At 37.0% G+C, this 144,179-nt stretch overlaps 1 protein-coding gene across 7 annotated transcripts; it reads left to right on the top strand.

Moving 5' to 3' along the window:
• Window positions 1-51,513: 51,513 nt before the first annotated feature.
• Window positions 51,514-137,785, top strand: POT1 (protection of telomeres 1). 7 transcript variants are annotated; one of them, XM_042792899.1, is made up of 21 exons: window positions 51,525-51,621; window positions 52,030-52,195; window positions 62,040-62,173; window positions 67,114-67,186; window positions 68,560-68,651; window positions 75,121-75,231; window positions 77,941-77,985; window positions 79,015-79,129; window positions 92,276-92,406; window positions 103,615-103,905; window positions 107,774-107,929; window positions 114,069-114,229; window positions 118,353-118,441; window positions 119,556-119,600; window positions 120,059-120,215; window positions 123,689-123,894; window positions 126,741-126,876; window positions 129,559-129,653; window positions 131,251-131,342; window positions 134,740-134,845; window positions 135,867-137,785. In XM_042792899.1, exons 3-21 carry the CDS (start codon window positions 62,051-62,053, stop codon window positions 135,980-135,982), a joined length of 2,340 nt encoding a protein of 779 aa, XP_042648833.1. In that variant the 5' UTR covers window positions 51,525-51,621; window positions 52,030-52,195; window positions 62,040-62,050; the 3' UTR covers window positions 135,983-137,785. The 7 variants fall into 7 exon arrangements, with proteins under 7 accessions (XP_042648834.1, XP_042648833.1, XP_042648836.1 ...); XM_042792901.1 differs by lacking the exon at window positions 52,030-52,195 and adding an exon at window positions 53,180-53,261 and having other exon boundaries at window positions 51,550-51,621; XM_042792900.1 differs by lacking the exon at window positions 52,030-52,195 and having other exon boundaries at window positions 51,514-51,621.
• Window positions 137,786-144,179: the final 6,394 nt, after the last annotated feature.

Genomic DNA, 144,179 nt, shown 5'->3' with positions numbered 1-144,179 from the left:
GGACTTTCTTTTCATGACATCAGAAAACAGGAGCAATCAGAGAAAAGCTGAAACCCATAATCACAGTACAGTTTCAAGGTGTATGACCAACGGTGCACCTGGAAAATGCATGTGGGTGCAGGAGGGTTATCAGAATTTTTGGCTTGAATTGAGATGCATAAACTCCTATAAAATCCATACAGATCAAAGAGTTGTTAAGCTCTTCATCCAGTGCCCTAACTTTCTCTCTGAACATGCACAACTTTTAAAGTTAGGAGATACTTTTCTCTGCTCAGTGGTTTGAGAGGAAGCAGAGGTGTCTAAGAAGTATATGTGAATCTCCAGCCTTTACCCGTAATGTATGACAGCTGTGAAAATTGCTGTATCATGACTGATACCAGGCTAGAATGCAAAAACATTTACTATTTTATTAATATCCATTAAAAGAAAATATTTCTCTGAGTTAGAAGAGTGGTAGAAACACACATACACATGCAAACACACACATACTTTCAATTTTGAAATTCAGGACTAAAGTGACTTTTAATACAATCCAGGCTGATTGACAAATTCAGTGAAAGCTATTGACAAGCTGATCACACAAGCTGATTAATTTTCATACAGAAAAAAATAAGTTTTCTTAAAATAGATGAAAAAGACAATCCTGTCATACTAAGAAAACCTTTGGAAGTCTACATTTCTTCAAGTGCTGTGTCAATGTGAGAATTCTTCAGTGTAGTATTCATTCTCTCATCTCATGATGAATGATATAAAATAACATAATCTGTATTTTATGATTCTTCCATCTAGGCTTGACACTCATGGAAAGGTTATTTCAATTTTAAGAGGAAAACTAAGATATGGAATTGGATATAAAATAATAACATTTTTCTTCAAACATTTTCCAAGCTACACAGCTGTCTCCCTAAAATTTGAACTCCATGCCCATACTCTGTTGTGGTCACAGCTTATACTAAAGAAGTGTGCATCAATGTTGTGTATAGAGATTTGATCTTTTCTTCACTTTTAATAAGATTTCTGGATTCATTTGCCTAACCTTACCTGTCTTAAAGTTAGATGTCTAGTCTAACCTCATTATCTATCTTTCCTCCATGGTCAATACGGCAGGAGACAAAGCGATACCTTCACAGGCACATTCTCTACTCTCTATCTCTCTACTCTCTACTCTCTATCTCTCTATCTCTCTACTCTCTATCTCTCTACTATCACCTGTCTGAGGTGGCTTATGTCAGGAGAAGTGGAGCCCATTTGCTTAGCAGTTGTCAGAGACCTCAGTGAAACACTTTTGGTCCCACAGCTCTGCAGAGCCCAGCCATGCTGCCTCCCACTCCAGCCTTACACCACCAAAACCAGGAACTCAGAAAAAGGATTTGGAGTCAATTTTTTACTTACTTTGCACTCTTTCAAGTCCATATATCCTAACTAAAGGGCAAGTTCTGGCATATTCAGGAATGTCTGAAAAATTTAGAAGATAGAGGCAAAAGAGAGTTTAAAATATAAAGTAACAAAATCTGAAAATACAGTTAATTTACTAAGCTTTTTTTTCAGATTCACAGCAGCAGACTATAATCTCTACCTGCTTTAAAATGTATGTATTAAGCCTTAGTAAAAAACAAATGGAAATAATTCTTAATGTTTTTCTAAAGCTTTTCTATGTAATTTTTTCTGCATTTTTTCAAATGTCAGCATCATGGTTTATTAAACGAGCTCCATCTTCTGGAAGCTGATAAAGAACAGATTCTTCATAGATGTAGAAGAAAAGCTTAAAATCATTTGCAGAATTTAATGAAAAATTGATCCTGTGTAACCAATGTCTGCAGCTGCATTCCACAGAGATTTTGTGACATTTTTATTTCAGAGTAATTTGTTACTTGTTAACCTCGACTTCTAACCTGTTATCAGGAATCTTACTGGTTATCGAATTAAAATAAAAGCGCGATATATGAGAACAATCCTAAAGGAAGGTAAATGTATATGCTGACAGCAACATAATCACAGAAAGACAACATACTACCTCATTTTGTGGCAGGTCAGGTTTTTGGCTGTGGTCTTTCAAAAAAAAAAATGCAAAAAAAAAAGCACTGAAATTTTAGTTCAGCTTTTTGGAAAGAGAAGAATAAACATCAGGAGTACATTCTTCCACCTTTTGGCTGCCTGCCTTCCCAGTAGTTTAATATTTTAAAAGATAGTCAGTGCCAAAGAAGGAAGATGGTATCCTGCGCTTTATGATCTTTAGCACTTGACTCGCCCTTGATTTTATTACTAAGGGGCTTAGCCCCATTTTTCTGCTTTTTATAAGGGGGAGTGTTGGAGAAAAAGCAAGCTGAATCCTCAGGCTTTTCTGCCATATTCTGCAACAATGGCACATCTGCTTGGTGTTACATCATCACAGATCTGAAGAGAAAGCAAACTAGGAGATTGATCACCCCTCTTTTGTATATTTATATACAGAATGGTAAGACTCCATTGCATTAACAGGTTGAAGGGTTGCTATACTGAAAAGTCTAACTGAAATGCTGACTAAAAAGTGTAACTGAAATGCTGACTAAAATACCAACTTCTGTTTTTTTTGATCAGCCCTGTGTGGAAAGAGATGACCTGAAAATGGAGAAAGATCTGATTGCAGAATCAGTTCTTCAGAGACCTCTGAAGCACTGATTCTGTGTAACAACTTCCAAATGAAAGGTTAAATATTTCAAAACTTGAAATGAAATATCTGGGATATTGCCTCCTGCAAGGAAATGCAAAAACAAGCAATGAAATAGGAATGCCTTTTGTTTTATAGCTATTTCATCATTAGTAATTAATTGCACATTCTGACAAATAGTATGAAAAGTGTATTTCAGCTAAATAATTATTGAATATTTACCCTGCAATAATATTAGAAAAACAGACAGGGAAAAAAATGTAATGTATATAATCCATCAAATTTTCTTGTTTATATTTTTCTTAACCTTATATTAATTTGTGTCTGAAGCTATACTTAGTAGATATACTTTTAAAAATCAGCTACTTCCCAGTGACACCTCTAAAATCATATTCAGACATATTACTTTATTGCAGATAAACTGGCCATAAACAAAACTAGGTTGGGATTCAGAGGAAGGTTTTTAAAAATTCAAACAGTAAAGTATTTCACTTGATGCTGCAGTTAAAATATTTCACCATTTCTAACTTCTGCATGGTTATATTTGCAGACTTACATGCTGGTAAAGGAAGTTATTTAAAGAAGTCTTGCCAAAACTGCATTAGATTTATTAAAAAGTACACTCATTCGTACTGTTGAGTAGTACTCTCCTTTGACACCGATTGTAATAAGTCCATCCAAAAAACTGCAACATCTGAAGCCTCCGTGCTCTTTCTGCAGAGGTCATCTGCTCATGACTTGACCCAGAGCATGTATGTAAAATGTGACATGTTATTATTCAAACCTGAAGTAATTGATCATAGTAGATTACCTAAAAATACAGGCTGTCTTGAATTATCAATAATCAAAGTACATCCTTGTCACTATTATTATCTGTACAGAGCTCTTCTGACTACATATATGATATTCACGAAAAGCTCTCTGAAGGCTGAAGGTGCTCTCATCATCCTGGGTTTTACCAAGAATATAAGAGAAATCAGAAGCGATGAAATTCTGACCTCAATTTGGTTTGGTATTGTGGCCGCCTTCTGAAGTCCCCATTTATTCTGATCAGTTATTCTCATCTGGGACTTGGCTTAAGTCCATTTCCAGATATACTGTGTCCACTGCACAGAAGAAAAAAGTAGAAAACACTATTAAATTTTCAAATTATTCATTGTAGCATTCTTCAGTATCTAGTTATCTGTTATTCTCTTTGTACTGAAAATTTCCTTCTCTTTTCACCCACCAGTAAGCTTCATGAAAATGAATTTGAGTAAAAGTGATTTGGTTACTCCTGTGTACATCGAAGATGGAGAGAAAAACATATACATTCTTTTATGTATTTCAAGAATTTCAAGCAAAGCAAGTGTGTTTAAAGAAAAGGGATATTATGTAGGGGTATCTCTGTCAGATATTGGCCATGTTCTTTTCCAAAAGAAATTTGTTTTGGTTTCATGAGGTTTTGAAGGTCTGAAAACTGAGCATCAGTGAAGTATGTAATCATCTAGAAAATACTGGTGTAATGAAGAAAAGACATATTGTTCTAATAAAAAATTAGGCCCAGAGTATATCCAGTATGTAAGAAAGATCACATGCAGGAAAACTAGATTCCAGTTGTGTCTCTTTTGGGTGATCACAGGCATGTATTTAATTTTCCCTGCTTCAGTTTCTCCCCTTGAAAAATGGTGATAACATAACTTCTCCCTCTAAAGAGAGTTCTGCTTAAAAAAACATATTAAACATAACACTACTTCAATGTAAAATCACATCTGGAGGAAAAGTATCAGAGAGGTCAGCCTGACTCGATAACTAGAATATTTGGCAGACCCTCTGAAATCTGGACATCATTCCTTACTTGAAGTTCCCCTGCCCTAGGGTTTCTATCTGCTGTCCTCCAGCCTGTTTACATTGTCCTGGACACAGGCATTGTCTTTTGCAATATGGCTTGAATGGAGCCACCTGCATCTGGAATGGGCTGATTTATACTCATTGTAATTCAAATAATGGATCATAATAAATAAATCTCCCATGAAATTTCAATCACATGGTTGTATATACAGTCAGAAGAGTGAGATAGTTTAGGTACTCACACAGCTAAAACCAGGAAAGATGACATCTTATGGTGTACCTAAAAAATGCCAAATACCTGAGGATCCTAGTTTCAGGGAAAATGATGTTGCTACAACATAAAAAATAAAGAAATAAAGATACAAAATTTTGCCATAAATCACATCTCATTAGGTATGGGTTCAACTTTATATAAAAATATTTTCAGAGACCAAGGGAACATCAAGCTCTCGATCTATTAAATACAACCATTTTTCACACAAAATATCTCTGTAAAATATTGTGCTGTGTCTTAACACTTCACATCGGTTCTACATCATCTTTACTTGTAAATTTGAAAATTACTGCGGAAACGTCTGTTCTCCTCATTTTCCATAATAGAGCTGTTTAATCCATTACCATACTGATTCCTCTTTATGGAGCTGTTAAGGTGGCAGGGCAGAGCTGATGCCGAGCCAGGATAGAGGACACCTCTCCCAAGGCAACCTTGTGAAGGTGAAGCTCTTCTCCAGTGCTGTGCCCCAGCCAGAACCTGAGAACCGACGGCCCATCACACATAGGTATTAATCATCTGGGAATATGTGTACCTCACATACAATCAACAAGGAATAATAAATGGAAGTAATACACATGGAGTGACATACAATCCTTCCATGACTCTACACGTACTTTTGACAAGCTCACCATACCCAGTGTAGAGAGAGAATTCCCCTGTAAAATAAAGAGGCTAAATTGGCAAACAGGATTGGGTTTTAAAGATTCACACATAACAGGCTTTCCCAGAGTCTTCTGTGGCACTTAGGTGTAAGTCTGGTTACTTAAGAGTCTTAAAAGCAGATATGTGATTGTCCTCTGCAGATGTGGCATAAAGGATTAAAGACTGGGAGTTTAAGAAACTATTATGTTTTGTAGAGCTGCAGTATTACTCCTTCCTACAGTAATAGACAACTTCTGATTTGTGTATCTTTGGTTAAATCAGTATGACATCCTAGAGAGGGGCTGGTATGGCTGTGTTTTACACTACTAGTCTGAAGTTTTCTATCGCCATGTCCCACCTCCTTTTCCAAAGTGCTGCCAAGAGGATGCTTAGAGCTCTCAGCATTCAGGAGCAAAGCTAGAAGAGGATAAGAAAATGCTAAAAAGAATGGAAAAACTGTAAAGGGAGTAATTTATGCAGTAGATGGAAAGCCCTCAGACAAATTGTACAATATATACAATCTGCTCTGAGAAAATCATCCAAATCATCAGCCAAAAAAGAGAAATAAACAATTTTCCTACATAATCATTAAAGAGCAATACCTCTATGTATGTCTGGAATCATACGTACTCTCCTACATGCTTCAGAAACAATATAACAGGGCCACCTACTGAAATTCAGCATCTCTTTTCCATATTATTTATTTCATTTGTATTACTGAAGCAGCATAATAAGGACAAATTAATCATAGGAGCTTCAGGGACTTATTTCACACTGTATCAAGCAATTATATATTGGAGGTGATGAAATAATAATATCTTTGATGTAACTTCCCACCTAGCCCCTGCAAAAGAAACCACCAGAACATAGAAAATAAAAAAGGGAATAAAATTAGGGAGAAAAATAATTGTAAAGGAACAGCCAAGACTACATTGCTCTAATGTTCTTTTCTTGAATTCTTAAGAGATTTAAACTGTTTGAAAAAAAACTAACAAAGATCAGTCAGAAAGGGGGAACAGAGGGGAGAGGGCTATCATTTTTATTAAACAGGAAAGCCTAATAAAGGGTTATCCCTACTGTTCATTATTAAAATATACATGTATAATATAACTTAGCTCATTTTAGCTTTCCATTCTCTTCCTATCCCTCCAAGAGAAGGGCTGTATACTGAAGATAAACTGATTAAAAATGCACAGATGCTGCAAATAAAATGTTACATATCTGAACAAAATAAACATAGGGCTGATGCCAAGAGAAAATATTAATTTGTCAGTAAATGTGTAATTGTAACTGGCCACAGATTTGGCAAGGAGACAAAAAACATTCACACAGAGGAATTCCATGCCAGAAAATAAAGAAACTAAGCTGGAAAACATACATTGCACCCCATCAACAAGATGGCCAGCTGTAGCATCATCTTGTGCTCTCTGGCTAGCAGGAACTCAGGGCCAGCTCACAGCTTCATTCTATTTTTGACAAGGACACATTCTTCAAAGAAATCAGACTACCGTAAATAAATAAATAAATGCACATATTAGAGTGACAGTCAGAAAACAAAGTGCTGGCATTTTGTTAAAAAGAGTAACTTTACCCTGGATTTATAAAATGTGCTCAGCAGAAGACAGACCTGCAGCTGTCTTGCACAGCTTTGACGAATCTTTATAGTGTTTTGAATACCAAACATTTTCAAGGAAAAAAATATATTACCTATTTATAATGGCAAAATTGCAGCTACACTCCCATCTATCAATGTCTGTACACAAGAGGCACAGGGGAGGATGGCACTGCTGTCCACCTACTGACTTCTGCTGTGGCATAAGATTTGAAGCCCATAGGGACAGAGGGAGCTGCTTTCAAAATCTGGACATCACCCAGTAGGAACATAGTTATTACACTCACCTCAGAGATGAGGGATCATGGTCCAAGAGGCAAGTGCATAATCAGGTCTCGGTGTTGAGACCAGAGTTTTGCAGGAAAAGCAAAATATAACCGTAGGGAGCCCAAGCTTTTCATCAGTATGGATGCCTTCTATTTACTCTCCTTCTTTACTGCTGACAACAAGGTTACCCCTAAAACCACACAGGCATTTTTCTGCTTTGTTTGTGGTAATCTAATCTATTTTTATTCATAGGTAGCTACTCATCTCCTTCTGTATAGGACAGCTGGATTTTGTGCCATGCACACCCATAGTCATCACTCAAAGGTGCAGAAGGTTAACAGAATAAAAAAGAAAAAAGATCAAAAGAGGAGAATAATCACAACCACACACAGTAAACTTTTGAGGCCCAGCTATATGGGAGCATTATGTGGGTTTCTGAGGGAAATAAAGTGTAATGTGGAGCCCTGCACTACTTTCTAAGGTCCCATGTAATGTTAGACTCAGGAACACTGTGAAATGCTGGGACATTCCTTACATGAATTTTATTTTCTCTAACAGGAAGTTAGGGTTGACACGGCCACCATGCATTGTAACTATCAAAAGGAAGCCTCCAGATTTTATTTTACGGATCAGTCCACCGAAAGACCAGTAATGAATGTTCTCTTTTTTAAGTGTGATGAGTAAAATACAATACTAGAATGAGTTAATTTCAATAGAGATGCTGTGTTAACTTTGGCTAGCAATGTAGAGTTAACTTCTGCTACTGTTATATTAGCAAAGCTATGCAGCAGAGAGTAGAAGAGGACTTAATTTCTCTACTCACTCTGTCTCTATGCAAAACTCTACTTTATCTTTTAACTAATAAGAAACTACAGTATATGAGTCAGTTAAGGAGACTAGCACTGATCCCCATGCTACTATTCTATCTCAGTCTTGCTATGCTCACAAACCCTCAGACACTGATTTCATTTGTAGTTTACATTTTCACCAGAAATATCAATCACAATGCAGGTCAGAAAAGGTAAAACTGTATGTGCAGTGTATTGATACTATTTTTGTCTGGAAACCTCTGCATGGATTATTTCTGGTTTGTGACTATGAAGGCCACAGCAGATCAGTGAGAAAGCCACTCTCAAGCACCAGGAGCCCACTGGCTCCTATCAGGACACACACACTTCTGTGCACTGTAATATATGCTGAACACAGCTGAGCAGGACAGGAGACCTAGGTACCATGAGGAGATATCAGAAGCCAAATTATTACTCTGTACCAGTAGGGAACACCCAGATGATTTGTCTACAGGTAAAATGAAAATTAACTTATATAAATTTTTAGCACATTTTGCAGCTCCCTCAGACACAAGAAAAAGTAAATTTACAGTAAGTATAACATGCTACATGGAAAATATTTGAGCTAAGACAGGTTAGTTATTGAATTTGTTGGAAAAAGATTTCATTAAAAAAAAAAAAAAAATCCATAACTGAAGTTGTTAATCCTGCAGTGAAACTATTGCAGTTTGCATATTTCATTGTAAAACTGAGGACAAAGTTATAATATACTTTCACGTTGTACTACCTCTAGATTTAGGGAGCCATACAAGATTTTATTTCTTCTTCACCACCAAACTTTTAAATACAGTAATTCATTAAAAGTAGCAGTCTTCTGCAGTGCCTGATTAAAAAAAAAAAAAAAAATGCATCATGGCTATTCATAGTCAAAGAAAAGACCAATATTTTCTTCTGTATGTTAGTCTTTGCTAACTTTAAATAAAGTTCCTATTAGTTTTATGAGTTAAGAGTAGTCTTAGATCTGCTGGCTTCATAGTGGCTACCTTGGTTCAGTTCTTTCATTTTTTTCCTCCTTGGATTACCACTGCACATTTGAGAAGGCTATTACACACCTCCTGATAAATTAAACCAATAAAAGCAACTGTTTCTCAGGTAAACCCCTTTCAGCACAAGGATGATAAAGAAAATGGAGTAAAGGTAGAAAAACTATTTGTCATTTACTTAATTGGAATTAATATCTAGCAAATCTGATGACCTCCCCTTCCTAGAAGTCCCCTTTATTATCTGAATCTGTGTTTTAGTTTTTTACTTTGAGTAAAGTTATATTTTTGGAAATAATCATGTAAAATATATTTACACTGAAGTTTGTGAATTAGTATACTTGTTTCAAATCCTTCTATTATGCACAGAGCCTCCTCTCCAGAGTCTGCAAGCATCAGGTAGGTCTTGAGACATACTCAAAGAGGTGGATCAAACCATTGACTAAAACCTGGTCTGACTCTATAAAAACAAGATGAGGCAGTTTGCCCCAGTGAAGACATTACAATAACCTATTCACCATACAAACTACAAATACAGGATTTACGCTTTGGGAGAAGCAAGTTCCAGTGCCCTTCTTGCAGCAGTTCTGGACAGATATTAGCTTTCAGTTCTAGCCCTGAGAAGCAGAGGCTGCTTGAGAGATGTGTCGAACAAGGTCATCTTTGATCCTCTGCTAGGCTGGCCTCCCTAGCGTGATGAAATATCCTCAGAAGATCTGGGCCAGTTTTTTCCTGGCAGTATGGGCAGTATCACTCTGTAGCACCTCTTTCCCTCCTGGGACACACAGGCTGGCTTCTAGCGCCGCCAGCCTGACAGTGTCTGAATCTGGCTCGCAATTTTCTACTTTTATAATACATGAAAAAATAAAAGGACTAAGTTCTGACCTTAAAGTATTTTCTATAAATAGACTTTTCACCCACAGGTGCACTGACAGCATAGAGCCTTCCTTTCCAAGTGTCTCTGGTGTCCCCTGTCCTTCCCACATGACTGATCGATATCTCAGCCTACCCATGTTTAACATTTTCATCCAGTCATTGCCAAACTTCCCTTCATATAAAATGCTTCCATTCTTCATTCATTGGTGCACCAAATCTTACATTGATGTTCTTTCATTCGTTTAAAATTCCCTTGCAGGGCACTAATCGTGTTTATTGGTCTCAGGAGTAGTTTTTAAGCAGCCTCTGCTCTGAGCCCTTCTGCTAGTTTTATTGTTCGATACTGCATGCTTACCAGATTGTATCATGATCCTTTAAAATGTCACAAGTTAATCAGGTTTACCATTAAATGGCAGAATTCCAGAAAGTCTGAATATTTAAGAAATATTGCTTGTATTCAACGTACATTATTTATTCCCAAAATTAAAAATCATGCACATGAGATAAAAAGAGAACTGAGAGATGAAAGAGTAACGTATTTGAACTGGAACAGTAAAAGGGGTTTTACTGATTTGCAGTTAGCTGGACTCTGCTGGTGCTTACAGTCTCTCCACCGAAATGTTTCAAACATAGATGCCATTATTCATTTCATAGTAGTCTGACTTTCAGTTTTCATACTATCTAGTCCCCCTGGTGACAGCAACTTGATATTAATTCACAGACAAATTGCATGTTACTCTACTGTCTGTTCGTAGCTGCTGTATGCCAGCCTGAATGTGGTTGTATTCCTGTGGCAGGTGAATGAATCCTATTTACCTATATCTCCATGGATTTCTTATATCTAATTACTGCTTGAAAAGCTCTCCGAGATCATTGATTTAAAAAAAAAAAAAAAAAGCCCTTCAGCCATCTCAATAATCATAATACAGTCCTCCTAATAATATCTCCAATTTAAAAGTCCTGTAGTACATTTCTCTGAATAGAGCTGCAAAAGAATGAAATTATCATTATGCTTGCTTTTTCATTTTTTTTTTTTAACATCTACATGTCAGTTCAACCAGCATAGTAAAATATATCAGGTTAACTCCAAACACATCCTAACCCTTCAAAGCCATCATCTTCCACACAGAGCATTCAGTCATCCTTAGAGAACAAACTCAGTTCCTCTCAATATCAGTCTGTTACCAAGACCTGTCTTTGACAAAAATCATGTATTCTGTATGAATTCTACGTATGGATTGTAGAAGCACTTAAGAGTCACTGTAGTTTTCCTCTTGTCAAACTGGAGACATGCATTTATATTATCTTTTTATTTTTTTTTTTATTTTACATACTGAAACATCTCTGCAGCTGGCAATCCAAAAAGAAAAACCTAAATTACCTCAACTGAAGTACAAAGAAATCCAAGTCTAGTTTTCAGATCTAAAGCTTTACCAGTAGTCCGACACTAGACCTCATAGGCCACTGAAATGACTATGAATTATTTCCAAAATTTCTACTGGGCTGCTGGACAAAGAGTGGAAGGAAAAGGGGTAAAAAAAAAAAAATCATACATCCTGGGGACTATCGGAGTAAGGTGCATTATCATCAAAAGAAAATAATTCTGTGTATCCCTAGAACTCCCTGCATGGAAAGAAGCTAAGACACCAAGGTGCAATTTTGGCAATATTGTCATTGTAAAAGCTACAGACAACACCATGTTGTGCGAATCTTGAGTGGCTCTGTAAAAGATCTTTCCAGTCTTTATTCTTCTAATCCATCAAGTCCTTAGCTGCTATTTTAGAGAAACATACACAATTTCACTTTATGCCTTCCCAGATTCACCAACAGGATATTTATTTTCATGAACAGTCACCAGTGTTCTTTTATTAAAAAATCATTTAGTTCCCATAACTTGCAGCTCTGTGATTTACTCTAGATGACTATGATCTGTATTTTAATGTCTTACATCAGCAGAAACAGAATGCAGGCATTTATTAGCACATCAGTCATTTGTTCTTATTTGATATCATAGCCCATGTTTTATTAAAGAAATTGGCTACTTATCTCCAAAAATTTAAAGCCAGAATTCTTAATATAAAGATCTTCTCCCCAAAAATTATTTTTTAAAAAATAAAGCCAGATTCTTTGTCCTAAATGAAAGTTGACTTAAATCAATAGGAATTAAAAAGGATATTTCTTTTCAAAATCAATGCCCATGTCTAGTTCTTCTAAATACACAGAGACGTATCTATAAAAATCATAATCTCACAAATTCAGTTACAAAAATGTTAATTCATTTTCTGGTCTGTCACCCTACTTTCTGCTGCACTTCTTTATCAGAAACATTAAAAGTAATCTTTTCTCTTGAACATGTCCCATGGTGTTGGTAACTTGACTGCCACCCTCAGTGATTTCCCACACTGTCCAATTTTTGTAGAAGTTAAGGACTTTTTCTTAATGCCTAACTTAAGCTTTTCCTTTCCTGCCTTCAGGCCATCACTTCTTGTCATGCCAATTTCTGAGACAGTATAATTCCCTTCATTTTTATTGTTAACTTGATGATGTTTATAGACTGTGATCATATTCCTCTTAAGCCTTCTCTTTCTTGACTACAAAATGTTGTTATTCCTCTTATGCTTATCCTTGGACTGGATTATTCTTGTTGAATCTCATCGTATTTTCTAACTTCCTCCCTGCATCCTCCCACTCTTCACTATCAGAAGTGCCTGCAGTTTGTCAAGTGACATGCCCAGTGGCACATCAAGATCCTTCATGTCATGCTGGTACATCATAACAAAGCATGAGCTTTTTGTTTTGTTACAAAAAAAAAAAAAAAAAAAAAAGAAAAAAGAATCTACAGGAGTTTATAATGTTCGGTTGTATCCTCTAGGGTGGTCAGGGCAGCACCTGGCAGACAGGGTCCATTTGGCAGTAGGATGGGCTCTGCCTATGGGGTCCTGTGCTGTCTGCCCCCAGCCAGGAGCAGGGCAAACCAGGGGGGAGGCAAGCGGCAGCCCCAGCCCCATGCTTTGGACACCTCTCTGGGGACAAGGATGGGCCCTGAGAAGAGGTGTGATTCTTACTTTCTTGCCCAATAATTAACTTGTTTATAATTTTTGGCAGTGCATTTCATACAACTTTTACTCTTTTGGTAGGGTCAGGTCATTCTGCAATTACCTTTTGTGTCTCAGTTGCTTTCCTACCCAGTTGGTACTGGTTTTCAGAGAATCCTTCCATTTGGCTGGAAACAAGCCAGGGGACTGAAGGGGGGCTGAGGGAAACACAAGGCTCAGAAATAAACTACTGAATTGTGCTGGGTTGGCAACCTCAGTCTATCGAACCAAAAGTACTTCCAAAAGCATTAATGTGAATGTTGTAAACAGGAATGATATATCACATTAAAATATATCATTGGACAGATATATAAAAGATCACTTTTCACAAGAGCTTCACTTCTATCAATTATCTTCTTCCAAAGCATATGAGCTTCACTGAGAAAAAAATTTATTTGTTCTACTTAAGAGTAGTGAACTGGTAGAAAAAAAATGCAGCAAGTGTTAGATAACTATAAAATAAATGCTTGACAATAATGGTTGGCTAAGTATCTCTGCTGTCATAAGTTAGGACTCAGCACGCTAGTGGTCATCTAAATTAATCTGAAGAAAAAAATACCCACACAAAGAAGCAAAACAACAATAGGAAATTTCTAACAAAGGTAAGCAACAAATGGAACATGTTTCTGAGCATTGTTATCTTTGTGCCACAACAGATGCTACCTACAAACATGATCACAATTTAAGTTACACTTTATTCTACAAAAGTACAATTCCTTTTACTTCAGTAATCTTATTCCCCTTCCTAATCCTATTCCCCTTCCTAACCCTGTTAGGTTCTTCACTTTTCTATTTCTCTGATAGACATCAAATCTATGCTACAGTATTTTGGTCCAGATGGTATATACCATACAACAGGCTATTCTACAACTGATAGATACTCACTTTACCAGATAAATCACAATATTGAGGACAAGGGATTGCATTCATTTGGCAAAGTCATTTTAGTAAACCCATGTAGCTCATTAGCTACCAAGGACCATTTTCCAAATATGGTCTTTCTTCCAAAAGAGGTTTAGATAAGTGGTCATGTGCTGGGCCTTAATGCAGTGATGGGAAGCCCAGTGCCCACACATCAATATAGCCATGTAGTGCCAGTGGCACATTCACAGAACCTCCCCCATCTTTACACCACCTTTCCTTATTTTTTTCTTTTTGTATAATCAGTTAGTAAGGGGTTAACACAGGAAACACAGAAATCATGTGGATTTCTGTAAACAGAATAAAATACTAACCTGATCATCTTTGTGTATATTTCTCTGTGTGTGTCCTATCAAGGGTGAATTTGCTGGGGGAAGGAGAAATATGGAGGTTAGATTATATGGTGTAACCACATAGGCCTATGCAGAAGAGGATGACATTCAGCAGTGTGTGTGTATGTATACGTTTGTTCAGTTCTGGTTTTTTTCTTAAATTTAACTTACTGGAATTGAATTATGCTGACCTTTTCCTAAGTCCTTTCTGACTCTCCTCTGTATGTAATATATGTGTATATATATATGCAGACATATTATATATATGTATTTCAATTCCAGTAAGCAGAAGAATAGAATCACAGTTACTTACACAATTTCATTCCATGCCTGTCATTTCAGTAATACAAACTATACATGCCTTTTTTTTCTTTTTTCTTTTTTCTTTTTTTTTTTTTTCCCACTGGAATATGAAGAGAGGAAACACATTTCCACACTGCCATCCACTGATTAACTTGCTAGGACAGTTATTAGCCAGACTCCATTTGCAACCCATGTGGCACGCTGCTGGGAGAGCTGACAGCCAGAAGAAGAATGACAGTAAGGGGTCAAATGCTGCTCTGCTACCCAGGAGGAACCCTCAAAATAACTCCGCTGACTTTGAAATTAAAGAGTAAGTGTGTTGCCACAAAATTCCAACATGCAGCAGGACACAATGTAATCACTGAGCAGAGCATCTTTCTTCCGTAGATACATACTTAAGGTTTCTTTGAAAATGTTTAAGAAATCTTCAGTTGAGTCAGGCCAGCAGCAGTGCCTACTGAAGCCCATGACAAGAGTCCTACAAGAAGCCAGACTGAACTCTCCCTGTTATCTGTTATGTTCCTACGTTGAAGGCTTTCAAATGTTTCTCTCACTATTTCACTGACTTCTGTCTTGTTTTACGTTCCCAGACTTACTGCGGAAGCTGAAGTAGGAACAAAATTATTGTATAGCATTTGTATAAAAGAAAGTGGGTCGAAAGAAGAAAGCTGCAGGCCAGAGTCTAGATCAGTTCCAACAACACTGCTTCTTAGCTCTGTTCTCTCCTGAAGTTCTTTCCTCTGTTCATTCATTTTTGGCAACATTTTAAACATGAAAAAATTAATATAAAAGTTCTCTAGTTAGTGAAAATCACATTTATAGGATATCCATGTATATGTTTGTGTCTCTACATTTTCTCTGCTACAACTTTTATTCAGCCTATATGTTTAAATACACTGGTTTCAAAGAGCAGCAAAACCAGCCCGCTGTCATCTTCCACTTCTAGTAAAGTTTTCTCATCTTCATTTATAGCTTGTTTTCTTTCTATTCTAAGATCTACAGCACTGCTTGCAACTCATTATTATGTGCAAACATGAACATCCCTGCGGGGCAGTGTTGTAATGAAGATCAAGAAATTCCACTTAAAAGATCAGGAAGGGGAGGGAAGGGGTGGTATTAGCACCACATTTTACTATTAAAGGTCCTCCTCTGCCAGTCAAAGGAAATCAACCAATGTTACTTTTTGTTCCAAAAATGTACAAAAATTAACTGTAACTAAAGCTTATTTTTTACAAAGGAATACCCAATGGATTTAATTATGAGGAAAGACTGTGACACTTCTGGAATAAATATGATACTATATTCAAACCTTTTATTTATCCTTCATCCACTAGAGATAGCTGAGCTTACCCCACTGCAGCTGAGGAGTCAGAAATTTGATTTTTAATGTCATAATCACAGCAATTAGTACATAGTGTCTGGATTGTGACACAACAAGCAGAGGCAGAAGAGTCTGTAAAATATGGTCTTCTAAGGAAAAAAAAAAAAAAAAAACAAACAAACCAAACCAAACCAAACCACACACACACAAAACCCCAAAACAAAAGAAAACCCAGATAGAATTAGAGCAATCCTGCAGAGCTGATTCTACACATGCGGATGGATCAGTGCCTCTAAGTGGTTCAGTTTCATGACCTGTAGTGCAATCAGTAAACCCTGGGTGACAAGTCTAGGCTTAGTAAGGTTCTTAAAAAAGAGTTGCTAAATTTATTTAATATTCATCAAAAAATCATAATATACATTTGGAGGACAACATAAAAACTACTTGCAGTGCTTCTCTGTGGGAGTACAAGAATAAGAATAAAGAGCCAGGGGCCACTGAGCACTCTTCCTCTGGATTTGAGGTGCTAAAAGGGGGTAAATGTCTTGTTACTGTCTCTGTTTTTATCCTTTCCTCCACCTGATGAGGACAATTTATTTTTGGTTAGAGGGAAAGGCAACTGTATGATTGAACATAACATTTGTAATAGGATAAAAAAATATCCCTTATTATCTGAATGAGGTAACAACTCCTAATGTGCTACGATATATCATGAGTGTGATCAGCCATTCCTACTCCATGTTGTTATTTTGAATAAAAGAACCAGTACAGGAGCAAGTGTATATTATAAATTAATTTTAAAGTGTTTCAGTTGAAGGGAAATTGCAACAGATGTGGATATAAAAGACCATATTCTCCATTCTATTCCACCTATTTTCTTCATATCATGCTGATATATGACTATATAGCCACCTCTTAATTTTTCTGAAGGCTTACCTGATTTCTGTGGAGAGATGTTGGAAGACCACAATGTTGATGCAATTTCTGACTGCTCACAATCTCTTAAAGCCTATTATCAACTAGCACAGAACATTTCAGGCCCAAGGTTAAACTATGAAACACAAAGTCTGTTACAGAGCAGGCTCGGGAATCAGAGAGAGAAAATGGGATCCTTTAGTCTTCTTTCTTTATCTTCTTCTGGATACAATGGAAAGAAAAGATCAAGAGATCTGAAACAAAGTGGTGTGTCATTAGCCAAGATTTCTTCTCAGTTCTCATCTGTTTCAAAGCACTGCTACTCTTTCAGCTTCTCACTGGGAAAGGACTGAGTATAATTTGACATCACTTAGAGTATATTTTGATGGGCTTTATTCCTCTGTGGTAAAAAGTGGGAATAATGGAATGGTGTCCATGGCTAAAAAGTTACCTGCTTTGAAGTTAAGGGGACTGTATTTCATCATCTGACTGTAGTAATGGGAGCATACTTCTCGGCATGTGCTAGTGCAGAAGTTTTGCATCTTTTCTCCATCATTAAGCAGTTTCTGTTTACAGCAGCTGAGGATCCTACTTTTTGTTTATCACAGGACAGAATTTAATTTTCAGTGGTCAATAAATGCATATTCATGAAATAATTTAAATAAGGGGTTGTGGTGAACAAATATCTCGGGACAATGTATATTCAAAGTCATTCTGGAAGGTCAGTTAATTAAGTTAAAATTGCATCATCTCCTTTAGTTTAACCAAATGTGAGTTTCATTCATTTAGTGGTAGGATTTATTTCATTTAACTATGTGCCTAGTTTGGGCTTGTCATTGTTCTCTAACCTGTGGAGAGAAATGAGCACACCCAGAGAGAAATTTCTGTATTAGAAATCTATTTCTGGCTATAATGACCCACACTCTGAAAATACCTCCACTGACTAAACAGCTGTCTAGACAACCACCTTAGGCAAAACATGTAATTTTCATATAACTAAAGTTAGGTGAGACATATCATATTAAAATGTCAATGAAGTTAGCTTCATACCATTTTCCAGGCTAATAGAAAATGGTTATCCACAAAATTCACATGCACAAATCTGTGTTATCAACGGATAACATGTTTGCAATTAAAGTTTTCACTAGTTGTCAAGGAAATATCAAGCCACCTACTTTCATGCTAGCATCCATTTTGGAAGTGCACAGTCTTCCATCAACAACAGCCATTGCTTTGTGGCTATAGCAAAATTATAAATAATTACTGCTCTGGATTCTTAAATTGTAACATATACACTGAGGAGTTCTACAAAACATCTGGATACCTGAAGGAGGGCAGATGACATATTTTGTTGTTAAAGGTGGACCTTAATTACCTTCTTGTGCCTCCTTTTGTACAGTCATTATGGACAAAGGCTAAAATACTTGCTTTCAAAATGTAAGCCAGTCAAAATTAAACTCTTAATTTCTCCTTTAGTCCTCTTCCGTATTTGTAGAAGCACAAAGTATAACACAAATCTATTGACTATTAAAGAAAATTAATTTATTCTGCCACCAAATCCTCCAAGTAAGATACAGTAATTTCTAGGTGTTAAGAAAATCCAGAGATATCTTTTCCAAGTGTCATGCATTTCTGTATGCATGCAGTGTGTAACAGTAGTTCAAGGTACTTGGTTCTTACTGCCAAACAAAGAACAAGCTTCTTACATTTTCTCTAACCTAGTTTTATGCAGAATATCCTCTTAAATGGGACTAACACTATGTGAGACATATTTACATTTATACTGGAAGATTAAAGATGCAATTTGTAAGCCAAAATATTTTTTTAAATTATCCTCAAAGTGTTTTCCCAAACCATTCCAGAGAGATCATGGTGCTATTTTTATGCCAGTCCCTCTGTCAAATCATTTGCACTGTCACTATGAGACTTGCTGCCAAAAAAGAAGGCAGCAGATACAGTACCTTTTTGTACGTGACAGCCACGTCACAAAACTGCTTCTTAGCTAAGAAATGTGAAATGTTTGTCATGTTATTGGCATGAATGCACCAGTCAACACAGTTCTGCAAAGATGACACATGGTATGAATAATTTACTTTTCTGTTATGTTTTCCTGTTACTCACTGGGTAATGTATGTTAGGTATTGCTTTCTGTGCCTGATCTACATAGTATTTGGAGTTGTTATAGCAGACAGGTAAGATCAAGTTGTATTGATTCGTGTTCAGACATCTGGAAATCCCCAGGTTTGGATTTTAGTGTGTCAGAGTCATGGCTATGGCAACAATGAGGAAGGAGGGGACTAAGAGCTGAGGCTTTGAAATGCTTGGGATGAGATTTTGTAAAGAAAGGGTGTTCTTTAATGTTTTAGAACTGCAAAAAACCACTAGTTAGAGTGCTATTGTTCCCTTCTGTGTCTACTTGCACACTATGTGCAAAAAGCTTACTGCTGTGAGCGACTACACCAGGGGCTGAAAATCTTTCCTTACTCTTTTAACCTGACATACCTACTAAAATGCTTACTATGTTAATTCCAGAAGACTGAAGACTCCCAGAAGAATGCTCACGCATATTTCAAGCCTTGTGCTGTCAAGAGGTGCCTCCTATATTCTGAAATTGTATCTGCCCTGAGCTACAAAAGTGCAATTTCCATTTAGTTTGTCTCAGGCGTGTCAAAGGGATGTAATACTATACAGTGCAGAACTAGCATGCACTGTATTTCTTCCCTTTCATAGAAAAATCACACACAGTAAATGTTTTTCTGTTGACTTGGGATAGTGGAAGCAAACTAGATGGTATAAAGACAGACAACAGTGTGCATGCATACTGTTGAAGCTGAAAGAAACTTCTTCGATCAGTTCTTTCCATTTGCTTTTATTTTCTGCTTGTTATGCAAGGAGCAGAGATACCACACCAATAAGCACAGTGTGAATGCTTATATTAATAAGTTTTCCTCAAAGTATACTTCTAAAATCATTAACTTGCTCAAATTGTGCATGCGTAGGTTAAATCACTTTAACAAACCAAAATCCTGCCGAGTTTGACTCAAAATCCTATCGCAGATCATATTCACAACAGTTTTAAAAGGGATACATGAACAGACATGAACAAAGTGATATCAACTTCAACATATACAGCCTGACAAATTACAGGTCTTAATATAGTTTCGATGGATATGGCATACCTATGTATTAACAAATATGAACAGAAGGACACCCCAGTGGCAGGCCTTCTCTACAGTGGTCAGAGGAGGCTGAGTACAATTCCCAAGTCTTTTTAATGGCTGAAGTGTCCTACAGTTCAAACAATGCCACCAGTTTTAACTGCCTTAGCAGAGGAGATTCTAGTTAAATGTTGTGGCACTAGTATTTTCTACAAAGTTGCACTGTTTACTTGTACCCATGTGCTGCAGGCGCTAATGAGTTTAATACAGATTACAATTTAGAGGACAGAAGCATGCATGCTTTTTCACAGTGTTTACATGATGCATAAATTTTAGTCCATAGACATGATGAGCATCTGAATATGAAAGGGGTTTGCCACTGTATCGGATCATGTACATTTATAAAATGATGTGTGCTTCAGTCTTTTGCAGCAAACAGAGAAACTGATCATTGTAACAGAACCTAAAGAAAAAGTAAAGCTATGACCTCTGGGGAACACTGAGACATTGTCACTATGTGTCTTAATGTTAAAACAGAGAACTGTATTAAAAAATAGATTTTCTATTTGGTTTTAAGAAATTCCTGTAAGCTTTAGCTACCTTTCAGATTTTTTTTTCTAAAGAGTAACACACTATTTAGAAGATACAAAAGCAGATGTGGATGTAAAATGCTATTAGTATTTTGAATTATTTTACTATTCATATTAATTTGGACATTCCTTAAGGATATTAAATTACTTAAATGAAATGACTGAAAGTAAGAACAAGAACCTGGGCTTTGTTCCTTGGGGACAAAAAAAAATGCTCTGCTCTTGTCTGTTTCCTGTTGATTTGTGTAGTCATAGCTGACAGTATTGGTGACTTGCTCCAGCTTGAAGCTTAGGAATTTTGCAGGGGGTGACTGTCTTGAAAGCTGAGAATGTGTATGAAACCTTGCATTTCACCAGAATTGATGGTCAGCTTGTCAATCCTAAGTGACAATTATACTATTCTATGGAAAAAGTAAAGGAAAAAAAAAAAAGTAAAAAATCACTCAGTAAGGTAAAAGAAGCAAAACGATTTAGTGTTGGAAGATCTGTAGATGGGAAGAAATATGGATAGGATAAAATCGGGAAGAACACTGACACTTGGCAAAAGTGTATCTACAGTGAGTGAAACTTCATATTTAGAAATAATTTTTCAGCCTATCACTGTAATGTTTCTAAAATTACCTGTTGCTTTCCATGATTGAGGATATGCATTGTAGATGAAGGGGCTGAAGAGAAAGGTAACTACAACAGGTGTCCTGACTGTCCTTTACACTGCAGTGAATGACTGCCAGTATCCCAAGGGAATGGTGCATGGAGGATTACAGAGATCTGCAGAAGAGGCTTACAGAAATACAGGCCAAAGAGGTTTTTTCTAGAGAAGGACAGGATAATGCAAATGAACAGGTGGTTCAATCATGTGAAAAGCTGGGGATGTCTTAGCACTGGGAGAATTTATTTAAGGATTAATTCTCTCAACTGATGAAATCCATGTAAGTAGCTGGGAAAATACACAGATAAGACAAACTTTCAATTGCTAAATTACTGAAGAAAGTCATAAAAAATTATGTAGTATCCATGCCTGATTTCAGTACAAAGGAAAATGAAAATCAGGCAAAGACACAGGAAAGAAAAGGACTTCAAGAGCAGGAAAAATATAGATTTATGTGAAAAAGGCACTAGCAACACATTCATTGATAGAATGAAACCTAATCTACTTGGAAAATGTGGTGAGGTCTGTAAAAAGCTCAGAAAAACTTGTGTGCTGTTGCAAGGAACAAAACAGAAGAATCTGAATTACTGCCATAAGACATAAAAAACTTATAGTTTACAAGCGGCAGACAGGCAAGAATAATAAAACATAGTTTCTGAAATATATCTATTATTAAAGATAGCTAGAAATACAAGTACTGAGGAAACACTAAGTAAATAATGTTACAGGGAGAAGCAATAGAGTAGATAAAACTGAGTCTAGCACTGGAAAATAGTATGGACGAATTTGTTTCAAGGTCCAGAATCAATTTTAAATACTGATGCTGTCTCAAATCCTATGATCATTTATTCATTTAAATTATACAGAAGATTGAAATAATCCTGAGAACTCAGGCTGGAACCCAGATTTGTTGTACTGCATTTGAGCATTCAATTCTTTCTCATTCACTCTTTTTTGTGCACTTGCTATGCTCTGAGGTTCCCTGTGCACTGATTAAACTGGAGACTCTGGCCATGAGCTAAGCACTTGTGATTTCCCCAGACTGGACTGCTTCTGTGCATAAGTAGGAGTCTAAGTTCGCAGACCTCAGGAACTCTGAAGTTCAAAATGTTGACACTGAATTAAGTGACAAGTTCTGGGGAATAAGCTTACTTAATTACTGGGTTGCATAGTCCAGCAGCATCTCCACACTCCACCAAAAATCTATCCTAAATGCCAAAGAAAACCCTCTGAATGTTACCTGGCCTCAGTAAGATTTTAAAAAGAGAATTTGTTGAGACCTTCAGTTTCACAAATCTCTTTAGATCACAGCAGAGACATTTCTTGTGGGTTTAGGTCACCTTCTCTTACTGGTAAGTTTAAAGAAAGCCAGAATTCATTTTATTTTCATAAACTGTTCCCCTGAGCCAATCTGTACTGCTTGTGTAGATGAAAGGTTTGAGGCAGAAGGAAGAGAAAATAAATCAAATGAGTAGTAGTACATTTTATTAGACGGATTAAGGAAATGGGTCCTGCTCCCCAAATATCCTACCTTTCTACCCCTGGCAAACTGCTAATGGAACACTCTGATTATTTATTTTTCAAACCATAGATGAAGAAGGTATACATTTATGAATGTGGTGCTCCTTTCTAAATTAATTTACAAGTGTGTCTATACAAATTTGCAGATATGTAAACAACTGCATGTTTACCTGAGGTGAAGCTAATAAATGTTTAATGTATTCTAAAGCAAAATAACCTTTTCAATCCAGTGCCACAGCTGAGTCTAATGCTTGCTGACAGACTCTATTTTGGTAATTATTTTTAAAGGTCTGTTTCTCTTCATTTTATTAGTGCATGATAAAGGCAAGCCCTAAGGCATTCAATTTCTGAGTTAAATGATTAAATACAGTAGTTACTGAAGAGGACTAAATTAAAAAGATAGAAATGATATTATGTTTTTTTAAAAAAAACATCACCCAGAGTGATTTTTTAGAAACTTGGGCTCCTACAAAGAGCAAGAGTATACAGTAAGTATAAGGTGACAGTATTTTATTGACATCCCCGTTCAGTTTGTATGTCTTTCAGTTGTACCAGATGGTAAGGTACATGTTGATACTGAAAGAGAGACAGAATATTAACCCCTCTGACTTTGTGCTTTTTAGAGTCAGATGGTTGTTAACAGACTTGGTAGGAAAAGTATTGACAAAACTACTGAGAAAGACAGCAAGCTGGCAAACCAGCAACAGCTGCGCCAAGGGTGAGAGGATGCAAGCTATCAATTAAAAGCCTCTTCATTTTGGAATTGCAAAGGTAGAGACAGAAATGTGAACAGAAAATCTGTCTGTCATTTCAAAACATACCTTTTTGTCCACTAAAGAAGCGTGAAATAACAACTCTAAGCTCAAAGACATGTTTCACTAATTATCCAGACATTTCTAACACCAGGGAAAAAGGATTTAAAGCAGAACATTGTTTCATCTTCTTAGGACTGCTTATTTACATTTTATGGAGAAGTCTTAGGACAGAATGATGTTGTGCAATATCTAGATGTAAAGAAAACGTGACCTATGTCTTTTTGGATACATGAAATACATTAGCATCAATAGGAAACTAGTAATTAGTATAATAAAAATCTGAATCATAGATGTGAGAAAGAGGCCCGAGACAGCAGCAATAATACCAGCTTACATAACCTATTCAAAATAAACAGCATCTAGTAACAGCATTGCAGCATGACTACTAAATGGCCTGTGAGTCAAATAAATATTGCCTTTAGGGAAAAGAAGCTTACTGATTACCTTGACCTTTATGGATAAGTATTATTGTTAGCTACTGGTGTACTGGAAATAATCGTAAGCGTAGGAGATGGGATGCATCTGACCATGTGTAAATTCCTTCACTGTCTTTGTATAAGCTAATAATTTAGACTCGTTTTAAAATTAGTGGTGAATTCTAGATTGTGGTATGTCTCATGTTAGAGAAGGTATCTTAAAATAAATCAGATGAATAATTCTTGTGTTTTCCTTTGATGGTAATGGTATACCTGCTGTGGATATCTACATTATAAATGTACCTAAAGAGAATGTGATGAATTCTAACTCCAAATACAACATAAATTAGTGATATGTGCACATACATGTGTGTGAGAAAGCAAGAAATAGAAAGCATATCTATTTTAGGAAGCACACACTTTCACCACATGAACACTTGTTAGTGCTCTGTGACTGATTTTCTGTAATTCCATTAGTATGAATGTATATTTAAAAGCTTCTGCTACTTCACTGTCAATTTTTAGCACCTCTTTTTCAAGTAAACAGAAGTATAACCTTCTGTTTATACATAATTAAGCCTTTCAGTTTGTTCAGTCATGAAAAGAATTCAGCCATAGTGTGATGTTCTGGTTTGAGCGCTGGACTTCAAAAAAAGATGCAGACCAGACAAAGAGATGAGAGGAGAATAATGAGTATATTTAGAAACATGCCACACGTGCAAAAAGTCTGAAGGACATGGGATTGCTTAGATTAAAAATAACTAAGACATACTTGCAGTCTTTAAATACATAAAACACTGTTGAAAAGAGAAAGGAAGTAATTTGTTTTCCATTTCTACAGTGGATAGGAATAATGGGCTTCAGTTGCAGCAAGACACATTTAGGGTAGACAGCAAGGAAACACTTCATAACAATAAAGATGATGAAGTACTGCCAGTGTAAGCTTGGATGTCTTCGTCACTAGAGGTTAAGTGGTCAATCAAGCTACTGTCAGAAATGCTTTAGCTCTAATTGATCTTGCATTGAAGATAGTAGCAAATGGATTACATGGCCTTGGTCCTTTCAGGTATATTGTCTATGAGGCATATCTGCTAGACCCCGGATTCTGCTTCCCAGAGACAAGGAGAATTTACCACTCAGAAATGGCGCATTGTTTGTCAACTTCTGATCTTCCAGCAACTAAACTGTCATCAACAAGGACAGCCTGTGAATGCACTTTAACAAAAATAAATAATCTTTTTGAAGAAGAAAAAACAGAATTTTACTCATCAGTCATGGAATCATAACATAATTCAGGTTGGAAAAGGCCTTTAAACATCACCCAGTCCAATCACCTCCTCCAAGCAGGTACAGATGTGCACCAGAAGGCTCTAATTGCCCTGTCCGCTCTGTAACTGTCATTCTCTGTAACCTCTTTGCTCAAGTATCAGCTGCCTGTGTCAAAGTCAGCTATGCTATAGCACTGCTGTGAAACGCTGGGTCAGACTTCTGTGAAGGCAACTAAGTTGTGAAAAAGAGCAGCGAGAAGCCTCATCTGGCTTTTCTAACCATGCACTCACTGCACACTGGCTCACAAACCGTATTTAACCTCAGGCCCTTGCTTTTCATCCTTCTTTGTGCTATTATGTATGCATACTGTGCGTGGCCTTGTATCTTGTTAATCCTGGCCTTGCTGGCTTTACTTTCTGGCTTGACCTCAAACATGTTTTGTCACTACAGACTTCTCTCATGATCACTCAGTGAACCTGGCTACCACCACCAGATCTGCTCACCTCATTTGGGTTCTGTGGAACTGTGTCCCCTGTCTGCAAGGGAATGACTGGTCTGCAAGAGGTAATTTGTGTGCACTGACTTTTGTCCCATCAGTGGGCACTGCTGAAAAAAGTCTGGCTCTGTCTTTTGTTCTCTCCCATCAGGTATTTACAAACATAGATAAGATTCCCCCTGAACATTCCTAAGCACTAAGCCTCACCTCATATGAGAGATGCTCCAGTTCCTTAATCATCTTCATGGCCCCGTGCTGGACTTGCTTTAGTATGTCCATCTCTGTTTTATACTGAGGAGCACAGAACTAGACACAGTACTCCAAGTGTGTTCTTACTAGTGCTGAGTGGAGGGGAAAGATGACCTCCCTTGACCTTCTGGCAACACTTTTCTAACTGTATTGGGTATAAATGCCAAAGTTCTTGGAGCAGGAAGGGCTTCATAGGTAGTCTCTTTGGGAGGAGGTAAGGGGCTTCTCTGTGCTGCTTGCAGCTGGTCCCAGCCAGCTCCACATCAGACCCACCACAGGACACAGCTGAGGCCATCAGTGAAGCTGGTAGTAATCCTGTACCAACATATTTAAGAAAAGGCAGTAAACACCATGACAAAGGAACAAGGCCAGAGCAGTAGAAGGTGCTCCACAGTGGAGATGGTAACACCCCAGAGGGATTGCAGCCTGTAGATAAGCCCATGATCAAGCAGGTACAACCATGAGGAGCCTGTGGACCATAAAGGACCCATGCCAAAGCAGGTACATCACTGAAGGGACTGCAGAATGTGGAGGACCACCACCAGATCAGAGGAAACCACTGAGAATGAAGGCACAGTGGAAAAAAATAATAAGAAGCAAGTAGCTGCAGAAAGAAATTGCTGTGTAGTGAGCCCAACCTCCTGAAATGTCCATTGCCTCAACTGTGCTGGGTTTGTGTCAGTGATGCGGGTTTTTGGTAGCAGGGGAGGGGGCTACATTGGTGTCCCTCTGTGAGAAGCTTCTTGAAGCTCCCCCAGCTTCAAGTCAGACCCACCTCTGCACTAAGGCCAAAGCAATTAGTGATGGTGGCTGCGCCTCTGTGAGAATGTATTTAAGAGCAGGAACCTGAGAGGAGTTGGAGTTGTGAGGAAAAGTTGCGAGAACATCTGTGTGGACACCAAGGTCAGTGGAAGAAAAGAGGAGGAAAGTGAGGGGAGGTGTGCAGGTGCAGAGAGTCCCCCTGTACCCCGTGGTGAGACGGCAGGGCTGCCCCCCAGACCACCCATGGAGTTCTACAGTGGAGCAGATGCTTATCTGCAGGCTGTGGAGGAGCCCACACCAGAGCAGGTGACTGCACCTGAAGGACGCCAGGACCCTGTGGGAAGAAGAAGCCTCCACTGTTGCAGTTTGGTGATGGGAAGACTGCAACATGTAGGAGTGTCCCGTGCTGCAGTAGCATGGGGAATGCTGTGGCCCATTGTGAGATACCAGTTGTAACTCCCTGCAACCAGGACTGAGAAAAACAGCCTGAGAAACAGATAAAGGATGGGAGGGAGTGGAGGCCCTCCAAGCTGAGGAATGTCTCAAACACTTGCAAGTAACAAAACTATAGTCACAGGGTGAATTATGTGGAGGCTGAAGCTGATAAGGCAGCCATATTAGCACAGGATGAAGCTGGGTGGAAGGAGTCTTGTGAAGGCAGGACAGCTCTGCTCTGGTGCATCCTGTAAAGTTTCAAGGACCGCTGCTTCATTATCCATGAAATGCACACTAAAGTTGATGCCCCTGAATATGTTAATGATATTAATAAAATCATGTTAATTACATCATCCCATGAAGCATCTTAGCCCTCCCCATACATGTGATCCATAGGTATGTGGGTTGACCTAGGGGATAGACCCAAGGAAAGTGTGTATAAATTGAGGGGGGGTGAGGAGTAAAAGCGAGCAAGCAATAGATAGAAGCAAGCAAGCAGGATGGATGCATCCCTGATGAACTTGGACGGGACCAATGCAGGAACCTGGACTGGTGATCTCTATTTCTCCATTCTCTCTCTCTGTCTTCTTTTCTTTTTCCCCTTTCCCTTATTATCATTAAGTAATGCAAGGCATACTATATCGCTTGCATAATTCGTTATATAATTAGCCAATTCACATGTATCCAGTTAGCACACTGTGGGAAATTAATAAATGTTTGTGCATGAACTTTGAGACTTGTCTCACCGTTGTGCACTCCACTGGTGATCTATGGGTCTAAGTCAATTGTCTCCCTCATCTGAGCAGGATGTAACACCCGTAAAAGAGACTCATGTTGGAGAAAGTTTGTGGAGGGCTGTCTCCTGTGAGAAGGGGACCACACTGGAGCAGGGGGAGAATGCCTGAAGTTTCCCACCCCCCAAAGGTGGAAAAACTGGCAGAACTGACTGCACCCCCCATTCCCAGACCCCTGCACTGTTGGGGAGAGGAGGTAGAGAAATCAGGGGCAAAACTGAGCCCAGGAAGATGGGAGGGGTGGGGGGAGGTGTTTTAAAGACGTAGTAATGCCTCTCACTGTCCTGCTTTGTCTGTTAAGTGTTGTTGTTCTTAGTGTCTGTAATAAAATTATGCTCTTTTTTTCCATAATGGGTAAGTCAACCCTCCCTGTCCTTATCTCAATCCGCAAGCCTTTTGCTTCATTTTCTCCTTCCCAGCGCTCCAGGGGGAGTGAGCGGCTGTGTGGTGCTCAGTCGCCCTCTGAGCTCAAACCACGATGTCAATGAAGGGACTGAGGTGAGTGGAGACTAGGAAAAGGAAAAAAGAGGTGTCTGGAGTAAAGGTGACCATGGGAAAGGGTTTTCTTTAAGTGTCTAAATGTTTGTCTTTTTTGTTTCCTAATACTGGATCAGTAATTAAATGTTTTAAATTGGTTTAAATTTCCCAAGTCAAGTCTGTTTTGTCCATGACAGTAATGGGCAAGCAATTTCCCTGTCTTTATTCTGATTCATGAGTCTTCTCACTCTGTTTCTTTCTATTTTTCTCCCTTGTTTCACTGTGTGTGTGTGTGTGTGTGTGTGTGTGTGTGTGTGTGTGTGTGTGTGTGTGTGTGTGTGTGTGTGTGTGTATATGGGAGGAGTGAGAGATCAGCTTGGCTGTTAGCCAGAGCCAACCTATCACACTAATGTAGTCCAGGATGCTGTTGGCCTTCTTTCTTACAAGAGTGCACTGCTGGCTCATGGTCAGCTACTTGTTCACCAGGACCCCACATCTTTCTATGCAGACCTGTTTTCCAGCTGGTCAGCCCCTGTTCATACTGGTTCATATATGGGGTTATTCCACTTCAGATGCAGGTCTCTGCACTTCCTTTTGTAGAACTTTATGAGAAATCTCTCAGTCCAATTTTCCAGAAAGTCCAAGTCCCTCTGAATAGCAGCACAACCGTCTGGAGTATCAGCCCTTCCTTCCAGTTTTGTGTCATATTAAAACTTGCTTTACTCTATTCCATCATCCAAGTCATTAATGTAGAGGTTAAACAGTATTGGCTCCAGTGTCAGCCCCTGAGATACACCACTAGTGACTTTCCTCCAAATGGACTTTGTGCCACTGATCACAACCCCCCTGGTCCTGGCTGTTTGGCTAGTTTTTAATCCATCCCACTGTCCATTTATGTAACCCATATTTTGTTAGCTAATCTATGAGGATGTTATGAAACACAGTGTCAAAAGCCTTTCTAAAGTCAAGGTAAACAATACCTACTGCTCTTCCCTCATCCACCAACCCAGTCACCTCATTGTATAATGTGATCAGGTTGGTTAAGCATTATTTCCCTTTCATAAATCCACGCTGACTATTCCTGATCACCTTGCTATACTTTACCTTCTTGTGCTTCTAGTGACTCAGCACTTGTGGCTGCAACCCATCAGGCTGAATGGATTTCTGTATGTTCAGTTTAAGTTCTCCCTAACATGGTCCTCCTCCATCAAGGATAATTCTTCCTTGCTCCAGACTTTCCTCTGGTCTCAGGGGCTTGTGATTCCTGGAGGCTGATCTTACCAGTAAAGACTGAAGCAAAAAAGGCACTGAGTACCTCGGTCTTTTCCATGCCTTTTGTCAGCAGTTCTTCTTCCCCGTTCTGCATTGGGGACAGGTTTTCCCTAGTATTCCTTTTGCTGTTTAGATACTTGCACAGTCCTTTCATTTTGTCCTTTGTATCCCTTGCCAGATTCAATTCCAGGTCAGCATTGGCTTTCTTAACCCCATCCGTGCATGATCAGACAGAAACTTTTGCAGAGCAACCCACTCATGCTGCTCCCTGGCACAGAGCTAACTTCCAAGGCTGGAGCAGGTTGCTCAAGGATTTGCCAAGTTAAGATACTGCAGCATCTCTGGGCAACTTGTCCCTGTGCTTAACTGCTCTCACTGTGAAGACATTTTTGTGTACCTCCAAGAGTCCAGCTCCATCATCTCTAACCCCATTTCATTAGGGGAAGACCCCCTTAGACTAAATAAATTCAGCTTTGCAGCCCCTTTTCCTACATCCTTTAAACACCTCAGTGGCCCTCAACTGGATTCTCTCCAGTTTGTCGATGTTTCTCTTGTACCAAGTACCCAGACTGGGCAATTATAACTGGTTAATAACAAAGCATTTAAAATTATGGGCATCTTCAAAATTTTCTCCTCTTCTGAGTAATTTTTTCAATTAAAGAAAATAACTTCTGAAATTACTAAAGGAAAAACTATGCTGACATACAACAATAAAAAATTAAACAGTCTAATCCATCCTCATCCCCATATGGCTGGGATGTGAAGGGTTGGGATGGATATTTAAGGAACAACAGAAATAGGAAATTGAAACAACAGTTTCAGGAAACTGAAACTTGTTAATTGGATTAGTGTAAGGCTGAGACATTCTCCTTGTTTAAACATCCTTTCCACCTCCTCAGACTGTGAAAATCTTGTGCATCTGTTTGTTTATTATTTCCTTTCCAATAAGAAGGAATGGACTGCAGTGATTCAATTTTTTGAGATGCTTTCAGTCAATGCTATAGGGTTCAGAATCAGAGTTTCTATTTCCTTCAACAAACCCCCCAATAATCTAACACAGCCTTCTTTTAACATGAAATTATATGCATATAACATCAGCATATAACAGAATTATATGCTGATTGCTGAAACTCATGGAAAGAATCAGGAACAAAATAAAGGAAAAAACCCAAATGCATGTCATTTACTCATATAGAAATGGCTGACAGCACTATTGGTAATGTTCTAAAATATAGCAATAAAAATAAAATTAAGCAATAAAAATATATGTTTAAATAACATTTAAAGCTTTAGCTAACCCTCATAGGCCAGATGATGGAAGCTTTAACATATTTTCTTCCTACATGTTACTACTACATTTCCAAGAAAGAGCTGCAATATATTACTGTGTAATAGTCATAGACCATAATAAAATGGTTAAAGAATGGAGTTTAAAATGCTAATTTTGTATTCTCATGCTTTGTGTGAAGTGGGCCCCTATGTGCAATATGCTTATGATGAGAGAGCTTCCTGACAACAAGAAAGATTTGCCTATTTTTATAGAGGTAATTAAGAAGCAAAGCAACAATCAAACAACATTAGTACCATGCAACATTTCCAGCCCCTAGTCTGAGGAGAGCAACTTCCTCAAAACATAATTATTAGTTATGATTAATCATTCTCCCATACAGCCTGGATAGGATCAGTGATTCACTTCAGAACTTATCAGTTTATTGTCTCAAAGGACATCTAAGCCAACAGCAAACAGGTATGATGCTGAGGTGGAAGTGATGTTGAAGTATTTAAACACAAAAATATAATCAAAGCAAAATGACAATGTGCAAAATTTACATATTTGTTCTTGCCTTTCAACAAAGAAATGCAATATAACACCTGTCTTAAAAACTACTTGCTCCTTCCGTTCATTTTGCCTGTTTGATTTTATCTTTTAAAAATAGGTCTGCTGAAGGATGAGTCCATGATTAGCTTTCATGCTGAGCAAATTTTTTTGTTTGTCAGGTTACAAAAACTGTTGTACATAGACAGTCTGGTTAAAGGATACACATACATATTCACCTTTGCACTTATCCAAATAAAGTTTCTTCCTCAGATCCAGGGCAGATTATTCAGAAAACTCTATTTCAGTCCCCTCTGTACTACCACTACCATCTAGTTGATCATTTAAACAAACAGATCACATGACTGCTAGTACAGGTGAAGTCATCAAAAGCACACAAAACTTCAGCTTATGTTGCCATTGAAACAAGTATTTATCACAGAAATTAGTGGGTGCTAATTTGATATAGAAGTCTTTTTTGATGCATTTGGTGGTTAAGAGAAATAATTTTGCAATGATAAATCACAGGAATCATAGGCCATTGGAACAGAATTCAGCAGGGTTATCTTAAAATGAAATGACAGAAATGGGATCTGGGAGGTGTTCCAGTCCAGATCCCTCAGCCGTCATGATGTGGACAAACTGTGCACTAAGAAGCCAGATACTCTAGTGGCATGAACAGATCTTCCAGGGTGTTGTAGGCCATGCAGCCTGTTGAATTTAGCTTGTTAAAACTGGAACAGCCACTGAATTGACATAGGTCCCCAAGACTAAGACCCATTCCTTGCCAAAACCTATTGCTAAGGAGCAGCGAGAGGCAGGCTGCTCCACAGAGAGGGCAAACTGCAGCTGAGGTTATGCACCAGAAGTGCACACGCCCACAGGATCTGAGCAGGGTGAGCACAGCAGGGATGCCCATCACCATGGGTCCCACCCATGGTCCAGACAAAGCTGAGGTAACAAGTCATGTCTAATATCAGCCCAGGAAATCTAATCAACAGCTCAAGAACAGCAGGTGACAGGGCTGGAGAGAAGCAGATGAGGCAAAGCCTAGGAGCCCAGGCTTGAGTTGAAATGGGGCTCCTGGCCACAGCCAGAGGGGGGTGGGGGGGTCCCAGGTGAGGCTTGTCAGGGCACTAAGGCTATTTCACGAAGGGATTCAGGAGCCTTGGTAGAAGAGGTTTTCACTGTTAGTAAGAGGAAAATGGTCTCAGCAGGGCCTCTAAGCTGTCCTCCTACTTCTGTAGCAAAACATCCCAGTCTCATTAGAGTTAGAATTACTTTGGGTAACCGACTGTGAAGGAAAAGTAAATGACTGTAGACAGACCCATAAAACCAAAGAAATAATTAAATAGGTCCTTGTGGATAAGTAGCATTCCAGAAAACAGAGCAACGGTTGAGCCTATTTATTATTTGGTAGATGGTGTTCTGACTTTATTGGAAGAATTAAAGCTGCTTATTACTTCTCCCATTTTCAGTATTGATCCTAGTGTCGTGAAAAATTGTGCCTGGATTATGATGCCAACTGGTTAATGGGAAGGTAGAAAGTACACAAACTGTATGTTTCACATTTCCCTCCTGATGCAACCTCATCACCCATCCTGCCTGTTTGACCCATGATTAGTGTTAGTTAAATTTAAAATTAATAAAACCCTAGAAATATAGATTAAAAGAGACCTCTTGCTTTCTGACTCTAGACCCTTGCTTTCTGTTTGATAGTACAATTAATAAATGACTGAGCTTGGAGTATGAAGTAATTGGCACTTATCGTCACTGGTTTTTTTTTGAAGGATACTTCAAGCTATTTTTTTGCATACTCTGTAGACAGGATATGCAATTGTTAATGCTAGCAGGTCTTCCAACTAAATGTTACTGACAGATTTTTAAAAGAAATGGCTAATTTTATGACTGGCAGTATCAAGTTATTTATTTTATCAACAAAAATTGATCAATTCTTATTCTTCACTGAATCCGTAAGTGGAAAAGGAAAGACCATTACACAATTGGTAAGTAAACAAGGTCCCATTGTGCGGGGCAGGGATGGATCATCAGATCATTGCATTTTTCTCAGAAACATTACTGGACCTCTCTCAAAGCTGTTTATCAAGTTGAGTAAATGGCTTGATCAGAATTAAGGGCTTCACTTGGCATCCATATAGCACTGCAGTGTTGCAAATAACTCTGGCAGAGGGAATCTCCACCTGACAAAAATTCAAGATAGTTCAAGCCATAAAGTGAGATTTTTCTGTTTATGACTTTTGCTTCACTCTTTCTCCCTTCTCCAGCCTGTGGCAGAGACATGATAATACTTGCCCAATAATGGAATAACATTTAAAAGGATCCTCTTTCCTCCAGCCCTGCCATTTTTTTCAACTGACTATCTCCACTCTCTATTTATCTTCATACTGCTATGGCTACAACAGTACTACCAATTGTGAAAGAAGGTCACTAGAGTGACCTTAGTATTGGCAAAACAGTTTGAGTGCTGGAGTGGTGGATTTGCTATTTAAATTTGGATAACCTCAAGCTATTCTCATTCCCAGGAAAAGTTGAACTGGCTCTTGGCTTACCAGGATCTGGCTTTGAGCATAGCTCACCAGAACTCAAGGGAAGCTGTTTGGGCTCAAATAGTTACCCACTGGTCTTAGCTTAGTGTCTATTATTTAATACAGCTATACAGAATGTTTAAAAGGTAAACATCCCATGGAGAAAGGATAGGTTCTTCTATTTCAGTTGCCAGCTTTAACTTTGGATGTTGTGAGATGGATCCACATCTCTCTGAACACCTGCCAATTACTTTTCCATCAGGAAATCTGGTATAGTAAAATAAATAAATAAATAAATAAAGACTAGGCTAGTCAGAAGGGCTTGTAATAACTTATCTCTGCTCCTTAATAAAATCTTCATGTTTTCCCTTGAGCAAAATCACAATTTTACAGCATGAAAATCCATAAATTACATTTTTAAAACCTGAGGTAAAATTCTGAGGTGATAGTTTTTTCTTTCTTATATGAACTTTCACTGGAAGAGAGAAGCCAAAGTCACTACTTCCTTTTAAGAGAGCTGACCCTTGGGTTTTTTTTATTTTGTGGTCACGAAAATTTCTGATTTTTTTTACTAAGTCTGCTCCATCTGACTATGGAATTTTTTTTAAAAATAGTGTTTTATTTTACCTATATGGGATACTGTTGCAATTACCAATGTTTGTCCAGAACATCAGCCATTGTGAGATGTCCTACTGATTTCACAAGGATTAGTTATGTCAGTAATATTAAATGCATGCATCCATGACAACAGAGAGTTTAAAATAATGTAGTACATGAATTACTATATGCCTTCAAGCACTTCCGCAGTTAATTTTATGCATTTCTTATATTTTATGATGTTTTGTTGCATACTGCATTTGCAGGAAAGTCTACTGACAATTTTTTTTACAAAGCTTCAGTGTATGGATTCTGGTGATTCATGAGGGGCAAAAATATTAAATTCCTAGACCTAGGTAGCTGCAGAGAAAATTTTGAACATCTGAGATATAACACTTATGGTAACTTGAAGCAATAAAAGAAACCTCAAGTTATTTTCTGAATCGACCTTTCAGCCAGTTTTCTAAGTATGAAAGTCCTAACTTACTTTTTCTGAATGCAGTCTCTGTAACTCTGGATTGTAAGAGATCAGAGGGACTTTTATGGAGATCAAGTCAAAATGAAGGGAAAGGAAAGATGAGACACCTGAGCATTATGCTAGTAAATTAAATTTACTGAGAGAATTCCTGGGTCTTGAAACCAGCTGGCATAGAAAAGCCTGTTTCTATGCTAGTAATCGCTGTTATCCTGGGAAATCGGGTGGCTGTATGCAAACTATCTTTTGGCAGCCCTCACTGGAACTTTCCAACTCCAGCATTATGCCCAGGAATTCTTTGGGTAAGCTACTCGTGGCACATGAAAAAATGATGCCAAAAACACTAACTAAAAAGCTAAAAGCTTACTAGTGTAGGCAGTTGTATTCCAACACTCAGAAATGGCACTACATATTGCCTGAAGAGCTAGTAGTTTGTGTCCAGTATTAGCATTGCATGAAATATATATATATATTTAAAAAATTTTAGATATACATAAAATAAACATATAAAAAATAAATGCTGTAACAGCCATATAACGAGACAACAGCTCCTGCAGCTTCCTATGTACGTTACAGCCTCAAACACTACATCTATTCATATCGATTCAAATTTACATCATGTCCTTACATTGGGCCAATCTAATGCTACATTTACTTATTCACTATTCATCTCACACATTGATCTTCTATCCCAAGTTATAGCTAACAGTCCCCTGGCAAAGGAACCTGCTACATTTTCACTGAAACAACCCACAGAGCACAGCAGAGGCGAAATACAAGGTGTCTGAAGTGCACACATTCCTTTTGTCACATATTTTCTGACATTGTTTACAGCTCTGCCATTCTTCCAGAAAACCCTCTAACTCACTGTGCCATGATCACAGATCACGCTCACGCTGGTTCAGCTGACCCTTCCACTGTTCAGTAGAACAGCACCTTACGTGGTCAAGGCTGAAGTATATGGACCTGATGACCAGTAGCTATTAACAGGCTCCACAATAAGTATAAGCTATAATAACATACAACAGCAGGGAATTTATCCTGTCTAGATAAACTCTGCTGGTGTAAAGTTGGCAAAATAAAATGCATGCAAGGAACACAGCTGATCTCGACAAACAGAACTGTTCCCATGCAGCTCCAACCAAATCCAAACTGCCTTGAACTATGCAGCTGCACTGGCTACTTGAAGCTGACTGGTTCTATTATGCCCAGCCTCCGGAAGGTATTTTGAATGCACAGATCATGACCTCAAGATGAGGAAACTTATTGCTGGAGACTACCAAACACTACTTCTTTCTAACAGAAAACAGAAAGGAGAAAACTATGGCTCTTGTTGACCAAACCCAGCCATGATCATCTGTAGCTGTTTCCAGATGATTAACAGAGTGAACACTGTCTCAAGGCACAAGCAATTGTTGAAGGCTTTGTGAACAAACTGCTTCACAAATTGCAGGCTGGGACAAATGTTTCGGACCCAAAGAAAGTAAAAAAACATCCTCATATTTTGAAGCATTTTTCACCTCGAGGATGGAACATCAGGTTTGGGGAATTTACAAACCTGCCAGGTGAAACGGTCAAACTGATTTCCAGAAAAGTGTTTTGAGCAAGAGTGGTTCAATTTGTCAAATTTGGTAGTTCTCTCTGCTGACAGAGAAAATGTCAGGTGTGGTAGTGCAAATCAAACTACCTCAAGTAATGTTTGCATGCACGTAGCAGGAACAAAAGGGTTTTGTTATTACTCTGGGCTCTCTGACATAAAACTGCCACAACAGGGCCAAGCATGCTGGTTAGTACTAAGGCTGTGAGGCAGAAGCACTTGTATAAAAGATTGAAAGTCACATTTCTAGTCCTGTTTGTGCCATAAACCCTCCAAGGACTTTTGCGATTTTGTGAATATCAATTACACATCTCTGCCCACACATTCAAGTAATCTCAAGCTCATACTTCTGCCAACAATGAAAGAGTCATGCTGCTTTGGCCAGCACTGAAAGACCACTTCTTGTCCTCTGAAACAACACCATATATGTTGCTCTGCTAAGCCACAAATCTGCTTTGTCTTTGTTCAGAGCCTGCTATTGTTATTCAGAAAAGCCAATGCAGTTTTCAAAAGCTGAACTAATCCCTCCACTTCATGCAAGATACTAAACCAGTACAGACTAACAGTAAAAAAGTTGAATCCCTCAAAGTTTCTACATCACATCATGCAATGATACTGTGAATAGGCTGTATCTTTTGATAAAGTACAACAATGTGAATGAAACTTAATTCCAGCTTAGAACTCCATGCAGTCAGAATTGTTTTATATGCTTGTATTTTTATTTTTCCTCTTCATTCTATTTTCTCCTAGTAATTTAGATAGCTTTGCTTCTTTTAACTTGTGGCATCTGTAAAAACATGGCAAAAATCAATTTCACTAAAATAACACAAATTACATGGGTGAAAAGGAAACAGGAGAGAGAACTATTAAGATCTAAACTACCTTTTCCTGTTTTACTGCCATATGTATTGTAACAGCTTGATACCCTGCTCTTTGCAATAGGGAAATAAAAATAGCAAAAATAAATAAATAAATAAATAAATAAATAAATAAAAATATAGCAAAAACTGTTAAGTGAAAAACTTCTTTGCAAACATAAATTTGAAAAGATGACAGTATTTGAGGAATAGAGGACTCAAGTTGTTTATCCAGCCAGCAAAATAAGTGGGTTTTTTTGCTCACCCAAGTGCTTAAAATTTGTATCCTCATAATTTTTATAACACACACTCTAAGAGCTTACAAATATGGACCAAATACTTCCTCAAGGGAAGCAGTGAGTTTTCCTAAACCAGTGAGAATTTTCTGAAATAAATCTTTGCTGCACAGCAAACTCTCAGATGTTGTTAGATAATTTTTAATGAAGCACCCCTGCTACCTTCTGAGCTACTTTCTTTTGTTGAGATTTTAAAATATCTTACACTATTTCTAAATTAGTGACACTTGAAGCAATCACCAGGGGTTTCCTTGCAGGTCTCTCAGAACTGGTTGCTTCACTGCAATGTTGACTTCATGAACTGTGAAAAGATTGGAGAAACTGACAAATTTGTCAAGCCTTAACTGGAATGTAAAGACAGCTTGTTTGATGCAGTAAATCATGTGAAAGCTATTTCCAAGGAGCCTATTGACAAGCTGTCAGGACACTGGTTGGACAAATACTGGGTAGCGCTACTCAAGAGTGAAATGGTGACAATGGCGAGGAAACTCATGTCATTTCAACTCTGTATTCCACTTCTTGAGAACCAGTTGTCATATGATAGAAAATATCCTTCCTGTCAGATAGATTTTCTGTTCTAAGGCTCTACAAGCTGGCTGCCTAAAAGGTGCACATTCACAAAGTGTAACTTCAGGCACAAGATCCTAAACTATGTAGGTTCCTTCCTTTGCAAGAAGTGTGTCTCTTCCACAGACTCCTTCAAAGATCACAGGTGAAGTTCCTTTCATGAATTCACTCTAAAATGGCTTGTCTCCCGGGTTCTTGTGGATCCACTTCTCTAGCCTGTTGAGGTCTCTCTGACGGGTAGTATAACCTCTACTCCTCACAGTTTTGCATCATATTCAAATGTGCTGAAGGTGTACCCTGTCCTGTTGTCCAGGCCATTAACAAAGATGTATTGTCCCCAGTATCAGCTCCTGGGGCACACCACTAGTAACTGCCCTCCAGCAGGACTTTGTCCTGGTGATTGCAACCCTGTGAGCCCAGCTCTTCAGCCAGTCTTTAGTCTACCACTACCCACTTATCTAGCCTATACTTAATCAGGCTGTCTCCAGAGACATGCTGTTAAAAGAAACAGAAGCTTTATTCTCAAAATTTCTCTACTTTATCACAGATTATCACAAGTACCACAAAAATCACTGCTAGCCAGTATAACTATGATTAATAAAAAAAAAATAGATATCAAGCTGTTATAAATTATTATCATCAACTGAGTAGCAATCAGTGGTATGGCACCAATAAATTATAGTAACAATCAGTAATAGCAGCAATCAATAGTATAGCAACAATTAATCATATAGCAAATATCAATATAATAGCTACAACCAATAACAGCAACAATCAAGTAGGTATATAGTATTACAGATTACTAGAAACATCATTAGTGAAGAAAACTCATAAAAAAATATAACATTCATGTTAATATACTTATGAAAAACTACTTATATTGACATATAATACCTGTATCAAGCAAATTAGACAGATTTCAGAAGGGGGCAAGCCACACTAGAGCAGTCACTAATCACCCCAGAGGTGGGAGGACAAACTGAACTGACCCCAGAAGTGTGGACCCAGAGGGGGACCAACAGAATAACAGATGGAGCCTCAGTGCAGAGATGATCCATGCCACAGAGTCAGCCAGGCATCCCCAGTAAGAGCCCAAGATTTTAAAAAGTTTGTGTGAAAAATACAACCTGTTTAGGAAAGGAGAAGTATGTGCAGCATGGGAAGTTCTCGGAGAGAGGCTCCATTTTGGGTAAACACTAACTTACTTTTATATCAGAGACATTAGAGGGCATAGAACACCACCACTTTGAGCAGACAATTGCTGCAGTTCATTTTTATTTTTCAGGTGGAACAGACAACAGATGATTATATTTTCTATTTTCTCAGACCAATTATTAATTTTCCAGACTGTTTTCCTGTTCTTACAGTTAAAACAGCCAATGGCAGTTACTGATTCTTAGTTTCTGAGGGTGTTTCCCCTTTTTGTGGAAAACTGTGAACAATTTTCAGCAATATTTAGAGAGTATAATTATTACTGCATTGATTTAAACAAAAAGCATTATGTCAGACCCATAGCCCCGCCTGATGAGCTCTGATGTTTCACAAGATCCACCAATAGCTGACGTCCTTTTATAAGAACCTTATAAAATTTTAAAGTCTACTGTAGGGATACCTCTCCTTGGTTAAAAATAAACTTCAGATATAACTGTTAGTCTCCACTTTCTTGAAGTTCTTAATCATCCTAGTTTATGCCCTAATAGAGATGGTAGAGATTTACAGTAGATTATGCATGTCCGGACAGATAGTAAAATGTTAAATGGATCTTTTATTGGTTTTATAGCCTTCTTTTTTTTTTATCCTGTTCCATTTCTACCTTGTTTTCCACTTCAGTTCTTATCACCTTTCTCTGGTTCTCTATGTAGATATGTGTATGACAGTTAAATAATTCATATAAGGATTGTTCACTACTTCCCATAAATATCCATTAATTTCTGGAATGACACTCAACATAGAGAGTCCACATCAATTCTCGGATGGTTACATGCAACACCTGTTGATATCAGTGGAAGCTGTGCTCTGTCATACATTATCATGCCCCCTGATAAACATTTTCAGAACAATCTGATTCTTGACATCAATGTAAGAAGGAAGATTTTTAATATTCTGAGCAGTGTGTGATACTTTGTTTTGCAAGCATATCACGGGAAATCACTCTATATTTCAGTGATTACTAAATTTAGAGTGAAATTATGGTAGTACACAGACTACCAATTAAACAATGCCTTATTATTATCTTGCCAATGATTGTCATCTCTGCATCTTTACATTTGTGAGATGTGCCAAACTGCAGTACCACTGTCCTAAGAAAACTCTGTAGAAAAGTCGTTTCCATAGAGGCCAGAGGCACTGACCCACAGAATACAGTAACCCTCATCTCCTTGTTTTCTTCTTCTGATCCCAGGATCATGAAACTACTATGAAGAAGAGTAGATGAGAAAAAAGGCAGATTTAATAGGTAGTGATGGCATTTTCAGAGTTTGAGATGTAAAAAGTAATTATCTTTAATCACTGCTTCAGTCCTTTTTTGCCCCCCCTTTTTTTTTTTTAATCTCTGTTTGCGATTTCTACTACCATTTAGCCAAACACACTAGCTGTGGAGTATTTGAATCCTCTGGAATGGTTATTGGATATCTCTCCCATGAAAGTAATGACCTACACTGTTCATTATGATCCTTTTTTTAAATCTTGTCCACCACAGTTCATGCCTTCTGGCTTTTTTTCCCTCTTGACTTTTTTTCACACATGGAGACTGGCTTCTGTCAGACCAACAGGAAAATGGACAGATGACTCACTAAGAAATTGGACTGCTGACCTTAGCAACACTTAATTTGCTGCTGTGCTAAAACCACCTCTCATCAGGCTGACCTTATTACCTCACTGGCCTTCTCTTGCCTTCTGCTGGTTGAAAGCACTTACTGTCAGCGGCTGTTTTTCTCTTCAGAACAATGTGGTGTTAGTTTCCGATAATGCTCGTGCTTACCACAGTAATAAACCTAATAAATAAGAATAAATGTACCCACCCTGAGAGAAATTTAAAACTGGAGGTCAATATAAACGATAAATTCTCTTTGTCAGTGCATAGCAATATTTGCTGAATATCACGTCAGACTAATAGCTATAAAATACACATTTTACATATTATTTGTTTAAATTAAAAGCCGTGAGACCAGCTGAGAAATAAGGAATGATGAAAGCTGATGAGAGCATGCAGAACTTCAAATTTCTGAAGATTCTATTCAGTTCTTAAAGAGTGATGATAGGATATGGATTTTCTGTCTGAAAAAGCAATGTGGATTAAAGTTTCTGTGTTGGTGTGGCAAGGTTTTGGTAGGGGTGAGTTGCAGGTGCAGCCTCTGTGGAAGGTGGTCAGGGACTGTCCTGTGCTGGACACAGTCAGTTCTAGATGGCTCTGGACCCATCACAGGCCAAAGTTGATCCCATCAGTGAAGTTGGTGTCGCCTTTGTGAAAACGCATTTATGAAAGGCCAAGAAACTCCAGAGAAAGGAGGAGGGAACATGGAGAGAATGAGAACAGAGATAGCAGGTGGGAATCAGAGGGAAACAGCAGGAGAACACTGAGCTCCGAGGGGCAGGTGGTGCTCTGTGGCAGAGCAGGTATTCCCAAAGGGACAAAGCCTGTGGAAGACCCACGCCAGAGCAGAGGAAAAGAGCCAAGGAGGAGCAACAAAAGGAACCACCACCGTGTCCTGACTGCGATCACCACCACCGCTCCACCATCGCTGTTCCTTGCTGCACTGAGAGGTGCCTGGTGTGAAGTCAAGCCTGGCAAAAGGTGTGGTGTATTTTTCCTAAATGTTTGAATGCTTTTTGCTGGTTTTGGTGTTTGTTTCTTAATACCTGAAAGAGTAAATAAATATTTGTATTAATTTGTAATAAAATAGTTTCCCCAAGTTGAGTCTATTCTGCCTGCCACAGTAACTGGTAAGTGACCTTCACCTCTTTATCTCAACCCACAAGCTGTCTCACTCCTGTTCTATTTTCTCTCCCGTCATGATGAGACTGGGGAGAATGAGGGAGCAGCTGGGTGGGTGCTTGGCTGCCAGCCAGGGCCAATCCAACACAGATTTTTTGGTAATTATCTTTTTGGTAATGTTGCTGACCTCTTCAGTAGTCCCTACTCTTAAAAATAAATTAACCTTGTTTAGAAGAATCCACCTGCCTAAGCCACAGTGAAGCTAAAACTCCTGCAATCCTCACTGTTGTAAATATTTCAGAGATAGCTTCACATTTGAGAAGACATATTCTGAAATGCAGTGTTTGAGCAACTGTAATGTTATCCCATGAACAAAGTAACACAAAAGATTCACATGCAACTAGCAATGAAATACTCATAATCACCAAAGTTGAGACAAATGTGATCTACATGACTCTTCTTAATGTGTCTTCTTGGAAAAATGTCCTGTTTTCTTAAAAAATGCCATCTTTGACATCCTCTATACAGCTATAAATGATATTAACATTAATAATCATAATGAAATGAATTTACCTTCTTCTCTTATAAAGGACTATGTGTATTACCAAGAGTTGCAAGCTCCAAACTTGGTGTGCTATTATACTCCTTCATGCTTGACCGCTTTCTTAAAAGATGAAGAAATCAGTAGCAGGAACCCTTGTCTATATTCAGTACAAATGCAGCATCAAACTGCAATTTTTCAAAATAATTAGATGCTTGGTTGAGCATCTAGTTTTAGTCAATTCGGTTGGATGCATGTGTAATTATGATATATCAGAAAATATTGTTTAGAATGTTAATTCCTTTTTGCTACTTATCAAATTATCAAATAAATGTTAAAATTTATTTTTGAAACCACTTAGCACTTCTTTTATTTTTATGAGATATCTAAAAGATGACAATTAAATCAGTAGCATTAAAACATACAAACCACAGAACTGAATGACACTGTCAATATACAAAAAAGAAGAAAGAACTAATGCGGCATGAAAATGTGGCAGTGAACAATCATGCAAGATTGTGTAAAATAAAACTAAATGACAGCTTTTAAGCGCATATTAACCACATCAAACCAAATAAAATGAACAGATACTAAGCCAAAAAAAAGGCAACAAATTGTAAATTTTTATTTCACAGTCTGCATACGAACAGACTCCCATCCCTAGCTAGTGATTCCTTTGTGTTCATGTAAACAGCTTAGAATAATGCCATCTGAGAATAATGCAGTTTTAAGAAGTGAATAGATTTAAAGTAAGTAAAAGTTTTGTACCAAATCTTATACAACCATAAAAAAATGGAGTTGAAATGACCTTCAAAAGGTATCTTACCCATTTATCTACTCTGAGACAGATCAGATAGTTAAACCAAATATTAACCTGGTCCAAAAAAATCATCCAGTAAAGCAAATTTCAGAAAAATTATTCCATGCCTCAACATTAGGTTTCTTTTTTTTTTTTTTTTTGGTCAGAAAGTCTGTCCTATTAAGACTAATTCAGTTTGGAATGTAAGCTGATTACTTCTCCTATGTACCACAGACACACAGAAACATTTCTTCTTTGTTTCTATTTTTTATATATCTCATGACTCCACATGAGAAAAACATATTCTTGACTTTAGACTAAATAACCCCAGGTCTTTTCATCCATCTTTGGAGGTCATGTTTCCTAAGCCTTTCATCATTCTTGCTGATGTCCTTCAGAACCTCTCCATCTGGCCTATGTTTTTCTTGACGTTTTGCGACAGAAACTGAACACATTACTTCAGCTTGAAAGAGCTCTTGAACAGAAAGGTTATTTTATGTATCTTACAGGTTATTTATGTCATTTCTTGTTTTTCAGACCAGAATGACATGGCTGACTCACAATCAGCTTGTGATTCATTCTTTTTTTCTCTACAGAACGGCCACTTAGCCAACTGCTTACTGTCACGTATTTATGCAGTTGACTATTTTTGCTTAAGTGCGGTATCCTTTGCTTGTCCCTGTTGAATGCATCTTATTTTTTAAAGCCATGTTTTTAAATTTGACAAAATACTTCTGTAGTAGAACAAAGAATTAACACCTTTAGTATCTAATATTATTTAAGAGTCTTTCTTAGAGTCATAGAATGGTTTGGAAAGGGTTCCTTAAAGGGTTGGAAGGGACCCTAAAGATCATCTGTTTTCAATCCCTTTGTCATGGGGAAACACGAAGAAATTCTTCAGATTGCCATGCTTCCCAGGTATGCTATATTTTAGCGACCACGGTAACAACTTTGTTGCCAAGGTTGTAAGAATATACCAGCATATTCTCATAATTCTGGAAGTCCTGATTGTCCGTTCTGACACTTTTATGGAAATTGAGCTCATGCAGTACCTCTCAAGAGCTCAGTAGTCTGATAAATAAGGTCTTAACAGAGATAGAAACTCCTTATTTCTTCAAAATTCCATGTGGCTTTAAGTCCCACTGAAGTCCACAAGAAAGTAAGACGTCGAGTACCACACAGGTGCACTCAAAAAAACATGGCCAGTAATGGATTAAATCACAAGTACTCGAGTTAAGCAAACTCTAGAAATAAAGATGAGTGCAAAATCATCACTAAACTGTTATATCAGATACTATCACAGAGGTCAGAAGTTTCTCCTATGCTTCTTGCTTATCCAGTTCCTGAGGGACACTTACATTTCAGTCACAGCCAAAAACCAAATGGCATGTTTTGCCTCAGTTTGAATACTTTGGCTGTTTCCAAATGTTAAAAAATGGTTTTGTTTACCATGTTTTGCAAAACGCTGTTTCCGTTTTTTTTATAACACACGGGATTCAAAAAATAATCACCTAGCCGAAGAAAATAAACAGATGAAAATGTTTGGAAAATTAAAGACAAACATCTTCAAAGTTATAGAAGTTTTAAAATAAGGTGGTCTGTCATTCATGGTAGAATAAATTCTGTTCAGTTTTTTATAAACACTGAAGCTAAAGAGGTTAAGAACACTGGATGCCTGATGCTTTAGCTTCGGGGTACTAAAAACCACTTCAGGCCCTTTGACTTAAAACCCGAGTTAAGCACTTCTTAGAATATATTCAGGATATCTCAGGATAAGAGGTGAACGTGACTAGTGATAAAGTCATTTTATTTGAGACACAGGTCTTTTCCCTCCCTTGTTTACTTTGTTTTGTTTTTCATTTATTTTTCCTTTTACTTTTATCTTACTGAAAACTTACAGGTCTTTTCCCTCCTTTGTTTACTTTGTTTTGATTTTCATTTATTTTTCCTTTTACTTTTATCTTACTGAAAGCCAAAAAGAAATATATAATTTAAAAAAACAAAACAAAAAAACATTGATGAAAAGCCAAAGTGAGAATTAAATTTTAAAAAGCAGGGACGAAAGGAGAGATGCTTTTTGTGCTTTTGTGGTATTTAATATATACCAAAAAGTCTGGGTTTTCTTAAATTATAACTCATTTTTCTCCAGGCTGGAGAATGCAATGATATGTAGAAAGCTGGCACCATTATCACACCAGTGAAAGCTAAGAAACTGAATAGGAATAGGCTTCCCAGTAGCATCTCTTCCCAAGTCTCTTCTTGCTTCCTGATATATTTTTTTTCTTTCAAAGTATCTCACTACATTATAAATTAAATCCAGTTCTAATTGTCTCAGTGCATTTTGACTATGAACCTAGCAGGGTAGAGACTGGCTTTTTTGTTTGCCATTTTATTGTTAAACACAAAAGGATTCCAGTTCGTGATGGCATCTATAGATTTCCACAGGGAGGACAACGATACCTGTGACAATAACCATAGTTAGACTTTAATTCCTTAAACTGAAGTATTTTAATTTTCCAAATAAACTGGTTCATAAAGAATTCTATTAAAAAAATCAGAAGAAAAATTCTCAGGTTTTACTATATGTCATAGAAAAGCAATTGCTTCAGTTAATGAAAATAGCAGAGCAAGAAACACTTTACCATTTTACAAGTAAAACTTAAATAGGTCTTATAGAAATAGTTCTATTTATCTGTGCTCACACAATTGCACCCTTTAATAAGTTCTTTTAATGACTTCCTTGAAAATATGTGCCTATGTTCCTGTCTGCTCTTGTTTCCAACTGAAGCAAAATTCACATGCAGTGAAAGGACAAACAAATGCTCTGACATTAAGTACAAGCACTTCAAAGATTAAACACCTCAGTGATGTAATTTTGTTTTTAATTACCTTGTACCTATAAATGTTGTGCTTTTCTTGCAGAAATATCTTAAGATATTCCTGGTTTTATTCCTGTGTTTGCAACAAAAGATCCATTGCTTCTGAAATGCTGGGGATTCTTTTCATTATCTTACTCCCAGGATATGTGTCATACTAACACATCAACTCCCAGGGAAATTATATAAATTAGATTTATTTTTGCATTAGCCTTCTTAGGCAGTATAAGCTTATAAGCATCAGTGACGGAAGCACAAACTTCTATAGTCAGGTAGCTGAGGTTTTAGAATCAAGAACAACATTTCAACATTCTTAGAGCTAGAGTATTTAATTTAAAATACAGAAAAACTACTATGCAAAGAGATAACAAATACCCATTATAGTGTCTCATTAGAAATACCCATATAAGTGCCTCATTAGAAAATAAAATCCTATTGCTAAGCAAATTAGCTAAGAACACAACCATGGAGCAAGCATACTTAATGAGTGTATTAATTTAGAAAAGAAAAATGTCTCTTTCTAAACAAAGAGGCACTTACTACTGGCAAACAAAAATCTAATCTGTAGTATCTGTGATGGTTTGATGCATAGGAAACCCTTGAAAGCAATGGAAAGATTAACATTGACTTCAAACAGATTTGGGTCAGGTTCCAAAATTTACACTATTGTAATAAACCTTTATATTCTATCAACATCCGTCTTCTTAATGCTCAAAACATGAGTAAGTTCTGAAGTAGTCATTAGGCACAGGAACTATTCCTTTGTGAAAGAGTCCACATATCACATATCACCTTCTTTTACAAGAAAACTTGGAGATTTTCAGATATATTTTACAGTTGCTGAACCACAGAATTGACACAAGCAGAATCACAGCAGTGGACCTTCATCACTCCTTTGCCTACATTTAGTCTCTTGCTTTTCATTGGATCTTCTCCCATTTCTTTTCCTTATCCCCTAAATATAGGAGAAAATTGTCTCCTGCCCAGAATGAGTTTTTCTTCACCCACTACTCCATTAGTGAGTTATTTAAAGCTGGCTTCTGCTTGTCAGGGAGCCAGTCATGAATCTGCTCTGTGAGTGAGCTAGTGAAATACCAGCAATAGTCTGTGAAAGTGTTCCACTGCTATCATAAAACTCGTACAATCTATAGCCTATACGATTTGGTCTAATAAAAGGTTTATCCTCCTCTGCAAATCTTGCTCCTTAAATTACCATAGTCTACCCATTAAATACTTATTTAATGTATACTCTATTTATTTTTACATCCACATAAGCTATATCCATGTAAGTGAGGTTCAATTACATAGAACACTAATATAACACAAATAGTAAAGAACTACATATTTTAGTACTTCATATATATTTATTTCAAAAGACTAATTCTGGCCTCTGAATTTCAGTTTTGCTAGCAGTGAAAACAAAAAACTCATGGGTCTGACGGCGTTTACAGAAAGAAAATCACTTAAGCACAGCACTGTTGTGAGTAGTATGCTATAATCATGATTTCTTATTGACTCATTGCACATGAACTATGTTTATGAAGATTTAATTAGTCAAAATACATTATTTGAAATAATATAGAAATTATTATACATTTATACTGGATTATTTCAGTATTTTTAATAAATCTGGATTTTTAACATCTATTAACTTATCAATTCTAACAAGCAACACATTATTTCAGATGTAATGCAACGGCTCTCTGCCTCATAACTGACTGAATTTGGCCTGTATCCATAAAACTTTACCAAAAAATCAAGTGCTGTCATCAAAACAAAGTTAAAGGAGTAGCAAAGGGATGCCTTTAGTTGTGGAGATACTTGGAAATAGTTTCACAATAGCTCTCAAATTAAATGAAAGCTGATCCTTTTTGAGACCTGCATTATTTAGAACCTGAGTATATACTTAACATTTAATGTTGTATCAGCATCCTGTGAAATGTCTCATGCTGAACATGGAAAACATTACCCCAAGAGAGCTGCTAATGGAGGCAGCTTATATTCCTATAGGACAATTCTCTTGCTGTTGTTTACTAAAATATTGGAGGAAAACAAGGTCAAATGATAGAATTTTCAGTATTATTTATGGACTTGACTATCATTGCAGTGTGCTTTTCAAAACATTTGAAAATCTTGCCCAGTATTTTCAAATGGATCCAAAAATTTGAAAAAAAAAAAAAACAAAACAAAACTTGAAGCCTGCGAAAGAGCTTGAGATTAGTTTCCCAAACCATTTAGTTTCCTGCCTTATTAAAAGAAGTCTTCAGGAGCTCGGGTGACTAGGTATTGGTTTACTTTATAAGGCTGATATTTCTGAAAACTTTGATTCAGTGTCTTATGCTACATCCATTCTCGATGCACTGGGGGAAATTTCATCTTGCTAAAGTGAATGGAAAGTTTTAATTATTTTCAGTGGGATCACAACTTCAGTTGTATTTGGGGCTTTCAAGAATTCCTAAACTGGTTAGCAGCACAGGCAACTGTTACCTGTGGACTCTCTTTGCAAGCCCCTCATTTTCAAAACACAAGTTTAAGAAACCAGGCTACCATGCTGTTATTTATTTATGAACTTTCGTTTAGTAGTGAAAGCTTTAAACGTGATTTATTGAAAGACACACAGTAAACCAATGTTAAGATCAGAATTCTGGGGTTTGAGGGTTTTGGTTTGTTGTTTGTCTGCAGAGCTATTATTTTCTACTATGATATGTAGAAATTGCAGCACATTTCAAGATTACAACAAGTAGCATGAGAACATACAGTATATACTGGAACATTAAAAATAACCTTCTGATGGAATGTAATTCAATATATAGTTTATCTAACTTCTCATATTGACTGTAATATTCTACTGGCAGAAACCGGATAATTTATTGGAAAAAAATAAGTAACTGAAGAGGAAGATGACTATCATTAAAAAAACAGTATTAGAAAATAAACAGATTTCAGGCTAAATTTCTGACAGACCCAACAACAGTTGTCAATACATAAACCAGGGATCTATCTTTATTTATCAAAACTCTGCTTATATCCAGCTTCTCCTTCATTTTTCTCTTGATTGTGCAGGACAGCACGTACAAAACTCAAATTCCTCTAGCTTTGAGATCACTTTATGAAATAATTTAATAGTAGATTTAGAAAAGGGAGATGGGAACAGAAGCAGCTAAAGATTAGAGAAGTAAGTTGAGAAGATCAAGTAACCATTTAAATTACTCAGGAGCGCAACTTGCTGCTTCCAAATGATTTTTAATTAATTTATAATGTATAAGCTTTCCATGATTTCACTTCACCATAATTGCTAAGCAGATCTTTCACAGACATGAAAAAAAAAAAACAGGAAAGAGAAGCACGTCAGTGGGTTAAAGCAGAGTTCTCTCGCTTTTCATTTTCAAATTTTCCATTTGTTTTTTTACTTAGTGATAAAGGGCTCTAAAAATGTTTAATTCCTGATTGTATCCTTCAGTGCTTTATCAAATTATTTTGCTGATACATTTTTAATTGTGATCAAAACTATTGCTTTCAAAATGTGGAATTAAAAATAGAGGTCATAAGAGAGGACAGACAGTATTACACCAGAAATGATTGCTTGACCAAACTTAATTGTCTAAAAATAAGGTTGATTTCTCCAAGCCTTTCGATAGAAAAAAAGGACTTGGGCAGGTGACAGCAATCTTCTCAGCCTATCTGCTCTGCTGTAGTTGGCTCTTGAGATGGACAGATCTTTAGTCCTCCAGGTAACCAGGTGAGCTTAAATTCCCAGCTCCATCTTAGCTCTGACTATGGGCTATTTTCATCACGCCTGTATGACAAGGTCTTAATAATATTTTTGCTTATAATCAAGCATGCTACATTAATACACTATGGAAGGTAGAGGATTAAAAATTAGTGAGAACAGTGATGATCAAAGAAACCTGTTCCAGAAAAGGCTGTCAACAATGAAAATGTGTACAAAGCATAAATGTCAGTGAACCCCGCTTCAGAGGCTTCCTGAACATGGATGGATTTAAGTCTCAATTTTTAAATTTGAATTCAAAGTGTAACTGAAACACTTCAGAGACTTAACTGAATTGAGGGATGGTTGTGAAGGCAAAAGATTTACAGGCAGAGAAAGGAGAAAATTATTTCCAGTGGGACTTTTTTAAAAAGGCACTAGGCAATGATAAACAAGAAAAGGAAAGGTGTCCCAGATACCCAGGACTGCAGAGATGAGGAAGGGGAAGAGAGCGAGTGCAGGCTGGCAAAAGACAAATCTCTGAGGTACTGGAGAGAGAAAGCTGAAATCTCTGAAGTACCAAGCCTTACTGTTGTGATGTTGAGCCACGTATGCTGTAATTTTTAATTGGTCACCACGGCAAATGGGGTCTTGGCATGTGTCAACTTGCAGCATCCAAACACGAGCAAGCCTGAGGGACCCCACGCCTCTGACAAGGAATACTGCTTTGCAAAGTCTGGCCTGACGCCTCCAAGTAGGACGGCTTTTTTTCTTCCCCCCCGCCCCCTCGTACTTTTTAACCTTCAGGTGATAGCTTGAACCAGGTCGCGGACTGGGCCCTGCCAGCACCGGGCACCCCTTCCCGCGAGGGCTGCGAGGCGGCGCTGCCTCGGGCCTACCCCAACCCGCCGCCGGCCCGAGCGAGCTGGGCCCGGCTGGGGGGAAGCCGCCGGCAGGGCCCGCACCGACAAGGCCGCCGGTGGGACACTCCGCCGCCATCCCTCCCGCCTCCCTCCGCCCCCTGCCCGCTCATCCGGTGAGGGCAGCGGAGTCCGTCCCGCGCACGGCGCATGCTCGCTCCGCCCCCTCACCAGCCAGGCAAGGCGCGCGGCGGCGCCGGCGCGCGTGCGCGGTGCGGCAGGTTAGGCGGGGTGGGCAGCCGGGAGCGGGAGCGGGTGCGGGTGCGGCGGCGGCGGCGGTGGTGGCGGCGGCGGCGGGCGCTCCCTGCCCCGCTCTGGGATGCAGGTACGGCGGCTCCGCGGGACGCCTTTCCCGTGGGGCGGCTGCGGGGTAGCGGCGGGGCGGGGCGCTCCGCCCCTTCCGCAGGGCTGAGGGGAGCGGGCGGGCAAGCGGGCCGGCTGCGGAAGAGGGCGTCTCTCGTAGCCCGGAGATCCCGCCGTCGCCCCGGCGGGCCCGGCCCGGCCCTGGTCGCTGCCTTGTGCCGCCCCGGCGCTCTGCTGGGCTTTGCTTTCCCCTGTCAGACCTACGGTTATCGTGCCCCGTCCTTCCCTCCCCGAGCTACCCAGCGCACGGTCTCTGCTGTGGAAATTGAGTCCCCGCTTTGACAAGCACAGTGCTGTATGGATTAGAGGTTTCTTTTCTCCTTTCCTTTACTGTTATTTTTTCTTTTTTTTTTTTTTTTTTTCCTTGTAGGCACTGACTGTACTGAAAATAAATATCTGGTGTTAATACGCCTGTGCTCGTACATCTGAGCACTTTGTTTTAAAGATCTCGGCTTCTTCCAGTTGCTTTATTGCCTCCCAGAAGTGGTTACAGTTCACATCATAAAAGGATCTGCTTTGTAGCCCTGTCTTCCAAGGTCTGTTTGTTTTGCCCTGTGTGGCTGCTTTCTAGAGCTGAAATACTGTTGAGATAACGGTAGTGTGAGACACTGTTTTTCTCAGGTAACATTTTGTGAGAAACAAGCTCGCGTATATCGAAGAAATGTTTTATCTGGGGACAATGTCAGTGGAGCAAAGAATACAGCGCTGGGCGCAGTGGTGCGCCCCCTGCCCCAACAGGGACTTTTTTTTATAGGGCAACCAGGAGATTTCACTGGTTGAGCAAAAAGGGCGGGTTTTCTCACAATTTGATTGTGGTCTCTTGCTCAGTATCAAATTAGTAAATTTTAGTCTGAAATTAATAGAGGAGATGTTGGGTTTGGCCATGGTTTTTGTTTGTTTGTTTGTTTGTTGTTGTTGTTTTTTGTTTTTTTTTTTTTTTTTGTGTGGGGTTTTTTTGTTGTTTTTTTTTTTTGAGAATTCTAGTTGTATTCTAGTGAAAGTTAAGTATCGCCTGTGTTATTAAGAGTCAGAATAGCCTAGGATTTATTTCCAGAAGTTAAGTGCCTGAAGATCTGCAGCAACAGCAAGCAGAAGCCTTGCAGCTGAGGGAATAAGATGTGTCACACTGATAACTTGGTTTCTCCTTCTGTTTTAGTTAACTGATGTGGTGTTTTCTCTCCTTGAGAATTCTCAAGGAAATCACAAGTTACAAGATTAGACTATTACAAAAAAATCTAAACTACAGAGTGTTCTTCATGAACAATTGATGTCATTAAGATTTCTGTATGACAAAAAATTTCTCTTGTGACTGATTGTAGGTTGAGTTTATGGTAGTTCTGTACTGACTCCTTTGTTCAATGGTGTAAAAGTTAATTTCTATGAGAAAATTTTGCATAAACTATATAAAGAGCGTATGGCTCTTTATGTCAAAATATATGTGTGCATTGCCTATTTTGTAATTGCTTTAACTTTTGCACAATTAGCCCAAATATTGCACTGAGTAGTATTTGTGTTTACAGGGGCTTCAGATATCTACCATTTTGTCTGACCACGTCAGTAAGATGCTGATGCTCTTGGCTGTTCATTCTTCATGAAACTCTGGTGAGGTTTCCTCCAGAGGTCCACACAGTCATGTGTTTTATTCTCTAATTTGTAGAATGAGTTTATGTGTGTCTCTCTAAGTAGCATCTGCTTTGATAGATAAGGAGTCTCCTAATGTGTCTGACTGCTACAGCGTCCTGTCCCCAAAATGACATTAAATCCCCTTTATGTAATTTTCATCTATCACTGAAGTATTTCTTGTTTGTAGAGAAGACAGTAATCTTTCCAATTTACTTATTACCTCATGTGTTTTCTTAGCTTTTCTGCTCCAAAGCTAACCTCTCATTAGGTCTTGAAGAAAAGTTGTGTTCTAGAGGAGGCTACAGTGGAATAATCCATTTGTTGTAGTGAGAGCTGCTATCAGGACCCATTAGTGTGTATTTCTGGTTTGAGCAAAGGCTTAAATGTTGGGTGGATCCGAGTAATCCAGGAAAAGAGGTGTTAATTACTTGCTATCCTGTGCACCGGATTGATGTACTATGATGATAAGCCGTAACAGAAGAACAGATCCAATTTTGACCTCCTCCTCCATTAAGTTAATTCTGGAGTCAAGATGGAGAATATTAATATGCTTACTTTTCAGACTTGTTTTTTTTTTAGGATTAGGGGCTTGCTGTTTTTACAATGGAGTTCTATTGTCTGTAATATTTCAGTTATACTTTGAATCTTTGGCAGCATGATCTAAAAGTGGTAAAGCTTGTCTTGAATCTTACTTATAATTTAGGGTGCTGTTGGAGGCTCAAGTTTGATTTTTTTTTTTTTTTTTCTTTTAAATATGTCTTGATGAATTTTTACTGAAGGAAATAGCAGATTTGTAATGTTTTGGAGAACTAGATGTGAAAGACAAATATGGTGGACTTATTCATCAGATAAAGACAATAGGGAAGAGTCTTGCTTTGTGATTTCTTTGTCCGCTTCCAGAAGATGCTTGTTTCTCTTGATCTGGAAGGAAAAAAAAAGTTACTAACTCTGACTGTCATTACCCTATTTTCCTTATATTATTTATTCTTCATATGGTCTCAGATATATGAAATTTATAGGACATCATTCCATTACTAGTGAAATGAGTTTTCTTCTGATTTGTTACCATCTGTGAAAGTTTGCTTGATCTTCACTGAATCCTAGAGACTCTCCTTGCTCAAAACAATTGAGCAAATTGTATATTCAGAAAGTAGATGGAGAGATTCCTGGTTCTAACAGGAGGCTGACTTAATCTTTCATGACTAATAAGATGTTTTCCACTGGCAGAATGTTCCCTGGGTCTTTACACTATTATAAGGCATGTTTATACCTTTAGTTTGACAGTGTATGAGAACTTTTTTGTATACTGAGCTGGCTACCTACAGCTTTTTGTACTGAAATCTTTTAATTGGCATAGAAAATTTGGCTATTTCATGTTGCTTAGAGAAACATGGGGGAAGGGGAGAAATAGTGATGAATTGTCTTGACGATAAGAACAAATTTGCCTTTCCTATGTGGTTTATTTTTCTTTTCTTCCTGTCTTTCAGTCATGTTGCGCTGCTGTTCCTGTCAACAGTTCCGTATTGTTTGTGGCTGTGTGGTATTAACTTCACTTGCAACTGCAGCTTGTGGTTTCTTAATGATTTTCAGTGTGCACTGAAGGGTGTTACGACTAATCCGAGAGTTTAATTTCTGGTGGTTTTCCAAACATAATTTAAGATTATTCTTTTTTTTTTTTTTTTTTTTTTTTTTAATTGTAATGAAAGTTTGAAAAGCCTAGAGAAAAAAGATGTAAGGCTTCCACAAAAAGACTTAAATGGTCAGGTTCTTCCTACCGCCCTGTTTTGCGGTCCAAAGCTCAAAAATTACAGTCTTTAAACCTCTTGCAGAGCCACTGTCTGATTCTATAAGTGTATAAGCCTTTGGGTGTATACTTAGTCTTAAATCCTGAAGTTACTTACCAGGCTCTCAGAGCCTGTATACTTGTAAATGGGGTAACTATACTTGTAAATGGGGTGTGCTGCACATAAAAGGAAATGCTGATTCTTTTGCTTTCTGTGTGAACTGATGAAAAGACCATGAGCCGGAAAGGTTTCTTGTTTCTTATGCAGGCACCCCAGACCATACTTAGTTGTCTAATTCAGGTCTGTGGATGTTTAAACTCTCAAGCTGCAAGTGGAAAGGATGAGGTAAAGTCATTCAGATGTCTTACAGGAATTTTTCTTTTGCTTCTGGACTTAGAGATAGAGGTGTTCTGTGACTGCAGTATTTTGATGGAATAACGAATGTCCTCATTCCAGGACAAAAAAAAAATGTAAAACGACTGCTTATTTCTGTAGAAGGTTAACCCTTGCTCAAAGCCTTATCTACTAGACAATTGTTTTCTGGTATACTGTGGTTTAAGATGGTTTTTATGCTTTTGTAATACATGTTTATATTCCGTAGGCAATTAAGACAGAACTAGTCTGTTGTAGATTGTTCCACTGTCAGAAATTTAAGGTCTACAAAACCAGGATGTAGAAAATCCAAGATAGGGCAGAGCAGCACATAAAAGTTCAGCCCATAGCCATCCTCAGTGTTATATTTCACTTGCTTAAGCAAGTGATACATATCATTCGTCTTCCAAGATATTCTTTGGGGGTTCTTATATAGTGTACATCCTTTCAAATAAGTCTTTGCTTTTTAAAATTATTAAGCTTTTTCGTTGCACTCTTTCCATATTTTTGTCACTTTCAGCTACTGGGAGACAAAAGGTGTTTGTAGTTTGCTGCCTTCTTCCTTCTACTGTGTGTGTGTGTTGTGTATCCATCCTGTTTCAGGAGTGTACCGTGAGGCTATCTTTCTTGCAGACTCCTTTTTTACCACCCATCCCTATGAATAGCTCTGTTTATGCCACTTACAGGCTTCTTGAGCATCAGACTTGGTTCTTGTCAGTGTTCTGAAGTCAGCCTTTTTTGAGAACAACAGACACTTGACAGACTTATTTTCACTTGGTTGCTATTCAGGAGAGCTGTGAACACCAAGGGCAGCACTAAAGATTATCTTCATGTAGATATGGGAAGCCAGTGCTGTATCAGTTTGGTTTTGAAAATTTACTTTTGTAGCTCTTAGAGCTGGATACTCGCATCCTTGTTTTTTAATTGCAGAGAACAAGAATCCAGGATCTTCAGTGGTTAGCAGTTAAAATACATGAGGTTTGTGTGTACAGAAATTTAAGATCTGGGAAAAAAAAAAAAATCTTCTACTTCAGTACTATTTGCTTACATGTCCTAAATTTTAGGAGTATGCACTAAGTAAATAATATGGGCAGGTCCCACTGCATCAGCCTACATATGGCTCCTTTTTAGAAATTTTCCTTTGTAACCTTGAAGGCACATGTGGAATATTTGTCCCATTGCAATAAATGGCAAAGGCTCTTTTTAAATGAAAGCAAGGGGGATGCAGAATCTGAGGGTAATTATCAGAGAGATGAGTTTATAAACCTCAGTTCCTTTCTGTGTCTTAACAATGATGTTTGAATTGTAACAAAATGCATCTTGCTGTTAGACATCTTTGTGGGGAAAAAAACAAAACAAAACAGAAAAGTCTATTTAATTGCTTAAGTACCGTAACAGAGAACAATATAAAAAAAGTGTTAATCTGTTGTGTTGTACATCTCCCTAGCTCATTATAGTGTTGCTAGATGAAGATCAATACTGCTGATTAACTTTGAAGTTGACTGTTTCTAGGTGGAATAGATCAGCTTCTCAGCCTGGTAGAATATAGTGTAAAGTAGATACTTGGAACTGAAAAGCTTTGTAAGACTTCTAGTTGCTCTTTTCACTAGAGGCTTGAAATCCTAATAAGCTAATGACAATGCTATTGTGGTTCATGTTTTCAAAACATACAGGTAAAGGCATCATTTTCAGTTAGTGATATTTTATAGGAACTTTTGACGTGCGGAAAACAGACTCCACAATCTGATAGATTGTAAAGTAGGTATGTTTATTCAGCGCTGGGCACACAGGGGATCACTCCTCCTAATGTGTGCTACCATGTGGCACCGTTGCCTTAGATTTATAGAGCAAATGATTACATATTCATAATATTTCGCAGTACGCCTATACATATGCATCACCTATCCCCTCTTCGTATTAAAATTAGCATTTCCATGATCTCCTCCCAGTTGAGTCTGCGCAGTGAGTTCCTTTGGTCCTGGGCAGGGGTCGTGAAGGACTGGGTGGTGGTCATGGGAGGAAGTATCTCCTCTTCCTCGGTGCTGAACTTTTCACCCCGAATTCCTGCGCAGTCTCTGTCACCCCCTGGACCCGCAGAGCAGGTTTGTGCCGGTTGTGGGGTAATCTTCACTTACTCAGGGGTGGAGGAGGCTTTTTACTTAAACAGGAGATAGTGGTCGATCAACACAAACATCTTCACTTACTCAGGGGTGGAGGAGGTTTTTTACTTAAACAGGAGATAGTGGTCGAGCAACACAAACACCTCGTACAAGCTAGGCAAACTCTTATCTCGACTATTTCCCTCGTCATCCCCTTCTTGCTATTCCCATATTAACCCTTACATCCCCTGTTCCTATCTAGGCCCTGTATCACTTTAACTTCTAATACTTCACTAGTTAAAGCAGTCAATAGAGACAGAACAGCATCTGTATCTCTGCACCAGGCTTTTGCCTCTCCTTCAGCTCAAGTAGAAATTGAAACCTGTCTGGTATTGTACCGCCCAACTCTGTGCTGTGGTGAGTTGACCTTGGCTGGCTACCTGGTGCCCACCAAGCTGCTGTATCACTCCTCCTTCTCAACAGGACAGGGAGAGAAAATACAGTGAAAAGCTCATGTGACGAGATAAGGACAGGGAGATCACTCACCAGTTATCATCATGCACAAAAGAGACTCAAACTTGGGGAAATTAATTTATTGCTGATCAAATCAGAGCAGGATCATGAGAAATAATAACAAGTCTAAAATCAGCTTTCTTCCACCCCTTCCATCCTCCTGGGCTTAGTTTTACTCTCAACTTCTCTACCTCCCCTCCCCGAGCAGCACATGGAGGCAGAGAATGGGGGTTGTGGTTAGTTCATAATGTTTTATCTCTGCCACTCCTTCCTCCTCATGGTCTTTCCCTGCTCCAGCTTGGAGTTCCACCCATGAGAGACAGTCCTTCACAAATTTCTCCGACATGGGTTCTTCCCACAGGCTGCAGTTCTTCACCAACTGCTCCAGTATGCGTCCTTTCCATGGGGTGTCACCATATCCTATTGGATACGTTTTAGAGGTACATATTGGGTCTATCTGGGATGGATTTAACTGTCTTAATAATGGTATGTATGGTGCTGTGCTTTGGATTTGTGACTTAAACCACTGATGATGACACACCAATGTTTCAGCTCTGGCTGAACACCAGAAAGAAAGCACTAAGGCTTTCTCTCTTTCTCCCTCTGCTTCCCTCAGCAGGTAGGCTGAGGTTGGACAAGAAGTTTGGAGGTGGTGCAGCTGGGACAGCTGTGGAGATTCCACACCATATAGAGTCATGCTGATTAATAAAAACTGTGTTTTTTTATCAGGTCTTCCAAGGGAGCTCTTGGTCAGAGGCTGTTAGGGCACTAGTCTGCTTCTGAGAGGTGCAGTGCTTGTTTTGTGTTTTCTGGGGGTTGTTTGTTTTTTTTTTTTGTTTTTTTTTTTTTTTTTTTCACCCTCCTCTTTTCTTCGCTTACTAAACTGTCTTTATCTCGACCCATATTTTTTTTTTTTTTGCTTTTACTATTCCTGTTCTCTCCCCTGTCCTGCTGTGGGGTGATGAGTGAGTGGCCTGGGTGCCTATGAACTGGCCAAGGTCAACCCACCACAATAGCGCAGACAGTCAGAAGGCAGAACTCTTGTCCAGTGCATTCTCCAGCTCACTGGTGAGGTTACGTCAGGAGTGAAAAAATGTCATGCATGTTGCTGACACTTCACCCTTGATTAATGTGTTGTGGCCCACCCTGTTCCTCCCCCCTCCCCCCCCCCCCAAAAAAAAACAAAAAACAAAAAACAAAAAAAAAAAACCAAAACCCAAACCACTAGCATTGAAACCAAAATTGGTTGACACAATTACCGCTGGGTTTTGTGGGGGGTGTTGTGTTTTTCTAGCTCCTTGGCCATCAGATCTTATGAAAGAGAAGGGTATTGAGATTTCAATTAGAGTTTTGTGAACCCTTGTAAGAATTTAATATCTACTGTTTCATATCATATAATGACATTTGATAATATTTTGGTTTCATGCCAGTAAAAGAGTGAGATTTTATTTCTGTTTTATGATGTATGGAAGCTCCCTGCCCTGCTGTCCATTCCAGGTAATTGATCTTGTTTGTGTCTTCTGGGTTCCTTTCAGAAGAGTAAAATTCTCTATGAGGCAAAAGATTCAAAAGCTTAAGTAATTAGGGTTAAATTTGTCATTTATTCATTTGAGGTGTAAGCTAATGTGTTCTGCTTTGCAATTGGGACAGGTTACAGAGGTAATTACTGAGGTGAAGGTTGGTAATTTATAACTGTAGCTAATACTTGTCCAGTTACCTGTCCCCTAAATAAATTCTTTCTGCACATATCCTAGGTAATAAACTATTTGAGTCTTATCTTCTTAATAGCCAAGCTCTTAAATTTATTCATCAGTATTTGTTAAGCTCTGTCTGTTATTCTGAATCTATGGTGTTTTGGGTAATGGTACCTCCTGCAGCCTCTGCGTCTTCTAAATGTTGTAAGGCCTCCTTATTTCATGCATACTGTGAAGTTAGACAGAAACAAGTTGCTTGTTGACTTAAGTTATAAAGTAGGGGAATACATATTGTAAGCAGGGAAGATGCAGAGCAGTGTGGCCTTGTTATTTTTGTGTTCCTGAGTCTCACGAGTTCTTGGGGCTGCTTAGTATTTTGGAGTAGGTGAGCACCAGTTTTCAAAGTCCAAGCTACAATTTAAAATATTACTCTCGAGACAGGCACTAATGTTCTTCCTATTTGAGATATGATATTTATCAGACTTGGCAGAATGTATTTTGCTTTAAATGCTTGCTTTATTGAGTAGATACAATAGTTTAAGAAACCAGAGGTTCTTTTGTTATGACTGCTTTTTAACTCTTAAATGTTAAGGAAAAAAGCTAATATTACTAGTGAAAGGTTAACTAGTCTTCTAAGAATTGCAAATTTAAAATTAATGTACATTATGGCCAACATTTCACTTGCTACTGTATGTGACAAAGTAAAAGGTGCAGTCTGGGACAAACAACAAGAGACTGGTATGTAAACTGGAAGCTAGGAGCAAAACAAAAGCCAGTTGTTCTACATATAGTCATTTTGGCTGAGAGATCCTTGAACCAAAGTACTTTATTTAATAGGGTTCTCATTAGTGAATGTGAATTTTTGATAGTATCTATTGGACAAGAATAACACTGCTGGGGAGTTTCCTGGAAAATGGGGAAGGAGAAAGGATGGTCATTCACAGCTAGAGAAAGAGTCTTGAGTATTAATTGTAGTCTGTTATCTTTGGATACTGGAGTAACAGTAAGGTGGAATTTTGATTTTGCTGAACAATAAGGTGTTTTTTTAAAAATATACTACTGCTGAGTGTCTGCACCTATATGCATTGATTTATGTTTGTAACTTATGATCCAGTGATCTTTCCGTGTTTCAACGACTTCATGTTTCCATTTAATTGTAAGTGAATATTTTGTAAGAATTCAGTATGACTAGTACTGAAAAAGCACTTCTGAATTGAAATGAAGACATAATTTAAACTTTTGTTTAATAGAATACCAAGTTTTTATGTCCATCTGAAAGTATAGGAAACGTATATTTTTTTTTTTATATTCTTAACTGTCGTATAAAAATTGCTAAAACTGTCTGAAATTAGGGCTGTGGAGGTAATACTGCAAACTGGGTTTTTAGAAAACAGAAAGCATTTTTTGTGAAATTCATTAAAACTTACTGAAAACAGAAGATTGATAATGCTTTGACTTTTCTGTAGATACCTGCTTTAAATAAAACTTTTACAGCAGAAAACAAGATAGCCCAAGAAAAAGGACCACGTTTCAAGAAAATACAGCAGTAACTACTTATTGATAGAACGTTTCTCATATGTGTGACTTCAGTATAATAGACTACTCTTCTCCATTCTCAGTATTATAACAGTGATGTCACCAAGAATTTATTTCATTGACTTTTAGCATGGTGAGAACAATAGACAAGTCAGACATTAATAGTCAGACATTTCTTAGCTTTTTTCCAGTGCATTCATTACTTAGCAGTTTGTAGATGCCCTTCTTATTTTATTACTCTTTAGTTGATACTTCAATCAAATTTTTTAATCTGCACATAAGCATTTTTTGTTTGTTATATGTTAAAATGACAGATGTTTTACTTTTATGCAGTCAAACTGTCTAATAGGCAAACAGCTGAATATAGAGATTCTAACCATGTCCTGTTCTGGAAAGGAGTCATTCAAGTCTCTGCTTGGTTTTTAATGTGCATTTCCGTACATAAAATATTCGCATTGTTTATATTACCCTTTGCATTCATATTTAAAGTAATACTTTGTTGCCACGTGGAGTGCTTTGGGATGTTTGCAAAATAAAGTCATTTGGATGGCTGTCTATTGCCAAGGAAATGTTTCCTTCTTCCTGCTATTCACGGAACTAAGACATGATGCCAATCCCTCTGAAGATTTTTAGTCTTATGTAATTAAACTTTCTTATTATGAAATAGATAGATAAATACTCCTGAGTGAACTGCAACTTCTAGTAACTCTTAATTTGAACAAGATGAGTAGCTTAAGAGTCTGTATCATTTTTATTTAGATAAAGCAGCTATGTCTGTTCAGTTGCTGAAGATCATTAATGGAAAATCTGAGACTCCAATACCAAGCCATTTGCAGAAGGAGGATTTGAGACATTTGCAAGAAGGCTTTGATCATACCAACAAATACTTTGAGGTAACTTACTAATGAAAGAATTTTGGCTTACTTTGAAATAGACTCTGGTATATTTATAAGGGACCTCCGCATTCCAGCTCAGTTGGTGACTTGCTGCAGCTGTGTGTTTTTGTGTGCATCTGTTGCATATCTTAAGCAACAAAATTATGACCCTGTTGAACTCTGTTGCATGTTGCTATTGTCTTCATTGATTCACAGTTCTGCCCCTTCTCTTACATTGTCACACTTAAATTCTATAAGATGTTTTCTTTTCTTAGTTTCTAAACTCTGGACCCATTTAAAAACACATTAATATGTAGAAAGCTCTGTTGCAAATGGAGGGACTGGGGGAGGGTAAGTGGTATTTTGTTTTTAAAAATATAGTAATAAGCACCACCATGCTGTTAAAGATCAGATTTTGGTGTAATGACTTCTAAAGCAGTTTTCCTTTCTTGTATGAAGCAATGCAATATCCAGTTTTATGAAAAGAAGACTCTGTAACAACTACCTGCATCAAGATACAGTTAGGGTTTTTTATCATTGCCAAGTATGCATTTATATTTTACAGTAGTCCCGAAGTACAATCCTAGTGTACTAGTGAAATGCAGAAATATTTTTTTCATCCTGAACACAAGTATACTCTAAAATGCAGTGTCAATTCTTGAGGATTTTCTTTTTTAACCTGTTCAACTTTTTTTTGTGAATGGTTCTGAAAATCCTTTTAATCATCCTTGATGCTCAAGTGGCAGGAAATCAACATCATCCCAGGCTTGCCTTCAGTCTGTTACCAAGGGGGGGGAGGGGAAAAAAAAAAAAGCAAGCTAATTCTGTAGAAAACCTTAGGTGGCTTGAATTCTTAAAAAAATGGCACAAATATTTTAAAAATATGAGTTGAACTAGCCTAATGATTTTCTGTATCCAAAAACCATTTTTCCCCAGCTCTATATTCCCAGTTCCAGTTCTGGTGCTTATCTGACCCAGTGATTGAGTCCATTCATGAGAAATAAACTAGCAAAAGGCTGTCCATATTGATGAAGAGAGGGTAGTGCTCTGCTGCTCTTACTCTCTGGACTGGTTCATTATGGTGTCAAAGAGATGCCAGGAGTAGAGCAATTAGGTAAAACAAAGGAGCAAAACTGCCCTTTTTGGAAGTGGACAACAATAGAGTGTGATAGGAAGCGATTTGATTGAGAATGATCCAGCCTCCCTTAGGTCTTGTAAAGGAACAAATGGAAACATCAATAACCAATGCTGCTAGTAAACATGGATTTTATTCCTCAGGGTGTAGTTTTCTGTCCCTGTTCACCTGCAGGGCATATAGGCTTTCTTGCTTTTAAGAGCTATGTCTGCAAGCACTCCTGATATGAAAGAACAGGGATTCTTGTTCACAAAGGAAATGTTGAAGCAGACAAAAATGGATTATAAATTGGAAAATGTTTCTGCCAAAATAAATGTTTCCATTAGGAAAGCAGAACAATTATTACCAGGCTATGATTTAAAGCATACATGCAGTGTTATAGCTGATTGTTGAAAGAGAAAGCATATAGAAACTCTTTCTCAGACTTCTGCCTTATGCTAAGAGAACTTCGTGCTGCTGCCAACGTGGATTAGTAGATGACTAAAAAAGCTTGGCATAAAAACAGTGCAACTGGGGAGCTGATAAAGCTGGTGCTAATGCACCACTAAATATGTAGGAAAATCCAGTTCTGCAGGCCGAGCTTGAAGCAAACCTTAGAATGTGCTGATGTTAGGTTATCTTAGCCATGGCACACCTGACAAAATAGCGATCAGGTGCTGTTTTGAGGATGGAGGAAGGGAGAGTGGGATTTTTAAGTGTGTCTGGGAAACAATTTAAAACATCCAGGATGTTTCTGTTTGGCTTCTGTGCCTCAGCCTTCTCATTCTTCTGAAACTATTTTGCTTTCTGTCATCCATATGAACAATACAAATTTAAATTTGTGGGAACACAGCAGAGCCAATGTCCATACGTCCTCAGTCATGATGCCCATTAGCCAAACCTGATGCCTTGTCCCATTAATTCATGATCCTCTGGATTTTGCTGTGGTGAAGCTGGACCAAACCTGAAAATTAGCTGTTGGATGAGACTGAGGAATGAGGCTGCGTCAAGGAAGGAAACAGTTTTACTAGAGGGATTCCACATAGTCAGTTTGTGAGTGAGGCTAGTGGCATATGTAATGGGGAGGGGTTTGGAAAAGTTTGTCTATGGGCTTAATAAACAGTGTAGGATTTGTGGGGAGAGAGTGAATTTGAGCAGGTTTTGCTAAGGTGGGTTTTGTTGAAGTTTGAAGCTGTCATAGATGGAGTCATGCACTTCATTCATAAGAGAGAAGCAACAGTATACTTCATTTATATAAAGTAGTAAGTTAACAAAGTTCAATGGTAAATGCAACAGTGATTTAACAAGATTAGATGGCAAGGTATGCTGGATTATTTATTGCACAGAGGACAGAGTCAGACAAAACTGTCAGGGAGGCCCTGCTGTTGAGTCATGAGTTTCAGAATGGACCTCCTTGCTTTCTAAACTCCTCCTCAGAAAGGAGTTTAGGTGCAGCTGGATCCACTGCTATTCCCAGACTTGGTCAACGATTTATGTCTGAAAGATTATATATGCCCAATCAATCCTTTATATCACTTAGTTAAGATTTCAAAGTTTAACTTGCTATTAATCACTTACTGAGAGTCTGTTGCAGCAAGGAATCTCTCGGCCTTGAGGAGTGACCTTGAGAGGTGTCCCTACTCCACGGGTGATCCTGGCGTGCAGCCTGCTGCTGTGCAGGAGAGCTCAATGGGCCCTGGGCTGTCCACTATTTATAGAGTAAGGTGATTGATTTAGTCGTATTTGCATACCAGCAGGGTGTCTGGGTCACTGTTCCAGACAGGCTTTAGTGACCATGTTGCCTTCCATCCTCCGAAGTCCAGAGTAAGCTGTATGCAGGCATCACAACCCCCACTGGTGGTTATGGCTTAAGCGGGTGGGGGAAGCCCAAGAGTTTCAGGCATGTTGAGAAAGCAGTGGGTAGTAATTCTGCTGAGGAGGCAAACTAGTGTGTAGGTGTTTGGTATACAAAGGAAAGTGGTGGGGCCAGACTATTATAGCAAAGAATTGGGTCCCAGAATTTGAAAACTCATTGGAAGGTACCAGGGATGTAAAAGGAAAAACAAAAAGTAAAAATGGTCAGAAAGTAGTCTCTGTCTCGTTAATATATTCCACTTTTAAATAGCATGCTTATGCAGATTGCAATTTCTTTAGTAAGAAAAAAATATATATGTAAACACAGTGTTCCTGAGATGACTGTTTCATTGCAAAGACTATTACAAGAAAAATTCTGTACTATTTTATTTACCCATGAGTACATGTCAAGATGAACAATTTCAGCAAGAACAATTCTATATAAGATTAGAAAAGTTGTAATTTTGAAAACAAGTGGCAAACCTTTCTGTAAGTATTCATAGACAAATCTCAGAAGAACATTATTTTGCATTATATTACTAAAATAAGTATTTGATACTTAACTCTCCTTACAAAACTCTTTAGTCTTCCATCTAAAAAGTAGAAAACTGTTTAAAAACATTGTCATAATTTTTTGACCTACATTTTGGTCTTAAATTAAGCATTACTACTGTCTCAAAAGCAATAAGCAATATGGTACATGATAAACTTAATTCAATGTGCCTATTTTTTTAGTGTAATAAAACTAAAATTTTGGATGGAAAAAGATGATTTGTGGGGTCTTACTATTTCCTTACAAAACAGATAGTGAAATAAATTGTTGAATTTGATTCGGATTCCTCCACAGTTAATGTTGTAGGACTAATTTTACTCTGAAAAGCCTCTACGGTAACAATTCAGTGCTGTGTATTTTATCCTAACTTGGTTTAAGAAGTGTTTATTGACATTTAAGTCAAGCTTCCCACTGAATATGTGTACTGTAAGATCATTATGATTTACCTATCCTCTTAATGTTGCTTTTGTGCATTTATAGACAGATTGCCCCTGCTATCTCTTTACAAGAAACTTTTTATTTCCTGTGCTGTTTGTGTAGCTCTTAAACACTTTATGTCTGTTTTCAAAACTTTGTATTTTTCTTTATTGAACCAATTTCTGTGGTTTTATCCTTGAGAAGGATACAGTGCTTTGCTTGCTGTGCTGTGGAAGAATACATTTGACTGACATTTTTGCTACTGTTGAAGGACAAGCTTTTTTGATGAGATACCATCTTTCTAATAAAACACCTGTTCCTCATAGATGTTAACATTGCTGAAGTTGCTGATCTGTGATTTTTGTTTCATTGTAACTTCAACTTCACTATAAAGAAAGTCTTTCTACATAATTAACAGAACCTTTGCACCTTTTAGAGCATTTGTGTTATTGACAAATTAATAGGTTTATTGACAAATTAGTAGGTCACTAGTTTCAAAACTTTGTAACACTGTTCTCCCAGCTGTACCTTTTTTTTTATTTTATTTTTCGCAGATTATTTATCATCGTATATGTCTTTTATCTCTTGACTGTGATTTTGGTTTGATATTTATGTTACAATCTTTTGCCAATATTTTCTGAGACACTGCTGTATCTTTTAAGATTTTGATCACCCTACCTTTTTAGCTCCCTTTCAGGTTTTGTGATATTATTGTAACTAGTAAAAGGTACTTACACAGCTATTATTTCATTGTTTAGTCTAAGCTTATCATCTAGACAGTAGCATCTAACTAGTATTGATATATAATATTTTCTTTGTTATATCCCCCAAATATTGCTCTTCAGTGCTGTTGTTCTTTTTTTCAGAATTCAGATGGTAATTTGCACTTAGCACATTAATTCTACCTTTTTTAGTTTACAGATGTTTCAGCTATTATCCGTGCTTTAGCAACTCAGACGTTTATAATCTTAGTTCACAATATGTGTGTGTTTTTGTTTTTTTTTTTTTTTTACTTTTTAGGGAACAGTTATTCTTTCTTACCCATTAACAAAACTTGGAGATGGGACATACTTTTTCAAGATTGTTCTTCAAGGTACTATATTTAAGTATATATTTTAAATTTATTTTGTTGATTTTCTTGACGCTTTTTTTGACATCATGCTATTACATCACTAGTACCTGCTTTTCTAGTGTTCTGTAAAATGTTATATTTAAAAAACTCTCTAAAAGTGTTCATTCTTTACAAAAATAAATTGTTTTAAACTTATGCCAGGTAAGTTAGTGGGAACAGTACAGTCTTTATATTTCGGCTGACTTCTTGTTGCACAATCTTTTAAAATACTGTCCTGGAAATGCATTAGCTATATATACAACTTTTCTAGCATGTTTTTAAACTGCTTATCATAAAGAAGAACTAAGAAAAATGCACGCTTAATAGTTACTGTATTATATACATAGTATATGCTATATAAGTGCACATTTAATATAAGTCGGTACACTGATTAGCAGCAAAATATTTGTATTTCATTCTGGTGTAATCTAAGCAGTTAAAAAATGGAATTTCACCTCATTACTCGGGTATTTGAATATCAGTAGAAACATTAACACATTGAAAGACCTGAGTTGTTCAATGTGTAATTAATTATACTAAAAAATAATATGTCCTTTTTAAGTGCAAAGCTCATCGTCCCTTCCAGCCAGGAAGGAGAAGGATGTCATTAGTCATGAGTCTTATGTTGGATTCAGGGAACTTTCCATTTAATTCTCAGCTCCTTCCATACATTGGTTAGAGAATCATCACTTGCTCACTCTGAGCTTTCCTAATTCTACGAATTGTGACTGTGACTCCACAGCAGGCTGGGAAGTGCAGATCCTACCTGGTGTCACTGCTTGTGACGGGTGTTAGAGGTCAATAAAGTTGATGGCACCTGATTCAGTTTCTCTGATGGCATCAGGGTTCCCACAGAGGGACACAAAGCTTCCTTGAGTCTTGCTAATTTCATGTGTCTGTTCAGGAAGGCCAAGAATTTCTGCACATTCTTCACAGCCTCAAAAAAATAAGTCTCTGCATTTAAATCATTAGTGTTGTTTCTGAAATAATGAAAGGTAGAAAACTCTTTTAAAATAGCAACGTAGTTTCTGCTTCTGTCCTCCTGGAAGGCTATTTATTGATATGTCTGTGTGCTGGAATATCTGTAGAAATCTTTGTCATTTCTGTTTAATGTACACTGATATACAAGGTGTGCACATTTTAAAAGGTCTTCCTATGAAGAGTATTCTCCTTGATATAGTTAACATATAAAAGCAGTTGTATAACTATTTGAAAGGATTTTCTGTTTGTATTTGTAATTGTAATAAAAAGTGTTAGACTCTGTAGATCAGTTTATTTTGAAAATCTCTCCCCATCGCTGTTTTGTTTTGGTGAAGGTATGGTGGTTGGAATCACTTCTTCTTTTTTTCTTCTAGATTTGGATAGCTTCTCTTCACGGATCAACAGCATCAATATTTTAATCTATGGAAAAATGGCAGAGGATTGTGCAAGAGTTACACAACATGGGGTAAAATAGATGTACATTTTAATAGAAACATAGAATCATAGAATGGTTTGTGTTGGAAGGGACCTTAAAGATCATCTAGTTCCAACCCCCCTGCCATGGGCAGGGACACCTTCCACTAGACCAGGTTGCTCAAAGCCCCATCCAACCTGGCCTTGAACCCTTCCAGGGAGGGGACAGCCACAGCTTCTCTGGGCAGCCTGTGCCAGTGTCTCACCAACCTCATATTAAAGAATTTCTTCCTTATATCTAAATTGAATCTACCCTCTTTCAGTTTAAAACTATTATCCCTTGTCCTATCACTACACTTCCAGATAAAGATTCCCCCCTTGCCTTTCTTGTAGGCCCCCTTTAAGTATTGGAAGGATACTGTAAGATTTCTTCGGAACTTCTCTAGGCTGAACAATCGCAACTCTCTCAGCCTGTCTAAAATTTTCTTATTTTAGGAACTGTTTTCCACAGATGTATGTTGACTTCTTATCTTGTCTTTGTATAGTCATCACCAAAATTAGAAATAGTCTATTCAGTCAGTTCAAATCTGCAAATACGAACTACAAAAAAAAACAACCAAAAAAAAAAAAATATTTGTTTATGTAAATTCTGTCTAACAATGAAATTGAAGCAAATTCTTTTGTCTGTGCTTTTTACCTAGCAAGTAAAGGATCATGAATATGGATGACTGAGAAGTCGTTCATTTATGTTCATAATTTGAATGTCTGTTGCCATTTGATAAGACAGATTTTAGAATTAAATTGATTTAAAAGACAGTTACACTAAAAGCCTTCCAAAAAAAAATAATAATCACAACTATGTACAGGGTTTTCTTTGTTGTCTGAGTGCCAGTGTCCTGCTCTGTCAGAAATACAAACTTGGCTTGATTAGCTCCAGGGTAGAGGACATTGGCAAGTTAAGCTATGAGTTTGTGAGACAGTGTTGCAACTGAAGAAGAAAAACAAGCTGAAAACAATTACCTTAACTTAATAATTTTTATTATATTGCCTGTCAGTTTGCTGACATTTCAATATTAGCCATATAACAAATTAAAATTAGTGTACAATACATTATGAGCTCATGTTAGTGCTTTTCTATTTGCAAAATAATTTCACACTAAGTCACAGAATGGTTTGGGCTAGAAGGAACCTTTAAAGACCATCCAGTTCCAACTCCCCTGCCATGGGCAGGGACACTTTTCACTACAACAGATTGCTGAAAGCCCTGTCAAACCTGACTTTGAACACTTCCAGTCATGGGGCATCCACAACTGCTCTGGGCAACTTGTTCCAGTGTCTCACCACCCTCATATTAAAGAATTTCTTCCTCTTAACTAATCTAAACTTACCCTCTTTCAATTTAAAACCATTGCCCTTTGTCCTGTCACTACAGGCTTTGTTAAAAAGTTTTTCTCAATCAAAAAGATGGAAAGTTGTTTAGTGAAGAGAATAGGGATTGTTTTCACATTCCTAGAAATATTTGTTATGCACAAAAGGGCTTTCTCAAAAATAGAAATAGCAATGGCGTCATTAGAATTCTGTCAGGGTTTTTCAGTTCAAATGGACTAGTACACCTGAACTCTGGTGAGCTGTATGTTGAAAAAGGGTAAAAATTATAGCAGACCTTAGGGAGTGATATCAAAATATTACTTGAAGTCCAAGTTGCTCTAAATTGTTGGAACATTTTAATTTCAGTTCAGACACATGCATATTCTCTTTATGTAGTTCTACCTAAGGTTAAATAATGATGTTTTCTTGGTTCCCAGCTCTTTCTTTTTTTTCTTTTTTTTTTTTTTTTTTTTTTTTTTAAGAGGGAAAGATCTATTTATATTTTTTGAGTGTGATCTTGCTGTTTCTGTATAGTTGCTTACACCCTGAATTATATTTGCTTCAAAGATGCATGCATCGGTTCATGAGATATATGGGACCAAAGCTGCTAATTTAAAGAATTATACCTATAATTAGAGCTGAAGTGTTTATATAATGTTAGTGACCTACATTCTATTTTTATATAATTATGTGATTATAAATATTCAGACACTGAAAACTTTTGAATCCCCGTGCTTTCAACACTGTTAATATGAGTAAAGTAATATGGATTTGATAAACGTATAAATTAGAGAGAAGGAACTGATTGTTTAATAAATGCTTTTATCACGTAGACAGCGCTCAAACAGTAGGTAACATACACTGTCTGCCTCTTGAAATGGGTATAAAAAAAGTATTTTGCCCCAAAAAAGTTTAGTGTTTCTCTCTTTTTCAGCAGAGGTGTAGCTGTTGAGATTTGTATCACTTCTCAGATTTTAGTTGAAGTCAGTAAAGAGGTTGGGAAGCTACAGAACATGTAGGACAGACTGACATGACTGTAATTTATCTCCATAAAAAGCAAAGCTAAAGACATACCACTTATAAACGTTTAGTAAATAGTTGAAGAAATTTATTTGAAGTTATAGTTATGACCTAGTGCAGCAGTTAAAAAAAAAAAAAAAAAAAAAAGGCAGGATCATGTATAGGTGAAAACTTCCCATGGACATGGAAGATGCTGGCATATCTTTATAGACCCTTCTCTGTCTCTGTCACTCTTAACCTTGCTTTATTTCCAGTCATATATTTTGTTTTATTAAATATCAATACTACTAATAATATTAACAATAATTGATGTTAAATATTTAAGATCCTTACTGTCTTTTTAATGAATTTGTAAAATACTTCAGAAGTCTTGCTTAGCAATGTGGTTCCTTGTACTTTGCAGATTTTTTTCTGGCATCATTTACCATATGGCTTCTGTCAGCATATAGTCGAGCTTGTGTCATGAACCACATGGGTTAAAACTTTGGTTTTGAAGAAATCACTGAGTCTAAGAAGTATTTCCCAGCAAAAGATGCTTACTCTGACACCATGGCAGTAGAACTTCAGAAGTATACATTATGTATAGTGTGTAGTCTATTAAATAAGAGTCTGGGTGAGAGCAAAAAAAAGTTCTGTAGGATACCTTTCTCTGTTTACATCTGGTGTCTCCTCCAACCAGCATAGGTTTTGTGAAGGAAAAGTTGGTAACACGTCGTGATTGTGAATGAATGATTTCACAGATAGAATTCTGTCAAATTAATTTAGCTGTAAGGAATAAAAATTACCTGGATCCTTTTAGCAGAACACATTTAGAGATTGTGCTTTTAATTTAATCTTGAAATTGGTGCATGGCCCTTTTCAGCGCTTTGATATGTGTCAGCCTGAGGGAACAACATTGAGGGGCTTTGGGCTGGGTGGTAAGGCAGTTGGGTCAGAGAGCATACAGTTTTACATTGGATTCTGCTGTGAGTCAAAGCCTTGTTTTAATGTTTGTCATATGCCATACTAAAGAGAGAAACACGCCTTGAAGATCAGCAAAATCAGTTCAGTCTGTTAAGGGCAGAAAAGTCTTTTACAACTGTCAGATAGGTATAAACTAAGAAGTGACAATCTTTATACAAATTTCTTAATTCCACAGAATTTTGGCAATGAGTCCAGGATGAGAAGTGCCTAATTTGCTTATTTAGCTAATTTGCTAAATATACAAGCTGCAGAATCATTTTAAATTTAAAGAACAAATCAGTTTTATTGTCCTGATAAAAATACAAATCTTGAACTAGGCCCTGAGCAGCAATTAGATGAGTACTAAATTGATGAGCAGGAAACCACAACCCACAGGCAACAGCCAGAGTGCACTAAAACCAGTGTTCAGTCTTCCCCAGTGAACTGAACCTTCATGGTACTTTCCAGGTGTCTCAAATGAGATTTAAATTTTGGAAGAATATGAATCTGAGGGAACAATGATTTCTGAAATCAGCAGAATTGCAATTTGGCAGCTATGAAATAGATTTAATTTTTAAAAAAACAAAGTTTTGTCCATTAAAGAATTAGATCAGGAAAGTCCAGTACTTTTTGTTTGCTGCTTACCTTTTCAAACTTCACTATTTCGTAGATTTCCATATTCCACTTCCCATATTGTAACAGCTTTAGCTAATTAGCCATGGGGGAGAGCAAGCTATTCCCAAAAATGTGAATAACCATGTTGTTCTTGTCTCCTGAGAGTCTTCAGCTTCTGTAACAGAATAACCATCAGGGAAAATACTGTCTTTCCTTTATTTCTCACTTCCTCTGAATGAGGGGATTAGGATTTCTTTTTGCTATTTAAAAATGTTGGTCGAATCATGTAGTTTGAATAAATATGCAATACAATACTCTTCTGTTGACATGAAAATCCACCAATTTATGTAAATGGCTTTGATTCCCAAACCAATTATAAGAGAACTTCTAATAATTACTCTTAGCTAAAGGTGAAATGGAAACTAATCTAGTTTGAAAACTAATATAGCATTAAATTTCAAAGCACTGTGCAAACCTTATGTAAATTTTTTGCATATAAATGTATGTACTTTTTTTTAATGAAAAATGCAAGTCACTACCTGCCAAAGTTGACTGTGAATTTGTAACAAATCTGAGAATATACCTGTTCTTTCTACCTGTAAAACTAGATTTTGATGTTAGTGCTCTCTTTTCTTCATTGAAATTGCACAGTCTTTTCACAGGTATTTTTGAATGTCATGTTACACTTTGCCTATTACATGAGTCATCTCCAGTGATCTAATATTATTCACAAAAAAAGTTCCCGTTTAGTATCAACTTGTGTAAAGGCTGGAGTTTGTGTAATTCTAAAGTTTCCTCTGATTCAGGAGAACAAGTCAAGTCATCTGTACAGAGCTCCAATCCTGACTCAGCAGCCAGGTCCCAGAATCTTGTGCAGCCTGCAATCTCATAAAATGCTGAAATGGGAATAATGTATAGCAGGGCATAGATTTTTATCTGAAGGTTGATTCCACTGTTGAAGGAACACCACGAGTAGCATCAGCAACAGTGAAGGAAAGACACATGCTAACACCTGGTGTCTGCAAAATATCTGAGTTTCCTGAAGCTTGTGTGTGTGTGTGTGTGTTTGTGTATCTGGAAAGAATAAAACAACTTTAATGTATGTTAGCAGGGTGGTGCGGTCCAGGTCCAAGGAATATTCAGTTATCTAATTGTTCTGACCCATTTTAACTTACTTAGATCTGAGTATGGCTTACACTTTAGGTGATTTACATATTATCTTCTAGTATAAATATACATTGTATTACCATTTATGACACTACCTGAAAAGTACCATGCCCTAAGTAGTTTTTTTATGTATTAAATTGTCTGATCAAACGTAGGTTTACTGCAGTAATTATTTTTTTTTTGGAAAATCCTTTAATAACTAAATATATCACTGTCACTTGAACTAGCAACCTTTCTTGCACAAAACATTAAGGTTTTGGATCTTAAATCATTAGAGTATCACTGTCAGATTGCTGAAGCTGTGAAAAAGAGCCATCATAGTGCACTATTTGGCTAAAACTGTCAACTTTAATCAGTAAACTCTTTTATTTGTTGTAATCAAATAAACACATGAGCAGAAGTCATTCAGTAAAAAGCTTACAGATGTCCTTTTGGTAGAAGGTTGAATAGAAATAAGGTTCCAAGTCTAATGTGTTTATTTGAATGGATCACACTGGTACAGCCTTGCTATACATTCCTGGTACCAAAGGAGCTAACTATAAAGGAGTGTTACGTTGTATCAGAGTTCCCAGCATTATCTTTGGTCAGACACTTTTCTTATCATCCCTATCTCCTAAATGTATTTTCTATCTTTTTTTTTTTCTTTTGTTTTTGATAAGGTTGCCACTTAAAAAAGGTGAGCTGCTGCAGGGACTTAAATCATTTATACCTCGAATCATTCTTTTCTTGTTCAATTTGTGGTGTCTGAGGAACTTTATACCGAAGTAAAAATGCAGTTGCAAATGCAATGCCAGAAACTCAGGAGTGACATCAGAGAAATTTGTAATGTCTCTTTTGCTACCAGAAACTTACCTATTAATTGACCTATTTATTTGACCCTTAAGGAAGAAATTGGAGGATGTCGATCCAACCAAAACAGAAAATGTCTATAAAGAGAGTCTCTTCAAAATGCAGCTGTAACTCAATAAGAAATAAGCTCTGAGAAAGGAGTGTTTTGTCACTGCTGATCTGACGTGTGATTTCTTTTCTGACCTAGTTAAGCTTACCCAGAAAGAAGTCAATTTCAGTATATTCAAAGGGGAATGATTCTTTTGCTTTATTCAGTGTGACTATTCCCCTTTAGCCCTTATGAAAATTAGCACTTAGTCACAGCAGCATCAAGAATGCAACAATTTTAGCAGATTTTGAAAAAAAAAAAAAAAAAAATGCTTGTTGGCACCGGTTGGAAATATGAATTCCATGGGTAAAAGCTAAATTGGGAAACTTAAAGGCGGTCTTTAGAATCTGTTCAGGATTTTTGTTTCTTGAGTGTCTTGATATATTAGGGTGAAAATTCACATCACCTACTCTTAAAATATAGTATGTGGTACTGCCTATGTACTCACCTGTTTATCACCCTGTCCCCATAGGACACCTTAGCAGTTACAGGATTTAAGTTGACAAAATCACCTACAGCAAGTGAGGATGGTAGACATGGTTGCCACCTGGAGGTGTCTGAAGAAGCTGGATCAGCCATTTATGTACGTGGGTACCCAACTTTTTTTACCTTTTTTTTTTTTTTCTCCAAATACCAACATTACAATTTTGTTTTACAGTAAAAAAAAAAAAAAAAAAAAAAAAAACAAAACAAAAAAAAAACCAAAAAACAACAACAACAAAAAAACCCACACAATAAAATCTATTAGAATCCAAAGTGCTACGGATTATTTTAGCATGTTCATCAAGAAACAATCAGGACAAATTTATGTGTGTGTGCATACAGTTTTATAATAACCCTAACCATTCAAGGCACAAATTATCTCAGGCCTCCCAGGTAAATTTCTACTTGTTGAGTACAGAAATTTGACCTTAGTTGGCTTTAGATAAATCTGTAGAGCTGTTTAAACCATTCTTGTGCATAACACAATGCAACAATGCAGACAATTTAGAGGATACAAGACTGGTATGGTACAAGATGCAGTTCTATAATTTTTACTTTTTTCTGGTTTATGAGTTTGTACTGCTTTAACTCGTGTCATTATACTTTGCCTTTGCAATACATGGATTCCTAGATTATTAATTTTTAAAACAGAATTGCATCCTTTTTTTTCTGAGGAAAATACTTGTTCTTTTGTACTATTCTCACATCAATACTGTTCATCTTAAGTGCTTCCATCTTTTGAGATACGGGAGTAGAGATACCCTGTTCTGCTGCTGTTTCTGTTTGTCTGTGGTAATACATCAGTGCTTGTTGTGGCCGCTATGTCTTTTCTTCAAGAAACATTTGCTACCCTTTTTAAGCATAAGCATTAGTATTTTAGAAGTTACAGAAATTTCAGAAGTTTAAATACCAGAGGATTTAGGATATTATTCTACATTTGGAAACCTGTAGTTGGGAGCAAAGAAGGGCTGGGTATGGAATGAAAGTAAAGTTTCAAAAACTTTGTTGGACTCTTCAGTGGGATATTTGTAATATTTCTTATGAAAGTTATCCCAACAGTGATGGGTATCTGGTGAGAAAGCGTTGCACATTTTTCATCACTATAATTGTATACTACAGTGAAAAAGAAGGATGATAGTGTTGAACTGAACTCTCGGTGACAGTGCTGCAAACTCCATTCTGTAGTTAGTGAAAAAGAAAAGGCACCTTCACTGGAGAACTATATAGCATTATACTATACGGTGATTCCTTTGAGCCTATCTGTCAGATTATGAAACAGACTTGGAAATAATTATGAAAACTTAAACAAAAAATCACAGAATCATAGAATGATTTGGGCTGGAAGGGGCCTTAAAGATCATCTAGTTCCAACCCCCCTGCCATGGGCAGGGACACCTTCCACTAGACCAGGTTGCTCCAAGCCCCGTCCAACCTGGCCTTGAACCCTTACAGGGAGGGGGCAGCCACATATTTCACATATAAAAGAGATTTATTAAATAAATTCTGTGCCAGTGTCAAGATTTTAACTGTTGTCTGTGTAATTGTTGTCAATATTAACTTTAAATTTAAAATACTTTTTTTTATTTCAGAAAGACACTTTTTTTCCAGAATTCATTTCTGTAGATAATTAAAGCTTGGCATGCAGCTCAGTGAGAAACAAAATTAATTAAAACTATATTTCACACTGTTTCATTACATTATCTGTTGATAATGATGGTATATAGGTAGAAAAAGTATGTTTTACTGAAGATAATAGAGAACAAAACTGTGCCCTGGGTCTGAGCGAATGTGTCTAAACTAAACACACCGAAATTTTAGTCACTACATAAGACATGCAGGTGAGTTTTGAAGGACCTCATGACATACAATCTAATCCCAAGGAAGATGTGCAGCTCACTGAACGTCTAGGTTGTGCTGAGGAGGTGTCTGTCTCATCACTGACCACAGAATGGAGCTTGTGGCACTTAATTTACTGACATGTTGATTGAATGCTTAAAATTAATACAAATGATCTGAATTTTCTGTGCACTTCACTTTCTCAATATTTTCTCAATTCACTCAACTATTTAAAATAAATAAATAAATGGAAATAAAACTAGCTTCAGGAGTGCAGTTGGGGGTGGAGAGCGCAAGCAGATCCCTAGTGGGGGTCTGCCCTTCTGAGGCAACACGCAGCTGTGAGGTGGGACCCTGCGTCCAGCAGACAGAAGGTGGTGTTGCATCAGGATGGCAGCTGAGCCCTGCGTGTCTTGCTGTAGGGTGGGTGTGTGTTGACATTTCAGCAAAACACCACAATTAGTTCTTTAAAAGACCTTACACTGAAGGTAAGTCTGACTTAATTAACTTAAGTATGGCTCTAAAAGCTTAGGAACTACCTTTATATAGAATTTATTCCATATTGGTGAATTTGCCTTGACTTTGAGAGTAACAGAAGTCACTGAAGGTAGATCTGCTCTAAGCACTGACATGTACAAACCCTAAACCCATTTAAGTTCTCTGTTAAGCAAGTACAGTTTTAAATTTGTGGCCTCCAACTCTCAAATGGTCACTCTGCTAATGTGACCTTCATGTGCATTTCTGCTTTAGAAAATGTATGTGTTTAAAGCAGCTGTTGTCAGAGCGTAACTGAAGTAAATATTTTTTCTGTAGGATAAAATTTTGCTAGTTTCAGAGGTGATTCACATATCAAAATTGCCTGTAGTGCTGTTCTGTATTTGCTTATAACATTATATTTTCTTTAGAGTTAGCAAATGTTATATTTGCAATGCCTTCAATTTTGTAGTCAGAGAATGCTATTTTTTCTCCTCAGATTTATACTAAACCAAGAACAACTGCTGCTTCAGAAAAATCTGTGGTGAGTTTATATTTGGGATGTTTTTAAACCACGTGAGACTAACTGCATATAAATAAGAATGTGTGGAATTTTTTTTCTCTCCTGTTTATTTTACTTCCACAGTCTTATCACAGCGGTCATTTAGCTTTTAGTTTTGCAAATAGTATGCCTGGAAAACAGAATAAAATATGAAAAAGTCATACTTTTTTCTATACTTGCAGTATCGTACCCATCTCAGTTTCAAAATAGGCTACATGTTGGTTTAGGAAGTACAAAGTAGAAAGGTAACTATCATTCTAAAGAAGATTGTATACTTGTGCTTAAATAAATGGAAGTGTGACTCTTCCTTAGATTTAAAATCAGACTTCATGTACTGGTCTTAACATTTCTTTTGTTTACTGTTTGGAACAAGCTTTTATGTGTCTAAATTAAAATTCTACAGGAAATAGTATGTTAAAGGCATAAAAATTGGTGTATGAAATTTTATTGTTCTTTATCATGAGGTTAAAGATTTAGTACTGAAGATGGTGTAGCTTCATGTTAATTTTATGAAGAGTTTCTTTTTTTTTTCCCAATATAGTAATTGAAGACCATGGTTTTCAATCAGTTTGGCAGAACTTGTATTCTTTAAAAGAGACTAATCAACATATAATATAACCATAAGATGTGAAGAGAGTAGTCCTTAAATAGTAGAAGGTGGTTAAATGTTAAACACATTAAAATCAATCAGTAAAAAAAAATACTTTCCATCGTTCTTTGTTATGATGACTTTCATTCACCTGTTTTCATGTATTGAAACTTATTTGAACTGACTGGTTAGCTTATTAGAAGGAAGATGCAATCACAAAAAGAAATGGAAATAACTCGTGTGCTTTATTGCCTGTGAATATATATATATATATTTATTTTTAGAGAGTCTAAAGTGAATAAGATAGAAAGAAGTAGACAACTAAAGCATATTTGAGGGTGGATGGTGTTAAAAGACAAAATTCTGGGTGAATGTTTGAATAATTTTTTCTTCTGTTCACTAATTTTATCATGTCTTTCCAGTCTGTTGCACCAAAATATGTGTATACTCCTCTGAATTGTCTCAAAGATGGAACTATAGTGAATTTGTATGGTGTTGTGAAATTCTTCAAGCCTCCTTATGTAAGCAAAGGAACTGGTATGTACTGTATTCAAGAGACAGAAAATCTCTGAACAGAACTGTTCTATATTTGTTAAAAATCAATCAGAACAACAAATTCGTGTGATCCTTTGATCATGATTCTTCAGTAACATGAAGGAAACAGAACAAATAGGTGAGAGATATCAGAATCTGTTTAGGGAGGCTGGTGGAGATAGCAAATGAAGAAAGTATTTATCAAGCTAGTACTATCAGTACAAAACAGGGAAAAGGACCTGTACAAAAAAAAAAAAAAGTACAAAAGCCCTGCACCTGTCCTTGTGGGATTGTTGTGTAACTATGTGCAATTATTCCTTGAGATTTTGACAGTAAGTGTTATAATATGCTATAAATGCAGTGCCAGCATATTTGTTACTTCTAGAAGCTGTGCACCAACTGAATCATTTCTTCTCTCTGTGAGATGAACACTTACTTACTGTGCTAGTTTTGCTAGAAGATTGTACCATTTCACCAGGTGCTCGTTAAGCATGCAGCTGGGTGATATCCCTGCTGAATTCAATTAGGCAGTAGAATTTCTCATTGGATTCAGAAATAATCGAAGCATTTTCTGCTCAATATAAATTTACTGTGCATCTTAAAGATGTTTGTTCCTTTTTTTTCCCTTCTCAATGTATTTCTAATCAAACAAAAAAGAATAGATTATGGTGGTGACTGTTGATTTTTATGGTCTTAATTATGCATGTGAGTTTCCTGAATAATGTCAATAGCCATGAATTTGGCTTCTAAATACAGAAATTTAAGAAATGAGCATTAAGAAATCAGAATCAAGAGTTAGTGGTTTGTCTGCAAGACCTTTTGCAAGCAGATCTCTGATCTTACTTTCTCAGAAACTACCAGCACCGGTTTGAGGGTGATACACTCAAGATGTGCCTTTGTGACAGCATAGTGCTATTACCTGCAGTACCATCGCTTCCAGAATGAGGTCTGCTTACAGTGAGGCAGCTTGAAACATAAGTGAAATAGCTGAAGGCTGTACAAACATGGTGGCACACCCAAAAAAAGTTCCAAGTCCAACTAAAGTTTAACTAATGGCTTCACTTTTTGAAGACCAAGCAATTTTCAGCCTTTGTTTGAATCACTTTGAGAGTGTATGAGAGGGAGGAACATCTGGCAGGTCTGCGCAAATGTGTGGATGCTAGCTTCGGTATATAGTTCAGCAGAACTATACTGATGCAATCTGTATTGTGGGCATGCTTAATTACTTCTGCTTGGTGCATGTAGTATTCTTCTAGGTAAACACAATGCATGGGTACGAAAGACCCTACTGACAGGAAATGTTTGCTCTCACTTGTAGCTAAAGTGTGGTCTTATGCTTGCCCACAGAAGAGTCTGGGCTATTGTACAACCAAGTGTCACCTGTACTAAAGGCAGCCACCGGCTGAGTCAGCAGTCATAGTTAAGTTATACAGAGCAACACAGAATTTTTCAAGAGTTTATTAGATTAACTGGGTCCACAAGCTAATGAATAGTTTTTGGGAATTCAGCAGCGTTTTTACGTACTGTTGACCATGTCAGCAGAAGAAACATCATATCTGTAGGACTAGGGCTCAGTGCTCTGGTGTCTGCAAGAGCACAGTTCTGTGCTTCCCATACAGTTGGTTGTTGAAATGTATTCTCATTGGTGTTTATTATAGCAGATGACAAGGCTTGCTCCTAGGAAACCGTTCCTCTCTATATTCTTACTCAGTGTTGACAAGGCAGTAGTGTTCCCCAAAATAGCTCAGAAACATAAACAATAAACCAAGTCTGGAGAATATGGGATAATTAATTTAAATATTAACATTTAAAAATAGATGTGGTCATTAAGTTGGGAACTGAGCCAGTACCGGTCCATCTGTTTTTATAGCAAGCACAGTGCATGTTAGTTTTTTTTTTTCCATTTCAGGCAAAATTAATATTATTATATTCTACATGGTCATTGATACACTAAAGTTATTTTGCTAAAGAATAAATTGCAGATCTTTAAGATGAAATATTGTTTTGATTGTTTTGTATAGGAAAAAGCAAATGTTGTTATAGTTGTTAGAGAAAGTAGTGGAAAAGTTGGTTGTCACTATTTTTTCAGAAATTATTTGTTTTTTTATAATACCATAGCCCAGTAAAAGTGGAGAAGTACGAATTCCAATTGTTTTACATTATGAATGTTACAACACAATATTCCTACATGGAATTGAGGAATAATGATAAGTGAAAGTATGTACAGGAACTCAATGCATTTAGACTGGAAACAGAAAAGTGTTCTGGCATCTAATTAGAAATGCAAACATTCAAAAAATACTGAATTAAGTGTGTGAATAGCAAATCAAGTTATACTGCTAGCTTAGAAGTAATAGTAATAAAAATTATTCTTCCCCTAGAGCTGACTACTTATGGAACTGTCATGTGATTTAGCTACAGTTAATACTTAAGTAATATTTAGTATTTTAAAAGTGTTAATTCAAAGAAAGACTACAGAGGGAGGTCTTCAAAGGTTGAAGATGGAGTCGCAGGTAGTATCGAATAGGTGATGTTAGGTTGCTGGAGGCTGAAAGAGAAGGCACTGGGGCTGCCAGACATAAAAAAGGATCAAAAATGGAAAAGCAAGCTGTGTTGGTACCAGGGGGGCTGCGGGGGCCTCTGTGCGGGGAGGCCGGGGCTGCCCCGCGCCGGACACGGCCGGTTCCAGCCGGCTCCAACCCCCCCACCGCAGGGCACGGCTGGGCCCCGCGGCCGAGATGGCGCTGCCTCTCTGGGAAAACAGGCTTAAAAAAGGGCAAAACACTGTGTGGCAGTGAGGAGTGAGGGAAAATGAGAGAGGAACAGCCCTGTGACATCAAGGATGGAGTAGCCGGAGGGGAGAATGTGCTCCAGATGCTGGAACAGAGATTTCCCTGCAGCCTGGGGAAAAGACCTCAGATGAGCAGAGTGATCTACACTGCAACCCTGTAGGACTCACACGTGAGCAGGGTTATCCCAAAGGACTGCAACCCATGGAAGGACATATGCTGGAGCAGGAAAAAAGCTTGAGAAGGAAGGAGAAGGAGAGAAGAGGAGCTGTTACGGACTGACCGCAATCCCCCATCCCCACTGCGCTTGTCCGGGGAAGAGGGGAGGTAGAGATGTTGCGAATGAACAAAGTTGACCCTAGGAAAGAGGAGTGGGGGAAAATGTTTTAGCCTTTGTTTCTCACCATTCTACCCTATTTTTATTGGTAATAAATTAAATTAATCTTCCCCAAGTTGACTGTTTTGCCCATGATGGTAACTGGTAATTGATCTCCAGCTTTATCTCAACCCACAAGCTTTTCCACCTTATTTTCTCCCCTGTCCTGTTGAAGGGGAGTGAGAGATCAGCTGGGTGGGTGCCTGGCAGCCAGCCAAGGTCTACCCAGCACACATATATTGGAACTTTCCAGGTTTTTCATTTTCCCGTTCTTTGGGTTATAATAAAATGAGTATAAACCTGGAGAAGCGATCTTGAGAAACAAGTTTCCTTAGAAGAAAAAAGAATCTCAGGGGAATGAAAAATCTCTTTAGCTTAAAAAGAAGATCTTGAGAAACAAGTTTCCTTAGAAGAGATAAGAATCTCAGGGGAGTGAAAAAATCTCTTTATTTTAAAAAGAAGAGCAGTAATAATACATAGTTTTTATGCTTTCTCAAATGGAAGGCCCAAATTAAAAAGTTTACAGTACACTTCCTTTGCGTGGGAGATCTCATCACTGATAGTATTTCCTGCTTTCCCTACCACTAAAATCTGTAAAATACTTCATTGTAAAGGTGCAAGTATAGTCTAGACCTGTAGACAGCACAGTATTTTATTTTTAATGTAAAAGATTGATAAATCATTTTAATACTGATTTACTCTATTTGGTCTTTTCTGCACAGGCTGCCAAACAACATCTGTCTGTCACTGTAGTGAGCTTCTCAAAATCTTCATTTTGTGGTGGTGTCAGGTGATTGCTTACTTATGCTAGACCTGTTCAAATGCTATCAGTCTTTATGATATCTATATTGTGTATAGATATATAGAATACATATATAAATATATATATATTTATTTGAAAAGTTGGCTGCTATTCTCAACCTGCAGTTGTAATAGGTTTCTTAGCTGTGTTTTTAAGGAACTGAAAAGATGAGCTTTATCTGTAATAAATTCAGCATTTTGCCAGTGGTGAATGGAGTACATTCCTCTTGAAAAATATTCTAGGTTTAAAACTCAATCTTAAAAGCAAACAAACAAAACAAAGCCTACAAATATTTTAAAGGTTTTTTTTCTTTAGTTCACATAGCTGACAACAAAAAGGGCAAGAAGGAAATGAATCAAATGTAGAAAGTACTGCTATTACTCTTTGAGTAAATCATGGAAGGGCAGTTCTTGAAGGATCATGTGGTCTAGATGTCATTTGTCCAGCTGCTTTAACAAGACTTCAGGGACCTGAGGACTTTGAACATCTTACTTAGATAAGCACTGATTATTAAGACAGCCATTCTTTCCAGTTACGTAAAAATAGTAAAGTTAAATACACTGATTTTCAAGGTAATATGTGTCTAAAGGAAATAGGACATATTTTTGCAGCTGAGTTATTTGACAAGCTAATCACATCAGTTTCATAATTAATAGAAATTTAGTAGGGAAAATGACGATTTACTTAACAACTAGTCCTTGCCTAGATGTCATTAATAACTTCCTAAATATTTTCCCTGTATATTTTCAGTTGGTAATACTAAAAGAAACCAACACGACAATATCAGTGGAGATCAGGGACACAGTTTGAAAAATTTCTTATTTATGAAGACAGTTGCGGTTCACTTGCCACTTTATCATGAAAATCTCTAAAACAGTTTTAATTGATTAGGGTTTTAATGTAAAAATATTCACTACTCAGTTAAATATTTCAGTGTTGGTTATTGTTTTCTTTACACAATCCAGAGTTATGTCTGCTTGAGAGGGTGCAAAATGCCTGATGATTGCTTTGGATTGGCAGGGCATGAAATGGGTCCTGTCTGAAAATCCTGTAGTCACATTACATCTGGCACAACCCTGCACTAACACATTCTGTTTCTGACACTGCGTTAATTGAATCATACAGTTTTAAGCTGGTACCTGCTGGAAGCATGGGCAGTGGAACCCCTGTACTTAATCCATCTGGGTCGCTCTTCACTATAGAGATATGCCCCTAGATATGAGATATTGCCCCTTTTTACATATATGAAAGCTTAAAGCTGAAGCTTTGCACTGTATTCTGACTGAAAGCAAGCAGTACCTAATTTAGCCTTGTCAGTTCATATAAACTAATAATTAAATGATCATCATTTCGATTACTGTTATTGCATTAGAAGAATGTTAAAACACTGATGAATAAAATGAGTTTTCAGTATGTTCATAAATTATTTTCTATTCCAGACAAAGTTGTTTTAACTGAGCATGCTTCAGCTCAGGGCATATGGTTTGGAATGTCTATACATGAGAATTTTATGTGTTCTGAAAACTGTCCAAGGAAGTACTTCAGTTCCTGATTGGTACAACAGGCAGATGGGTTTCTGTCTGCTGGAAGGTCTGTTGGAAGTGTTCAAAATTATATTCTAGCTTCCCTTCCTGAATAGTTTAAGAGTCTTAGATATTTTAAATTTTTTAACAAAGGTGAATCTTTCCTCTCTCCCCTCCCTTAAGCTCAAGGACATCTCAAGTATTTAACCTGAGTAAAAACCATAGTGTCCAATTACAGAGATTATGTGCTTGACCTTGAAACCTTTGTGACATTACAGTGTGATGCTACTCCTTCCACAACTCCTTTTTTCCTGCAGGTATTAGTCAGTGTTTTCCATAATGCAGGGAAGAATTGTGGCAAGAAGAATCCTTGCTGCTGGTTAACAATAAATCATAGGAGTAATGTCATATTTTCCTCCACCTAGCTTGTTCTCTTAGATATATGCAGTATATTCATATGTCATGTGTTGAATTAAAATATCATTTTAGCCTACCTAAACATGCATGTGGATGGTAACTATTTTATTTTTACAAAATATTTCTTAGCATCAAAATTAATAAAGGGTAGCATTCTCAGAAAGTACAGTTCTAAAAACCTTGAGCAGTTCTAGGCCAGCAGTTCTACATGTCCAAAATACAGCTTAACCATAAATCATATTCTTAAAGGTATTTTGACACCTAAGGTTTTTTTTTCCACTTTAAATTTTTATTTGATCTTGGGCCAAGTTCATTAACATTCTTAGCCTAGAATTGGTTGAAAACTATGTAGCTGAAAAAGCATTAAACTGTAGCATGTGCGCCACTTCAATTAAAGAAGTCAATTTTTAGTAAGAAATAGCAAACCAACTTTAGAGTGCAAAACAAACCAATCACAGACTATTGTAGTATCTGATGGCATGTTTGTGAGCAAGCAGACTGAGAGTTAACTCTGCAGTAGTTTTGTTCTTTAAAGTACTGTATTCTGTTTTGTTTTTTCCAAATCAAAATTTTGAGGTTGTATTTAAATTTTGCAGAGCAGAATAAAAACTATTGCAGAGGTAAAGACAGGCATTTCATTTCTGGAGCCTAAAGATGAGAGTAATGTTCTTTTCTTACCTGTTCACAGTGGTTTGTATGTGTTGTTCCTGTTTTTAAACAATTGCTGTTTCCTATCCTCTAATATTGAAGATAAATAAAAGTTAAAAAAAAACTTTAAAAAGGAAATGAAAAATTAAACAGTTAAATAAATAGTTAATAGAAAGAAATCTCAAGACAGTTACTTTGATCTGCCTTTACAAATGATGGCATTAAAGCATCTGTTTAGCCAGATGCTTCTGGTAGTTACTGAATGTATCTCTTAAGTGTATTGCCATGTTAGAAATAGCAAGCTGCAGTAAAACATCCTCAGTTTGATTCTTTAGAGGTTTTGTTTTGGACTTCTGCAATATCTGTGTTTGTATGTGCATATGTGTACACACACGTAGGAGCGTGTGTACATTCATGTTTTTCTTCTTGTTTTTTTGTTGAACATATTTGATAGGCTAGCTGATTCAACTCTTGGTTTTAGTACAAAGACACTTGTGTATTGAATGGCCTGAGTACTTCTTGAAAACAGTGTTAATGTTTGTAGTTTTGAGGAGAGAATAATTTGCTACAACAATCTCTCTTTTTTTGTGTGTATTGAAATAGAAGAAACAGAAGGCAGTCTCTATTTAAAGTCCCTCATTGCCAACAGCATTGCCAAAAACCTTTTTATCTCTTTGCAGGGGGAAGTTATTGATTCAGGATAGTGGGTTTTCCACTTAAAATGTTACTCAGGAATACATATGTGATTGCCCAAAAGGGGATATGTAATTAGATCGATGCTTTCTACCTTAAAAACTTACACAAGCACATTTGTTAGGAACTATTGGAGTCCTCAGTAAAACTAAAACAAATGTTTAATTAGTAAGTACTAAATGCATTCCTACAACATCAGTAACTACTAGTCTAGAAAGGAGGTAGCAATTCTGGTTTTCTTAAAATGACTGAAAAATAAATTTAGAAATGAAGCTGTGGTTTTGGGGGTTTTTGTTGGGGATTTTTTATGTAACTGTACACTGTGGAAAGACGCTGACTTTCTGAGTATGCTAATGACTGACATAACAGTCCATAAAAGAGTGGAAATGCTATGGCATTTATAAAAAGAAAGCTATAACCTGAAGAATGAACCAAAACTGTCATCACAATGAAGAAAACTTTAGCTTTTCAGTGTCTGTTACAAGGCTACAAAACATTCATATTTCAAACTGTTTAAAATCAGGACCTAGAAGCTTGGAGATCAGCCTTCTTCATGTAGTTAATGTAACCTTCTGCTGATCTTGACTTGGAATTTTATTGATTTTAAGATAGTCCTTGCAGTAATAATGAATTCCTTCTGTTGCTGTTTTATCACACTGCTGTGAGTTTTTTATGAGATGAAATAGAAAACTAAGTAACAAGTTAAAGTAATTGTATTTTAAAAAACCAGTAAGGACTAATCTGAAAGGATGTAAGAAGCATGCAAGACAGATGAATCACTCTGTACTTCCATTTAAACAAAATGTCACTTTTCTCTCCATGTTGTTTTCATAAACATCAATTCTGAGGTGTTACAAGCATCCTTACAGATAGTTGTCCATTGCTGGTGATCCCTTGCGTGATGTTAAACCTGAGTGAGAATACCTCTTAATATTAATTAAGTATATTTAAAGAAAACATAAATGCAGTTTGGAGCTCTGTGTACTATCAGCCTAAAACCAGTGCTTTTACTGAGCCAATCTAGTATGAAAGTTAAAATTGTCTTTTGTAGTATATAAATTTGCTGAAATGTGCATCCACGTAAAACATGTGTCATGTGTCATGTTTTTAAACCAGATTATTGTAAGTAAAAATTATTAGTGGCAAAATTTCCTTTCTTAAAGAAAAGTTAATCAGTGGAGTAAATTTATCTAGTAAAGGAAGACTGACTCCAAAATGTAAACTTTCTTTTTTTTTGTTATTATTGTTTAGCTTGGTAACTGAGAGATTTTGCTTCATTGGAAAGTATATTGTGAAGAATCAAAAGTTTGAGCAATGACATTTATTGTATCATTTCCTATAAGACTGGGACATTATTTAAATTCAGCAGTACTCTTTAGAGTTTGACTCTTTATTTGTGCAGAAAAGTGAATACAATCACTGAACTATAATGCTGCCATGGAAAGCAGAAAGCAATTTTCACATTCCAGCTGGTGAAGGAAAGACAGGTGGCTTTTTATTTTTAACCTTCAGAAAGGACTTGCTGGATGTCCTGGTTTCAGCTGGGACAGAGCTAATGTTTATTTTTTTTTCTTCCCTTCCTTCTTAGTGGCTAGAACATTGCTGTGTTTTGGATTCAGTATGGGATTTTTGTATGAGAAGAATGTTAGTACACTCATGTTTTCAGTTGTTGATAAGAACTCAAGGACTTTTCAACTTCCCATATCCTACTAGTGCACCGGTACACAAGAAGCTGGGGGAAGTAGAGCCAAAACAATGGTCCCAAACTGGCAAATGGAATATTCCATATCATCTAACATCATGCCCAATATATAAATAAGGGTAGATTGGGAAGCTCACTCTGGCTTCCGGGAGTGTGGTTTCAGGATTCTCTCTTCTCTGGCATCACTATCTGGGAATGGGCTGGGTGTCAGTCAGCAGGTGGTGAGCAATCACATTGTGCATTAATAGTTTGTATTTTCTATTATTACTATTAATTTAATTTTATTTCATGTATTTAATTGTTTTTATCTCAACCTACAAATCTTACCCTTACCTCTCCAACTCTTCCCCATTCCCCAGGGATGGGGGAGGGTGAGCGAGCAGCTGTGTGGTGTTTGGCTGCCAGCTGGTTTTAAACTATGACCCTGGATGAGGATTTCTTGAAAAGAAGATCAGTCTTTAGGCTTTGTTCTTGAAGAGCTCTATTTTAATTAGGTTTATTGTAGAAGTGATGTTTTGAGGTGATAGGTAAGAATGGAAATCTAAAATCACAGAGAACCTATATTATGTAGAAGATATTCCCTGATATATGAAGCAAGTATAGTATTTCATACTACTTTGAGTAGGATGATTGTTACTCTTTTGACTATGCTCATTGCACAGAAGAGAGGGAGTGTGTTAACTTTTTCCACCTTGAATAGGCAGCTGCACTTGTATGAAGCTGACTAGTTTACAATATCACAGCATCAAAGAGTAACCACAGTTTTAATGGGGAATGTTTTTGTTATTTCACTCTTGATTCCTATGTTGGTTTATATCAGTACACTGTAATGTTATCCTGCATCCTCAAAGGATTGTAAGTCTACGAAAGATACAGGGTTTTTCCTCCTTAATTGCTCATTCTGCTCATACTGCTTTGCAGCTGAGCTGTTAAATTAATCTCTAGAATTCATGCCCAAAGAAATACAACAATCCACCTTTGGGTTATGGTAGAAAATACTTGCAGTTTCGTCAGCCACTGACTAGACTTTATGCATGTCTGCTTATCCTAGCACAGAATGTCAGAATAGGTGCTGTATGACGCCTGACCTCGTGTCTTTGGTGGGAGTGTGCAAAAGAATGATGTTTATATTTTTAGGAGAAGTAGTCTTAATTTTCTTGGTAAGCCTTCAAGAGATTTATTTTTTCAAGACTTCTGTCACTCAGATCATTAGAGAATGTAAAAGTTTAAGTTTAAATGATAATAAAATGTAAGGGTGTATTTGCTGGAAACAGCAGAGTGTTTCTTTTGAAGCCATAGACAGTGCACATACAAGCATGTATTTTAATCCAGTCTCACGTATCTGTCTTCATGTTTGGGGAATCTGTTCACAGAGTTTACATATGACAATTGTCATCTTCTGGCTGCCTTTTTATAGCTTTTATACAAGACAAATCTGTCAGTTTTAGTAGACTGGTAGTATTCTCTTTCAAAGTTCTGTAGCAGCAGTTCATGTGTCTGTTTCTTTATAAAAAGCATGATGGAGATTTGATGGATGTTGTTTTAGTGCTCTGAGATCTTTGTTCAGTTCCCAGATACCTAAACTCCGGTTTAGTGTCATTATCACGAACTGCCTCATAAAATTATTGCTAAGAGAAGTTGTGGGTTTTGATGTGTTTGGATTTTTTGCCTTTTTGTTCGGGGTTTTGGGAGTTGAGAGTTTGTCACAGGCAAAACAGATTTGATTTGGGGAATTTAATTTATTGCCAGTTAACATCAACATTTAATAACTCATTCAGGTATTGAGAAACAAAGAGAAACTTTTAAGTGCTTAGAGAAAACACAGTTCCAGTTCCTCCACCCTTCCCTGGCTCAGCTTCACTCCAGATACCTCTCCTTCCACCTTCCTAATCTCCACTCCCCTCCTTGTTGCAGGTTACACTGTGTCTTTTAGGAGGGCAAAGGCTGGAGATTGGAGTTAGTATTTATCAGTTTCTTTCTGCTGCTACTTGTTTTCTACTCCTTTTTTTTTTTTCTTTTTTTTTTTTTTCTTTTTCTCCGCTGTATCTTCCTTCTTCATGGTGTCCTCTGCTCCAGTGTCAGAGTTCCCCCATGGCTTCAGTCTTTTGTGAGCATATCTGCTGTGGCACAGGCTTACCCACAAGCCACAGTCGCTTTGAACTTGAACTGCGTTTATAGTCTTCCAGTATTTAATTTCACCATTATAGAAATTGAGAAAGCTTACACCATCAAATAAGAAACTTCTAGTCAGTTGTTTGAAATGTCAGGTTTATGTATTCAGTTTCTGTAGTTTGTTCAGAATTCATAAGCAGGTTTATTCATTGCTTGTTAATTTTGCTTCTTTACTGTTGACCTGGTGCCTGCTGAATTATGATCATGTCTTTGTGTGTTGCACTGTTTTGACAGTTTTATATCTTGAACAGTGTTCCCATTTTTGGTACCTTAAGAGAGTGGATGTAAGTCTTCATGTAAGCTTGTTTCTAAGAGTTACTACTGTCTCTTTACAATGTTGAGATTCTGCTGTTGGTTGTTACCAAAATGCAACATTAAAATTGTCAATGAACTTTTAGTTTAAATGGGGTCCACAATAGTAAGATTACAGGAGGAGTAAATGGGTTCTGTGCAAAGAGGAACTATTCTTGCTTCTGGATGGTACATCTGCATTTTATATGCAGGTCAGCAGTGTGAATAAGCTAACTTTTACAATGAAAACTTACATTCTTAAAATAGGATTGTGAAAGCAAAAATGTGAGTTAAAGTAGATGGCACTGGAAAATTAAGAGAGATGACCAAGCATTTTGGGTAATTCAGATCCAGTGGTTTATACTTTCTTAGTCAGAACGAATAATAGCAGTATCATTTAATTCATTATTCTGGTCTGAAAGCACTGTGCGTGCTGCAAACAGTTTAGATATATCCACTCTTTTCAGAGTACAGAAAAATGCTAAGAGAAATAGTAAGTCAGTGTTATATTAGTGTGAAAAAGTACGAAATTATCTGATTTAAAATTTTCACCACTCCTATTAGTATTGGTTTTGAGCTTTCTCATTCTGACATTTAAGAATGATGCTCAAATGGAAAATCACTGGAGAGTTCACCATTGCTAGAGTTCAAACTTTAGAAATTTTAAATTGTAAACCATTGAGTACTGCTAATAAAATGCCTAAAAGTTGTGCTTTTTGCTCGAGGATCTTGCTAACTCTTTCTAAAAAACAAAGTATCGTGCACGTAAATGTATCAAGTTAAAAATAATAGGTTATGATGTCATTGCTCTACTGATCTGCTGAAAAAGTTGTAATTCGGCCTTGAACTGTAAGTTTCAGTAATAAGTATCTAAAACAAAAGCACTCTGTCTTGTTGATTAAAAGCAACTAGGACAAGATATGTGGATGTTTGAATTTCTAAACATACAGCCAAGTTGATATCGGGTATTTGAAAAGTTCTCAGGCAGGTTAACCAGCTACCATGCTGTGAAAGAGCAAATGTACTCTCACTACATTTTATACTTCTAAGATATCTGAGCACACGTGCTTCTCTAAGGTGAAATGGAAAATACAGGTTTCATTTGTCATCTGCAAATACTGCTCTATTCTGGGCTGTTTTGTTCTCTTGTATTTGTATCTTGAGTTTACTTTTCAGTTCTTTAATAGAAGTGAAGTTCTATTAATGAAGTTTCACTTCCAAGGGGCACATTTCAGATTATTACTATGCGTTTTAACTACCACTGTGTGACTGTATCTTTGCAGTATATATCTTGCATATTTTGTTGAAGTGAAAGATAAGTAATTTATGCTTTAATTTGCTTTTAGAACTTGTAGAACTCATTACCTCTTCAGAAGACAGGGCAAAAATAAGTCCTAGGAAAGGATTGTACAAGATTGTATATATGCTCCCCATTTTATAGATGAAAGCGGAAAAAATAGCATGCCTGTTGCAGACAGAAGAAAAAGTTTTGTGTGTTCCTGGCTCACAGACCTGTGCTTAATTACCCATTTCATTTTCAGTTATTTGGGCTAATTATCAGTAAGATGGACCACACTTCAGTTGTTACTATGCTATGAGTAAGTTGACGTTGGAAGATCATGTCGGATCATAGCAGAAAAAAATTGGCCATATGGTTGTTCATCCCAAGTTTAATATCTGTGTATTAATAACTTCAGAATGTCTGTTATTCATTCAAACACTTTTATATTTTCCAGATTATTGCTCAGTTGTAACACTTGTGGACCAATCAAATGTGAAGTTAACGTGCACTCTTTTTAATGGAAATCTAGATTTTCTACCAAAAATTTACAAAGTTGGAGATATTGTTCGATTTCATAGAATAAAGGTATGTACTAGGATGTGGTGGGGGGTTTGGGTGATTGCTTTTTTTTCAGTGAGAGGACTATAGGAATAATTTAATTCTTCATGTACTGAAATTAATACGTGGAGACATTGGGTAAAGCAGTTTATTGATAAAACAGCTATGGTTTCCAAAACTGTAAATAAACTATCAATTTTTTTAAACAACAACAGAGAACTAAGCTGCTATCTCTCTTCAAAGCAGCATTATTTTTTAAAAAATATTTGTTAAACTACGTGACAGAAATCAAGTGGTAATACTTCTAGATGAACAGAATATAACAGTCACAAATGTGCACAATTTATTCCTCTTCAAACTAATTGAATTGAGGGATTACTTCAGAGCTTCTGTTGTGGAGCAGTTTATATCATCTGGAGTTACTCAAGTAAATGTAATCTGTCTGGGGTTGTGAGTGTGCACTGTGCTCTAGCTGCTTCTTTCATGTTTTCCTGCCTTACTCCATATTTATCTGTATCAAAGGCCATGAAGGAAACAGTGTTTATAGCTTTGATACTGCTTCTGCTGGATGTTTTTCTTATGCCTGCTGCAACTGTATAGGGAAGAGGAACCACACCACAGAGACTGAATGGAAGTCTTGAAATGCTGGACCATACTAAAAGAGGTGCAGAATAATACCAAAGGTTTTACCATGTTACATATTAATGTGCAAGATTAACCATACATAATTATATATTTTATTTTTGATTAAAATAATTGTAGCAGAAATGAGTAAATGTCCTGAAAGAGGACAGTTTAAAAAAAAAACAATTTGCATATTTGAACACTTGAGAGACCTAGGAAACTTAAGATTGTACAAAAGGATAATGAAAGGGATAAAGGTGAGTAGTATTGAGCATGTACGTTTTGATACGCTATAGCAGAACAGATTAAAAAACCCACAACAATAAATGTACAAAGTGGTAAGATTTATACAGTAATTGAGATTTGTACCACTGAGATTATTGAGAAAGAACTCTTAAAGTCTGCAGCTATGCATGTATATTATATATATTTACAACTGAGAGAGAAATTAGCTAACGTGTTCTGGGTTAGTATAAACCAAGATTCCTTAAGGTCATCTTTATTTATGATTGGAGTAGAATGAAACTAGATTTAGATTTTGAAGCTTGTGTTGCTAATCAGTACCTGAGATGTGTTATTAGTCTTAGAAGCTCATTGATTTGACTTCAGGTGGGGAAGTCTTATGCTAAATTTTAAATTCTCTCTGAATCCAGCAGGTTGAGTGTTACATAGCTATACTTGTTTCTGAAATTCAGTGGAGGCAGAAACATGTTTATTCCTTCTGAAATCAAAATACGTATTTTATCATATATGTGTGAAAAAGGAGAAAGTAGAAAGGAGCCTGATTAAAGTAAAAGAATTGAAAAGGTACATGTCTGTGGTAGGTTAATATTGGAATTTTTTTGAGTTGTGGGAAGCATAGGTTAAAAAAAACAAGACCATTGTCATGGAAGTTATGTATGCACCCTCTTTTATACAAATATAATAGTGTCTCAGCTCCACTAATTATCTTAATATAAACTTATTAAGGAAACCTATTGATATAGCACATAAAAGGAACATCACCATTCTGATTTGGCATCAGATTTTTGAGGTTATCATTCTAAAATCCTTGTCAGCTGGTACTTCATCATTCTCTAAGATGATGTTTCAGTATTTAAAGATAGGGTCTGTTAATTCCCTCTCCACATACACTTTTTTTTTTTTTTCTATCACAGCTGAGCTGTTTTAAGTGGTTTCCAGCCCTAACTGACCTCCAGCTGCTCAGAATCCGTATCTCCTCAGATGCATAAGCTGACACCTTAATTACTTTCAAAGTTAGAATGATCTAGAGTCACTCGGTTGTCTTTTTCTGGGTAGGAATGTTTTGACTACCCCACGCTAACAAGCAGTTATTTTGGAAGTTTTCATATCTGATCCGCATAGGTAAAAATCTGACATAGAAGCCTGCTGGGAGTGAACTGAGAGGGGGATGAACTCTTCCTCTCTTTCACCTACAACCGGCATAGTATGTGTGATAGCTGTGCAACACAGTTTCAATTAAAAAAAGAAATCAACTCTAATTAGAGTTCTAATTCCACTGTCTGCAGTTCCTTCTTCACTCTCTTCTCCTTTTGTCTGTAGGCCTTATCACCTTCTCTTAGCCTGCTGAATGGAAAGCCATCGGCAGTGGCAGGGGCCATGTTCTGTCAGAGCTCTGCTTACCACTGCGGACAGATATATGTAGTCCTTACAGCACGTATTCACATTTCCCTGACCCAGATATGTTTTTGAGAGACTTCCAAGAAGTTGACATTGATAGCAAACACATTTTAAAAATGACTGCTCCCAGCTACACTCTCCGCTGCAAATGAGTAACTTCTCTTCATAGTAACACAGGTGTTGGCAAGGCCCAATGATTTGGAGCTAATAAGAGGTTAACAGAGAGGATTCTCTTGGGATTACTCTGGATATAGAATAATTTTATTTGCTCAGTATTTGTTGCAGAGAAAGAAAATTTTAAGTGTCTTAGTAACCGAACTGAAAGATTCTGTTTTTAATTACATTTCTGTTAATATTTCTTGAAGGGCATTTTTATGATGATTTCTCATAAATTATAGTACTTACTGATTTGCAGTACTGTATTTAGGCCTTCAACCATGGTCAGTGCTCTGCAGAGATGACAGTGAGGGGGGGATTCCCCAACCCCCAGTATAAAAACTAGGCCTGTGAGCTAATTGTCTATCCTCCCTCTATCTTCGTGGCAGAGGAGGAGTTATCTAAGTGGAGTTTTCTTGGAATTTTTTTCTGTTATTCACTGTGAATGCTCTTAATATCTTAGACATAATGCCTAATGTTTAAGCTGTTACAGAGAAGGAAAAGGCAACCTGCTGGTACTGAATAAATCTGCAATATTTTATCCTCACTTGACTTGGGAGTTTTGGCTTGTATCCTGCCTTTCTTGTATTGCTCAAACCCTGCCATGGCGGTAGAATTGTTAATTTACTCATTGTCTTTTCTCTAGTATTCCTTATTACCTCTGAGTGATTCATAAACAAGACTTTATTTCCTCACTCACAGTGAAGTGAATTGGTATTTGATTTCCATTTTAATATTTGAGAATTGGGGAAAAGTGAAGCATATTCTTATTTAGGTGTTCATCTTGTTCAGTGTACTCTAGTTGTCTGATACAATCACTGTCTAGGATGTGTTTTGGTGGGTCTTCTTCCAGAATACACAGCATTTTAGAGCTGTGTAATTCTTGTGGAACACTTGAAGAATGAAGACCAAAGGAGTGACCTCTCATTATAAACTTTACTTATATGACTTCCCTAGCATAATGCAATCTCTGTGGCAGTTGCAAAGTCTTAATTCTCTAGATTTCTGATTTAGTGATCTTGATACTATTCTCCTCTCTTGTGCCTTAACTTCTTCTGTATGTAGGCTCCCGTTGCTGTAACAAATGAAGTAGGAGTCTTAAAGATGACAGCTTCTTTGTTACACAGCAGTAATTCATTACCACTGCACTTCTCAAGTCATGCACTGCATAGGAAAATGTCCTGTAGAAAAACAGGGTAATGGAATGGGGTATCATAATATAAATGCACCATAAGCTGAACTGTTTGCCCAGACAGTAACTGTGTAATCTAAATACTTTGGAATAATTATGCTTTGTGGTTAGGTGCAGCATCCTAGATCTTTAGAATAAAAAAATGAAGAAAAACAGCAAGAAAAAACAAATCCCTTGCATGCCATCAATTTCATATTCCTCTGGTTCAAACTCCTTAGATTTACAATATAAACACATTGCTTCTTCAAGCAAAAGTACTGTATAGCCATGATAAAGATGGCTATTCCCTCCATAGGTCACAGTTGGCAAGTATAAGATATCTGTTTTGCTACTGAGTTTCTAAGCTGTTTGCCTGTCCACAGAGGAGTGGGAATCTGAATATCAAGCATATGGAGCGTGGCTTTATAAAAACATAGAAGGATCAATCACATTTACCTTTTTGTTATCCATTAGTTCTGTCCTGTGTCTCTGTACATCACTACTTAATCTAGTAATACTTAACATGGCATTTGTTCCACTAGGTTACTTACTCCATCTTTAAATCAGTCTGCTGTTATTCCTAGAAGCAGTCTTACTTCCGCACTTTGCTAGCAGTTTCCTTGTCTCTGTGTATTCCCTCCTTTAGTTTAATCCAGTTTGTCCCATGAAAGTTGATTCCTTCTCTTTCTTTCCATTTGATGCAATATGGAAGGCACTGAGGGAGACACACAGGAGAAGTATCTGCTCGTTTCTTATTCCTAGGCATCTCTGGCTGTAGCTGTCAGGTTGATAACGATGAGAGGGGAAAGTCTGGAGCTGAGATACAAAACATACTGAGGGAACATTAAACTTCGGCAGAATTTATCTGCCAGACTCTTAATGTCCTCTGAGTAAATCTGGTCCAAATATATAAATATGGCCAAAGTTAGGTTTGAAACCTTTTGCTAAAAAGGATGTCAAAGAACACGTCCACAGCACTGCAACCCTGTTTTCAAATTTTTGCTCTGAAGAGTGGAAGCAATTAAAATTTTTTTAGTAAACAATTACGAGATTCTTTTTAGCACCAACATTTTTCACAGAAATATCAGTATTGCTATTGCTTTTGGCTTCCCTTCAAAAATTATGTAAGGCATGCAATTCACTTTGAAGTTTTGATGGATTTTAAATTAAAAACAAGTTTTTGTCCTATAGTGATTAATGTCAGGAAATACGGACTGTAGGCAGTGATACAATTTCTCTATAATTCAAAGTCTCAGAATTTTGCGTATATGTTTTCTGAAATTTTCATCTGAGTACTTTAGCTCAAGTTACCTGATGATGTCTTAAATATACAGGAAATATTCCAAAACTATAATTTGTTACTTTACTAGAATTTTCTCAAATATTCTATGCCACTTTCTCTGAGGAATATTTCTAAAACAGTATCACAGTGCCTGCTTGTTTTTTAAAATTATTATCAAAACAGAAATTATTGCAGATGGTTTCATTATATATGCTTTTTACATAGAGTTTTTTTCCCACAAAATAATTATAGTATGTTCAGGTGAACTGGTAAATGGAATGTACAATGTATTGTTCATTTTCTTCTTTAATTTGTATTTCCATTCCTGCAGACATTTCTGATTATCTTATTTTGCAGACAGCAATTCTCAGGAATAGTAGAGGATAAGCTGTAATTTATGGTCCTAATGTCTAGATGTATTTTTCATGTCTTCATAAAAAATCATTTTACTTCCAGATGACTAGCCTTGTTAACTTTCTTTTGGAAGGTGCTTGCAGATTGTTTTTGTATTTCAGTTTTCTTATTGTTATATTTAAACATCTTTGTAAAATGATTTATTTTATGTAAGGACCTCTCTGTTCATACAGCTGGAGGTACATGTACACTAGGATTACATTATTAAAACAGAAGAAAATATAATCAACATACTGTATTATCCAAACTTGTTTAGACTGAGATTTACTCTAGTTAATGTCAGAAGACATTTACAAAATATAAGGAAGTATACCAAATGCATTCAGGTGGCTTTTTGACAGAAAGCTTTTTTTCCTATAAGTAGTACCAGTGACAATCATCAAACTTTTACAAATAAATTAATCTCTAGATCTGCTATGGTGTTAAGGCTTTGGTTCAGTTGCCTAGCATATTTTTGAGCAATAAGGTATTAAATTAGTAACAATTTGAACAAATCATAGCAGGTTTTTTTTTGTATTGGAGTATTTGTCTGTTTGCATGTTCTGTTACGGGCTGCGTTTATCATTCAAATGATTGATCTGCAACTTTGTTTTAGCTTGGAAGTATGTCTTCAAGGTTCATGGTGTTTGTTTTTTTTTTTTTTTAGCCTTCCATCCTGTCCCACTCTCGTGCACTGCATGACACTCAGAATGGAAAGCAAACATTTCCTGTTTCCAGATTAGTTTTAAAAATGTAGGTTTCCATATTGTAGGACTGAAGTTGTTCTCATGTTGCCAAGTCTGGACAGGGCTAGTGAGAAATATCTCCAAAGGTCTTACTCTAACATTTAGCCTCTTCTTACTCCTGTGCAATTCCTAATAAAGCTCAAGAGTTTCAGCAGCATTGGAACAGAAACAAATTAAGGGGATTAATTATTGATATCCTGTAGGTGATGCTGGACATACAGTATAGTATATTCAGGGGCTACAGTCTCTGCAATGAACAAATCATCATAAATCCAGGACTTTGTTTTTTTCTCTAGGTCTGTTACACAAAGGAACAACTCCCATTTGATAGAGAAGCCATTTAGGAATTAAACTGTTGAGGCCATTTATACCCGAAAAGACTTCAGGACAATTCTTTTGGTATTTCAGACATTTTAAATAATAGAATTTAACAGGAGAAAGCAACCTTTGTTTATAACTCCTCACTGCTAAAATGGCAAGCAATATCTATGGGGTGTTTCCAAGTTTTAAAAGCTCTACGGTTCAGTTCAGACAGGTCTGAAGCCCATGCTATCTTGCACCAGTCGCTCTTAGATGCCATTCCATTCTTTGTTGGCTTTGTTGGCATTCTTTGTTTGCACAGCCAAAATAGAAAGGAAAGAACCAAGGAAATAAGCTAAATACCTGTCTAAGTGAACTAATTGTTTGTCTTAACACAATGGAAAACCTATGTTTTATTTGTTTGTGTTTTTCCATCAAGTATCTGCTCCAGCTATTCTAGACCATTTTTCAAGTTAATGTGCAGTAATCTGTGTCTAAAACTTTGTCTAAGGTGGTGAGTGAATGGGGAGAATTGAAGGTCATCCCTTTGTGACTTGAAACCCCCATTCTCTAGCATAAGGTACATTTTTTATTTCTTCTAGAAAGAAGTCTTTTTTCATAGCCATCATTTCTAAGAACAAATTAGATGAGTGTGTGACACCTAGTATATTGTGGGGATTTTTTTTTTTTTTGCACTGACCCAAGTTCCTGTCTCAGTTTTTGGATAGAGTTTCAGTTGAAAGATAATCCATGTGTAGGTATGTTCCCCAAATTCCTACAGATCTTTTTAAACGTTCAATACAATCAAAATATTTAGTAATTGGTGTTGTGGAACCTTATGCATCTAGAGAGGATGACACTTAGTATGGCAAAGGGAGTGTTTCCTAGGATGGTTGTGGACTAAGAGTAGTGTGGTATTGAAAGAGATTATATGGGGATGTTTTGGAATCTCCATGCTTGGAATTTTTCAAGGCTTAACTAGCCAAAGCCTGATGGTGCTGACAAGATTGCTGAGCTGAGGAAGAGGTTGGACTTCATGATTTCCAGAGGTCTCTGCAAACTAGAATTCCTGTGGTTCTGTGATCAGGCCATAACTTTCTAGTACTTGGACAGTATCCCTTTTCAGTACAGCCACTTGTAACTCAGTCTATACCTTCATAAAGTTTTTTGCTCCTGAAGGTTTGTGATCAGATTTTGTGTTTGAGAAGGAAGGGATTTTTTTGGGCACTGCTTATTTCATAAGTTACTTTGCTTCTGTGTCAACTGAACCCCTTAGTGTCACACAGAGTGGCTTGTGTTTATATACGTGTTTAACTGAGGGGAATACATTGCTGACCACAGTACAATAATTCTTGCAGATACATTGCCTGTAGACAATTTTGCACTCTTCCTTTCTTTTTTACTGGCATTTCACATATACTACATTTCTGCAGTTAAGAGCAGACTTGGTAGCAGCATGTGAACATTGATCATCTCTGATTTTGTTGTCAACCATGAATCACAAGGATCATAGGTTTTTTACTTCTGCTTAGGTAAAAGATACCTTACAGTGAGGTCCTTAGCTGAATGTATACTCAAATTGGAATCGAAGTTTTGACAGTGCATTTCAGACGATGCAATAATTCAAGTAAAAAAAAAAAAAACTCAAACTACAGTGTCTTGAAATAATTTTATATATATAAATAATAAGTTTTAAGCTTCATGTACTCATGTTTCAATATAGTATCTTAAACTCCTGATCCTTCCACAAATCAATGGTTAAATTTCTTTTAGGAAATCTTCCTTCATAGTATAAGAACTGTGTATATTAGCTTAGTATATGTTGTTTTACAAGATATTTTTTTGATATTCTAAGATGATCTGTGACTGCAGTGGTTTCATATTAGTCCTTTGCTTCTGCAATTTAACAATCAGTTTTGATGGAAAACTACCTTGGAGATGCTATTATTCCAGCCTCATACACTACTTACTATTGCACTTTTCCATTGAGTGAGATGAATAACACCAGCTTCAGTGAAAAAAAAAAAAAAAAAAAAAAAATCAGGGGGTTCAGGTTGCTGTAAATCTACTTACAAATATTTTAAGACTAGCTTTTTTTCAATGAGCATATTCAGGATAGAGTTGTACCCCATAGAAATCACTAGAGTTTCTTGCCCATCCAGTTTGTTGAGGTGACATTTTATCTTTTGTTCTTTACTTTATAAATACTATGCCAAAGACTCCCGCAATACATATTGGAATTTACTTGCCCACTTAGAACAAGCCAGATACATTGTATCGGCTCCCTTTTTCTCCCAGAAGATATTTTTGTTTAGCAACCATTATTTATTGAATTCATTTAAAATTGTCAGGGAATTTTTAAAGTGATAGTTACCTGCCCACCTTCCCTGTTCTCCCCGCCCTGATTTTTAAAAAAATCTCCAAGTCCTTGAGAAATTACACAAAATCTACTGAGGGAAAATTGTCATTATATACAGAAGTCTCATATTAGCTCTTTTTCCTAATTTTAATTCAATTTTTAAATCATTTGTGTGTGGGAAGTATAGCTAGTTGACAGTAGCACTGCTTAACTTGATCTAAAATCTACTTAGAGTGCCATAATGAAACAACATTTGCCCATGGATGTTGTTCATTTTACACTCCAGTGATTCCTCATCACTTTAGCAATGATTTGTTTTTAAAGGACAAGCCTGGAGATTTTCTGCTGGCCGTCATCTGTTCTGTGGGTCTGACATAAGTAATTTTCCAGCTATGAAATATTTTGTTCTGTAACCCATTCTACATTTACTTTTCCTGTCTATTCTGTTGTTCACTAAATAATGTTGAATGCTGTTTACCTTTGGGACCACTCAGTGGCTTCTCCACATGCATATGCCTAAGGACATTTGGTTTTGCTTCAGGATCATTGGTAATTTTCTCATCATGACACTTCAGGTTTACCTTCTTACATATTTTATTTCTTTTGCTATTTTATAACTGCCTTTCCCTACATTAAGGTTGATTTCAAATTCACTAAATAGAGGGTATTAGGAGATGTCAAAAGTACCATATGTTCAAGCACAGCCTCATAATGCTCAAAACATGACATAAAGGATTTGGGAAATGGGGAGAATAGTCAATGGTGAATTATTAGCGGAAGCCCAGGAAGACAAAGTAGTTTCTTGAACTGGTTTCCTGAAATGTTTCGAGCCCTCAAAAATAGGCTAGAGGTCTAGGACAGAAATTTTATTAAGAAAGAAGTCAAGACATTTGATGATGATTTAAAAGAATTAGTGAAGAAATAAATAAGTAGGTAAATTGGAAACTAAAAAACTTTGAGAAACATTTGACATGTCAGACAAGATACTTAAAAATATGCTTGATGTATCTTTTGATAGCGGATGAATGAGTAAAAGTGATGAAAGAGTTTTCCTCCCCTCTGGATGTTAACTGTTTTGAGAAGCTATGGACTATAATGCCAGGGGCACCAACTAAAGTAAATCTGTGTATTTTTATTAGATAACGTCTTAGTGTTATAGCAGAACATTTTTTTCTAGATCATGGGTAATGGACATGAATTGATTATGAAACAATGTATTTTCCCAATTTGTCCATAAGCTTTTCTTGTATTTTCAAGATTTAAACCTAAAGATTAAACGACTAAAGCTTTTCAGTGTTACAGTGAACTAAAACTATACCATAAATTGATGTGCTTATTGGTCAGGTCTGGAGAATGCTTAAGAAAATGAAAGTTTATCATAGAGATAATCCTTAGTGTGTTTATGCATTATATCAAAGGAGCAGGAATTAAAGGAGTTCCTGTCACCAAGATTGAGCTGCTTTGTTTATGAATTTCCAAGGAATACTTATTTCTGTGCTTTTTAAAATTTCATTGTGTTTATAAAATATAGGCCTAAATAGCTGGCAATGTTTTGGTAAAAAATGTTGCTGTCTGGGACTTCTGTGACATCTTTAAGATTTTGCACTTTTTATCGGTAGGATTTTCAACCATTTGAAAATTGAGCACTGGAAATCCTAACCTAGATCATCTCACAAACGTTATATTCAGATGTCTTGTTGCTTTTTTGGTTTTGATAAGCAAAGTTTAATTAAATAGGGGTGGATCAAAACAGCCGGTTTGAGATTTCTGGGTAATGAGACAGATATATGCATATGTGTGTGTGTATATATATGTGTGTGTGTGTGTATATATATATATATATATATATATATAAAGTGCAGGGAACAATAAGTCTAGACTAGATTCTTGAAGGAATGCTTGACTTTGAACACTGTTTTTTATGTAGTAGCACATACACAGTTAAATCAGCAGGATACAGGGGACCTGTCATGTACAGGGCAGTAGACATAAGAGTAATTGTGAAAGCTGTATTCATAATTCAAGGGATGAAAGCTGGTCACTGTTTGCTTTATAGATGAAAAATAGCTCCTAGAACTGATATTTTCTTTTTCAGCTCCATAATATCAGGAAACGGGGCTATTGTGAGAGGTGGAAAACAGGAATCCATAATAACTTTGCTCCGCCATCACTCTGTGTGTGACCCCTAAAAATTAATTTCTCTTGTGCCTCAGTTTCCCCATCTGTAAAAGCAATCCTGATGGGTTCCCCACACAAACATTTTGAGATTTGTGAGTAAAATACTCCATGTTGATGTTGTGTATGTGCAGGTAGGTTTTAGTTTGCCTCTTCAAAAAATTTTTTGCATTAGATTATATTTTCCACTTACTCAATTTGTTGTCTTGTTAATGTTAATATCCTTTTTTTTGCTTTGTTTTTATTTTGACTACATTCTCCTGATAGTACCAGGACCAAAAATGATCAATGGTCCGTTCTTCATGCACATGATAAAACAGAAGCATATGTATATTTCGATGACAGTTCAACCATTTTTTATTTTTTTTTACTTCATATTTTGTTACAGATCAGGGAATACAACGGACAGATGCAGGGAATTACCAGTGTGGGATTTGCATCCTTGACATTTGATGGAACAGTAGGAGTGCCAGTAGTTCCTCGAACCTCTAGCAAAGTGTACACTTTCATGGATGAAGAACAGAAAACAGTAGAAGAATTACGTGTTTGGGCAGCCAGTCATCTTTCCATCTCTGGACCAGCAGCAAAATTGTCTGGTGTTCAACCAATGCTGTTTTTTGACCTCACTTGCCAGCTGGTGGGAAAAGCAAAAGTGGATGGATCTTCTTTTCTTCTAAAGGTAGATGTATTTTTTAAAAATAATACATTAGTTTTATTTTTTAAGATATTGTGATTCAGTTTTCAATAAAATATGCATATTCAACAATTTAAATAATGTTATGTAGATAAATATTTAAAGGTTAAGGAAATTTATGATCCTTGACCGTTTTATTTCTATGAAAACAAAACAGAAGTCCTAGTTCTCGTTAAAGTTGTTCATCTGATTTATTTCTTTAGAGAGGTTTTGTAAGATGGCTTTGATATGGATCATCGTTTCAAAACCATTTGTAAATAAATGTCACAAGATTTCTTAAAGCTGAAAAATACTGTTTGTTTTAAATTCTATCCTTGTTTCTTAGTTAGCAGCAATTACTGCTTTTTTTTCTAGATCTGCTGGATATAATTAATGCAGTAAGTAGCACTATCTAGAAAATTAATTAATGGATTATGTTATCTAGCTTGATGGATTTTAGGTAGCTTCTTTCAGTTATATCTAAGTGCTTTGTGAATCAGTGCTCACTGAAAGTACAAAATGCTAAGTGCCACACAGCAGGAGAGTATTTTCCAAGGGTGATCCTTAACATCAGCTAAATAAAAAAGAGGGCTGCATGATTTCCCTCGTTTTAGCTTCAGATGCATCAGTCTGGTGTTATTGTGAAACTCCTCTGTATTTCTTTTTCTTTTTTTTTATATGTTGATTGTTAAAATGTGAGTGATGAACAGCCTGTTATTTTCCATTTCCAAAATTATTTATTTGTTCTACTGTATTAAGCTGGATTGTTAGAACATTTTTAGAAACATCACACTTCATTATTCCTTCATTAAAGCAGCAGAGATTTTTCTCGTGCAGAACAATGCATGCACTACACAGAAAAAAACCTTAAGTGTCATCCTATAATATGCTTTGCAGCTGTTACAAATACTTCGTTTTAATTATCCCTTGTGAAATAGATGTCAAATGAGACCCAGCAAAATTTCAGAACTTTGTGGACTGTAATTAAGTTGTTCATTAATAAGTATATGTTCAGCATTGAAGGACCCTTTGCAAGGACAGACACAAGTGCTTTCTTAAATTATGAATATTTCTTCACACTCTTTTCTGTCTTGTAAGATCTGAAGTTGTTGTCATTTTTGTATAACAAAGATAATGACTCGGGGGAGAAAACTTAGGATAGACTTAGGAAGGTAAAAGTTTAAAATCAAATAATGATAGATCAGTTTTTCTGATACGTAATTTCTTTGACAGTATATATTTTTTTTAATAGTATAAAATATTAAATACTTAAATCCATACTAAAATCCATCAGACAAGCTTAAAAATGGTAGATTGACATTAGTACACTGTTGCTAATTTCCTCCTTTCTCAAGCATGGCAAAATCCCTTTCTCATATCAAATGTTGGTCATGATAGATGAGAAGCCTTTATAAAATATTGTAGACAGATATCTGATTATTTTGTTGATTCACTAAACAAACAAAAAAACCCCAAATTCAATATCGGCTCAAGTGGAGTGATCATTAAATAATATTATTATTACATTATTTTGATTATAGGTTTTGTAATAATGATTTAAATTTATCATGTCATTCCAAGTATATTAGTTATATTAATAGTTGATTATAATATATAATGATGATTTTAAGCATTGAGCTCATGCAACTAGTGGGGATTGCTTCAAAGACAACTGAACTGAATTTCAGTGATTTTGTACATCACCCATAGCATAACTTTTAATATTACACTTGATCACTTGCTAAATTGGTTGGGATATGCACAGCACCTGAGGCTGGCATAGCATAGAGACAGCGGAGAGAACTGATGGAGACTAAAAAATTCACACTAGAAATTATTCTGTCATTTATGCCTTGTATAGGATTTTTACTATTCTTTTCTTCTGTCAGTTAAATTCTGTACGTTAAGCTATGTCATACAATTAGCATACTCTCCCGAAAAGAGAAATGGGTTTCATGGTGTCTCTCCCATTTCAGTGTTTTCCCAACCGTGGTGATCAAAGGTTGTCTCTAACTATTCCTTAGCTCCAGTCTGTTTGTGACTAGTAATGGAAGCATTTGCTGTTTCTTATCCAGAATAAATTTAATCAGTGTTGTTTTTTAGACCAGTGTTGGTTTTTGAAACCGGGGCTTCTGTGTTCTCGTCCATAGTTTGAGTAAAGTGAAGCTGGCAAGCTCCTGAGGTAGAGAGCTTGATTTGTTTTCATAATTGTGCAAACAAAAACCAAAACCAACTACTTTGCTAACGATTATTATTTTTCTTGTAAAGAAAGCTTACTGGCTTACAAATTCCCCCCAAAGGTGCCCTGACGCTAGCCCCGCTAGTTCCTCCAGCAAAGGACATTGTGAAGCTAAGTAATCATCCTTGTATCTGACAGGAAGTATTCAGGTTATTTCAATCCATTTGTCAGATCCATCTCATTAGTGTTGATCTACCAAAGTGTCCCAAGTAAAGCCAGTTGAAAAATAACGGGAAACTTGATAAACTTAACGTTATTTATTTTATCAAAGTGACAGAATTCATAATACATATGCACTAAATCTATGTTTCTCAAGCTTAGTTCTGGAAAAAGTTTGATAAAGCAATGGGCAACATCTCTTTCAAAGGTAGTTTTAAGTACTTCGTGGTAGAGGATCAGAAGATAATAGGCTTTTCTTAAATCTGTGGCAGGATATACCACCTCATTATCTGGGTCCTTCAGAATACACTCTTATTTGGGAATATTAATTAGATATTATTGGTCATTTTCACTCTGAACAGTTTTCCCTTTTATTGCTTGATTTGGGATGAGTATTTCAACCATGAGTCATTCTCAGTGTATTTACACATGGCTTTGCTGATTCTTAGATCTTTTGCTGTGGGTCCTTTGATCCACAGCAGTTAAACAGAAGGAGTAGAAGCCCTTTAAAAATTAAGCTTTGGTCTCTTGTTTTTTTTTACCCCTCTGCAGTGCCTAACTCATGGGACAGAATGCCTTGGTATCACAAACTGTCTGAAAAATAGCTTCTATTGAATCTATATGCACAAAATACTATGAAATGTAGCATTTCAGTCTTACAGTCCAAATGCCTTTAGTTTTTTCTTTTTCTATACCAGTATTTCAGATCATTATTTCTGTTGTCTTTGAGAAGAGTATATCTTCAGCAACTGAGGAAACCATAGTTTACGGAATATATCATAAGCAGCTATCACTGAAATTTTAATGTTTGGTTTTAGTAGTAAGATTTTGGTTCCAAAGTGCTAAATCTGTTGGTAATCTTACGTTTTCACAATAACTTTGATAATTCTATTTATACTTCAATACTTAAGTGCTTCAAGAATTTAGCTTTAGGCAAGCAGTTTTTAGAATCCTTGTTATTAAGTATATGTTAAATACTGATGCTTTTTCTAATATGTTCTGGGTAAATAGCAGTGTATGATGATGTAGGAGATATCAGTAATTAAGGGAGTATATGCTGTGTACTCAGTCTTCACATATTGTAGCTTAAGTAGTTTAATATTTTTATCCTGCTATATTTTTTTAATATAGACAGTTCTGCATATGGTGAATTCTAGTGGTTGTAACTGCTAGATAAACAGTTGAGGTTTTGCTAGCATTGATTTTTTTTTTCTTTTTTTAAATACTAACAAATCCCAGGTCTTAACAATTGATCATAGTCTTAATGGAGGTTCTTTTATAATCTGTTAAGGAATTATTTTTCTTTTAATCCCATAAAATCTAATTTAAGTATTTTAAGGACTTTGAGACTCCATTTAAGGTTTCTTATTGTTATCAATTTTTAATCAAACAAAAATTTTGTTTAAAAAATAAGTTATTTAAAATATCAATCCTTGACTATTCTGAGCATATTGAAATAATTAATTTTCATTTCAGGTATGGGATGGCACAAAATGTCTTTACCCAACATGGAAGGTGCCTGTGGAAGCAAGAGACCTAGAAGGAGAAAAAGTTGTTCTTCATCAGCTGCGAAATCTAACAGTGGACATTCTAGTCTATGATAACCATGTACAACTGGCAAAATCACTTAAGGTAATGTACAGTTTGGTATTTCTAAGTCTCATTTTGTGGCCTATTTTCTGCTTAGAGATCACTTCCGAGAATGTATCAATTCATTTCTGCTGTTAATTAGTTTCAAACATTCTTCATTATCTTTCACTGTATTTCCCATACCTTTTATTTGAATGCAAAATTCCTCCAACATGTAAAACAGCCTCATTATCCTAAAATTGCCATGAAAAAAATTCTTCCAATTAAGCAATTCTTTCCAGACACTGCAGTATCATGTATAATCCTGTGAAAATAATGCACTCTAGAAAATGTATTCTATGCTTTAGAATTGTTTTTTAAATGATATAAAGTGGGGTTAAACTTGTAGTCCTATTAAAGGCCTGTAATTCTAAAGTCAATAAAAGATTTTCAGTTCTATAAACTTCTGCAATTTGCAGTGCAATCTTCATTTAGTGGGTCAGTAATGTTGATTATGCTTAGATAGAGAAAACAACAACATAATTAAACATCTGATCTTCAGCAATACTGCCATCTTGCTTCTGAATACAGTAAATTAGCAAAGAATACATCTTTCATCCTATGCTTTGTCCTCTATACGCAACCATCATTTTTAAGAAAGTGTTTACCAGAAAATAAAGTCATAGCCTTCTGTTAGGCTGGGGCTATCAGCTGACATTAAATCAATTCGATATATTAGTGCCTATTCCGGAGTAAATGACAGCAAAATAACTCGCCTTTGTGTAAGAATTCATAACAAAAGTTACTCACAGAAGTATTCAATTACTTACAGGTTCTCTTTCAGAATTTTTCTCTTGCTAACTGTTGTAAACTATTGATATAAATAACTGCTGATGTTCGGTGAAGCAATATGCTTTGAAAATTCAGGGAAAAGATATTTTAGTAAAACGTTTTTTCTTGAGTAGCTGATGATACTCCCTTTATTATTCTGCTCCATTTATATTCAGGAACTCCTGCTGAATATGTGATACATGGAATGTGTCCTTCAGTTCTCTCAATTTTTTTCCTTCCTGTAAGCGCTTTCATTTCTCTCTCTAAAGTATCTGTGCCTTTGCTGGCTACTGCACTGTGTAGCAGAAGCTCTAATGTCAGAGGAAACTGTTAAGAAACCTGGTTTGACCTACTGAGCAACACAGGCAGGTATTCTCCTTTTGGCTGTGTCCAAAGTTGCAGTACTTTCACTCATGCAAGCTGTAGAAGTTACATAATTTTTGAACTCCACTTTCTAGTGCATTGTCTTAGTGGAGTTATTGAAGAAAAAGTGCTGATATCCTAACAGTTAAACTTCAGAAAGATTTATTAAGTTCAGGTTGCAATATGTGCAAATAATTTTATTTCACAGAACAATATAAAGATAATAAAATGTTGAGGGACTCTTCCTAAAATGGAGGATTTAATAAAAGGTTTTTAAATACTATGGGAAATCATGCCACATTGTAAGAAAGTATAATTGAAATATTCTGTATTAATCTATATAATATTTTATTTAGTTCAGGGTTTTGTTAGCAAAGATTTTTTTAAAAAAATGATAAAACTGAAGAGTGTTTAGTGTATGCATGTGCACCTTCCCGACTGTGTACACAAGAACAGTGTGGACAGAAACTCTTCTAGGTGTTTTGGCAGTTTATGGTTTCAGAAACAATGAAACTGTACTATTTTTCAGCCATCTCTTCTGCAATTGATAGTAGCTTAGAACTGCCCTTTTCAATGCAAATTGTTATGGAATTGTTTGGTTATACTCTCCCATGTTGTCATGTACCATTGCAATGACAGTTGCAACTCTGAAATGATGTTTTATGTAGGAACAACCTGTTTTACACAGCCTTGATACCAAGAAGGGCAGGCTGAAGGAAAAAAAAAATCCTTTAATATTTGTTCTTATTTTAAAATTGTATCTGTGGGCACATGTTCAGACAAGGAAGCTCTGAGTAAGCACTACCGTCTAGAGAAAGTGGGTAATGTATAACAGTGAACTTTTAGCAAATCCTGGAGCACAGTGTCAGGGATAGATTCCTGCAATGCTTTGTTAAAATCTCCTTGTTTGGATTGTCTGTCCAGCGAACACTGAAGATATGAGCATTTTATCCTATTTTTCAAGACAGTCAAATAAGATTTACAGTTTCCAGTTGAGAGAATTTTAGTAATATTGAAGGTATGCTGCAGTTGATACTGTAAGTAGACTTGTCCCTTGTATTTACTGGCCTTCTTTCCTGCTGGGAGCTTTTCAGTATTTGCTGTCTTACCAGAACAAAACCAGAATTTTCAGAATCTTATCTCTGAAGTAGATTATATCCTGGGGCATAAAGACACAATCAAGAGTTACAACTAAGCAAAGACAGTGGTGTTCACTAGTTTTCCCTGAATTTCCCTCTTCCTCTGGCTACCTGGGGTACATGAGGCTTTCTTTTTACTCTAGGAACCCCAGCCTGCATCTACCTCTCCAGACTACAGTTGCGCCCCATAGGCTGTAGTTTGTTATTCTTCAGCCTTTCTTATTCCATTTTTTCCAGAGGTTCTCAGGATTCCCTCAAACCTTGCCATACAACTCGGGAATAGATCTGTGACATGGGTGTCTCCATCTGGGGCATTTTGCTAGGTGGTGAGCATCAGTGGCCAGTCAGTGCACAGTAGGGGTCCAGCTCTCCACAGCTGGTTGGGCATTTTCTTAGGTACTGTCATTCACTGGATATGTGGTACTGTGCATTCCTCTTACAGCTTGATACCATCAATTTTCTGTTGCCATGTGTTTTCTGGATAATACAATCAAAACAACCTTGAGCATGTACGTAAGTCCTAGTCTGCAGTTTCACAGTATCTGCTTTGTGTTATGCAGAATTTGAATATTTTCAGCTGTTCCTCCTGCTGTATGCAGTGTCATGTCTTTTTTGATAGTATCTTGGATTAAGAAGTCTTGCTTGCTCTTCAAGTGTCTTGAGTCACTTTTCCAACCTGAAACTTGAATGAGTTACAAAGCTGTAATATCTAGCTTCATATTTTTCAGGCTTGGGTAGCATTCCTTTAACCTGTCGGTGGTATTTTCCACAATTCTGTCTTTGTACTCATTAAAAGGGAAAAAAAACAAACCACACCAGCCACCATTCAACCCCCAAGTTCTCCAAATCTTTTAATGGATTTACATTGGTATTTTTATTGCAAAGTACCACATCCAAATGCTGTAAATATACGTCCTGTCATTTGCAAAAATTGTGTGCAATTTACTCAGTAAAATTAGATCGTTGCTATGATAAAATGATGACAAAGAAATCTCACTGAAGCCATAAAATAGGCATAAAAATTAGTACAGATGGTTTTAAGTGATTCCTTTAGACAGACAGCCTCTTGTCATGAATATCTTTCTGGCCAAATGTGAACATTTAACTGCCATGATAAATGACTGTTCCAGATTCATCAGTGGTCTTAAATGTGAACACAACCCTATGTATTTTGATATAATTACGAGAATTTACTATGCTTAAGAGTTGATTTAGTTGGCTAGGTACAGGGAACTGCATATGTGACTTCTTAATTTTAATTCTTTTTAGCCTTAATGTGTATTTTTAAAATAGCCATATTTGAATTTGACTGCAAATAGGGTATTAATGTATTTTATATTACTGCAAGAAATGTATTCTTATTGCTTTAATTTAATTTTAAATGAACTTGCTCTAAATGAAGTAGGTACTGCAGTTCTGTTTATGAACTAAAGTCAAGTAGGGAGTTGGCCTTGCACTAGATTCTAGTGATGGCTCTGTAAATCATGGTGTTTGCTTTAATGTAGATTAGAATTTCTTCTCATTCAAGTGTATAAGGCGTGCTCAGTCTGCAGGCATTCTGTAAACAACAGAAATACAGTAACAATTTCAGCCCCACCGCCGCCATTTGCAGTTAACAGTGGGCAATGCTGCCACCCAGAGGACTTCTCGGAAATTGCACCCCGACCTGCCCGGTCACATCTGGGGGGGCCCGTGGTCACACGCGTCACCTTCCGGAGTGTTTCAGGATTTGGCAATGCTGATTAGAATGTATCTCTTTAGTATAGTTCTAAGCTATATTAAAATATATAAAATAATAACAAGTTCAGAAAAGGGATCTAATAAAATGCATATATAGGAAGGTACATTTTTATAGTGATCATAATGAGCGTTGCACTAAAACATGTAATTTGGTTGACTTTTGCATGAATTTCAGCACGCAAGTTTAGAAGGCAAAACCATCATTTTGTCTTCTTGGCTTCTGGGCTCTCCTCTGTTTAATGTTTTATGTTTGTACATAAAGTAAATATTTAAGTTTTTCATGTATTGTTTGTGAAAGACAGACATTCTTCAATTATAATAGATTTTTTCCTGCTTATATACAAATTAATCTGAGGAAGAAAAAAAGTTTGGCACTATTATATTGACATCAGGTTATTTGATAAACAGAAATTAGCTACGAATTTTTAAAAAAACTTTCTCCAAAAGCATTTCTCATAGCCATTAGATCAGTTTTATAATATGACCGTCCCTTGTATTTTTGGATATTGAACATAATTAAGTGAAATTTAGTATGTGGAAAGAAAAAAAAAAACAAAACCTCCAGACAAGCTGCTTAACTGCCATCGAAATGCACAAGCTGTCCTGTTGATGTGCTTTGAATGAACAAAATGAGTGGCACCCTAATGGTGCAGATCAATTAAAACTCTGGTAAGAGCTGCATGCCAGAAGCAAAATAGTTGCAGACTGAAATGCACTTTTTATGTCCCTGGTGCCTAAATTTGAACATATGCTGCCTTTATGTGTGATTATTGTTTAAAAGAGCAGTTTGATACCAGCATTACATAGTCATCGTTTGTTCCTTGATACAGAGGAGGATTCTAGAGTCAGGATGCTGCTCTGTCTGCTCTTGTGAATATATACATGTATTTAGAAGTGTCATACTAAGACCTTGCCAATCCAGTCTAATAGGAATACTTTTTATGTTTCTAGTGGTTAAAGCAGAGGCTGGAGCTGCAATAAGACTCAACAGACTGGTTGCTGTAATATTGATGTTAATTGAAGTCAGTTTAAAATAATTTCTCATTTATATGGGACTACTTAAAAGATACTTAGAGTGAACATAAATCCAGGTTGTTGAATGAGTGTAACTTGCCAGCTATCAGCTGGATCTTAGGTTATACTTTAAAAGAAGTATTTGGGTGCTAGTTAATTTGATTCAGGGCCTTTAAAGCACATCAAAGGGAAATTAACTATATAATTATGTCTGCAGATTGTCTACCTTGAGGACCTTGGTTTTCATTTGTGTTTTTTGGGAGGTGGAGGGGAAGCATAATGGGAGTGGTATTTTGAAATAAAAGCAAAATTGTAAAGATGTCTTCAAAGTTCAGCACTCCGTCACTTGTCTCTTAATAGATACTGGTATAAGTTAGACTAAGTCCTTTTGTGTAACTTGACAAAACTGCTTCAGAAAACACAAAATAACTCTAAGCAAAACAAAAAGCATATTCTCCATGTACCCAAGGAGAAAATCTAACAGAGATAGGAACTGTGCCAGAATCTTTGCATTTCTAACACGTGTTGCCTTTTGTCCCGATGCGGTAAAAATGTTATCTGTAATGCAAGATATGATAAAGAGATCTGGGTAAGCAGATGTGTTTCATGTATACATAAGCAGATAATCAGCCATGCATGATGATGGACATGAGGTCAGTTGCTGAGCGTGATCATACATGGACAAATCACAGCAAGTCAGTCTCTGGAGGGCTGCGTTGTGAATATAGAAGACAAACTGTGCCCTCAGGAAAGGAATATATTGGCTCATTTGATCTGTCTTCTGAAGTCTCCTTGAGAATCACATTTAGTAAGAAGGTTTATGCTGGTTCTGAATCAGCCTTTGCTGCCAGTAATGTTGTCCAATAAAGCAAAATAAGCAGGTCACCCAGAGAGGTTTTGGAGTCTTCAACTCTGAAAATATTCAAAACTCAGCTGGAGACAGCCCTAAGAGAAACCTGCTCTAGTTAACTCTGCTTTGGGCACAGGGGTTGCCAGAGGTCCCTGACAGCTTCCGCTATTCTGTGATGCTATGAAAACAGGGAATAAGTTTTATGAGGTCTAGAATTTTCCAAGTAAATAGCTAACTTTGTGTTATCATTTCTTTTTTCTTTAAGATTGGAAGTTTTCTGAGAATTTACAGTATTCATACAAAACAAACAAGTGCTGTTGATGAAGATGTGTCACGTATAGAATTCCACCTGCATGGTGGCACCTGTTACGGTCGAGGAATAGGAGTCTTACCAGAAAGTAACCCGGATGTTAAGGAACTAAAAGCGTAAGTTCTATATTTCGGGGTTTTTTCTAAATTATTCTGGAAAACTCTAGGCTAATGTAACAACTCTGCATTTTAGAATTGTAAATGTATGTAAGAATCAGAAACTCTGGAACAAAGTAAGTCTTTAGCACCACTAAGATGAACAGTAAGTATTTGGGGAGGATAGGTAAATAAAAGGTAATTTTTCAAATTTGAAATACAGTAGGGATTATGATTTCTGTTTTATAATGCTTTAATAATAAGGCCTGGCCACATTAACATACTTACTGTGTTTTATACTGATCTTTTAAAGATAAAAGCTATGGTTAAACAAATAAATTGAGCACATTTTAAGCATGTGCATATATGTTACCTGAAAATGCTGAGACTTAAAGATGTTCAAAATGAAGCATACAATATAAATGCTTTACTGAACTGCATTATATACATAAGGAATCATAAAACCATTTAGGTCGGAAAGGACTTTAAGATCATCAAGTTCACCACTAAGCCATGTCCCTAAGCACCACATCCACGTGTCTTTTAAATACCTGTAGGGATGGTGACTCAACCACCTCCCTGGGCAACCTGTTCCAATACTTGACAACCCTTTTGGTGAAGAAATTTTTCCCGGTATTCAATCTAAACCTCTCCTGGTGCAACTGGAGGCTATTTCCTCTTGTCCTATCGCTTGTTACTTGGGAGAAGAGACCAACATCCACCTTGCTACAACCTCCTTTCAGATAGTTGTGGAGAACAATAAAGAGAAAATAAGGAGAATAAGGAAAATAAGTGGGTGATTGGTGACAGCCAACATGGCTTCACGAAGGGCAAATCCTGCCTGACGAATTCCATGGCCTTCTATGATGGTGTTACAGTGCTGGTGGATAAGAGAAGAGCAAATGATGTCATCTGTCTGGACACGTGCAAAGTTTTGACACTGTTCTGCATGACATTCTTGTCTCTAAATTGGAGAGGCATGGATTTGGTGGATGAACCACCTGGTGGATAAGGAATTGGCTGGATGGTTGCACTCCTAGAGTTGCAGTCAACAGCTCAATGTCTGAGTGGAGAACAGTGACAAGTAGCATTCCTCAGGGGGCAGTGTTGGGACCAGCGCTGTTTAACATCTTTGTCAGTAACATGGGCAGTGGGACAGAGTGTGCCCACAGCAAGTTTACCGACAACACCAAGATCTGTGGTGCAGTCAACACGCTGGAGGGAAGGGATGCCATCCAGAGGGACTTTGACAGGCTTGAGAAGTGGGCCTGGGCAAACCTCGTGAAGTTCAAGGCGGCCAAGTGCAAGGTCCTGCACATGGCTCAAGGCAATCCCAAGCACAGATCCAGGCTGGGCCATGAGTGGATTGAGAGCAGCCCTGCAGAGAAGGACTTGGGAGTGTCAGTGGATGGAAAACTGACTGTGAGCCATCAGTGTGCACTCACAGCCCAGAAAACCAACTGTATCCTGGGCTGCATCAAGAGAAGTGTGGCCAGCAGGTCGAGGGAGGTGATTCTCCCCCTGTACTCTGCTCTTGTGGGACCCCACCTGCAGTACTGTGTCCAGCTGTGGGGACCCCAAAATAAGAAAGACATAGACATGCTTGAGCAGGTCCAGAGGAGGCCACGAAGATGATCGGGGGGCTGGAGCACTTCTCTTACAAGACCAGGCTGAGAGACCTGGGGTTGTTCAGGCTGGAGAAGAGAAGGTTCCAGGGAGACCTTATAGTGTCCTTCCAGTACTTAAAGGGGCCCTACAAGAAAGCTGGAGAGGGACTTTTCACAAGGGATTGTAGGGATAGAATGAAGGGTAACAACTTTAATCTGAAAGAGAGCAGATTTAGATTAGACGTAAAGAAGAAAATCTTTCCTGTGAGGTTGGTGAGGCAGTGGAACAGATTTCCCAGAGAAGCTGTGGCTGCCCCTTCCCTGGAAGGGTTCAAGGCCACGTTGGATGGGGCTTTGAGCAACATGTTCTAGTGAAAGGTGTCCCTGCCCATGGCAAGGGGGTTGGAACTAGATGGTCTTTAAAGTCCCTTCCAACCCAAGCCATTCTATGATGATGCTATGATATTAAAGAGAACTGTCCCCAGTACTGAGCCCTGGGGAATACCATTTCTGACCAGCCGCCAACTGGATCTAACGTCGTTCACCACTGCTATTTGAGCCTGGCCATCCAGCCAGTTTTTTACCCAGGGAAGCGTATGCCCATCCAAGCCACATTTCTCCAGGAGAACGCTGTGTGAAACAGCGTCAAAGGCTTTACTATATAACCTAGGTAGACAACACCCTGAGCCATTCTGTCATCCGCTAACTGGGTCACCTTGTCATAGAAAGAGATCAAGTTAGTCAAGGAGGACCCACATTATGTAAACCCATGCTGACTAGGCCTAATCACCTGGCTGTCTTGTACATGCCACATGATGGCATTCAAGATGATCTGCTCCATAACCTTCCCTGGCACTGAAGTCACACTGACAGGCCTGTAGTTCCCTGGATCTTCCTTTCAGCCCATCCTTGCAGATGGGCATCACATTTGCTAACCTTCAGTCACCTGCGACCTCCCCAGTTAGCCAGGACTGCTGATTGATGATTGAAAGAGGCTTCGTGAGCACTTCTGCCAGTTCCCTTGGGTGGATCCTATCTGGCTTCGTAGACATGTATGTGTCTAAGTGGTGTAGCAGGTCACTAACCGTTTCCCCTTGCATTATAGGAGCTTCGTTCTGCTCCCTGTCTTCCAGCTCAGGGGGATCGTACCCCAAGAACAACTGGTCTTACTATGAAAGACTGAGGCAAAGGAGGCATTAAGTACCTCAGCCTTTTCCTCACCCTTTGTCACTATGTTTCCCCCCCTGCATCCAATAAAGAATGGAGATTCTCCTTAGCCCTCCTTTTGTTACTAATGTAATTATAGAAACATCTTTATAGTCTTTTATGGCAGTAGCCAGGTTAAGTTCTAGTTGGGCTTTGGCCCTTCTAATTTTCTCCCTGCATAACCTCATGGCATCCTTGTAGTCCTCCTGAGTCGCCTGCTTCTTCTTCCAAATGTTATAAACTCTCTTTTTTGCCCTTAGGAAATGCTAAATAACCAAAGTCCGTGTTCATTTAGCAAGAATTCTCTTTCGTGTAGTACAGATTTCTTTTGGCACTCTATTGTGTTTCGAGTTCCAGAGGTTATTTGGAAAGTAGTGTCTTATGTGCATCATTAATATACACTCCTGCAGCTTCTGGCTCAATTGAGTTTTATGTTTCTGCTGGAAAATTTATGTCTGAGCATTATACCTGTGTATTGATAAACCCTAGGTTTCATGTAAGTGTATGTATAGTCCCATATATATGTGTGTGTATCTGTATATATGAAAGACTTCCCTATGTTATAAAATATTGTTTCATTGAAGTGATGAATAAATTTAGTAAGAGCTGAATCCCCTTGTGTTCTAGCCAGTCCTCAAAGATTAGAGGGGCTAGGGGTGGCTAATCTTATCTCTTACAGCCTGTCTGCTGTAAGTCCAGTCTCACTGAAAAGAAGCAGTCAGGCTCGTGAATAGTAGGGTTTATTCTTATGCAACATCTACAGATTTTCTAAGATTGCCAGCAATAAATGCACTAAACTGCAGAATGGCTATATAAGTCTACAAACAAAAGCCTTGCAATCACAAATTCAGTTTCCCTGGTAGTCATTGGTGTAGCCAAGGTCACATATCTTACCAAAAGGCATCCCTTCTGGGGGGAGTGAGGAGAACAAACCCCTCGATCTGTCCCTGCGATGTATCAAATTCTCATCCCCACGTTAGGTACGAACTCAGGGTAGTATTTATCCACTATTGTGTCAAGTGTGTCAGGTGTGTGTGCGGGTGAGACTGTGGTCAAGCCACCGTTCCTTGAGCGGTAGTACAGAACATTTCTTGATATAACTTCTGAGCAGTTGTGCAAAACATTTTGTGTGAAAAGCGGAAGAATGGCCCTGCATGTCTTCCACCTTGCTTCATGTTCCTCCCTGGTGCCATGGCAACACAAACCACTGCATCTTTACCCCATCCTGTGTCTGCTCAGGGCACCGGGTGTTCAGGAAGTGTGGGCTTTGCACTTTTTCACTGTTTTGTGCTCCAGAAACTTCCAACAAATATATAGTAATTTATTTTTAGATGCTTAGAATCTGTGGAGCTTGCAGTCAGTCAGAATGTGGAAAGCATGTCTTCAGTGGAATTAGACGGCACCTTTAGCACTGCTACAGGTAAGAGCAATTGAAAGCTGGTTTGCTCTTTCTTCTAACGTATATGTGGTCGAGATAAGGTCACAGTTACTGCTTCTCCAAGTACATAATGTTACTTTGACATACAAAGCCTTAGAGAATTCTTCTGGATTATTAGACTGGAAATTGACATTACCCTATCCTTCTGTCTCACAGCAGAAGCCTTTCATATACATGGAAGAATACTTTCGTAGGAGGTAGTGAATAAATTATGTCCATAAATTACAGATGGTTTTCTTAATCATACTGTATTAGATCATAAAGCAGAGAGACATAACTCCAATTCCTCAGAGACACACACTGATAACACTACTGAACAGCTGCTTCCTGAGGAGCCCCTCTGAAGCCATTGGATGGAAAGTTGTGTCAGTCGCAGAGTTGCAAGATGCAGTGCCATGGAAAAATAGTGTCTTACAGACAGTCCTACAGATTCCATATTAATTTTTGAATGTTACTTTTAGCCCAGAATAAGAATAACTAAAAGTGAATTAAACTCTAAAGCGGGTTGGACATAGTCTGCATCCTTGCTTACGACTTTTTAAATCCTGTGTTACTTGGCCATTATTAACATACTGTGACAGGATATTTCTAAAAGGGTGCAAAGTCAATAATAAATAAATACTTAATGTCCAGACCATAACACTGAAGATTTAGAAAGAATTTGCACATATTTACTGCACTGTGTATGTGTAGTAGAAGTTGTTCAGAGGAGGGACCAGGCAGTCCATATGGTTTTTAGAATAATGTATTTAGGCTGTTGTCCAGAAGGGTTGCAGGGGGCTGAATGCAGTTTATGTCATCAGTATCATTCCCAGTATACTTTTGAAGTGTTCATTTTCATGAGCATTGCGATTTAATGTATGCACTAATTTCTCCTCAAATATATTAACTCTTGATATTTAATGTCTGTCTCCTGCTTACTTTGCTTTTTACTTTTGCTGTATTCTTTTCATACATTATTAGGATTTCCATTTTCCTTTGTTCAGCTTCTGGTTTTGCGTGTGTATCTATCTGCCTATCTATCTGGTTTTGTGTGTCCATATGATAAAGAGGAAAGAAGGAAGGAAAATAATTAGGAAATATTTCTTGATTCTAGATCTCGAATCACCCTTACAGAGATGTCAGGAGTTACCTGTTACAGGTAGGAAACATTTTGATCTCAAGGTGAATTTTATTTTTACTAGAGAACAAAAATATTTTTGAAACATCAGCTCAAAGGTTGAAATAATGTCTTTTACTTATTATAGGAAGAGCTATTCTAACAGCATAAGTTTATGAATGTTACATTGGGTTTATTCCACTTTTAAAGGAATAAAGCATATGCATATATTCTACTTTCATTTGGATTTTTCTACATGTTGAGTTTCTGTACCCTGAAGTACACCATGCTCTCACAGCCTGTTGTGATTTATCCTGAAGACTGCGGTAACACATTTTATTGATAAAACTGAGGCTTCAACTGGGAAAAAAAAAGCTGGGAATTAAGGGAAAATACATACCTGCAACAGCTACTTCCCCTGTTCCAAATATTATGGTGTTTAATAGGTATGTGTTAGACAGTATGCATGGCACTTTATTTTTTGTGTTGATATTTTGCAGTATTAACAGATCACCAGGATTTGAATAACACAGAACTGAAAACCATTCTGAACAGCACAGCTCCTCAACAGTATCGCATTAGAGCAAAGCTGAGAACTTATAAACCCCAGAAGCTTTATCAGTCTATTAAACTTCATTGTTCCAAATGCAACTCTTTGTAAGTGTTTCACACAATAAAAGTAATTAGGAATTGTTCTATGTGTTTTGGGATGCCTAGATTTTCAGTGTATTTTCATCCTTTTTTTTTGTGTAAAATAAGCTAAACGTAAATGTATTTGAGTTTGAGCAAAGATTTGAAACTTACTGGTAATAGGACAATTTTAAATCATCAGATGAGTTTCATTTACAGAATTCTTTGAGTGCTTTCAAAACAGTAATTTTTCTTTATTTTCACAATTTAGCAGTGCTGGTTTTCCCATACCAAAGTTGTATTTAAGTACCTGTTTCTGTATTGCAGTTTTAAAGTAGGATATGCAAAAAGGTATGATAGTCTCCAAGTGAATTAATAAAATATCTTTGACTAAAGTCTATCTTCCAGAGAAGGCATCATTTTAGGATCCAAAAATATGAGGGAAACACCATCCACCTTAGTAGTATTGTCTTTTTTCTGACCTGAGTCAGTTCACTGACAATTTTATCATTTTTATTTCCCCATTAACACTGTCATTGTATCAAATAATGCTCAGTCAAATAATCGTATGCCATTTCTGGTATATATTCATCTAACAATTAAAGAGTTTGTTTGAAATGGCCTATTTTTGATTAAGCTACTGAGTGACATGCATTACAGCACTATTCATGATCATCTGAATCCCATATCGCTGTTTTTTTGCCTGACTTAGCCTACCATCAGTCCCAAGCAAACAGCTTTATTGTTATTGTTGTAAACTGTTGCTTTCTTTAGCTGATGGCAAGTTAGCATTCTCATAGCCTTTTGAAACTTTTTTGCACAATCAAGATTTATTAGATAGAAACATCACTGAGTCAAGAAAATGCCTCTACTCTCCTTCTCTTAGAGCTTTTGGATGCAAAGTAGCATGCTTACAGCTTTAACAATATTGGTCTTTATCAGATGTTATAACATTCTTTTGGTTGCAAGAGGAAATGCTTCATCATCTTCACAACATAGAAGTACATGTTCTTTATTACCAAGAACAAAAAGGAGTAAATTACCAACTATCTCTGCCACTTTTGTCACTTGTTTGATATATTTGCCAACTCTGTATTGTAATAAGCAGATACAATTGATAGAATTTTGTTTGTTCCTTAAGAACTTTATCTTTATCCCACAATTTTCCATTACTACTATAGGCTTTTTATGTATTCTTGACTTATTAATGTCTTTGTTTCTGTTCACTTGAGTCTCCTCCTATTTCATGTATTAGTGCCTTCTCTTTGCCACAGAATTAGGGCAGACTTTTAACCAGATAGATCCGTGAGGCTTTAGTTAGCATATTTCCTACTACTGCCACCATATCCTGCTGCAATGACAGGACTACTTGCAGTGCTGTCCCAGAAGCTTAGTTTCCCTGTTCTCAGCTGTGTACCTCAGGTGGAAGGAATCAGTGAAATACAGTGGAGCTGTACTGCAGCCTGGGTTGTGTGAGTTAAGAGGCCCAGGAAGGAAACATGATTTACAGGCATCCATCTCTCCTACATGTTCTCCGGTGGTAGAAGTTGTTTCATGTTTTTGCATATGCTGAAGAGCATGCATGACTGAACAAAGTTCAATGCAAGTTTGATCCTTTAACACTTCATGCAGTACAAGGCATATAACGCTTGAGGTAAAAAATCCTTGAGAGATGTATTTTTGTTTTTTAGACTTCGACTAGAAACTTCTCTGTAAATAGCAAAATATCGGTGTCCGTGGATGTAGTTTTATTCAGGTACCCACGTTACAGAAGTTTTATTTCTCGTGTGTTGTTTTGTTCAAAAACAATTAATTCCATTTCTGCCTCTGTGGGAAATCTACAGGCAGGCTGTAGAGGCTGGAAAAGTTTAATGGATCTATCTAGAAAGATGACCTGTCATGTTAGGTCCATTGCTTTTGCATTTATAATAGTAATCCAGGAACACAGGTGGAAAGAGTTCATGTGAACAGCAAGTTCAGGTTCAGGAGGACCCCCTGTGTGCCAGTTCTACAGTCATAGAAGAATATAAAAGTTTGGTTTCATAGGCAGGAATTGTTTATTCACTGGTGGAAGCAGCTGCTCTTGGGTTTGAAAGTGAAATCATCAGAATAATCTTCAGGAGTTGATGGTATTTTTCCTTTAACTCCATTCTGAACTTGGCATATACTTTCTTTCAGTGTTTTATGAAATAGCCCAAGATTTTGCCTTTTTTTTTCATTGTCCTTTTTGTCATGGTTCGTATTCCACCTGAAGCCAGCAGGTCTGTCTTGCTTAGGAGAGAGCATTCTAATTAATATTTAATTTATGTACCAACCACTGGCTTTTTGCCTCTTGTTGGTTATACTGGTAAAATTTGGATGGCCTGCATTACTTTTTTTGTGGATGACAACTGGAAATTCAGGAATGGTGCACTCTGGCAGGACAGGAAAAAAACTGTGTGGTGTAGAGTTGAAGATTCTTCCTTTTTACAGTATATCTGTGAAGCTATTCTGCTCCTTTCCCCCCCCCCCCCTCAAAATAAGCAAAGTAAAACAGCCTAGAGCATAAAACTTGACATTATATGGTCTTTTCACTCTGTTGAAGTGGTATGCAGTTGTGTGGCCCTTTTAAGGCCCAACTGAAATCACATAAAGCTGATATTTTTGTTTTTCCATGGATTTACATATGTGTGGATGAAGCCATGTCATGATTTAAGCCCAGCCAGCAACTAAGCACCACGCAGCCATTCGCTCCTTTTTCCGCCTTTCCCCCAGTGGGATGGGGAGGAGAATCAAAACCAAGTAAAACTCATGGGTTTAGATAAGAACAGTTTAATAATCGAAATAAAAATTGAAATGTAATTAAAAGGAAAATAACAACAAGAGAGTGAAACAAAACCCAAAGAAGACAAATGATGCACAATGCAATTGCAGACCAGCCGCTGACTGGTGCCCAAGCCCGGATCCACCCTTCCCAGACACCCCCGCCCAGTTTATATACTGGTCATGACACCATAAGGTATACAATATTCCTTTGGCCAGTTTGGGTCAGCTGTCTTGGCTGTGCCCCCCTCCCAGCTTCTCGTGCACCTCCAGCCTTCTTGCTGGCAAGGCATCAGAAGCTGAAAAATCCTTGACATTATAAACATAACTTAGCTACAACTAAAAACATCTCTTGTGTTATCAACATATTCTCACACTAAAGCCAAAACACAACACTACTAGGAAGAAAATTAACTCTATCCCAGCTGAAACCAGGACAAGCCACTAGGCTGCCTCTGCTCCTGGGTAAGATTAGATTTCTTAGCATGTTTATTAACATGGAAATGAATTATCTTGCTATAATTTGCTGTACAACCTGGATGTTTTAGCTGCTAAAACATCAAAGTTATTTTTCCTGTATATTCTTTAACTCTTATGACTATATTTTAATATTTATTCATAGTACTGTTGTCCTTGTTGCTAGATTGCTTAAGGAGAAGCTGTTAGAATTTACTTACTCATTTTGGAAATGGTTTTAGGCAAGAAGTTCCAGATGGAGATGACTTTGACTTTATTTTACAAGGCTCTGCCATTACGTCCCCAAACATAGAATTACACAATACATCCTGGTATGAATCTGTAATGTGGACTACAGAAGATCAGCAACAACGGAAAATAGCTATCCATTTTGTAAAGCATGATGAAATGCTTCAACAACCTGAAAATACTTTGCTTATGATAGAAGGTAAGATAAATTGCAAACATACCACTTCCTGTGGCACAGTGTCCACTCTGTCTACAAAGTTAAGATATGTTGAAGTTGTATTCAGTGTAAGTGATGATGATCATAAATGCATCTTCAACAACAAGAAAAACTTAGCTGGAACTTTAAGTTACTGTTGTGCAAACATGGAAAAGTCATCAGTGACAGTCTTGTAAGATGCTTTTGTCTATTTTAAAACTATACCATTAAGTTTATTGTTGATTCTGAATATGTTTTTTCTACCTGTGCTTACTGGCTCTTTCTGATTTGAAAACTCAGTCTCTTCTAAAATAAATTAGTATTGATGCGGAAAAGTTTTGGAAGGCTTCTGCTAATACAAGCCTACAATTAACTTTGTCAGCCTCTGGATGTCAGTGTTGTTTCAGATTAATAGAGCATCTTGCAGCATGAGGATTTTTTTGTTTGTTTTTTATCAATTTCTTCAGGGAAGAGATACAGTCACTGAACTTTAAACAAAGCAATTTAGCAAGAATACTAATAAGGAGTATTTTAAATAGAATAAAAGAAATAATTGCATATAGTACCATTCTGAGTTTAAAACAAAGTCTTCAGTTGTGCTCAAGTAGTGGTGTGAATAAGCTAATGTAAGTCAGGTGGCCCTTTGTGTAAGGGTCAATGACAAAACCCCTTCTGTTTTCTGCTTTATTTTATATTCAACTAGTTCTGATAGCTGCTTTATATCTGACATGTTCCAAATGGGGGTGGGGGGGCTTGGGTTGTTTGTTGTTTGCTTTTTTGTTTGTTTGTTTGTTATTTTCCCTTTTTTTTTTTTTTTTTTAATCTAACCTTCTCATTGTGAAAACAACAGAAAAAAAAATATTTCTACTCTATTTTCCTAAAATAACTGAACAATATAAATTGGTCAATCTTTTTTCAGCTATTAAAGCGCCAGCAGCTAAGTATGTGTGTATGTGGATATATGTGCTTCATGCTGGAGCAGAAGGAAAAGGCATAATCAGTGTTTTAGCACCTTTTTCCCAGAACATTGTTCATGAGCCTTGCCAAAGCTACATGCTATTTTAATTTTTAAGTTTTTGGAGGTGAAGATTTTGAAGTCTCCCTAGAAATCTTCCCAGCACTTTTTCAGATACAGACAACCCTCAAAGGCCAAACACATTATGACTTTTATTAGACAGAGATGGTCTAGATTCTACTCGTTTATTAAATACAAGCAATTTGCTCCTCTGCACCACAACACTCTATTCTTCCCCATAATCATTATGCTGAAGCAAGGACTTCTTTTTGAGTGTGTGGCATCTATTGGGCTAGAACTGAGGGAATAGTTGGATAATATACAGAATTTTATGCAACCCTCCACAGGGAGTGAGGGGAATGCGTAACTGCTGCTACAGATTTGTCGAACTCAAGAGTGAAATGTTAGGTTAACAAGTAGATTAATGCTCCTTACATATCCTCATTATTTGTACATTAAATCACTGTGATTCGTATCACTGTCGACCCCTGGTAATTCTCTTTGTTTTATGCCAGTCTCCTAGAAGCCAGAATACATTTGCTCAGTGTAACTTTGTATTACAGCAAAGTTGAAATTCTGAAGACCTTTTAGCAATGTCAGTTAAGGCTACCCTGAACTTTGTGTGTTAATCCCTTGAATGAGAGTTCAAATGTATATGAGAAGCTTTACCTGCGTCACTGTACTTGGAGAACCTTTGTTTTCTAACCTCTTGGGAAGCCATTTAAAATATCCGTGGCTCTGTTTTCTTTATTTTTTTTTAGCAGAAGTTAAATTCACTGAGGAGGTTTCATGTTTTGCATTTTTTCATCACCAGTAAGAATGCAATTTTACTGATTTTGGTTTCTTCTCTTTTTGCATTGTCTGCAGTACAAGTAACAAATATATGCAATAAATATTGTACAATCCAGTGTCATAATTACTTGTCAGAAAGTCTTTGAAACATCTTAGTTACAGTTAATGGTAAACAACACAGTTGTAGATTACATTTATTTTTAACAGTTTATTCATATTTTTTTTATTGTGGCTCATGAGCTAATTAAATCATATACTTTTATAGAACTGCTCCCAAATAACTGTTCTCTGTGTACTAAATTAATAAATTTACCACATTTCCACTGAATTGGTGAAATATCAGAAAGATTCTGTAATCAGTTCTACAGTCCCTACTACAGAGACTGAAGGCAGGTGATCCCATGATTTATAATAAATTTGAAATAACTTTTTCCTGTCACTGGAATTGGAAAATCTCAGGGTTCCAGCTGTACTATACTAAATTTCTGCTGTGTTCCTAGCATGGACTCAATTTACTATCTATCAAATTAGCATGAAGTTTGGTGGTTCTGTATTTTCTACCTCATGTCAATTATGACATGGTTGAATAACTACTTTTTCATAAACTGCTGGTTAAAAATTAATATATTTTTGCCACTTAAAAGCTGAAAAAACAGTTACTTAGGAACAATTACAAAAAGCCAGTTTATTCTTTTTTTTTTTTTTCCCCCCAAGAAAATTGCTAGTTAAATCATAGGAGAAATTATATGACAGTGATGGTAACTAAATACAACTTCAGTGTATTTACAGTGTTACAGTGATGGCTGTGAGGAATATATTAAGGCATCTGCTCTGATAAATGTCTATCTTTTATTCTTTATTGACTATGTTGTTGAATAAGAGTGAGAAGGTTATGGACCATTTTTTCAGTTTTCAGTAGTGGGTCTCAGTTTTTCTCAAAGGTCCTGAAATCAACATCTAATCAGCTAAGAAATGGAAGTTGTTCAATTTTTTCTTGATTACAGTTTAAGAAAAACATACTTTTTTTTTTTGTTTTCAATAGGTGGAACACTAAAAGAAGTCTGGAAGCTTACAAAAAGATTTAAATGTGTTATTCCTGTGAGATCCACAGAACATGATCTTGAATTATTAGATCTATCAGCTCCTTTTCTTTTACAAGGGAACATAAAATATTATGGGTAGGTTAAAAGTATTTGTTGATATTTCTTCACTAATTCAAGCTGCAGTGCTTAAGGGATAATTTGCCCAAAGATTCTTTGATGCAAAATACATAACATGATCAGCTGTACTGAGACCAGGGATGAAATGCCGTACTACTACCTCATATCAAAGGACTCAACTGCAGCTGGACGTTATCTTACTCTATAAATCTTATGCCCTTAATTACACAGCACTCCAGGTTCAGTCTTGCCTGTGGTATGTGGGTAGATAAACTACAGAGACAGAAATGAACGTGTAAGTCTCTTTAGGCTGCAAAATGCCTAAATGTTCCTCTTCTAGTCCAGATCTTCCATTTGCTAGTCTTACCCGTTAGTCTAAATTAAACCAGTTTAAAACTGTATGCTGTTTTTTTTGGTACACGGCTAATACTTAGAGACCCAGAAAATAATTTCAGGCTGTCAATCCAGGTCTCATTATCTCTTCCATTCCTAGTGTTGGGAAGCCTTGGGTTTTGGAAGAAATAAGGGATTTTGGACAGCCGTCCTTCACCATTTGCCGTTTATTGAGATCCACAACACTGCAAAGTGTCTTACCTATTTGTGGATGTTAGTCACTGTAGAGGCAACTTAAACTCGTTCCTGAATTCCACATGTCCAAGGCTGTGGAATACAGCAGACACATCTAGATCTGGTATCTGTGCTGTGCCATGCAATACCGTGTTCCTGCTCGGTGGGAGCCAGCAGCAGTGCGTTCCCCAGCACTGCACAGCAGCATGCAGTTACTGAGCTCAGAAATACCAATCTACTTCATGCAAGCTGTTGAGTCCACCCTCTCAGCAGTCCTCATAAGTTCAAGCAGAGTGCTGTGTTGCACTGCTTCAGTCCTGTAGGCAGTAAAAAAAACTTCTGTGCAGCAATATTGCATGTTTCATAAGAACCCGAAAGTTTCCCATAAGAGCCTGTTAAAATTAATACAGATAATTATTTCTCTTTGTCATATATTGTTTTGACCTTTTCAGGTATGGCTGTCCACAGCTTTTTTAAATAAAGCCAATATATGGGTATTCCTACTGGGACTGGATCTTCACCAGTACAAAGTATTTCCCCTTGCACTTTCATAATCCGTATATTTCCCCAGCTGCACACAACTCACCTTTAGACCTTGTTCTCTGTTTAAATGGCTGTATTGTAAAAACCAGTGCGCTGTAAGATATTCCATGATTGCTTGTAGGATATTTAGGAAGGAACTTCACAAGGATGTTGCCATTTCAGAGCTTTGTTCCATGTACTACTTTTATGAGTAGCGCATACTTAGCAAAGTCAAAAAAAGATTCTGTATAGTGGAATGAAAAGCAGTGATATTTTTGCTGTAGGAATGAGCTTGAATACATGTATAAGTATTTATATGTGTGTGCATGTGCATGTATATTCATAAATATATACACATATAAAAATAAACACACAGACACACACTTGCATATAAAAAACAAAATTCACTGCAAAGTTCCTTTATTGGAATTCAGGTGTTTTATTTAAAGGAAAAGAACTTAATCAAGCTTGGCTTTGTATCACTTGAGCAGAACTGGTGCTCTTGACTTTTATGACATGTTTTGCATGTAATTCTAAAAGATAATAAATGCCTATTTTATGTTCTATCTTTAATATACTATCGCAGAAGCTTAATTTGGAAAAAATAGTTCTGTAATTTTATTCCTTGAGTCAAGTGAGAACAACTTTGAAAATGATTCTTCCATATTTTCGTCCACTTGCAGCATTTGCTTACTATGTCATGTGTAAAAGTTATAATTAATAAAAGAGACTGTTCTAATAACTCATAGTTAAAATTTTTTAATATAAGTAAAGCAAAATTTCTGCTCTAACCCTATTGTGGTTTTAGAGTGTGCTAGAAGTTCAGATTCATTCCTGCTTTTACAAAGTGAGATGTTTGTATTGCTAAACAACACAGTAGTGACAGATGTCACTGCTAAGCATATATTCATATGAATGTATGTTTAGCAGTGTAGTGATCTTAGATTCGAAGAACGGTTTTGGTTGGAAGGGACCTTAAAGATCATCCAGTTCCAACCCCCCTGCCATGGGCAGGGACACCTTCCCCTAGACCAGGTTGCTCAAAGCCCCGTCCAGCCTGGCCTTGAACCCTTCCAGGGAGGGGGCAGCCACAGCTGCTCTGGGCAGCCTGTGCCAGTGCCTCACCAACCTCATGATGAAGAATTTCTTCCTTCTGTTTGATCTAAATGGACCCTGTTTCACTTCAAAACATTGCCCCTTGTCCTGTCACTATGGGCCTTGGTAAAAGTGTCTCTCTGTCTTTCCTATAAACCCCCTTTTCATACATTGAAAGGGTGCAATAAGGTCTCCCCGGAGCCTTCTGTTCCCCAGACTGAACAAGCTCAAGCCTTGATGTACAGTTTTCCTCCTTTCTGTTATATTCACTGAGGTGGTCTTTTTCCAGACCAAAATGATTTAGTTCTTCTCGGGGACAATTCAGAAACAGCATTAAGGGTTTTGATCTGTTCTAAAGTTTGTCTGGTAAAATAATTATTTTAAATAGCAATAGAAACAGTTTTGCATTCTCACGGAGTAAGGAAATCAGATTTTTTTTTTTTAATCTGTGCAGAAAGCTTCTAGTATAAATAAACCAGTGTTTGGTTAGTCTCAGTATCTTGTTTTACATTCTAGGTGTAAACAGTGTTCAACTCCAAAGCCTATCAAGAATCTGAGTTCCATTGCAGCAGAACAACGACCAACATGGGAACCAACTGAAATAGCACAAGGTAACTGACATAATATTTTCATCAAATACTCTTGTGCCTTGATTCTGACATGTCTATATGAAATAGTTTGGTTTCTGTGTTGCAGTTTTGTAAAGAAAGCATGTAATTTATGGTTATGCCTGAGTATAAAGCTCTAAAATTTATTAATCTGTTACCAGTTGAAATAACATACTTACTTTTGAAACCATTACAGTATGAATTAAAGTGTCTTATATGTTGAATAGTTTATAGTCACTAGTAACACCTATCTTATGTGATGAATTTTTGGTTGCAGATGTCATTTCTAAACTGTGCACATGCTTGCAGCCTTAGAAGTTAGTTTTGCTTTTCCTTTTAAAGATACAGTTTTCCTGACCCGAACTAAAGTCTTCTAAAAAACTAAATCTTATTTAATGACTAGTACAAATTAGACTTTTATATTCTGTAAGCCTTAATCAATCCTAAGCATATTCCAGAGACTCTGCAAGAAATAATATTCAAATTAAAGGAATACTACCATAGCATAAATGTGTGTTCCATGCACTGTGTATTCCTTGTGCTACTTTATGTAGTCAGCATGTTCAAATGCTGAAGTTAAAATGGAGCTTAAAACGTCACAACCCATTAAAGAACATTTTCATATTTATCCATTTGTGTTCTAATATATTAAGTGGGAATATCTAGCAGTATCTAAGCTTGGTAAAGACTTTACGAAAGAAAAAAAAACCTCTTCAAGCAATGCATTAGTTCTCTCAAATAAACTGTCATAATTGTATTTTATTAAATAAATGTAAAGTAATATATAACTGGCAGTGTTACAGCACCTGCAATTGACATTTAATTCTCAAAATGAAAACAATATTCATTAAATGCTTTCTGTCATTTAAACTATTTTACTTATATTATTCTTTTATCATCTGTATTTTTTCAAACTAAATGTAACCTGCAAGTATATGAGATCAGTTGAATTTAAAATGACTAACCAGTAAGTAGATGCACCCATAAAAGACTGATGCAAAGTTGCAGTAACTTTGTATGTTTAAGATATTTTATGTTCGCAGTGTAACAGTTACCACTGTCAGTGAGAGAATGACTATAGTCATTTACATATGCTGGAATATTTTCAGAACTGCCAGCAAAATTTTTCTCAATAAGACTTTGTGTGGTAGCTTTTACTATACCATATGAAACAACTTTTTTTCCTCAGAAGATATGTTTTCAGGTGGAATGCTATGTTATTATCACTGAACTAAGAGCAACTCCTTTAATCTTCCATGGATTAAAGAACAGGAGTAGGAGGATCCTACCAAGGTAGGATCTAAGATCTAAGCAAATATTACAATTTATTTTACTAGGATGAGAGTAAGTACTTAAAAATCTTTCTGCATTTTTATAGACTCATCTATTAAAGTGTTTCTAGGGAAATTGCAATGCACTCACAAAATACAGACCACATTTTCCTATTCAGAGCCTCTGGTTTTTGTCCTGTCAATTCATGATTCTAATGACAGTATTCAAACTCAGTTACTATTAAAGAAGGGATGTTGTCAACTTGAGTTGTTATGGTTTATCTTGCATATTCACTCTAAGAAACAGTTCATTTTTTTTTTTTCTTCAGTTTTAGGTATTGAGCTGCTCCAGTATGTTTTTGTTATGAAGTTTACACTTATCGATGGAACGGGAGCACTAAATGCATATCTTTTTGATTATGTAAGTAATTCTAGGTAAAGGTAGACTCTAAGATCATGTGCGTTTTGATTTTGTTTGTTTTTAAAATAGCAAATGTATGTGCAGAAATGTTCATTCTATGTTACCTGCAGTGTTTTGTGGAGGCAGTTACAAGTGCTGCATTGTTATTAATACTCTCCATCACTGAGGATGCACAGAATGTAATTTTTAGTAATTTTTCAATAAAATATCAGAGTATAGAATACCAAAGCATAGAGACAAAACTGACGTTTGTAGATAGATTATTTGGTATTTCCCTAGACTTTTATACATTTACGTGGCTGAATTTCTCTTTTATTGGCAATGTTAAATTATGCAGCCTGAATATTGTGTGAATGGTGGGAGTGTTTCAGGATTTGTGCAGGTAATTTCTGGATTTGTTCAAAACCTCATTACCTCTTTTTTAAACTCTCAGTATAATCTATCCATTCACTAATTCTTTATTTTTGTTTCATATGACCACAAGGTAGAAGAAGCCTTTCCTTCCCCTTAATCTAGGCAGGACTCCACTGTAGCTATACAGATATTTGTCTTTGATTTCAGAAGCAGTTTATTGAACTGCTCTGCTAGCCTGAGAATTAACCTGTCTTCAGGTTTCTCTGAAGCAACTTTCGACCATTCCTGCTACCGGAGTCACTGAAAAATGGATGGTTTTCCTATCTCTACACAATGTATCATGATTTTACCTTCTGAAGGCTAAAAAAACACCATTCATTAGATCTTCTTCCATATCAGAGTTCTTTGAAAACTCTGACCATCCTCACTGTTGTTCCTCTAGATTCTTTCCAGGTGGCCCCCATGTTCCTTGAAGTGCTAAAACAGTCCTCTAGCACAAGGCATTGCCAGATAATGCTTCTATATGTATAAACCAGGATGGTAATCACTTAATTTTTTGCTTACTGGTTCATGATATAGTTCCCTCATGTCTGAGTAGATCCTCAGCTTTAAGAAATTATTCCTCATTCTTTGTTTGAGCAGATGATTTAGCTTGCTTAAAAGCAGTACTTTATACATGTATCTGGTAGAAAGTGTGTGGGGGGGATTGGGGTTTTTCTGTCGTACTAGCTCTTCAGTTTGTCCAGAATTAATTCTAATTCTTTACTCCTGTATACTTGCGCTCCCCCCAGCTTAGTTTTGTCTATAAACATAGTGGGCCTATTTGCTGTTAAATAGAGCATGTCACTAATGAAAATGCTTAAAATCACCAGATTTAGGACAATCCCCTGCAGAATTCATTTTGGACATCTCCCATTTTGACAGTAATCTACCAAATGCTCTTCAGGATTTTTTTTTTATTTCTTTTCTTTTTACTCGAATTCATAAGCTTTATTATTAGATTAGCAGTTTGATGCTCGAAGATGGCTGAGTAAGAATTTTTTTCTGATGCTGAAGGTCGAGGATTTCTGACTGGCAAGAGCTGGTCATTGCTTCCTACCTCTCCAGTTCAGGGCTGAAGATGAATTGTATTCATCTAGCATCCTCCTTAGTGAATTTACTCCTTTACATGTATTTACGTGTGCAGTAGAAATATCTGTTGCTATGTATTTCGTGTTTTTTTTCCTTTTGTTTTACCTTTTGGGTTTTTTGTTTATTTTGTGTTGTACACACACATGCGCACACCTGTTTTAGTTGATACCCTAAATTTGGAGATGGTATGTCAATAATTTTCAAAAGAGAAAATAATTACAAAGTGAGAAGAATTTAGTGAAGAAGAGAATTATAATCTAAAATAGATTAGTATTACATTGTACCTTTTGTCCTCCTATATGTGTATTTGTGTGTATTCTTATTCCAGCAGTTCATAGCTGGGAATATCAGGATCTCACAATACACATTTGGAGCAATCTGTCTACCCAAGTGGAAAATAGTCACTGTAGTGGCACTTCAGAGTTATAACTTTGTCCAAAATGGGACAGAGAAACAATTTAGTTGGATTTTTTTTACTACAGTGCTGCTATTTAATGTATATATGTATCTGCATATTTTCCACCATTGTACTAAGTGAATTTCAGTGGGACTTTGAAGGGAATACTCTTCCTTGTTAAATTATAAGACTGTAAGTAAAAATAGTATTGGAAAAAATGTATGTTTTCTTAAAATACACAGTGTATTAGCAGCAAAGGTGATCAAAGACTGCAATCCCCATTTCAGCTAGTCATCTTTTCCTTTTACTTTCCTGTTTCCTTTTTATATTGAGAAACTAAACTGCAAAAGGAAGGTGGAGGAAAAGTTTTTAAACCATCTCTTGATGCAGGATTCCAAAAATCTCTACTTCATAGTAGCTCGGATTTTTGTCAGATACTGCTCAGTACTACAGCTTAGCTGCAGGAAAAAAAAAGAAAAAAAAAAAAAAAAAAACCAAACAAAACAAAAAAAAATTTCTTCTGAAGTGCAGGCTGCTAGCATTTCTGCTGGTGGTACTTCAAAGACAAGCCAATACCTTCCAAGCCTGAACTCGTGTCCTTCAGCACCACCTGGGAAGGAACGGGGCTACTTTGAAGTGCAGCTTTACACTTGTTTCCAGTTGCACTTCTGTAGGAACGCTCTCAGTGTAGTTACGTGTGTCAATTTTGCTGCTGGATTATCCACTAACTTCTGATCACTTTCATTACACATATACAAAAATTATACAAAGCCTGATTATTCTGTATTTGTATCTTTTAATAAAAAGGAGAAATTGCCATCAAAAACCTTAGCTCACTTTGAAAAGGTATAAGATGATGAGCCTTTAGAAATACAAAATAAGGTAACAAACTTGGAAAGAATAAAATGGACGTTTTGTCAGTCATGTTTACTGTATATGGTTTAAAGTACACAGAAGAGGTTTATTTAACATTTCAGTGTTCCATTCTTTTACTCCTCCATTCAGAAATGTATCTCACAGTATAAACCTTTCCCCATAGTTTCTAAAACTGAAAAAATGAAACTCAAACTAAGGGAGTTCCACTTGTATGAAGCCAGGCTGCAGTGGCCCCTAGTTTTCAAGTGTCTTTGTTGCTCTCAAAATGTTCTGCTCACTGCAGTGAGGGACTGCTGAGGAGGACTGACCATCCCCTCCAGCCATAACACTGTCTGGTTTTGGAGGTGTATGAGGAATATCTGTTGGTTGTGTATACAGACCTACATGTGTGCTGTCCAGGTGGCTGTAGTCTCTGAATACTCAGGGGTACTGAAATACAGACCACTAGTTTCTTCAGACAGTTGTGGTTTTTTTTTTTCCTGTATCTGAACAGTTTTAGAAGTAATATTATTCTTCCTTTGTGTTACTTGTCTGGCTAATTTTACATTCCTTAAATGATAAAAGAATATGCAGTCAGGGTTCTGGCTAATGATTCCTTACCCCTTTTCCAACACCTCATACTTTTCTGTTCTCTTCCAGGAAAAGTTTTTCCAAATTCCTGCCTCTGAAATCTTAACTAATAATTTTCTTCAGCAAAAGATGCAAATGACCATGAATACACTCTGTCCTCCTGGAAGAAAATTAGGTCAGTTTGCCATTATTTTAAAAGGGGAATGGGAAGGGAAAGGGTCTTTCAGTCTGCTATTGCATATGCAAAGTCTTGGAATTCAACTTATGCATGGGCAAAACTCATAACAGAGAAATGCAGGAGAGGTCCAATTAATTTGTTTTGATACTTTTCTTGAATAGTAGAACTCCCTTTTGAGAAAGAAAAGTAATGGTTCAGTAAATTCTCATGTAGCATGCAGTGATGTGTGAATACAGTCATGTCTGTGCAGGCACTAATGTGCCATTTATATTCATGTGGAAGTTAACCAGAACACTCTTGTACTGAATGTCACAGCACATTAGGGAAAAATGAAAGGGAATTCAGTGTATGGTGCATGCTTTGGGTGAGATTCTACTTTTGGATGCACATGCTGATTTAGAGCATCGCTTGCTAGAGGAAACATCCATGGAAATTGAACAAAAACTTAATCCAAATCCAGTCACAGAGGATTTTGTGCAGTGTTTCTGTTGTGGCAGAACGTAGCTCTGCCTAAACTACACATGTCTAAGGCAGCTGTATGTCTGCTGCAGCTCCAACCTCCAGGGTGTGCTCCCTGTAAGTACATGGCTGTCAGTAACCATTACAACCACGCTGGAGTTTTTACCGTACTTTAAAAAGACTGTCCCTATTTTAAAGGGTGTAAAGGATGTTCCCTTTGAGACCCATGAAGTTGTGTCATTGAGACACATGGAGATGAGTTTTTATTATTGGAAAGTCTTTATATGTGCTATACTGTGGCACAACTGCTACTACAAAGTGGTTTGGGTGGTGCCGGGACAGGGAGGGCAACACTCGGAAGACTGTGATTGAACATCGTTTCAGATGGTGTGGGAAATTTTAAGATACAAATTGGAATTTCAAAATTAATGATTGATTTTTATTCCTATTAACTGTTATATACATTTAGGTATCCTAATTAAGATCCTGCTCAAGTTGCATTTCTCTCCTATAGAAGTTAGAAATTAGTATTAAACAATAATTTGGGTTTTGTTTGTAGATGACTTGCCATGGCTGGAATGCTTCATCAAGTCTTACAATGTCGGAGATGCGATGAAACGTCAAGTTTATTACCAAATTTTTGACACTACAGTTGCTGAAGATGTTGTATACTGATGTCTCGCTAACAGGAAGTAACCCAGTAAGAATCCAATTTTGCAGGTTTTTGGGATCAGAGACTGTATTGAAAAAAAAAAAAAGTCTTTGTTCCTTTCTTAGGTCTTCGGCCTGTATGTATGAAGTTTTAGTTTGTGTATCAATGCGAATGGAAATTATGCTTTGATGTATTTACTACTTTTCTGGCATACAGCCTTATGATCAGAGTGCAAATGGAAATGTTAAGCTTTTCACTGGAGGCTGCTTGGCTCAGGCTGATGGACACAATCTGGTATCTGTCATTCAAAAAGGCAGTGATGAGGCTACTCAAAACTGGTGAGTTTTACTCAGGAAAATGTAGTCAGAATGATACTGCTTTGTTCATTTCTGTGTTAAAATAAATGATGTCAGCACAAATAGGGAAAAAGCAGCTCTTCAGTAAACTTCCTCTCAGACTATTTTGTGCAAGCATATGCTACCGTTCTCGGCCACTTTGACAGAGAGGTTGCTTTTAGAGATTTATTTGATTTTGCACTGATATGTACATTTAGGCAGAACTCTTCCTGTTAATCATACTAAGGTAACTGCTGTCTGTAGCAGTTACTATAGATTTTGATGGAGTTATGAATGTGACCATGCAATGATTATCACAAAAATGAAAGCCAATCCATGAAAGTAAGGTAGTGTAAAATTATAAAATGAATATTGACATCCACTAGATTGTAGCAATTTTTAAGGTACCAAAGTTGTTATCATACTTATTATCTGGGTCTGTTTTTCTAAAGGCTCTCACGTATCTGGTTAAATTTACTGTCAGGTTACACTGCCCGGATCTGATGTTTCTGTTTTACATAATCAGATTGTATGACTAAATTTAGAGATACAGAACTGATCTAGTGATACCATGGCTTGAAAATAGTGCTGGGCTAGAAAAATTACTCAGTGGCTTTACTTTGCATTTAGAAGTCCGTAGGACAAATTCAGGACATGTTTCTCCAAAAATAATCAGTATAAAAATTCCTGTCGAATCAAATGCTTTCCATCAGAGCAAAATTAGGTAATATTTACAACAGCTGTTTTTTTAAGGAAGTTCAGAAGCAAGGTGGAATACCTGTACATAGATTACTATTTTGATAGTAGATGACATTTTAGTTTTGATTTTTCAGGGCTGCTTAGTAGATTATGCAATTTGTCTTTTAAATTTCATCTAAATATCATCTGACAATTTTCTAGTACTCCAAAAAATTATACTGGGTTCATGTGCCATAAGCCAGGAGATTATGTTCTTTATTGATTGGTGTATAGGGGGAACCAATATTAAAAGTCGTTAGCGGAAATTTCCTTTAAAAAGGAGGAAAAAAAATCAACTTTGAAACTGAACAAGCAGTTTACTAAAGAACAGTACTGGCTTATGAAATCTTTCCAGAATCTGTGAATAAACACATAAGCAAAAAATAGTTATAACAAGTTATTAAATGGCTATCATAAAACTTCAGACAATGACCATATCCAAATTATTTCAGAAGTTATGGGTTAAATTGAAGGCAGTATTATTTACCTTTCTTGTATATAGCGTATGAAAACACTGGAATAAAATGTTTTTATTTTTAGATTTTTCTTAACAACTCAGTGATACTGCACATTTTTTCTAAATAAGTCTTTGTAAAGTAATGGATAAGAATGCGTTTCAAACGTCAGCATAAACCAAATCAATTTCAACCCATCCCTCATCTGAGGTCCGTGCCGGAAAACTGCGCATACATCACTTGATTTTTCTGCTGTTGAATATTGTATTCAAATGTTTAATAAAGATTTTTCCCAATATTGAGTGTTTGTTGTATTTGACTTTTAGTTCCTAGTTCACGAGACTGTGAAAACTTTCAGCTTTCATCCAAGAAAATACTCCAAATGAATGTTTGTAGAGTTTGTTTGATTGAAACATACTTGTTTCATTTTCTTTCTAAATATAATTCATTGAAATAATCAGTAATAAAAAAAATACGTATTTGGCAATACTACAAATCAGCGGTTAGAAAAGAATCAGTGCAGAGACACTGAAAATGTTTGTGTCTCATTGGTAGCCTTTATGTGGAGCAATGGAAGTCACTGAGATGGGACTCGCACTTTAATTGCTTATCCTGGTCAGTGCAGAGGCCTGTGAGTAGCTGACTGATGAATGGAAGTCTTGAGATTGCCGTGTCCAGAACTTACAGCACTGAGGGACTCCAGTTTCTGAAAGCTGAGCATCTCGGGCAGCAATGACCTCTAGCCATTACTAGCAACCTCCTTAGCAGAAACAAAAGTCACATTTCCCTTGGTCAGTTTCTTAACCAGGTACTCGATTTAAGTTTCTAAAGCATTAATAAAAGGCCAGATGTCTGTTTTAATGGTTTAAAAAATTTACTGAAATAGATCATAATATATTCAAAGACAGTCAAAAGCTGAAACAACAGTGGATCTGGTTAACATTGGTGCACTCCGAACCGGTGAAAACTGCAAGCATGTCCTCCAGGTATCTCATCTTCCTCCATCCACTACATCCCAGCATACAGGGTAACTGCATCAAAACATCAGCTTCTTACTAGAAATGTGGGCTAAGTGGCAAATATGCTTGGAATGTGAAGTGTATAATGCACGGCAACATCACCACAGACAAGGGCAAAGAACAGCCAGTTGTAAAGGAGAAGCTATGGGGAAAATAATAAAACTGTAAAAAGAACTATGAAGGAACATGAACCCATCTCCCCCCTTCAGTTACACAGGTGAGTGCACAAAAGTAGTAAAATTTTAATTAAAAAATAAGGAGAGTTTTCAGGGGAAGATAAACAAATAAATAAATGTGGAAGTATTTTCAGGGATGCTTGTGTGGGCTCCTTGAAGTTCTTGTTTTAAGGAGGTTTAAAAATGTAAGATTGAAAATCTCTCTAAAGTCAGTTGAATTTAAGCTCTTGAATGCTTCACGCTCTCTTGAAACTCCAATTGGAAAGACAGAATGTAAATGAAAAATACACTGCAGAAACAAGGAGACATTCCTTGTAGTTGACCTGCTGTTTAGTGCTGATTGAACTTTCTCGTTGTTCTTTGCTGTGGTGGCATCCAGAGATTTACAGACAAGACTGAAATAAAAGCTTTGCTTAATACCAATCCTTTGGCTACTGAGCAGCAGGAAGTGGGATTTCAGAAGAGACAGCAGAGCCCACAGGCTAACCAGCTGAGGTTTGCCACAGAGGATGACTTCATTGTTAACAGGAGTGAGTTCTTAGGTCTCAATAGAGTTTTACATCAGAAGAATTTATTCACATTAAGTCACTTTTGGCCAAAGCCATTGCATTAATATGTGGAACTGGCAGGAACTGGGGCACTGCAATAAGGGGCAAGGCCAAATATTGAAAAGGAGTTGCGAAAAATTTAAGCAAATACATATGTTCACAGTCGTTAGATGGAATGAGAGCACTGCAGAAAATATTCCCCAGTGGACAGAAAAAATTTCAAATAAGAATTTATTTCAAATATGCTTTATTCCAAGTGTATTGAACAATGGCTATTAAGAATTGGAAACAAGAAAATTCATCAGAAGATGGAGAGAGAAGGAACAGTTTCAGAGAACAGTAGCAATGGCAAGCAGCAGTAGTGTTGAGCCCTTATGAGACAGTTTGCTGCAGGTCCTGTTCACAGCATTTCCTATACGCTAAATTCCCAGTAAGAACTATGGTTTGCAGAAACAACCCTCTGATGAAGGATTACCAAACTGAAGTGCTTGAAAAATGAAGAGCAAATTATGCTATAATTAATGAGTTTGTATTTATGATAAAGCCATGGGTGGCTTTCACCCCAGAAGAGTGCTACTATGTGATTTTCTCTGTTTTCTGCTGCAACTCCAATACATGCATACAGAAGCACCTCCATAAAACTGCTGCAATGTTATCATTTGTCTGCATAAACTGAGCAAATTGGAAGTCTAGGAGTAAGTCTGCATTAGTAGATACTTTAATTTGCAGGTAAAATAGGGAAACATGCTTAATGTGGAAATATGCACCGGCCAGAAAAAGATTATTGTTTTTTTGTCTCATAACAATTCTATTACATGCAAAGCTTTGAGCATAAATCTGTTCTGTATCTTCTCCTGTGTGTGTACAGCCTGTAGACTACCACTGTTAAAATACAGTTTTGTGAAGTACAGGCTACACCTTTATAATTGAGTCTGTATTTAACTGTAATTCTGAAGACTGGATATCAGGTAGCTCTGATTTCTGGAGCAAGTAAGTCCTCTGCGAGTCCTGCAGTACTGTCCAACAAGACTATGACTTCTGGTTTTTTTAAGTTTTGTCATAGGCTCATTCATTTGGCTGGCCAAGTGTCCACTTAGGTAAAATCCAAAGACAAAACCTATCCAGTATTTCATAAGGCAATGGCTATTATCTGGGAAGTCCAGTCCATTTATTCAGCAATTATCTTTCACAGCCACTTGAGATACAAAGAGCTTTGTGAATCCGAACAAGAAGCTTCAAGGCATACAAGTAAATTCATATATTCGTTCAGCACAGATGAATGAAGCAAGCAGTCAAGTGAAACTACTCCTCGGTATCTGAAGAAATTGCTCATATCTGGAGCAAACAATAACATCTCTGATTGAAAAATGTGTTACATATAATGCTATTTGGGAAGTAAGATTTTTACTTGTTTGCTTTTCTGGGTTTTGTTTTGTTTGTTTTTTTTTTTTACCACCATCAGCATAGTGATAGAGGAGCATTTCAGTTCACTCTGGTCATACTTCAATCTTAGCTGAGAACATTCAAACATAGAATAGGAATGAAAAAGTAAATTGTGACACAACAAGCTGAAAAGGAACAAGGATTAGTTAGAAAAATTGCCTTTGGACAATACAATAGCAGCCATATTTCACTGTAATTTACTTAGAAGAGTAAGACTTCAGCCTAAGCAATCACATTATCTTGTTAGAAGTGCTTCTGAAGTATTTGCTATTTGATCTCCACGGACAGAAAACATCTGACTAATGCCCATTATTTTTAAGCCGGTCAAGCCAAGGGACCCCAGCCAGAGCTGGGAATCGTGTGTTATGCCCCTCGCAGACAGGCATGTCTATGGACACAGTCCTTGTTGTAGACTGTGCGTGTTTATGATCAAATGCAACAAACAGATGACTGAGGGGGATGTGAAAGGAAGGATATCAGGATAACAGTATAATTAACAAACTTGCAGAGCAGCTACAGGCCAGGTCATCGTGACCGTGTTCCCAGAAGGGGAGTCATTCCACATCCACCGAGTACAAGAGATTTAGTTTCCTTTCTTACCTTTGCTACAGGCCAAGGTTTCAAGTACTGCTCACCTCTCACTTGAGAAGGTAACTAGGTTTTCAAAAGCACCTTTTTCGAGAGCTGTTCGGCTTGTCTGTTGAAAAGCTGCCAAGGGTTTTGCCCAATGACTTTGTTAGAAGCTTTCATTCAGAGCTCTGAAACACTAGTGAATGATTCCTTTCCTAAGGAAACGGGCTCAAAGCAACAGGTCATTGTGCACAAAGTATGAAATAGACCTTTCCTCTGTGTTAAAAATATAGCAGAAAAACTATTATATATGGAGAAAAAAAACAAGTCTGATCATCACTTAATACTTCTAAAAGAACTAGAAAAAATTCCTACCTACTGGGACTATACACCTGAGTCTTGATATTGTGCATAATGCTGTGCAGGTGTGAAAAGTAGCTAAAAACTGGATCTTTACAACTTCATGATCATTTTTTGTGCACGTCCAAGCGAGACAGGAATCTATTTTTGAATGTTTGCCCAAAGCATTCAGTGCTGGGTTTCATTTTCATGCAAGTTAAATACCTTTTTATGGCAGCGGTATTAGAATTTGAGTTGAGATTGGCATGGCTCTTCTTTGAATGCTGATGAGTGATCACTGTCTTTAACATTTTATCGTTGGAATATATGGAGATGAGCCCTCTTGTTGCTTCCTTAAACTCAATAAGCCTTATTCATGCCTTGTGTAATTATGGCAGTTTCAATGCAGTTGCACTACAGATAGGTTGGACCACTCGTGTGAATCAGATTCCGCAATGTATGGCTCTTCCTATATAATAGAATGAAGACATAAATGTATTGCACTTTATAGCAAAGATTTGCTGTGGGCTTCAGCTCCAGCTGATTCCTAATTACACATTTAGCCTTAAAAACAAAACTTTATGTGAACACACAGAAAAGCTTTCATGATTATGATTGCTAATCTTGTTAGAGTGGCACAGTTACCAAAAATAACATGGGAAAGTATAGTTATTATACCAGTACAGGCAAATAACTTTGAAATCTATTTCATTGGCAAAAGGCTTGATCTCAATTCTTTCCAATATCGAAAGCAATTAGTATATCTCAAACCCTCTAGTTTATTATATGTTGGTTTGGTACACAGAAGAGAATTCCTCTAACAGATTTATTCCTTTAACAGATAAGCTATCCATTACATTCTGCCTTTTTGAGAAAAAGGATCTTGTGTGTATATATTTGACATGTTTAGTGCTCCTGCAGAAATTAATTTAAAATTGCTTCATCTGTAACAAAGAATGTGGATGGAATTGGTGCACCTGCATGCAAGAGAAGCTGACAAGCCTGGCTTGATACCAAGCTCTGTGGAGCTGCCCCTGTGTCTGATGTACCTGACTGCATTCTGAAATGCTGTCCTACCCTGAGAACTGATTTTGTGGAAGTGTAGCAATCACTTCCCAGTCTGGGAAGGACAGCATGGGTTCAGGGATCCCACACTGATCATGATTAGTTGATTCTTAATGTTAGCTGGTAGGTCCTCCAATTTTTGCCCGGGTTCTGTGAATCCAGATTGCTGCTTTGCTTGCAGGCACCACCACTGATATCCTGAAATAACACCACTGGATCTTGAAAACAATTGCTGCCCTTCCTGGCATCTCCATGGAAGGCCCTGTGCGTCAGCAGGCTTTGCATAGACACAATTCTTTCTGAAGATGCAACTTCATAAATCACTTACACCAGCAAGTCCATGTTGCCACCAAAAAGATGACTCCTGAATTTGTCTCTGGTCACAAGTTCCCAAGCCTTCCTTCGTGCTGGTAGTAGCAGGTTTGCATGATCTGGCTCATCAGCTCCCTGATGCAGCTCAAAACTAATCTTTGCAGGGAGAGAGAAAAGGAGGGAAAAGATGTAGAAACGATCTATGTAGAATCAAGGAGCAACCATCAATTTTGGCAGCATTACTCTCTTAGGACTTAAGCAATGAAGAAACCTGTGAAATTGTGTCCAGCCAGGGGCCGTTGTAGGAGAAATAGTACTAATGGGTGGCTCTCCAGACCTCCTGGAACCCAGAGTTGGGTTTGGCTATGCTCTTTCATGTTTTCAAATTAAAATATCTGTATTTTCCTCCAGAGCAACTTAAAACATTTTTCACGTCACAAGTTTTAGCCGTGTCTGAACTGCAAAGTCCTCACAAGTTTTCTTTTAGTACATTGATAGGGAAATAAATGTACCTACTGCCTAACAGAGACGGATGACTTCTGAACATGGGGAAGCACAGATGAGGTGAGTTTTAGTCCAGTTTACAGCCAGTTAAAAAAAAAAAAAAAAAAAAAAAAAGTTCCAGTGGCTTCAAAACTCATATGGCAAAGCCCTTACTCAAAGAGTGCCTTTCACTATTTTCTGACAACACGCAGACACATTTAAGAATTAGAGGGTGGAGCAGCGCTTTCCAGGTAGCCCTATGTTCCTGCAGTGATAGAGAAATGGACAGAAGAAATGTTGCTGTGGGTTGTTGACCCAACGCAAATATGAGCTGTGATGTGGCAAAAGTAGGCTAAAAATTGCGTAGTAAAATGGCAAATACCAACTAACTCTAAACACAAATCTACTGCAGAAACTCATCCCATTCAAACCCTTCTGCTGGAACACAGACAATGCTCAGCTGGAGGCTTGCCATCTGTGTGGCCACACCAGATGCTGAAGAGCCTTATTTTTCAGGATCTATTGCTCTAGGGCTACATCAGCATGTGGATGGCTCTGGGCCTCCAGGGCTCTGAGGTTATCTGCTTCCCATCGAGTCTAGAAATCAAGAGATCCTTGACCTGAGATGAACGTCTGAAGGATAGGCTTCTCCTTAGCAGGAAGTCATCCATCCACAGCATCGGCATTAGGGTTTACTTCAGCATTTCTTTTTCATCACCATTTTGGAATTATCAGCA

Source organism: Tyto alba, unplaced genomic scaffold, assembly GCF_018691265.1.
Source record: "Tyto alba isolate M040663 unplaced genomic scaffold, T.alba_DEE_v4.0 Super-Scaffold_2, whole genome shotgun sequence".
NCBI lineage: Eukaryota > Metazoa > Chordata > Aves > Strigiformes > Tytonidae > Tyto > Tyto alba.
This window is presented reverse-complemented; position numbering and strand designations above follow the sequence as displayed.

Excerpts from the sequence above, each read along its gene's own strand:
- POT1 (XM_042792900.1), top strand. The coding sequence starts at position 62,051 with ATGTCTGTTCAGTTGCTGAAGATCATTAATGGAAAATCTGAGACTCCA. Across the intron at positions 77,986-79,014 it reads CTGCTTCAGAAAAATCTGTG|TCTGTTGCACCAAAATATGT; the intron begins GTGAGTTTATAT and ends ATGTCTTTCCAG. Across the intron at positions 118,442-119,555 it reads CACCTTTAGCACTGCTACAG|ATCTCGAATCACCCTTACAG; the intron begins GTAAGAGCAATT and ends TCTTGATTCTAG.